The sequence below is a fragment of the Bubalus kerabau genome, chromosome 8 (genome assembly GCF_029407905.1).
Source record: "Bubalus kerabau isolate K-KA32 ecotype Philippines breed swamp buffalo chromosome 8, PCC_UOA_SB_1v2, whole genome shotgun sequence".
NCBI lineage: Eukaryota > Metazoa > Chordata > Mammalia > Artiodactyla > Bovidae > Bubalus > Bubalus kerabau.
Genome location: NC_073631.1, coordinates 36,072,770 through 36,216,948, shown reverse-complemented (window position 1 = coordinate 36,216,948; position 144,179 = coordinate 36,072,770). Strand labels below are relative to the sequence as shown.

At 40.7% G+C, this 144,179-nt stretch overlaps 3 protein-coding genes and 3 pseudogenes across 10 annotated transcripts; 4 read left to right on the top strand and 2 right to left on the bottom strand.

The window, feature by feature from the left end:
- The first annotated feature begins 10,296 nt into the window (after window positions 1-10,296).
- Window positions 10,297-11,321, top strand: LOC129658522 (methylosome protein 50-like; annotated as a pseudogene).
- Window positions 11,322-46,405: 35,084 nt separating this feature from the next.
- On the top strand, window positions 46,406-96,187 carry DMTF1 (cyclin D binding myb like transcription factor 1). Of its 6 annotated transcripts, XM_055590054.1 has the most exons (19): window positions 46,406-46,649; window positions 48,409-48,548; window positions 50,585-56,923; window positions 58,279-58,395; window positions 59,985-60,107; window positions 64,874-64,968; window positions 69,322-69,436; window positions 70,305-70,381; window positions 75,896-76,053; window positions 77,170-77,202; window positions 78,098-78,207; window positions 80,967-81,195; window positions 82,669-82,820; window positions 84,087-84,296; window positions 90,808-90,893; window positions 93,264-93,419; window positions 93,926-94,300; window positions 94,599-94,746; window positions 94,883-96,187. In XM_055590054.1, exons 4-19 carry the CDS (start codon window positions 58,287-58,289, stop codon window positions 94,990-94,992), a joined length of 2,286 nt encoding a protein of 761 aa, XP_055446029.1. In that variant the 5' UTR covers window positions 46,406-46,649; window positions 48,409-48,548; window positions 50,585-56,923; window positions 58,279-58,286; the 3' UTR covers window positions 94,993-96,187. The 6 variants fall into 6 exon arrangements, 5 of the variants coding, with proteins under 5 accessions (XP_055446029.1, XP_055446032.1, XP_055446031.1 ...); XM_055590057.1 differs by lacking the exon at window positions 84,087-84,296; XM_055590056.1 differs by lacking the exons at window positions 69,322-69,436; window positions 70,305-70,381.
- Window positions 85,161-90,760, top strand: LOC129659041 (U4/U6 small nuclear ribonucleoprotein Prp4-like; annotated as a pseudogene).
- Window positions 96,009-117,803, bottom strand: TMEM243 (transmembrane protein 243). 3 transcript variants are annotated; one of them, XM_055590060.1, is made up of 6 exons: window positions 117,504-117,803; window positions 116,686-116,978; window positions 107,394-107,573; window positions 98,996-99,046; window positions 97,847-97,951; window positions 96,009-96,603 (listed from the first exon to the last, which is right to left on the bottom strand). In XM_055590060.1, the coding sequence occupies exons 3-6, from the start codon at window positions 107,517-107,519 to the stop codon at window positions 96,481-96,483; spliced, it is 405 nt and encodes a 134-aa protein (XP_055446035.1). In that variant the 5' UTR covers window positions 107,520-107,573; window positions 116,686-116,978; window positions 117,504-117,803; the 3' UTR covers window positions 96,009-96,480. The 3 variants fall into 3 exon arrangements, with proteins under 3 accessions (XP_055446035.1, XP_055446034.1, XP_055446036.1); XM_055590059.1 differs by having other exon boundaries at window positions 116,686-116,974; XM_055590061.1 differs by lacking the exon at window positions 107,394-107,573 and having other exon boundaries at window positions 116,686-116,974; window positions 117,504-117,760.
- Window positions 117,804-131,746: 13,943 nt separating this feature from the next.
- Window positions 131,747-132,966, bottom strand: LOC129658521 (nucleophosmin-like). Its single transcript, XM_055589460.1, is given in 2 exon segments — window positions 131,747-132,577; window positions 132,580-132,966. Coding segments are annotated over 2 exon segments (846 nt in total). The 5' UTR covers window positions 132,872-132,966; the 3' UTR covers window positions 131,747-132,023.
- A 104-nt stretch (window positions 132,967-133,070) lies between these two features.
- On the top strand, window positions 133,071-137,607 carry LOC129658821 (60S ribosomal protein L37-like; annotated as a pseudogene).
- Window positions 137,608-144,179: the final 6,572 nt, after the last annotated feature.

The window sequence follows — 144,179 nt, the reverse complement described above, 5'->3', positions numbered from 1 at the left end:
GAGGTACAACGGTAACCCTTTGGGAAACACTGACCTAGGCTATGTGTATCAGGTATTAATAAATGACCCTGGACAACCTGTCCTTCACCTTGTCCTCTCCTCTTGTTGAAAGATGAACTGTAAGTCAAGGAAGCAGCCACAGGTGAGGCAGGCGTTGGTTCTGATGGCTAATCTGATATGAACATTCAGCCTATAAAAATGCATATTATTTGCACCCACAAAGCTCAGCAGGAGGAGCTCCTCTCCTCACTTCTTTGCAGGCCATAGCCCTTTTAAAAACTCTTTTCCTACTCCCCCCGCCCCACCCCCGCACGCCCAACCCCCACCCTGCGATGGCTCAGCAGGTTAAGAATTCATCTGCAATGCAGGAGACACAGGAGGTGTGGGTTCCATCTCCATGGGTCAGGAAGATCCCCTGGAGAAGGAAATGGCAACCCACTCCAGTGTTCTTGCCTGGAGAATTCCATGGACAGAGGAGCCTGGCAGGCTACAGTCCATGGGGTCACAAAGAGTCGGACACGACTGAGTGACTAAGACTTTCACCTTCCCTACCAAGGCTCTCGGTGTTCCTCGTGACTTGATAGCATCTGATTAACAAAACAGATGGAGCATAGAAGGGGACATACTGCCTGATCCACCCCAGGCCTCACACCCTTCACCCCACCCCAAGGACTGCCCACTTTCTAGAACTAATTAGAAAAAGTACAATCAATAATGCATTATTAGCCAGTCTTTTGAAATTCCTCTTCGGTCAGCAGGCATGGGCCCTGCTGAATTTTACACTTGAGAAATTAACCAATTTTCAATTTTATTTCAAAGGTCAGAGTAATAGGGAACATACTTCTTTCATTTCCAAGAAATTCATTTTAAAATTGGCATCTCACACATAATAATATCACTTACAATAAGTCTGGAGCTAAAGTAAAAAGAACTTTTCTCCCTAATCATCCTATCAATCTTTGAAAATCTTTAGGTATTAACTGTATTTAATATTTCCCTCCCAACAATAATGTCACATGTGATTCTGATAAAATATCATTTAAGTATGTATGAATCTGAAGTATTAACATTTTAAAAGTGAGCGATAAACAAAAGTACATCAAGATACTAGTATAATTATATTCACTGTTGAATTTTTGAAATGGCAAACTCCTGGAATGGACCAAAATATCTATTAATGGGGGTCTAAATAAATGAATCATAGTACATCCACAAAATAGTAGTACATTCTGCCATTTGCTTTTTTATTTTTAATGAAATTTTATATCTGGAGGTCTTTAAGCCATAAAAAGGAACTAGGTAAATTTGTGTGTGTTTTCCTGAGAAAATCTCTGAGACATATAATTTTTTTTAATGATAGCGTGATCCCATTGGTGTAACTTTCTTAGAGTGTGTGCATGTGTGTGTCTGTGTCTGTTTCTCTGTATGAAAGGTAGAGTCATTCATTCAATAAAATATGTATTATGCCCTGTTATGGACCAGGCACTGGGATTTTTTTTTAAAGATATTACAGAAACAAAGAGGAACAAGACAAAGTCCTTACTCTTAAGAAGCTTATTTGTGAATGGAGCAGAAAAACAGTAAGGAAGTAAATAAATAAGATGCTTTTAGATAGTGACCAACACTATGAAGAAATAAAACTGACTAATGACAAACTGCGTAAGATAGGCTGAGGTTAACACCCGAAAGCCAGAATAGATCAGGGGAGTCTTTCAGGCAGAAAAACCTTCTGATGCAAGACCCTCAGATAGAACAAAACCAGTGAGGTGAAACAGGGCTAAAGAAGATGGTAGAAATAATTGAAGAAGCAGGCAAAGCCAGATCAAGAAGAATCTTCTAGCTCATTTAAAGGAGTTTACACCTTATTCTATATGCAGTAGGAAACCAAGGAAGCTGGGATTGAGCTGGGCTTGAGTGATGAGGGAGATGACCCAAGATGAATTACAAACCTTAAAAATTGCATAAGCACTCCCCATGCCAGTCCTTAGGATGCATTAGAGGCATCCAAAATGTAGGCAGAAACTTTTTCTCCACTGTTTTTTTAACTATGTGCAAGTAATATTTGAAATGTTTAATGAAAAAATGGGTTAATAATGTAAGGTGGTAAACCAACGCTGAGAATGTTTTCCGGTTTTTTGGTTTAATGTGCAATACTTTTTTCTAAGCATCAGTCTTCACCAGACTGTGAGCAAGGACAATGCCATACTTGCATTAACTAAGACCTCCAAACTTCTGAACTCCCCACCAATTAAGGAAAAAAAATATTACTTTTTAAGTTCAAGCTCTCTTCTAGCCAGTTCAAACCAATTATTTAACTTCTTCAGATCCTAGCTTGGGCTTCTTCAAAGAGAGAAATGATGTATAACTCAGATTTAATGAGTTAATGCAGGAAGAACTTAAAGTTAGGTGCAAATTGGAACTACCCAGAAAGTTAGTACAGGTTCCAGAGGATCACTGCCATAGGATAAGATCTGAATATCTGCATTTTATTCAAAGTTTCCGGGTGATTGATATGCACCCAAGCTTGATAACCAGCAAGTTAACATATGTGCCTAATCTAGTGCAATTCCTGGCATAGCAAACCCTAATAAAAAAATGTTAGCTCCTCACTCTTCCTTCTTCTGTTTGAACTACAGAGTAGCTGGTTTCCCTTCTATCATCTGTCTCACCAACTCTTCAGTGAAACTAACAAAATGAAAACTAAGAGAGATAAAATGTATGACCCTTGTTGTTTAGTTGTTAAGTCGTGTCTGACTATTTGCAACCCATGGACTGCATGCAGCATGCCAAGCTCCCCTGTTTTTCACTGTCTCCCAGAGTTTGCTCAGATTCAGGTCCATTGAATTGGTATGCTATCTAACCATCTCATCCCCTGCTCCCCCTTCTCCTTTTGACTTCAATCTTTCCCAGCATCAGGGTATTTTCCAGTGAGTCAGCTCTTCGTGACAGGTGGCCAAAGTACTGGAGCTTCAGCTTCAGCATCAGTCTTTCCAATGAATATTCAGGGTTGATTTCCTTTAGGGTTGACTAGTTTGATCTCCTTGCAATCCAAGGGACTCTCATGAATCTTCTCCAGCACAATTTGAAAGCATCGATTATTCAGTTCTTAGCCTCCTTTATGGTCCAGCTCTCATATCTGTACATGACTACTGGAAAAATCATAGATTTGACTAGAAGGACCTTTGTTGACAAAGTAACGTCTGCTTTTTAATATACTGTCTAAGTTTGTCATAGCTTTCCTTCTGGGGAGCAAGCATCTTTTAATTTCATGTCTGTAGCCACTGTCTGCAGTGATTTTGTACTATTCTGCACAAATAATAAAAGTCCTGTGTGCAAATGTTAAGTTTTATGTGCCCTGCAATTACAGACACTTTTTTGGCCACTTTAAAGAATTTGCATATGCATGAGATGGGTGGGAATAGTGTGGGACCTGTCCCTCTCAAAGAGTGACAGTTGATGGTAATGATTTGCTCCAGCCCCCTGAGCCTCCCCAACATGAGAGAGTGATTCATTTGCATTCAGACTCATCCACACTGTTGGTAATATCTCCAGACACCACTGACTGACTCAGCCTCCCCGGAAGTAAAGGTCAGGCACTGACAAGGCTGCAGCTGTGCCCACCATAATTGGAGCCACTGAAGTTCCTGGAGGTACTGAAGTACCTTGAGACTCTGACTCTTCCCACAATCTCACCTCAGAAGAGCTGCATGAACTCTGGGTCTCCCAGTGGAGGGGCCAGAGAAACGCAACTCAAGAGTATGGAGGAGGTTACTTCTTCTGAGAGATGAGACAGAAAAAGAAGGCAGCAGATAAAGGAGACTTGCTCTTCTGGGTCCTCTCCCTACTCTCCTATCCATGTTGTACCCCTATTCCCCAAGCTCTATCCCCATATCAAATTGATACTTCCATGAATCAGTCCCTAAGGCCATCATCAGGCCCCCAAACACATAGCAACTAAAAGTGAGATGCTAAAACTAGGCAGCTGACCTCACTCCTCTTCATAAAATATGATGGACAAGGAGGACCCCCTACTCCCACCTCAGGAAGAACCAGAGGTATGAATGGGAGGACAGAGGAATTTCCCAGAAAACAGAAACATTGTCCACTAGATTGACAGAACTTTCAGGACACCACAGAGTCCTTGCCACTCCCACCCACCAGAGTCTGAACGCATGCTGTGCACCAATGACAGCCAGACATTTTCACTCTGTCCCTTTTAAAATGGAAATTTCTTTTGCAATTTTTCCTGCTAAAGTTTAATTACTGCATATGCTTGTGTTGAAAACCAATAACTTATATTTAAGTTTTTACATCATTTGACACTGGGGAAACACAAGGAGACCAGATGGAAAGGAACGAACATCACTCAGAGACCATAGACTTTAAAGAAGACTTTATATATATATATATAAAGAGGGATATATAAGTGCAAAGAAAAATGTGATATTGAGTACCAAAGAGATGGACTATGAAAATTCACTTCTATTAGCATGATGAGTATACCCTTGGCTTCTGCATCCCTGCTTTCAATAGCTATTATTGCTTTTTATATCTTTTTTTTTTTTCCTTTAGCATTTTCTAGTCTGACAGGTGTAAAGTGGTACATTGATGTTAATATAGTTTGCATTTTTATGACTACTAGCACATTGGAGCATCTTGTGATATATTTATTGGTTGTTTGGATTTGCTTTTGTGAATTGCATAATCATACCCTTTTTTGTTTTTCTGTTGAGTTGTCTTCTTTGTCAAATTGTAAGAGCTCTCTGTGTATTATAGTTATTAACCCTTGCTAAATCCATCATCTGCTTTGCAAATATTTGTTCCAAATTTAATGACTGTCTACAAGCATTGCTTATACTTTATTTTACATAAAAATTTTAGTATTTATGTGCTCAGATATATCAATTTTTAAATTGATGCTAGAAAAAAATTCATCATAAAAATTTTTTAAATAGATGCTAGGCTTATTATTATTTATCATCACCATTAAGGTCTTTCTTTCCCCATAGACCGTATGCCTTGCCTTTTAGATTTTTTTTCTAAAATTCTTAACATTTTAATTTTTATAATTAAGTCTTTGAATTGAAATTTACTTTTGTATATGTGAAACATAGGAATCCAATTTTATTTTCTTATAGATGAACAACAAGTTGTACCAGCACCAATTGTTAAATAAATTGTTTTCTCCATGAATTAAAATATTCTCTTCATGTGTTAAATTTTGATGTTCCCTGTATGTCTGAATGAACAATTTGTCTACTCCTGAGTAGTGACATTGTAGAGGCAAGTATCTTTCCCCACCTCATATAACTTGCTTTGGCCTAAAGAAGGGGGCAGAAGTGACAGAATGCTAGCTTCAAGCCTAGGTCTCAATATGCCCTGCATATTCCTGCTTGTTCTCTTGCACCTTTCCCATAGCCATGAAAAGAGCTTTCTATAGCTTTTTCTCTATAGCCACTGCCCCTTCAACCTAGAGAGAGACCTTAAAGCAAATCTACTCAGACAAGTTCAGACAAGAAATATGGGTGAAAATACCTGTCAGGGTGGTCCATGCCAAGATCCTATTTGTCATTCCCATTGTGCCCTTGCTATCTCTGCAGTGACTTATACTATGTACATCAAATACAACCAAGACTGCCATTTTGACCACAGAAGATTGGACCAGTTATTCTTACCTATGCTGAAAGCATATATAGTTACCTGAACATTAGGAAGAGCTAATCCTTTGAGAAGCTTAGAATAAAACTCTGCCCAATAGGGATACCCTATATCAAATGGTAACAAATCAACAAACTTCATTCCTCTTGCTAAGGATGAAGTAATATGTACACAGAAAAGGGTCAGTATACCATTGAGTGATAAACAATTGCTCCCTACTCCACATAGTTTGCGTCCATGCCAGTTTGGGAAGTGTTGGCTCTTCTCTTGGGTTTAGCCTATGAATGTCAACAAATCTGTACTTTCTAGCCTTTTATTTTCCAACAACAAAATAATAGCTGGTATATTTTAGTATTTACCAAGCAACAAAAATAATACCAAAGAATACCCTATATTTAACATATATATGTCATTTTGTTAAATCCTAATAAATTAATCTGTGAGGTAGTTAGTATTCTTATTTTCTTTTTACAGGTGAGGAAACTGAGGTTTAGAGAAGTAAAATAACCAGTTCATTGTCATATAGCATGGAAGCAGAACTGGGATACAAAATCAGACCTGTCTGGCTCCCAGGATAGTCTATAGCAATGGTTCTCAAAATGTGGTCCATCAGCACCACCTGGGAACATCTTAGAAATTCTTGGGTCCTACCCAGACCTACAGAATCAGAAACTCTGAGAAAGGGACAAGAAGTCCACATTTTAACAAGCTCTCCTCACCAGGATTTTGATGCCTGCTTAAGTTTCAGAACCACTGCCTTAGACCATACTACCTCTACAAAATAGTTTTAAAGGCCGGAATAAATTCTGTGAGCAGAAATGATCTGAAAGTCTTCCTGAAGACTATAAGCTGAGCTTTAGAGGATGGAGAGAATGAAAGTAGGTATAAAAAGGAGATGGCAAAAATTAAACATACTCTAACCAAATGGACTTCCCTGATGGCTCAGATGGTCAAGTGTCTGCCTGCAATGCAGGAGACCTGGGTTCCATTCCTGGGTCGGGAAGAAACCCTGGAGAAGGAAATGGCAACCCTCTCCAGTACTCTTGCCTGGAAAATCCCATGGACAGAGGAGCCTGGTAGGCTACAGTCCATGGGGTCACAAAGAGCCGGACACGACTGAGCGACTTCACTTTCACTTTCAATCAAATGACCCAGTAATTGCATCCTTCATTATTTACCAAAAGCAGTTGAAAACTTATGTGCATACAAAATGTAGCACATGGATATTTACAGCAGGTTTATCCAGAATTGCAAAGTCTTGGAAGCAACCAAGATGTCTCATAGTAGATGAATGGATAAATAAACTGTGGTATATCTACACAGTGGAATGTTATTCAGTGCAAAAAAAGAAGTGAGCTATTAAGTCATTAAAAAAAATCGAGGAAATCTGCTATTGTTGTTCAGTCAGTTGCTAAGTCACATGCAACTCTTTGTGACCCCATGGACTGCAGCATGCCATGTTCCTCTGTCCTCCACTATCTCCCAGAGTTTGCTCAAATTCATGTCCATTGAGTCAGTGATGCCATCTAACCATTGCATCCTCTGCTCCCCCTTCTCTTTTTGCCTTCAGTCTTTCCCAGCATCAAGGTTTATTTCAACAAGTCGGCTCTTTGCATCAGGTGGCCAAAGTCTTAGAGTTTCCGCTTCAGCATCCGTACTTCCAATGAATATTCAGGATTGATTTCCTTTAGGGTTGACTGGTTTGATCTCCTTGCAGTCCAAGGGACTTTCAAGAGTCTTCTCCAGCACTACAATTCAAAGACATCAATTCTTCAAAGCTCAACCTTCTTTATGGTCCAACTCTCATATCCGTACATGACTAATGGAAAAATCATAGCTTTAACTATATGAACTTTTGTCCACAAAGTGATGTCTCTGCTTTTTAATAAGCTGACTAGGTTTGTCATGGCTTTCCTTCCAAGGAGCAAGTGTCTTTTAATTTCGTGGCTGCAGTCACCATCTGCAGTGATTTTGGAGCCCCAAAAAGCAAAGTCTGTCACTGCTTCCACTTTTTACCCTTATTTTTGCCATAAAGTGATGGGACCAGATGCCATGACTTTAGTATTTTTTAATGCTGAATTTCAAGCTGGTTTTTTTTTCACTCTCCTCTTTCACTCTCATCAAGAGGCTCTTTAGTTCCTTTTCACTTTCTGCCATTAGAGTGGTATCTTCTGCATATCTGAGGTTGTTAATATTTCTCCCTGCAATCTTGATTCCAGCCTGTGACTCATCCAGCCCAGCATATCACATGACGTACTCTGCATGTTAGTTAAATAAATAGGATAACAATGTACAGCCTTATAGTACTTCTTTCCCAATTTGGAACCAGTGAATTGTTCCATGTCCAGTTCTTTTGCTTCTTGACCCACATACAGATCTCTCAGGAGACAGGTAAGGTGGTTTGGTGCTCCCATCTCTTGAAGAATTTTCCACAGTTTGTTGCGATCCATACAGTCAAAGGCTTCAGCATAGTCAATGAAGCAGAAGTAAATGCTTTTCTGGAACTCCCTTGCTTTCTCCATAATCCATTGAATATTGGCAATTTGATCTCTGTTCCTCTGACTCTTTGAAACCCAGCTTGTACATGCAGAATTTCTCAGTTCACGTGCTGGTGAAGCCTAGCTTGAAGGATTTTGAGAATAACCTTGCTAGCAGGTGAAATGAGTACAATTGTACAGTAGTTTGAACATTCAATTGTACAGTAGAGGAAATTTAGATGCATATTAATAGGTAAAAGAAACCAACCTGAAAAGTCTACTTACTTGTAGTTGATGACTCCAACTGTATGACATTCTGGAAAATGCAAAACCCTGGAGGCAGTAAAAAGATCAGTGGATGCCAGGGAATGGGGACTCTGAGAGATGGAGCAGAGAGATTTTTAGGGCAGTGAAAATACTTTGTATGATAATATAATGGTGGATACATGTCGTTAGGCATTTTCCAAACTCTTATAACATAACAACATCAAGAGTGAACCCTAGTGTAAACTATGGGCTTTGGATGGTTACAATATGCCAATGGAGGTTTAGCAATTGTAACAAATGTACCACTTTGGTGAAGGATGCTGATATGGTAGAAATTATGCACATATGGGAGCAGAAAGCATTTGGGAAATCCCCACACCTTCCTCTCAATTTTGCTGTGGATCTAAAACTGCTTCTTTAAAAATTGCCTTAAATAAATAAAAAATAAAATACTAAATACAAAAAAAGTACTTTGCCTGGGAAGGTTGAAAGTCAAAAGAGTGATTATGTGGATGGAAAGACCACGACCAGCTTTCATGCAGGAGGTAATCATTAAAAGAAGCTATGAAGAACAGTTAGAATTTGAACAAAGAGCGAAGGACAGGACTTTCTATCTTGAGATTCTCAACCTTGGCACTAGGAATGTTTTGGAAGAGATCATTCTTTGTCATGGTGTCTGTCTTGTGCATTGTATAATGTTTAGCAGCATCCCTAGCCACTATCCACCAGACACCAGTGGCATCCTCCAGTTGGGCCAACCAGAAAGTCTCCAGATACTGCCAAATATCCCTGGCAATAAGAGGAGGGAAAGAGCAATGTCACGCATGGTTCAGTTCAGTTCAGTCACTCAGTTGTGTCCGACTCTTTGCAACCCCATGAATCGCAGCACGCCAGGCCTCCCTGTCCCTCACCAACTCCTGGAGTTCACCCAGACTCACGTCCATCGAGTCAGTGATGCCATCCAGCCATCTCATCCTCTGTCGTCCCCTTCTCCTCCTGCCCCCAATCCCTCCCAGCATCAGAGTCTTTTCCAATGAGTCAACTCTTTGCATGAGGTGGCCAAAGTACTGGAGTTTCAGCTTTAGCATCATTCCTTCCAAAGAAATCCCAGGGCTGATCTCCTTCAGAATGCGTGGTTAAGAACCAGATAAAGAGCCAGGTGAAAGGAACAGCAGTTGGAAAGGCAAGGAGACAAATAACACAAAGCATGAGAATGGTTCAGTTAAAATACAGTGTTGTAAAAACTATTCATTATGAAAGTCAAAGCTGGAGTGTAATAAAGTAATGAATGGTGGGGCCAGAAAAGTCTTCTGGGACCACAAGTTTTCATGAAAAGTGAAAGTGTTACTCGCTCAGTTGAGTCCAATACTTTGTGACCCCATGGACAGTAGCCTGTCAGGCTCCTCTGTCTAAGGAATTTTCCAGGCAAGAATACTGGAGTGGGTAGCCATTCCCTTCTCCAGTGGATCTTCTTGACTCAGGGATTGAACCTGGGTCACTCACATAGCAGGCAGATTCTTTACCATCTGAACCACCAGGGAAGCCTCACAGGGTGTCATACTTTCAACTTAAAAGTTTGGAGTATATCCTGTAAACAAAGAGGAAGTACCAAAGGTCTTTGATCTAGAAATAACAGCTGAGCACTAAGATTTGTGGATAATGCTGTTTAGAAAGAATTAAAATGATTGCTCAATGTCCTTCTTTGGGGAGAGGATTTTAAAGGACTGCTACATAGATAAACCATTAGCATTCAATATTTTCTTCTTCAGGAGATATAGAGGCTATAGCCTGTTTAAAAGACCTGAGGCCCAGAGAGGAACCAGATGGGGGCTCACTGAGCTGAATCTCAGGCAGGCATCCAGTTTGTGTCTAGGCTGGAGTTAGAATCTTGGAGATGCAGAAGGAAACCCTATCCTTCCTCGTGCCCACACCCTGTGGCCAACAGTGGAACCTTCCCCCTAACGCGCCTGCCTATGGAGCAGGTATTGGAGGCTGCACTGTATCTGTTTGATGGGATGTTCCTGCTCCAGGCTTCTAACCTGAGTGGCCACTGCTGGGCTGGCCCCCTCAGGCTTTTCAAGGCCGCTTTGTGCTGCCCCCCAAGGAAGGTTTCTGCTTTGCTGGAGTCCAGACGGAGGCCAGAGTGGCTAACCTCACTTGAATAGGAGACAGAGGTATCCTAGTGGCTTCTGATCCAGGTGCTGTTGAATTGTGGCAGCTGGATGAGAATGAGATGCTCATTGACAACAAGTTCTGCAAATAGTAGCACAATAACATTGTGTCTACAGTCAGTGTCCTGAGCTCTGGCACACAAGCTGTGAGCTGGTAGCAAAGACTTCTGGATCAAGGTTTGAGACCTTGCTCGGCAGATGGTTTGAAATTCCTACCGAGCTCATTCTGGGCAGGCCACCTGTGTTGCTGCCTTTCTCCACAAGGATCCTGTGTTTCTTTCATGTGGTGAGGACAATAGAATCTTATTGGAGGATATCTGCTGTCCCAAGCCAGCCTCACAGATAGGCCACGGTGCCTCTGGCTACCTTCTTGCCTCCTCGGCTTTGCATCCTCAGCAGACTGAAGTCTTTGGTGATGAGAATGGGACTGTCCCCACCGTGGACACCAAGAGTGCAAGCTGTGCCCTCAGCTTGGTGGTGCAGTCCTAGTGCGTCTCTGGGCTGGTGTTCTCTCCACACAGTGCTCCCCTCCTGGCCTCTGTCAGCGACAACTACTCACTTGCTGTACTGGACTTAGAACTTTCAGAGGTTTAGAAGCCAGGCCCACAGAAACTTTGTGAGAGAGGCTACTTGGTCCGCACTGAATCACTCCCTTTTTACCACAGCGGGCTGGGACCGTGAAGTCCTCCACCATTTCATGCCCACAGAACCTCTCCCAGAGCCTGGACCTAAGAGTGTTGCCAAGTAGATTAGATTTCAGACAAAAAGCAAATCCCCTGAGAGTATCCACTCCCTTTGCTCCTGCCCTCTCATTGTGTGAGACAACACAGGAGCCTTATACAGTGTGTCAGTACACCAGATCTGTGCAGTTAGTAGGCATTGTCTCTCAGGCTGGGGGAGGCTGGATTCTGAAGTCCTATAGTCAGGGAAGAACAATTTCCTTGAACATGAAAAAAAGAAATATTTTCTACATCACCTAGAGGATGGTGAATGTTTTTTGGACAAAAGTTTATGGAATTCTCCAGGAACGCATACTTCGCTTCTCCAAGGAATCTTCCCAACTCAGGGCTCAAACCTGGGTCTCCTGCATTGCAGGCAGATTCTTTCTCATCTGAGCCACCAGGTAAACCCCATATAAAATATTTCATACTAAAATCTTTTTCTTAAAAAGCTCTTAATTTTTAAGTTTTTAAAAAAGGAGATTTTTAACATTTACTACTTTTTTTTCTATTCATACTGTAAGCTCTGAAGAAAGTGACTATTCTCAGCTGAGAACTGACACAGATGGGTGCTGCTGCTGTGCTTAGTTGTTCAGTCGTGTCCAACTCTTTGTGACCCCTTGAACTATAGCCCGCCAGGCTCCTCTGTCCATGGGATTCTCCAGACAAGAATACTGGAGTGGGTTGCCATGCCCTCCTCCAGGGGATCTTCCTGACCCAGGGATCGAACTCAGGTATCCCTCATTGCAAGCAGATTCTTTACTGTCCAAGCTGCCAGGGAAGCCCAAGAATATTGGAGTGGGTAACCTATCCCTTCTCCAGGGGATCTTCCCAACCCAGGAATTGAAACAGGGTCTCCTGCATTGCAGGTGGATTCAATGAGTAAAGCTTTTGACAAAAGATAATGAAATATACATCTTGTTCTAAGATGTAAGTGAAATTGACTTTTGCACTTCTGCATTACCTATGTCCAGTGATTATACTTCAATTTTCTGGTCTTTAGAGTCTATCTCTGGACCCATAAACCCCTCAGCACAAAATATTCATGACCTCATTTCACATGGCTCCCAAGATAATATCATGTGCTGCTGTAACACTGTGATAATAATATGGTAATTAATGCTCAATTAGCTTCAGCAGCAAGTGAATTATTGTTTGAGAAGATGAAAGAGGGCAGTCCAGAATTAGTTTTGTTAAACTAAAAACTTTTAAGAATTGGAGAAAATTTAAATCACAAGAAAAAGAAAAATAATATATTTCATAGGACATGAGATATTAAAATCTGAAGTAGACACAAATTCACTAAATAGAAGATTATAAGTGGCATTCCCATTCTAATTCACACGATGCAAAAATGTTAGGATTATTAGTTCTATTAGTTATAGTCCTATTGGAGCAGATCATATGATAGAATATGTATATTTTCCATAGCAGTAATGCCCTTTCTGTGATTTTGATAAGCACATCTTTAGTTATGCATTAATACATAAATAATAATATAATTTGGAATTTATAGAGCTCCTCTAAAAAAATCACATGTCCTGAAAAATTATATTCAAAGTGACCCTAATGAAAATAGATTTTTTCCACTGTGAAAGAATTTCCTCCCTCTCTCCAAAGTAACTGGAGAATGAACGGTAACAATCAAACAGAAGGCAGACAAGGCATGTCTAAACCAAATGTAAATATGTTGTCTTAAATATTTTACATACCTTTTGAAAGTCAGAAGAGACTTCTTTAGGAAGATGATTCTTTTAATTAACATATAAATATGCGTCATGACTTATGCATGCATGCTAAGTCACTTCAGTCCTGTCTGTCTCTTGGCGACCCCATAACCTGCCAGCTCCTTTGTCCATGGGGTTCTCCCAGCAATAATACTGGAGTGGGTTGCCATGCCCTTCTGCAGGGGATCTTCCTGACCTAGGGATCAAACCTGTGTCTCTTATGTCTCCTTCACTGGCAGGCAGGTTCTTTACCACCAGCAACACCTGGGAAGCCCATGACTTTTTATAGGATATTTTAAAGGGGGATCTAATTTGATTGAATTCAAATTAGAAAAGAAATAGTTCAAAGGTAAGATGAATAAACAAAATGAAAGGACAGAAACAAATACCTATGAAATTTGAGATGCTTTGAGTCAGCATTTGAAGGTTGTATTAGCCCATGACTTAAAATAGAGAAGTCCGGGGGAGAGCAAATAAGAAATGCACTGATCCAAGCAGTCAAGGTTTGCAATCTTTTCGTTTTGAGTGTGGGCTGGATTAGCGGCTTCCTCTTAACAGAGTATGACAAAAAGTGATGGCTTATTACTACGGTTAGGTTCCATAAAGACCACGGCTTCTGTCTTTGATGTCCTCTCTCACTCCCTCACACATTCATTCTGAGAGAAGTCAGCTGTCAAGTGAAGAGCAGCCCTCTGAAGAGACATAGCAAGGAACTGTAGATACATGGCACAGAATTCATTAACAGCTAGCAAAGAACAGAAGCCCTCAGTCCAACACCCTAAGAGGAACTGAACAAACTCAGAAGTGCTTGTTTTACCAGTTGAGCCTCACATGAGACTGTGGTCTCATCTGATAGCTTAACTGAAACCTCACGGGACTAAGGACCAGAGGCATCTAATATCTGGCTCACAGAAAATGTGAGATAATAGATATTTGCTATTTTAAGCTACTAAGTTTTAGGGATAATTTTTTAAGCAGTGATAGATAACTAAAATCAGGGGTGGTTTGAAGCCCTGCAAAGAAGCTAAAATAGAACTCATATCTACAGCTTGGAACTGGCTCCATGGTAAAACGAATGTATTTTCAAAATGTGCAATGGAGGGGATTGATTCTTGGTCAAGAGATAAGATCCTGAGACCAAGGTGTAATTATGGCAGAGGAAATGGGAAAAGATTCCTGGTTTCTAAATAAATTCGTCTCAACTAACCCAGTTAGGTAAGAATTTACTTTTAATTTTGCTTAAAATATATGTTATTAAATCTCTCTGTAAAATAGAAACATCTAGTTGTACCTTGGAATGAACTATTCTGGACTATTAATAAAAAGCAGAGAGAGCAATGGGGAGCTACCAGAAGAAAAGAAAGACCAAGGGGACGTCTGTTCCAAAAGAGCTTAGCTTTGAAAAAGTTCACTTCTTGGGGTTTCTACCCACTCCCATAAAAGAAAATCCAAGATCCACGATAGCACTTATTCTGTACTGCAATTACTGGTATATCTGTCTTCCGTACCAGACAATGAGAAACTTGGGTAGAAACTGGAACTTATTTATAAATATATTCTAACACATTTTTAAGGTGTAGAACACAGTAAGTAGGTATTCAAATATTTAGTGAATAAGTAGATCCACAATTAAGTAACTCTAGGGAATTAAAGATCTTTATATCACAATACACAGTGAACGTATCATATCACATACGTATCAGCTCAGTTTAAGAGCTAACCAAGGAATTTCTATTCCCATTTAAGATGGTGTAAGCCCACTACACCCTAACTCTCCTGGTAATTACAAATAAAACCCCTGCAACAGAATACAAAAAAGAAACTATCTGAGGATTTTGAAGAAGGCAACCAAAACTCAAAGAACAACCTGAACAGCAGTTTCCCAGCCTGGACCAACGGCAACCCAAATCCTGGAACTGTGCAGCAAGTGTGGACATGAAAATCTCCACAAGAAATGCTTTTTATGATCAGAGGATGGGGTAGTGACATGCCTGTGTGTTTTGGTGAAATCTCTCTGCCTTGTTTTATTTTCCTGTATTCCAGCCTTCCCCAAAGCAGTATGAGGGCAGTGACAATTATAGTTGGATGGGCTCCTAAAACTCTGAGAGAAAGCCTTTACCTTCAATCAGAAGATCCAGGAAAGAGCTTGCTCCCCACCCTCAAAAATGTATGGGGGAAACCCAGGATATTTCTTTCTTTTTCCTCCTTCCTCTATGCCCCAGGTATGGGAAATGCCCAACAGTGTGAAGCAGCTAAACTCTGAGTGAAACTGCAGTTTTCCAGTCAGGGGACTGGGATAATGAACCTTTGACATTGGGGAAATAATAGGAGAGGAGCTCAAGGAGACTCTCTCAACCTGGGTATCCCTCTCTCAGTCTGGGTATCCCTGTATGAACCCACACAAGTCCTAGGCTCACCTCCAAGATGTGAATGCACAAAATAGGCCCAAAACAGCATAATGAAGGCTTTAGAACTGAACTACACTGTAGACTCCACCCAGGTCTCAGACTCACATCCAGTGGGATACACATGAGATGGGATCCCAGAAGCTGGAAAGACTTTAAAACTGAACCACTTACCACAGAAGACAGTCAGAATTTGTAGTCTGAACCTAACTAGGCTGACTGCTGCTAAAACAACAACAACAAAATCAACAACTTACAGATGATTTTTACACAACCCAGATGTTCACAGCATAATGTTCAAAATGTTCAGGATAAAATCCAAAATTACTAGGGATATAAAGAACCAAGACAATCTAAACAGCTCTTAAGAGAGAGTGCAATCACCAGATCCCTGGAAGCAGGTAGAAATGTTAAAGAATATAGAGGTCTCCTATAAATCTATAATTATGCAAATATACTTGACTATATAAGCAGTTTCACAAACTAAGAAAGACTTTAGCCACGAGAAGACTAATCTTGAATAAGGAAGCTTCAGAGCATACGGTAGGAACCCCTAGAAATCATCAGAACCTCAAATTGGGCTCTGGTTACACTCACCCTCCATAGACGCCAACAGTACACTGACTCAGGTCCAGCCTGGCTTCAGCACATTTGCCAACTCTGAAACCTTGACAAAGCTACATTGCAGTAACTTCTTAGTGCCAGTTTCTTAATTAGCAAAATGGACATAATGGCACTTGACTTAAAGGTACTTAAAAGTATTTGTGAGGATTTACAGGGTTAAAACATATAAAGCACTTGGAGTAGTTCCTGGGGAGATTTTTGTGCAGAAAGCAAATGGATAGCATTTCTTGTGTGCCCTATGTGCCTGCTCCTTCCTCCTCCACCCCCTCTAAGCTCTTATTATTTAGCAGGCACTGTACTAAATGTTTTACATGCTTCATTCCATTTAATCTTCACAAGGCCACTGTGAAATAGGATGGTGGCTCAAATGGTAAAGAATCTGCCTGCCATGCAAAAGACCCAGGTTTGATCCCTGGGTTGGGAAGATCCCCTGAAGAAAGGCATGGCAACCCACTCCAGTATTCTTGCCAGGAGAACCCCATGGACAGAGGAGCCTAGCAGGCTACAGTCCATGGGGTTGCAAAGAGTCGGACATGACTGAGCAACTAACACTTTCAATTTCATCTGCATTTTTTAGATGAAAAAAAATTGGATTAACTCACTTTATTTCTGTACACACAAAGACACACATATCATTATTTTTTACTTTTATTTGTGAGTTTTCTGTCTTCCTGAGTAATATTTTATATACCTTATATATCCACTATATATTTATTTTATAGATTAAATCTCAAAGGAAAACCCCATTTCTCTTACTTTAAAATTTCTTGCGTGGCAACACACTGTTGCCTCCATATACCACCTACCTTATTCTTGGTTATTTTCCCTTTTAAATATGTTATTTTATAGACTTTTCCTGACTTCCCTGGATCTGGGTCCTTTGACCTCATGATAGATAGTCACACCATGGTATATGTGCAGAAATCTGGACCAAAGCAGGTGTTCACTGCATCTGGGAGTATGCATTCTTGGAGGCAGTGTGGGGACAGTTCTCAAGAGCCATTTCATGTTCTAAGGACAGAAACATTGTAGTAATGTTCAGGCTCTCTCTGGTCTTTGAAATAGACCTGACTCCTTTGGAATATATTCTTTAAAATAAGTTGATCAATTATTTTGTACTTAATGCCAATGGCTGTGTCAGCATTACTGATTTGGAGAGTAATTATGTGATTTCATAACTATTCTGGGAAAACATGAACATACTGGAAATAGAATGAGGGAGGTTATAGAAGTGTTGAATGAAACATGGAGACAAGCCAAAACTATTAATGACTTTCATGCTGCTCAGCAGAAATCACCTTTCATGTTCTCCGTTAATACAGTTAGAATCTAGGGATGACAGATTTCCAAGTTATGGAGTCTCAAGAAGTAATTACAAGTCATCTCTTCCTATAATTGCAAAAATATAAGATCTATTTATTAAAATAATAATTATTCAACATTTTATTAACCAAATTTTTGCATTGCTCCCTATGTGAAAGAAGTTTGGTAGGCCTCATACAAGAATAAATTACATGTAAGGACACAATAATCTCAGGAAGTCCTTCAAAACTAACTGGAGGAAGAGATACAAGTTAGGGAGAAATGAGAGCAGAACTACTTATGGAGGTTACAGAATCATTTTGTGGGGTTCCTTCCACTATCAACATTTATATACAGATGAAATCAAGTAAAATTACATGACATGCACTCTTTTTTGATTAATTTTTATTGAAATATAGTTGATTTTCAATGTTGTGTTAGTTTCAGATGTTGTGTTAATTTTAGATATAAAGTGAATTAGTTATATATATATATAAATATATCCACTCTTTTTTAGACTCTTTTCCCATATTGGTCATTACAGAGTACTAAGTAGAGTTCCCTGTGCTATACAGTAGGTTCTTATTAGTTATCTATTTTATATTTAGTAATGTATATATGTCAATCCCAATCTCCCAGTTCAACCCCTCCACCCCTTTTACCCTTGGTAACCATAAGTGTGTTTTCTATATCTGTGACTATCCTATTTTGTAAATAAGTTCATTTATGAAAAAGTTCATTAAAAATAAATAAAATGTTGGATCCACTGACAATCATTATATTTGAGAGAAAAATCAACTCAAACTGACTTTAACAATAAAGGAATATATGACATCAAAGGCTCAGTTTCACACTAATCTCCATTCTGCCTTACATAATATATCTTTAGACTGGCCTTTCTGGGAAGCTTCACAGTTTCCCTGCTGGTGGTAGTAATATGCTACAATACAACCAACTTTACATTTGTTATACCTCAACATCCAGTACCAAAAAGATGTCTCCTCTGCCATTTCTCACATGTGAATTTTTATTTACCTTCCTTTTAACAAGATAGCAATTGTCACACAAAATATCATTGTTTTGATCTGGTTATGCACCCATGCCTGAAACAATCACTGTGATCAGAAGGATGGGATACATAGATTGGTCATTTGTCTTACCCTTCTAATAGATAGAACCCTTCTAATGTACTAAATGCTCTAACTTCAATCTAATTGTCTCAACTGATATTGAACTATTAAATAGCTACAAATTGACTTATCTATAATTCTAGAATGAGGCTTCCTTGGTGGGTCAGCAGAAAAGAATCCACCTGCAATGCAGGAGACATGGTTTTGATCCCTGAGTCAGGAAGATCCCCTGGAGAAGGGCATGGCAACCACTCCAGTATTCTTGCTGGGAAAATCCCATGGACAGAGGAGTCTGGCGGGCTATGGTACATAGAGTCATAAAGAGTCAGACATGGCTGAAGTGACTGAACACGCACACATAGTTTCAGCAACGTTCCATTTAATTAATTGTTATTTTGCTCTGAAAGGTAAAGGCTACATATAGATAACTCTACATTTACTATATTAAAAAATGCTGAAACAGAATGCTTTTTCTTTGTTTTTATCATTTACATTATGAATTTATTTTTCCAACTTATTTTCATCTATTAGGTAAATACTTCAATTAAAATTCAGTTAAAAGTCTGAAATAGTTTTCAAAATAACTATGATAATATAGGATAGAATTTGAAAGAAATGCAATTCCTTTTAAAGTAGTAATATAACTTGTATCCCTGTTCATATTTTTGACTGGTTACCTAGAGCTACAAATATATTTGGACTTTTAAAAAATATTAAAATAAATCTTTAAAGCATATATTTCTCAAGAAGTTTATCTATGCTTCCCATCTCCACCTTCTCACCTCCCCCCTACATTTTACAAACCCCTGGAATTTGGCTTCTGCCCCATCACTGTCATTACCAATAGGCTCCATGTCACTCATTTCAACTGATATTTTTCAGCTTGTGGATTACATTACTTGATCTTTCAAAGTCTTCAACAGTTGGGCCAATTACACTCTCCTTTCTTGGATTTTTTGAGTCTGCCCTCTCCTACGAGCCTCCTACCTTTCCAATCACCCCTCTTGTGTCCCCATTGCAGGCCTATTCTCTTCTACATGGCCATTAAATGTTGGAGTCCCTCAATATCACCCTTAGTTGCTGTCTTCATCTCACTCCTCACTTTTTTCCCAGGAAATTTCACATACACACAGTGGTTTGATGACAGTCTATTGTGCCAGGCCTAGCAATGCAGATCACAAAGCTGAATTCTTGGCCCAGAGAAGTCATCTGAGCCCTGGACTCAGTGTTCCTACTGCCTGATTATGGCAGACCCTGAAAATACTGTTCAAACCCCATTTCCTTCAAAAAGTCATTGGCCGCTCAGCTATAAAGAATGTGGCAAGTTGACAGACAAAACTATAATTCAAAAAGATACATGTACATCTGTGTTTACCGCAGCGCTATTCACAATTGCCAAGACATGGAAACAACCTAAATGTCCATCGATGGATGAATGGATAAGGAAATGTGGTACATATATATACAAAGAAATACTACCCAGTCACAAAAAAGAATGAAATAATGCCATTGACAGCAACACAGATGGACCTAGAGATTATCATATGAAGTGAAGTAAGTCACAAAGAGAAAGACAAGTACCATATATCACCTATCTGTGGAATCTAAAATACAACACAAATGAACCTATCTACAAAACAGAAACAGATTCACAGACAGAGAACAGACTTGCGATTGCCAAGGGGGAGGGGGCTGGAGAAAAGATGGAGTGGGAGGTTGGAGCTAGCCACATGAAAACTATTACTTACAGAATGAATAAACAACAGTATTTTACTGTATAACACAGGGAACCATATTCAATAACTTGAGATAGATCAAAGTGGAAAAGAATATAAAAATAATGTCTATATATGTATATATACATACACACACACACATATATATACACAACTGAATCACTTTGCTCTACAGCAGAAATTAACACATTATAGATCAACTGTATTTCAATTTAAAAAAAAAAAACTGATTTGCCAATACACCACACAGTATCTCACTAATCCAGCTCACAAAGACTGACACATAAACTCAATTTCAAGTTACTAATTTGCAAAGGAAAATGTTTACTGCCTCTGGTTGGTATGGCCTACACATTCTATACCTATAGGAATACTACACAAAAAGTCAAATTATAGTCAAAATGTTTCTTGGTGATCATAACCTTGGAATGAGTGGTGTCAGTTCTATGCTGTCTCTGGGCCAAGTCTTCTGTCCCTACACACAGTCAATCTGCCTTTTTTCTGAAATTTCAGGGCTGACCAAGCCCCCACACCATCTGATTGCCATGTGTTTTCCTTTTGCTGCTAAATATAGTCAATTAGGTTACACAGTTTAATGTCACCTGGTGGGCAACCATTCTTCCTTTTTAGAGAAGAGTTTGCTATTCTGTCCTATGATCCTTTTAAAACTTTAATTCCCAAAAAACAATCTAAAGTCTCATGGAGAAGGAAGGGAGCTCACCTCTCTGCTAAGTATTCACAACATATAGGAATCTTGAATTTCAAAAATTCCTCCTCCTCTAGCCTTCCCGCATACATCTCTAAACTGTCATCTGGGCAAAATACCATTTTAAGCAGAAGAGAATTTGTAAGAAAAAGGGAAATAATGGAGAAAGGTTAGTACCTGGATATGGGATAAAACTTAGCATTTGTCTGTTCCCAGATGAATATATCAGAAGCTCAAAAATATATACAAAATGAAAGTAAGGATAAGAAAACCAAAAAGAGTGAGAAACTAGAAAAGCAAACGGAAGTCAATATTCATGAACAGGGAAACCTAAAACATGGAGTCGGTCAGAAAACAGTGCACACAGGAACCAAGAATCAGGGGCTGGGGCTGTCCCACTTGACATTCCAGGGGGTGCCTTTCACATCACTGTCTACATGAACAGTGCTTGCTGAGTTTTGTCATGTGCATGCTCACTGTTTACAGAGGCCCTGGATATAAGGGTAAGATCAGAAGTCCAGATCTGCGTGAATAAGGAACTGAAAGAGAAGGGCAAAACAGGCAGAAGATATGAGGCCGTCACACTCAGATGATTTAAAAATTTTAAATACTGTCTGTCTTGGAGAGCTTTCCCATAGTTCTGCTAAGGAAAGAAACACATTCTTTACATATGACTGATCTATGACAGCAAATTCGGAGAAGACAATGGCACCCCACTCCAGTACTCTTGCCTGGAAAATCCCATGGATGGAGGAGCCTGGTAGGCTGCAGTCCATGGGGTCACTAAGAGTCAAGACGACTGAGCGACTTCACTTTCACTTTTCACTTTCATGCATCGGAGAAGGAAATGGCAACCCACTCCAGTGTTCTTGCCTGGAGAATCCCAGGGACGGGGGAGCCTGATGGGCTGCCATCTATGGGGTCACACAGAGTCGGATACGACTGAAGCGACTTAGCAGCAGCAGCAGCAGGACAGCAAATTAAAGCCAGCTACATAACCTATTGAAGTGAGGAGGGGGAGGTGGGGAAGACGGCTAATCCCAAGAAATGTTGTTTACAGCTAGCATTTTATTCTGTGTTTCACACTGGATCTAGGATGGTTTTTCCAAACATATATTCTGATCCAGTTCAATGCACCACTGAAAAAAGGCTTCGGTAGCCAAGAAACATTTCAGAAATGAGTAGAATGTATTTCCCTAATGGGAATTTACAACTCTCAATAATTTATAATGACTCATACATAAAAGGCCAATCTAGTTTATTTGAATATGAAATATCTTTTTTTCTGGGTAACATTAACATTCTGTGGATGACGCTTTTGGAGCAGGCAATTACTGACATGTGAGATAACTGCTTAATTCTCCCTCAAGATTTACAGTACATTTACATTTAGAAATACTGTACTCCTGAACAAACAAGATGAAAGAAGAGATCATGGGAGGTGTATCCACTGGGAAATGGTTTGGGCTGCTAGAACTGAGGCTCAGTTATAATGGTTAAAACTCATTAGGACCTCAATCCCTTTCTCTTTTCTCTCTCTGTCTCTGTGTTTCACTGTCTCTCTCTCAGTCTCTCTGTCACACACACACACATATACACACAAATGTATGCTATGTGGTCCTACAAAGCTATGAGGAACTTACACTCCATCTTTTTATTCTACCATCCTAATGCCAAGTTCCACATCAAAGTTACATAATTGTTGTCAGGAAGAAAGGGCAAGAAAAGGTATAAAAGGCTCTCTGCAGAGCTGAGTCAGCCCACCGCTTGTTTTACATACAGTGAAATACACAAATCTTACATGCACAATTCAGTGGATGTACCACATAACCAACATCCCAATTAAGAGAAAATATTTTCATAACAGCAGTAAATTACTTTGTGTCATCTTCTACTCAGGAAGATGAGTGGTGCTCATCTTCCACTCAAAAGACTACTATGGTCCTCACAGGAAGCCACGGTTCTGGTCTATTTTTTCATACTTTATTTTTGCCTGCTTTTGAAATTCATATAAATGGATTCATCCAGAGTGTTTTTATCTGTGTCTGGATTCTTTCACTCAACATAATTATTCTGAGAATTATCCATGTGATAGCATGCATCATTTGTTCATTTTTTAAAAATTTTTGCTAAGCAATATTCCACTGTATGAATATACCACAATTCTCCTGCACTCCCCTGTTGGTATGTATCTGTGCTGCTTCCAGCTTTGAGCTTTTATGAATAAAGCTCCATAGCTATTTTTATACAAGTCTCTTTGTGATGACCTTATAAATTTCTGTCCACTGAAAGGCCTGGGAACAGCAATGTTCCAATAGTAATGACCATACTTAGTGCCCAGTTCTTGATTTCTAAATACTGCCCTCCACTAACAGAGAGCTAGAGCTTCTTGTAGAAATTGCTAATTCATAAGGCGGGAAATGGGAAGTACAAAATGAGTCTGGAAACGAGGTCAGTTTGCTTGTTTACTGACTTTATAATTTTTAAAATGACAATTTTAAATTTTAGTTTCTAATCCATAAAAACCCATGAGAAAAGAAGAGGGAAGGAGGAAGAAGGAAAGAAACAGTGAGAAAACTGGCAGTCACCACTTTTATCAAGTGATAAAAGTGAACATTATCAAAAATAAGTCAGGTAGGTAGAATAATGTACCCCCACATAAAACTCCACATCCTAATTTCCAGACCTGTGATTATATTCCTCTAGATAGAAAACAGAACTTTGCAGATTAAGGTTAAGGACATTGAGGTGAGAAGAATATTCCGGATTATGCTGGTGAATCCAATGTAATAAAATGATCCTTAAAAGTGGAAAAGTAGGGCAGGAGATGAAGTCAGAGAAGAAGATATGATGAAAGCAGAGTTCAGTGTGATGTGATTATTATCTTTGAAGATGGAAGGGAGCCACAAGCTGAGGAATGCAGGCAGCCTCTAGAAGCTAAAAAAGGGAAATAGAGATTTTCCCCAGAGCCTCCAGAACAAATTCAGCCCTGCTGATACATCCGTTTTAGACCAGTGAACCCATTTCAGGTTTCTGATTTCTAGAAGTATAAAATAAATCTGTGTGGTTTCAATCCACCAAATTTGTGCTGTAATATGTTGATACAGCAACAAAGGAAATGAATGCAATGGGACAAATCAAAGTTTTGTGCCACCTGATAGGATGCAACGAGAGGAACCTGTCATTACTTCTGTGATACTTCTAAGAAAGGCACAGAACCTAAATTTAGTGGTGAGGACACATTATACAAATACAAGTGGTGAGACATTTTATAAAATAACTGGTCTGACTGCTGTGTTTAGGACTTCCAATACAATATTGAATAGAAGTGGCCAGAGTGAGCATTCTTGTCCTGTTCCAGATTTTGGTAGGACGGCTTTCAGCTTCTCACCACTGAATATTATCTGAGTTGTAGGTTTGTCATAAGCTGCTTTTATGATGTTGAGATGTTCCCTCTATACTCACTTTTACAAGGGGTTTTATCCTGAATGAATGCTGAATCTTATCAAATGCTTTTTCTGCATCTATTGAGATGATCATGTCCTATTGTACAGCACAGGGAACTACATTAGATATCCTGTGACAAACCATAGTGGAAAAGAATATAAAAAAGAATATATACATATAACTGACTCAATTTGCTCTACAGCAGAAATCAACACAACACTGTAAGTCAACTATTTAATAAAATTTAAAAATATTTTTTAAAAACTGGTCTGCAAACTTCATAAATGTCAAGGTCAAGAAAATGAAGGAAAGACCAAAGAACTCTTTCATACTGATGGAGAGTAAAGAACAAAGACAATAAATGCAACACATGGTTTGAACTGGATTCTTTTTTCTATAAGGGATATATTAAGACAGTAGGTGAAGTTTGAGGATTAGATGGTAGTAATCTATTTATCATGATTGTGCTAAGTCGCTTCAGTCGTGTCCAACTCCATGTGACCATATGGACTGCGGCCTGCCAGGCTCCTCTGTCCATGGGATTCTCCAGGCAGTAACACTGGAGTGGGTTGCCATTTCCTTCTCCAGAGTAGCACAGCACATTTATTATGATTATTCAGGGGGAAATGTCACTATAGGATACACACACAAAAGTATTCATGGGTGACAGTGCATTATGACAGCAGTTTACTCTCAAATGGCTTAGGAAAAAAAAATAATTATACTGCACATGCAACTTTCCTGTAAGTTTGAGATTGACTATTTCAAATAGAAACTAAAACAAAACTATGGAGAAATATCTTTACCAATAGATTAAATGTTCAGAATCCTATGAATAAAGAAACTTTTTTTTAAAGGAGGAGGATATTTTTTCATTAAGGTACAGTTGATTTACAATGTTTCAGGTATACCGAAAGTGATCAGTTATATATGTGTACATATACACACATAAAGACTTCTCTATAGTTCATACAGTGAAGAATCTGCCTGCAATGCAGGAGACCCCGGTTTGATTCCTGTGTCGGGAAGATCCTCTGGAGAAGGGAATGGCAACTGACTCCAGTATTCTCTCTTGGAAAATCCCATGGACAGAGGAGCCTGGTGGGCTAGTCTGTGGGGTCGCAGAGTTGGACACAACTGAGTGACTAAACCACCATCCTACACACACATGTGTATATGTGTGCATATATATATATATATATATATTCTTTTTTAGATTCCTTTTCACTATAGGTTATTACAAGATACTTGTAATAAGATAGTTGCCTGTGCTCTACAGTAGGTCCTTGTTGTTTATAAAGAAACTTTCTAGAATGAATTAACTTGCTCAAGGACAGGTAACTGGTCAATGACTGAAGATAAGATGAAATAACAGATACAAACTTTTGGCCTAGATTTTAAAAGATTTTTCCCTGCTGGAGACAATTCTGTTATGTTATTTTGGGTCATTTTAAATTGTCCAGTTCTTCATATCAAAAATTTCAGATATTTCTGTCTTCAAAGTTCAGTTTAAATCCGGCTTCTGATTCTGTTCTCTTTGTGTTGTTCAAAGCAGGCACATGGAGATGTCCTTGGGTTAAGGTCATCCTACCAGTTCTCCAGTGATGGTAAATTTGGGGGTGGGGATAGGGAAGTAAGAGATAAGAAGTAAGGAGAGGTATGCTTTTTCTTCAATTTAATTCTATCTCTGCTTTTTCAGAGCATTCTTTCCACCTTCCATTTCTTCCCAAATGAAAACCCCAAATGAGGGCTGTGTACCAAAATGTTTTCGGAATGTAGAATATTGTGGGAGAAAGAATCATTATCTTTCCTTCTCCCTAATCTAAAAAAGTATAATGACATAGTCCATATATCATTCTATTACTTTTCCACATGCTGTAAAAAGTCATTTGCATCACAAAATTTTCATGTGAATATTTAAAGTGCCAGTGTTTCCATGAAACCATGGTTCTAATTTAATATTCTTCCATTTTTGTCAACAGTTCATCTAAGTACTGACAGCTCAAACAAGTAGCGTATGCTCTTCATTCATTCCTATCTCAAATAATTATTTGAGCAAACAATTATCAGTCCCTAATTTGCCATTTGTCAGAGATATTTTTATTCATGTATTTAACTACCAAATCCCTAGTCTGGGGCTTATACTGACATACTATAACATCTTATCTTATAAGTACCCTTTCGATTCATGAAGCTAAATCTCCACCTCTTCCCCTCCCTCTTCCACAGTCTCCCACATCAGCTGAGCACTTTACTAGCTCCTTTCATTCCATTCTATGGCATCTATGTCCAATTGTCAAAGCTTTCTGCACCCTCATATTCTTCCAGAAGTATTTTTTCTTTCACACAGTGAACATCTGGCTTTTCCCTAATGATATTTTTAACCTTAAAATCTGTTATAGTGGGATAATTATTCTTTTTTTCTCCAATTTATAGGGGAAAAAAGTTAATCCTTTTCTCAATTCCCACTGCCCTTTAGTTGTCTTCATCCAATTTCCCTTCTCTGCTTTTCATGCCTTATGCCACCTTCTCCCTATACTTGTGCAGCCTGACTTTCTAGGCTACACGGGCCTCTGATTGACAAGGGGATGTCAAAGGGGCACAGGAGCCAACCTAAATCTGGAACAATTTGAGCAATAAAATAAAAATTAGGATCAGGTTATAACCCAAAGCATATTAAGTGCCCAGTTCATACTGATATAAATAAATTATTGAGTAAATTAATAAATGGAGAAGAAGAAATAAATCTCTGTAGAGCAATTTGAAATAATTTGTGTAGATATTCCATCCTTAAGAAAAAGGAGAATGACACCCCACTGCTTAAGTGTGGGCTGAGCATAGTGACTTCCTTCCAAAGAGCACATGGCTGGGGGCAGGGGCATTGGCAGGAGGGTGGCTTTCCAACGGAGGAACCTGAGAAAACTACCACAGCCAGGTGATCAAGACTCACATTAACAGAGGGAAGTCACGAGGACAGCACGTACCTTTGATATGTTGAAACTGGCATTCTGCCTCTGGGTCTTCCTTCCAAAACCTCATAACCCAAATCTAACTATGAGAAAAATAGTCAAATTCCAATAGAGGTACATCCTACGGACTTTCTGGTCAGCGATCCTCAAAACTGTCAAGGTCGCCAAAAACAAGGAAAGTCTAGAAACTATCACAACCAAGAGAAGACATTACAACTACATGTAATATGGTATTCTGGGATCCTGGAACAGAAAAAGGACATTAGTAAACACTAAAGAAATCTAAATAAAGCATGGATATTAATTAATAATACTATATCAGCATTGGTTCCTTACTTGTAACAAATATACCATAATGTAAGATCTTAATAACAAGGGAATACTAAATGTATGGTGTATGAGGATTCTGTACCATCTTTTCCATTTTTCTATAAATCTAAAACTCTTCTAAAAAGAGTTTTCTGGCTACATTTAAGGCTAGTCACCAAATCTGTGCCCTTCCTTTCTGTTCACCAATTAAAATTCCAAATTTCTTAGTTTAGTATTCAAGGACCTAGAAGATTACAAAATACTGTCCTCTGATTATTTGCAAATCTTCCTACCAAGAGGTGAAGTTTTATCTATACACATGGGCTTGGACGGTGACTTGCTAATATGAAACAACTAGAGGCTTAGGAAGTGTTTGAGCATTGAAGTTTGCTTTCTTTGCTACTTTTGGAATATTGCTGCCATATAGACAATCTGAAGCCAGATACCTGAAGTGACGACATGGAGGAGGACTAAGCCATACCAGCCGTCAACCTATCAACTAGACATGTAGATGAGGCCACCCAATCCCAGTTGATCTTCCAGCTGACTTCACCTGCATGAGTAAGCCCAGGTGAAACTGGCCAACTGCTGCCAGCCCCAGCTGCCACAGCCCCAACTGCCAACCCATTCATAGTGAACTAATGATTGTTTTTGTTAGACACTATAAAATTGGTATTTTGTTACACAGCAAATTAGCCAAAGCTCACTGATACACTGCTTCATTACTTACCTTACCTCACTGAAGTCAGTCCAACTTTGTTGTCCAGAATAATTCTTCTATGTTCCACTCAAATTGCTGGGGGTTATTCCTTGTAAATTCTTTATACTTTTCTGAATATTAGCTCATAAAATCTTACCCCCCTCTACCTAAAGTAGAGTGACATTTCCTTAGATACTCTCACATCTCTGTCTAAGGAAATGTCACTCATTTTACATTTCTACAGAAAGTTTAATATAGAAATACTAAGAGGGGAGGAAATTTGGTTCATCAGAGTTCTTGTTTGAGTCTAAGAAATATCTTGGTGTGAAAGGTAAGAGCTTGAAGACATTGTATGGATTAGTATATAGACTCAGCTGCAGAAACAGGAATTCAAAATACACATAGATTATGAAAACAGAGGTTTACCTCTCTCTCATGTAACAGGGCATAATCACTCAAGGACAGGTGTGGGACAAATCAGATGTGGGGAATTAAATCCTGTCCATCTATCTTGTTGCTCCACTTTTCCTATAGCCTTTATCTATGTAGTTTAAAATGACTCCTTACCATTACACCCACATTCCAGGCAGAAGTAAAAGAAGAAAGCAAAAAAGAGGGCACGCTCATTCCTTTAGGGAAAATATCCAGATATTGTACACATCAGTTCTACATATAATACTTGGCCAGAGTGACAGTCATACAATTAAACCTGGATGCACAGGTTAGGAAATTATCACCAGGAATTATTATCTTGGCACTCAAATATTTTACTATTACTGAACAAGGGAAGAATAAATATGGGGATCAGTAGTAGATTTCATCACAAGTAAGATCAAGAATATTAGCCTGCCAAATGCTGTATCTAATGTCTGAGGCAAGAAGAAGAGCTGCCTCTGTTCTGAAGTAAGAGAGAGTAGGAGAAGAGAAAAAGCCAGGCAAATGTTGGAAGGCTATGAATCCTCTCTTAAAACCTCTAAATTCTTGGATTGACAAGCTCTGTGACAACTGGCAAAGAGACTAGGTTCTTCAAGGTAAAATAAATTCAAGAATTAGAGGAAGAGCAAACCATGATATCATAAAACTGAGAACCTGCAGAAGACTACGGAAAGCTTTGAATGTAACCGGATTTTGGAATTGGGCATTTGAGGCAATCTAACACTGACTTCATGATATAGGAAACAAAAGACCCTACCTGACATGTGAGGATTACCAAAGCTCCTTTTTATTATTTATTTCTGAAATATAGAAACACTATTTATTTGGAGATGTGCAATGCAAGTTAAAATACATGCCAGTATTTTTTATTTTCCTTAGTAAAGTATAATTGCCTTACAATATTTATTAGTTTCAGGTGTATAAAATAGTGATTCAATATTTTTATACCTTATGAAATGGCCACCACTATAAGTCTAGTTACAAGTTGTCACCATGCAAAGCTATTACACTATTATTGACTGTATTTCCTGTGTTGTACATTATGATGATTCACTTATAATTGGAATTTTGTACTTCTTATTCCCCTTTTACTTATTTCACCCATCCTCCCACCTCCTCCATTCTGGCAACTACTAGTTTACTCTCTGTATCGATAAGTCTGTTTCTATTTTGTTATGTTTGCTTGTTTGTTTTTCAGATTTTGCATATGAAAGGTCATAAGGTATTTATTTATCTTTCAATGTCTGACTTATTTCACTTAGCATAATACCCTCTAGGTCCATTCATGTTGTGACAGATGGCAAGATTTCATTCTCTTTTATGGTTAAGTAATATTTTACATATATAAAGCATATATACTTATATATATACATCAGTTCAGTTCAGTTCAGTTCAGTAGCTCAGTTGTGTCCGACTCTTTGCAACCCCATGAATCGCAGCACGCCAGGCCTCCCTGTCCATCACCAACTCCTGGAGTTCACCCAGACTCACGTCCATCGAGTCAGTGATGCCATCCAGCCATCTCATCCTCTGTCGTCCCCTTCTCCGCCTACCCCCAATCCCTCCCAGCATCAGAGTCTTATCCAATGAGCCAACTCTTTGCATGAGGTGGCCAAAGTACTGGAGTTTCAGCTTTAGCATCATTCCTTCCAAAGAAATCCCAGGGTTGATCTCTGTATATGTATAAATGACTCACTTTGCTGTACGCTGGAAACTAATACAACATTGTAAGTCAACCATACTCCAATATACAATAAAAATTAAATTTAAAAAACTGACCAAGCCTGGACAGATTAACCCTAAGTTCTACAGTAAAATCTATTAGTCAACAATCTCTCCCTCCACTTCCTCTCCATAGCTTCTAAACATAGGTTTTCAGTGTCTCACTCTCGTGAGACAGACAACCAAGGAAGGTCAGGTTTTGTTTTGTTTTTTTTTTTTCTTTTTAAATTTATTTATTTTTTAATTGAAGGATAATTACTTCACAGACTTTTGTTGTTTTCTGTCAAATATCAACATGAATCTGCCATAGGTATACATATGTCCCCTCTCTCTTGAACCTCCCTCCCATCTCCCTTCCCATCCCACCCCTCTAGGGTGATACAGAGCCCCTGTTTGAATTCCCTGAAACATACAGCAAATTCCCATTGGCTATCTATTTTACATATGGTAATGTGCTCAATATTGCTCCTTATTAGAGAAATCCAAATCAAAACTACAATGAGATATCACCTCACTCCAGTCAGAATGGCCATCATCAAAAAGTTAACGAACAATAAATGCTGCAGAGGGTGTGGAGAAAAGGGAACCCTCTTGAGCTGTTGGGTGAGAATGTAAATTGATACAGCCACTATGGAAGGTGGTATGGAGATAAAACCACCATGTGACCCAGCAATCCCACTCCTAGGCATATACCCTGAGGAAAGCAAAATTGAAAAGGCCAGGTATTTTAAGAACATCTCCACGATGGAAGACAAAAAAAGAAACAAGAAGAAAGAAGGAACTTTAAAAATACTATCTGATAGAGAAATTAAGAAAACCCATCTGCAATTGCATCAAAAATAATCAATTTAATCAAGGAGGTGAAAGACTTACACTCTGAAAACTACAAAGCAATTGATAAAATTAAAGATGACACAAATGGGAAAAGACACTGTGCTCATAGATTCGAAAAGTCAATAGTTAAAATTTCCATACTGCACAGAGCAATCTACAGATTTAATGCAATTCCTACCAAAATACTCATGGCATTTTTCACAGAGCTAGAACAAATAAACCTAAAATTTGTATGGATGCACAAAAACCCTGAATAACCAATGCAATCTTGAGAAAGAACAACAAAGCTGCAAGTATCACAGCTCCTTTTAAAGTCCGTAACTTTTAAGAAAACAAGGGTGCTAGGAGCAGGATAAAGCATGGTTGAAAAAACATGGTTTCTTTAAAAAAAAAATCAGTATAGACTTTCAAATTGTGCTACTTATAGCAACTATAAAGTTAGCAATTTAAGAGAGCTTTTAATTAGGCATAACATAGTTTTAGCTACTGGAAATAGATATGAAGTATGAATCACTTTCTTAACAGAAATGTAGGCTAAATGTATCCATCACAGATTTTAAGAATTTCACCTAAATTTCTTCTTAGCCACATTTTGCATACTGACACTGAGACATCAGTAAACCAGATGAACTAGCCAATTTCTGTCTTTCCAAATGAGTCCAAATGGACTATAGTTTATAATGTCAGTGGAAATGACACAGCAGATGGACAACTGCACTTATGACAGATTGCAACATGCCTGATTACAAAATAATTTGTTGCTGAATAGGCCTCATCACCAGAAGAAGTTCTCATGGAGAAAGTTTCTTTAGAACCAAATAAACATAAAGCAAGAGTCATCAGGAAGCATTATGTGAGCTTCCATGTGTCATTTTCCAGATGTTAACCAGGTACAATATAAGAAGGCTCTCTCAGAAAAAAAATTCCTGGAACAAGTTACTCTCGCCTTTCTGATGTAAGCTGTGGGAGAACAGCTGTACAAATGTCTGGCCAGCCAGGAAACGCAAAACATGACTCTGCCCTCTATGAGCTACTGGTGGGATTTAAGATTCAGGTAACCTCTTTGTTATTGATTAATGACATGCAGAATTCAGGTAAGTTCTATGAATATTCATATTATTAGTAATATAACAAATATGGGAATATCTGTTGCATCAGCATTCCTTATCTGCACCACCATGGCTTGCAATGGCTATATTTTAAAATATGTTTAAAGTAACATATAACATTTTTTTAGTTTCTAACCTATAGAATTTTCAAAATCCTAATCTTTTTAATCCTTAATCTTCTGTGAAAGGACTCAATATCTCTGAATTGTGCTCTACCAACACTTCCATGCCCTCATGCCACCATCTTATCTTCCTGTCACTGGAAAAGAGTCAGGTGGATACTCTACTTCCAGCCTTTTAAAACCCAGAGGCATCTCTGTAGTCTTTGGAATGCACTCTGTTGAGTTGCCTGTCTCCTGAAAATACTGGTAATTCCCAGGTACATTTTTCCTTCAGTCTCTATTTCCTATGGTACAACTGTGTAAATTGGAATTCCAGTCCTGGGTATCCATTCCACATCCCCCAAATTTCAAAATCTATCACAAATAAATAGATAAAAAGACAATTAACTATAACATATACACATACTTAGTGCAAACTTTTATTAATAGGTAAAATCAAATACCACTTACTATCAATATATAAATCAATGTTAATTATCCCTCAGTATAATCATATCTTTGCACTATTAGTGGATTGCTATTCCTTCCTGTACTTTCTTGCACCTGTTAATCCTTCCCTTACCATAAAGGCAGCTTTGATAGTTTTCCATGCTCTGATTCAGAGGAAGAATATGCATACAGGTGAGAACAAAGAAGTCAATTAAGTTTTTGAATGGATTTTTATAAAATTACATGAGACAATACTGAAATCCAGAATTTTCAATCTTTAAGAGCCAAGAATATGAAGGGAAAAAAAGGATTTTGAGGCTTCAAACAACAGTAATCATTTTATTATTACTCATAGCTTCTATGGATCAGAATTCTAGGAAAGGTTGGGATATGCAGCTCCATCTTGCGGGTGTTGCATGCCTTTGCAGTCAGATAATGGTGGGAAGGTGCCCACAAATTCCTTCAAAAGGTAGAGCCCAATCCTTATCCCATAAGTGTGGGTTTACTTTAGTGTCTCACTTCTAATAAGTGGAACAAAATAGAAGTGACAATGTGTAACCTCTGAAATTAGGTCATTAAAAGCACTGCAGCTTCCTCACCCTTGGGTCACTTGCTCTTCAGGAAGCCAGTTGGCCTGTGCTTGAGGACACTTAAGCAGCTCTATGGAAAAGTCCATATGGTAGGAACTGAAGCCTCCAGCCAACAGCCAGGAACGAAGTCTTTTGCTTGGAACTAGATCTTTTAGTCTCAGTCAAGTCTTCAGAGGACTGAAGCCCCAGTCAACATTTTGCTAGCAACCTCATGATAATCCCTAAGAAAATCACCCATCTAAGCCACTCTTGAATTCTGGACCCATAGAAACTGGGAGAGAATAAATGCTTGCTGTTTTAAGACACTACATTTTGGGGGTAATTAATTTGTTACACAGCAATAGATAACTAGTTAGGAGGGGAAGCTGGAGTGGCGGAGGGCTCTCCAATCATCCTTCATTTTTTATGTTCTCAGTACTTCTCTAATGTGGCTTATCTGGGCTAGTTTGGGCTTTATCACTCTATGGCAACTGGACTGCATATATGATGGCTGAACACTTGTTGGCTGATAGGCCTTTTATAATCTATCTTTAGAAGTCAACATAGCACCACTTTCTGCATACTTTATCAGTTAAAGTAGTCACACAACAGTGGGAGGACAATTAGAGACTAAGGACAAAGCATAAAATGTCTGATGAAATAAAAGCTATGTCTTAACACACACAAAAAAGCAGCCAGTCAGTGTCCAGTGTCAAAGGGAGGAGTCACGCACCTCCATCTCTTAATGAAAGGAGTGGCAAGTTGTATTGTATGAAGAACATTTTGGATAGGAAATACTATTACAGCCATCTTTAGAAAATGCAGTTTTCCACATTGAAAGCCTTCCACATTTTAAGCCAAGTACCATATCCAAAAAAAAAGGCATTTGAATAACAGATTAGCAGAGTCATAAATTTAGGAGTCATCAGTGTATAGAGAGCAACTGTAGCCACTGGGAATGGATAATATCACCTAGAGAGAGGATAGTGTGAGGAAGAAATGTAGGCCTTAGAGGTCACCATGAAGAACTCTGAAATTTAAGAGCCAGGCCAGCTAAGAAGCAAATGGAGAGGTAGCAGGAATTTCAGAGTATTTTATGTCAAAGTCAATAAAAGAGGGGTACTTAAAGAACAATGCAGTCATTTCAGGAGCAAATGCTGCTGAAAATTAAGTTAAATGACAGAATATTTTCATGAGATTTAGCAATGTGGAGGTTGTTAATGATTTTCAGGGGCATGTTGGAGGCACAAGCTAGACTAAAATGGTTGAAAACATAAAAGAAGGAATAAGCATAGTCCCAGGAGATGAGATCATAAAGCCCAAAAGAATGGATTAGCCTTAAATAAGAGAAGGAACATCTGTAGGATTGGAGGAAAGGAGTTTAGGATGAGCTCGGATGAGCACATAAGCAGGGGCAGGGTAGGGGCAGCAGGCTATCAAGGAAGTTAATGCTTAAAAGTCTCTGGTAAAAGGTCATTTGTTGAAGAGGGGGTAGAACAAATAGCTCTTAAGAGTCTGAGAAGGTCTCTGAAGGCCTGTTGCCGAGGAAATGACAGATTTACTCACTACAAACCTATAGTGTATAATCTATGACTTTAAAAAAGTTCATTGACTTGAATTTAACTTTTTGTTTAAATAACAATAAAGAGAAGTTAAATAAACTATGTGATTTCTACTTTAAATTTAATAAAAATAAAATATCTATATAATATCAGATTTTCCTACCAAGTGAATATGAAAATGGTAGGAAAACCCTGGTCACTTATTTTATTCTACCTTCAGGTATAAGCCTCCTATGCTAGGGAAATTTCTAAATGCTTCATTTGATTTATTACTTTATAAAAGTGTAGTTGCAGTAAGGAGAAACATAAGGTCTAAAAGCAGGAAATTACAGGTTTATTTTCATTTTTACCCATTGCAAGAGACATACTGCTTATACTATAGCTACTATGATCTTTTCAAATAACATAGCTATTTATAAGATTATATATGAGACACTGTTATATCATATATTCCTCCTGCAGTTGTTCTACAATGGTAAAGCAGCATGGGTTCCTTCTCAGCCGAGACGCGTGTGAAAATTTATTACAGACTCATGATCAAGAGAGTTCTCAATAGAGAATGACTCCACAGCATATGGCTCTTTGGCAAAGGAAAAAAAAAGACTGCAGTGTCTTTTGCAGTATCTGAAAATGAGCTCCTGTTCAACAAAAATGAGCTTATCCAATTATAATGGAAATAGAGAAAGGATTTTTACCTCTGGACAATGGCTGTAAGAACCTTAAGTCTTGCTACACCAGGTTGAACCAACACAGACGAAAATTCAGCATAAATGTAAACTTCTGGTAAGAAACATAGACACAGGAAAAAGATTTTAGTGATACTCTCCTGCTGCAGCCACATATCTTTCTTACCCTAGGTTTGCTAAAATAAATATAATACGGCTATAGAGGCTACAACTATATGATTATATATGATAATAATATTCTCAAGTCTGAACACATAATCCTGTTTTTCCCAATTTCATTAAATTAACTATATTACATGTCTTCATCAGGTCTGTCCACTTAAGGTGCAGTTGTTATAATAAACGTTATTATGCTCTGGAATTTAATTTGCTATGGTTTATTTAATATAAGGTAGACATTCTTTATGAAACAGAAACAGATTCACAGACATAGAGAACAGACTTGGGTTCACCAAAGGGGAGAGGGGAAGTAGGGAAAGGATTGAGATTTGGGGATTAGCAAATGCAAACTATTATTAATTGAATGAATAAACAAAGTTCTACTGTATAGCATGGACAGAGGAGCCTGGCAGGCTACAGTCCATAGGGTCGCAAAGAGTAGGACACCATATAGCACAGGGAACTATATTCAACATCTTGCAATAAACCATAATGGAAAAGAAAATGAAAAAGAATGTGTGAATCATTTTGCTGAAATACACAACAGAAATACAGCAGAAATAATACAACATTGTAAATCAACTATATTTCAATAAAGTAAATTTTAAATATATATATAATGTAGATTTTCTTAAGTACATATTATAAGACTAGGCTGATAGTTCAGGTAATTGGGGAAAGAAATAGCTTAAGAAATAGTATTTCCTATTGGGTTTAGACTTTGCCTGTAACAATTTCAGGTCAAGGAAAACCTTTAGCTTGCATGTATCTATATATTTCTGTTACATGTATATTAAGGGTATCCAGTGAACCCTTAAGTAAGAAGCCATATCACTTTTTCTAGTGCTTGAAACACTTTGCCCAGAAACACGAAAACAGACCAATTTCCAAGGAGTTTAAAAAAAAACAAAAGACTTAGAACAATGGAACGTAAAATATCCCTTTTCATACCTTTCAGCAATAGACTGCCATTATGAAACACAAAATTTTAAAAGGTATTCATTGAAATAGAATTGCTGTCCTAACAAATCCTACTCAACATACAAATAAGGCAAAAATTCTCTTTTCCTGCTTTTTATCCTTTGCTGTTATGATGGGTAAATACAAATAATATCTGACACTTCTGAAAATCTACTATTGGTCAGATATTTTTTCAGAGTGCTTTGACTAAGCAAGACCAATGAAGAACGGTCCATCTTTCCTAATATCTGTAATTTAGAGTGGGAGAAGGCAATGGCACCCCACTCCAGTACTCTTGCCTGGAAAATGCCATGGACGGAGGAGCCTGGTGCGCTGCAGTCCATGGGGTCGCTAGGAGTCGGACACGACTGAGCAACTTCACTTTCACTTTTCACTTTCATGCATTGGAGAAGGAAATGGCAACCCACTCCAGTGTTCTTGCCTGGAGAATCCCAGGGATGGGGGAGTCTGGCAGGCTGCCGTCTATGGGGTCTCACAGAGTCGTACACGACTGAAGCGACTTAGCAGCAGCAGCAATTTAGAGCAATCTGAGGATACCAAGTGATTTGATTCATATTTTGTCTCAATCTTTCATTAAGTTGATAATTATGAGCAAGTTCCATGAGCAACTGAAATAATTTAGTAAATTTGTTTTGTACAGACACATTAAAAAAAAAAAAAAAACTAGCATTTTGTAAGCTCTTTAATACTTTGTCTCTCAATCTCTGCCACGTCCCTGTTCCCTATGCCTGGATAGGGCTCAACACAAAGGACAGGCTCATGAAGGTCTGCTCAATGAAAGGAAGGAATGGGTGTATCACAAACCTGCACACTCTTGAAAGCTATAAAGGTTACGCAAGTTCCCTGTTTCTTTCTGTCATTGCACATTCTGTACAAGGGAATTAGATATATATCGAATAAAAGAGAAAAGAATTAATCAGTTAGTCGTTAAATGCTAGAGGGCCTTTCACAATTGAATTTCAAAGCATAATCCCTTTGGTTTCAATATTCTTGAGGCTTGTCAACTGTCTACCACAGCTTATCACTAACAAATTCAAGCCACAGAATTCCCATCTACTCTTGTAGCTACTGGTCTGGAAAGGAAAAAAAAAAATCTTGCTGAACAATAAGGACATCTGCTGGTTAAAGTGGAACACTCCTATCCTTGAAATGCTGCAACTAGATGGACAAGATTTGGGTAATAAAGTTTAGAATAATGCCGAACATGTGATATCTTGTTCAAATAACCTCCTTCTAAGTAGAGTAATTATAAAAGTAACATTTGTTTGTTTTATTCCAGAGTTGTCCAAGTAGGGACACTATCTGAAAAAAGACTGAGCTATCCCGCCAAAGAATTGTTGTTGTTGTTCAGTCACTAAGTGTCTGACTCTGTGATCCCTTGGAATGTAGTACACCAGACTTCCCTGTCCTTTGCTATCTCCTGGAGTTTGCTCAGATTAATGCCCATTGAGATGGTGATGCTATCTAACCATCTCACCCTCTGCTGCCCCCTTCTTTTGCCTTCCGTCTTTCCCAGTATTAGGGTCTTATTTCCAATAAGTCAGCTCTTTGCATCAGATGGCCAAAGTATTGGAGATTCAGCTTCAGCTGAATCCTTCCAGTGAATATTCAGGGTTGATTTCCTTTAGGATTGACTGGTTTGATGTCCTTGTAAAGCTAGATTTAGAAAAGGCAGAGGAACCAGAGATCAAATTGCCAACATCCGATGGATCATTGAAAAAGCAAGAGAATTCCAGAAAAACATCTATTTTTGCTTTATTGACTATGCCAAAGCCTTTGACTGTGTGGATCACAATAAACTGGAAAATTCTGAAAGAGGAGGGAATACCAGACCACCTGATCTGCCTCTTGAGAAAGCTATATGCAGGTCAGGAAGCAACAGTTAGAACTGGACATGGAACAACAGACTGGTTCCAAATCAGGAAAGGAGTATGTCAGGCTGTATATTGTCATGCTGCTTATTTAACTTGTATGTAGAATACATCATTAGAAACGCTGGGCTGGAGGAAGCACAAGCTGGAATCAAGATTGCTGGGAGAAATATCAATAACCTCAGATATGCAGATGACACCACACTTATGGCAGAAAGCAAAGAAGAACTGAAGAGCCTCTTGATGAAAGTGAAAGAGGAGAGTGAAAAAGTTGGCTTAAAGCTCAACATTCAGAAAGCTAAGAGCATGGCATCCAGTTCTATCACTTCATGGGAAATAGATGGGGAAACAGTGGAAACAGTGACTGACTTTATCTTTTTGGGCTCCAAAATTACTGCAGATGGTGACTGCAGCCATGAAATTAAAAGACGCTTGCTCCTTGGAAGACAAGTTATGACCAACCTAGACAGAATATTAAAAAGCAGAGACATTACTTTGCCAACGAAAGTCCATCTAGTCAAAGCTATGGCTTTTCTAGTCGTCATGTATGGATTGAGAATTGGACTATTAAGAAAGCTGAGCGCTGAAGAATTAATGCTTTTGAACTGTGGTGTTGGAGAAGACTCTTCAGGGTCTCTTGGATAGCAAGGAGATCCAATCAGTCCATCCTAAAGGAAATTAGTCCTGAATATTCATTGGAAAGATTGATGCTGAAACTGAAATTCCAATACTTTGGCCACCTGATGTGAAGAACTGACTCACTGGAAAAGACCCTGATGCTGGGAAAGACTGAAGGTAGGAGGAGTAGGGGATGACAGAGGAAGAGATAGCTGGACAGCATTACCAACTCAATGGACATGAGTTTGAGTAAACTCTGGGAGTTGGTGGTGGACAGGGAAGCCTGGCATGCTGCAGTCCACGGGGTGGCAAAGAGTCGGTCGGACACGACTGAGCAACTGAACTGAACTGAACTTCATGGTCCAATTCTCACATCTGTACCTGACTACTGGAAAAACCATAGCTTTGACTATACAGGCCTTTGTTGGCAAAGTGATGTCATTACTTTTTAATATGCTAAGTTTGTCATAGCTTTTCTTTCAAGGAGAAAGTATCTTTTCATTTCATGGCTGCAGTCACCAGCCACAGTGATTTTGGAGCCCAAGAAAATAAAATCTGTTACTGTTTCCACTATTTCCCCATCTACTTGCTATCCAGATGTCATGATCTTAGTTGTTTGAATGTTGAGTTGTAAGCCAGCTTTTTCACTCTCCCCTTTCACCCTCAAGAGGTTCTTCACTTTCTGCCATTAAAGTGATATTATCTGCATAACTGAAGTTGTTACTTCTCCAGGCAATCTTGATTCCAGCTTGTGATTCATCCAGCCCTCCATTTCACATGATGTACTCTGTGTATAAGTTAAATAAGCAGGGTGACAGGCTTCCCTGATAGCTCAGTTGGTAAAGAATCCGTCTGCAATGCAGGAAACCTTGGCTCAATTCCTGGGTCAGGAAGATTCGCTGGAGAAGGGATAGGCTACCCATTCTAGTATTCTTGAGTTTCTCTTGTGGCTCAGCTGGTAAAGAATCTTCCTGCAATGCGGGAAGACCTGGGTTTGAACCCTGGGTTGGGAAGATCCCCTGGAGAAGAGAATGGCTATCTACTCCAGTATTGTGGCCTGGAGAATTCAGTGGACTGTACAGTCCATGGGGTCACAAAGAGTCGGACACAACTGAGTGACTCTCACTCAACATACAGCCTTATGGTACTTCTTTCCCAATTTGGAACCAGTCTGTTGTTCTATGTCTGGTTCTCACTGTTGCTTCTTGACCTGCATACAGGTTTCTCAGGATACAGGTGAGATGGTCTGGTATTCCCATCTCTTTAAGAATTTTCCAGTTTGTTGTGATCCACACAGTCAACAGCTTTAGCACAATGAACCCAATGTTTTTCTGGATTTCCCTTGCTTTCCCTGCTGCTGCTGCTAAGTCGCTTCAGTCGTGTCCGACTCTGTGTGACCCCATAGACGGCAGCCCACCAGGTTCCCCCGTCCCTGGGATTCTCCAGGCAAGAACACTGGAGTGGGTTGCCATTTTGTTCTCCAATGCAGGAAAGTGAAAAGTGAAAGTGAAGTCACTCAGTCATGTCCGACTCTTAGTGACCCCATGGGCTACAGGCTACCAGGCTCCTCCATCCATGGGATTTTCCAGGCAAAAGTACTGGAGTGGGTTGCCATTGCCCCTATGAGCCAACAAATGTTGGCAATTTGATCTCTGATTCCTCTGCCTTTTCTAAATCTAGCTTGTACATCTAAAAGTTCTTGGTTCACATACTGAAGCCTCGTTTGAAGAAGTTTGAGCATAACATGGCTAGTATGTGCCAAAGAACAGAAATGGCTAGATTTCTGATCTGATTTCTGATCTTCAGGTTTAAGATAGAAGTATCTCTGAACTCAGCAAACATTTTAAGTGTCTGCTAAGTTAAGGTACTGTACCAGGTGTTGGAAAACTGAAGCTGTAAGACAAAGCAGAGGCGGCAGATGGTCCAGCCACTTCTGGGCACATGCCCAGTTCCAGCCTCAGAGGAACATGAACGTGAACGTGAAGTTACTCAGTCGTGCCCGACTCTTTGCGAGTCCACGGACTGTAGCCTACCAGGCTCCTCTGTCCATGGAATTTTCCAGGCAATAGTACTGGTGTGGATTGCCATTTCCTTCTCGAAGGATCTTCCCAACCCAGGGATCGAACCCAGGTCTCCCGCATCGTAGACAGATGCTTTACCATCTGAGCCACCAGCGAAGTCTGAGCCTCAGAGGCAGGGGGGTTAAACTCAGTTAACATCTGTGAGAAACCGAATCTATTACTTACCAGCACTGTGCTCTCACCATTTTATAAACATTATAGGCCAGCTACTTCCTTACAAATACATTCTTTCCTACACTAGCTGGACAGATGCCTTCTTCCCTCCTGACCCCTTCTCACCTTTCCAGTCCCTGCTGAAGTGTCTCCTGAGAAAGGCCAACCTGGAACTCCCTACATGAAGTTCACCTTCAGAGAACTCCATTTGTATCCTTTTTAGAATTTACCAAACTGGCAATTGCTGATTGGTTTGCCAATATATTGTCCCTCTCCCTTCAAAGCCAGACTATAAAGGAACAGATATTTGAATCTGGGTACAAACACTCTCCTAGTTTTAGTAAAGTAATTTAACTGTTTCTGTTTTGTTTTGCCCACAGAATTTTCAAGGACAGAATGAAAACTTTTATTCTCATTTCCTGGGAGGATCTGAAGTTCTCCATTCTCCTAAGTGGAAGAGGAATGAATTTTTGCTAATGTTTCAAGGCCTCAGTAAAGACCTACTGCAAAAGAAAATGAAGAGGATATGGAGTGGTGGTAACCAGGCTGAGAGATTAAAAGAAGTATAGAGATGAGACACTGACACAAGGAGGGTAGGAAGGAGGTATGAGACGGAGTGCCCTAAGCCCCACAGAAAGACCTAGACGACAAAATCTGAGACACAAGAGGACTTGGAAGGGTCTGATGGGTGGGCCTAGCTAGTGACAGTTTGCTCATTTCTTTGTTAGCATAGGAATTCCCATCAGCTCACCAGAAATTCTGGAAGGCCTGCCAATGTATACACATCAGTTGTATTAGCAGAACTCAAGAGACTAGGTAGAAAGAAAATGGGCTACTCAGTAATAATATTTTTCATTACTTTAAATAAAAGTTATTGCAAACATCTCTTTCCTGAATCATGACATCCAGAACACAAGATAATCATGAAACAATAGAATTTGCCTCTCAGTATTTGAACCACTTTTATATAAACATACCAACCTATCAACCTTTCAAAAAGGAAGGGTCATTTCATCAATATTCTATTGCTGATGAGGTTCATGAAAGTGTTATAAAAAATCTGGGGTCCAACAGAGTTAATCATAACTAGCAAATGCAGTAAATACCATAAGTGTCCTATACTTTTATAATACCTTCTGTTTGTGAAAAAAACTATTTCTCCAGATTTTTCTACAAAACACTTGTTCCTAATTAGGTAAATACTAGGATAATAGTAAAATTCTCATGCATTCTCTAGGTACTACTAAATAGTGAGGTATGAAACACCTAGAATTCTAACTGCAGAAAGTTTCTCCAGGTTTAAAATTATGTTACGGATAATTTTACACTGATTAGGCAAGTTAAAAGAGAGGTTACTACTACAGATTTACTTTTAAAGTTATGGGTTAAACTGATACTAAAATACACTTGTTTTCCCAGAGTAAATACCAACTGACCTTGAAGAAAGGTAGTTATGAAGGAAACTCGCCCAGAAAGGAAAAATTACCAGGATGAACTTGACTCTTAGGTACTTAACAGCCAAACGCAGACTAACCTAACATTTTTCAGGAGAGAATGGGTAGCAATTATAATTTAGATACCACTGTCTTATGCCTCAGCTAAGAAGAATCCAATATGGTCATGCTTTGTGGAAAATGTAGCTAATTAAGAACCAATTCCTAAATGATAATGTTAACAATTTTATACACATAATTATTATCTCATTAGAACTCTACTTTTAGTAATTTAATTGCTTTTCTGGTTCAGAGGTTTATTATTTTCCATTTTTAAGTGCTTAAAACATATGATAGGCTCTGTGCAAAGCATTCTACCTACATCATTCTGGTAGATTTTAGTATCTCCACTTTTCAAAAGCAAGTGAAGCTTAGAGATGTGTAGTACCATATCCACTGCTAAGCAATATAGTCAAGATTCACACTTTGGTCTGACTTCAACATCTGTACCACAAGACCCTGCCTCATGGTGGTGGTTATCTACAATTATGTACTCATTTAAAAACTAATACCTGCCATAACCACAGGGGATGCAGAGATTACCACAAATTGGTAATAATGTTAGAGGCAATAAAATGCTGCTCCTGACACTTATTTTTGAAATATGGTCAAACATATCCTTCTTCCAGTTTAGTCAAGAATCTGGAAACTGGTTGTAATAATTTTTCATTATAAAAAGACTTTCAAAATCTACTTTATGAGCTGCAAGAGGGTAGTTCAGAGCATGGGCTTGGAGCTGAGGCTTCTGACTCTGCCACTTATTTGCTGTGTGTCCTTGGACACATTCCTTCACTTATTTGATCCTTGTCCAAAATGGGAATCATTTACAATCACTATACAGAAGCTTTGGCACTTGTGAATGTTAAATGCATTCAATATATGGAAATCATTTAAATGATACATAAGCACTCAAAAAAAGTTATCTAACCTTGTCCAAACTCAGTTTGTATTTTTAACTAGACCTTATTTTTGTGGGGTGCCATTTAAGATTCACAGCAAAATTGAGGGGAAGGTACAGACACTTCCCATATAGTCCTTACCCTATATATGAATAGTCTCCCCCATTATGAACATCCCCCAAGGGAGTGGTACATTTATTGCAAAGGATGAACCAACACTGACATGTCATTAACAACCGAAGTCCACAGGTTATATTCTATGGGTTTTGATAAATGTATAAAACAATGTATCTACTGCTACATTCTAAGTGTTATACATTTTATGGGTTTTGATAGATGCATAACACAATATATCTACTGCTATAGCATTAAACAGAATCATTTTGCTGCCTTAAAAAAATTCTGTTGTGCTCTGCCTATTTCACTTCCTCTGGCCTCAAATCCTGGCAACTACTGATCCTTTTATTAACTCCATGCTGCTACTGCTGCTAAGTCACTTCAGTCGTGTCCGACTCTGTGCGACCCCATAGACGGCAGCCCACCAGGCTCCCCCGTCCCTGGGATTCTCCAGACAGGAACACTGGAGTGGGTTGCCATTTCCTTCTCCAATGCATGAAAGTGAAAAGTGAAAGTGAAGTCGCTCAGTCGTGTCCGACTCTAGCAACCCTATGGACTGCAGCCTACCAGGCTCCTCCGTCCATGGGATTTTCTAGGCAAAAGTACTGGAGTGGGGTGCCATTGCCTTCTCCATTAACTCCATAGTTTCCCCCTTTCCAGAATATCAGATAGTTGGAATCATTCAATATGTAGCCTTTATCAGATAAGACTTTTTTCACTTAGCGGTATACATTTAAGATTCCCCCACGTCTCTTCATTCCTGTGTCTTTTCATGGATAGCTCATTTCTTTCTAGCACTAAATAATACTCTATTGTACAGGATGTACCAGTCTATCCATTTACTTACTGAAGCATACCCTGGTTGCTTATAAGTTTGGCAGTTACAACAAAGTTGGTATAAATATTCATATGCAGATTATTATGTGGACATAAAGTTTCAACTATTCCGGGTAAATATCAAGAATTAATTAATGATCACAGGGTAAGAATATGCTTTGTTCTGTAAGAAGCCACCAAAAAGATTTCCATAGTGGCTATACCATTTTGTTTCAAAGTCTCATCAGCACTTGGTGTTTTGGATTTTAGCACTTCTAATCAGTGTGTGACGGTATCTCGTTTTCCACTTTTTTTATGAAATGCGACATTTATGAGTGAGAACGTTATCCCAAAGAATAAATAATGTGGACTACTGGTAAAACTTACACACCTTTGGCTTAAAATCTAAGTAAATATTTATCTATCCAAACTCATTTCTGTGTATAGTTTCTTCCCCTTTCTTCAAAGAATTAGTATCACTTCCACGAAGTCTTTCAACTATATTTTGTATTCAAACCAGTTATATAAAAAAAAATTTTTTAAGTAAAATATAGAGGAAAAGTAAGCATTATTGACTTGATTAGTTAAGTTCAAGACGTATATATTCCCGTCTTGACAGCCTTCGTTTGACCTTTACAACTGATGACCACATTCCCACTGTGACCATGTAGTGTGAGTCTACACATACTTATTGGACTCAAGAAATTTCTCAAATCTCATTTCTGAACTCCTCTCATCCCCCTAGTGAGAGAAAAGCAGTGCACAATAAACCAGTTTTATAAACAAATAAAATGAGGTCAGAATCACAAGAGTTGTAACAGAGTTCCGACCACTCATCTTCGAAACTCTCTCAAAACAAAAATTTCTGCCGGGGCGGTTCTCTGGCAGGTTGATGACTATGGGAGCGGTGTCGAGTATTTCCCTTCCTGAGAGCTCCCCGGGTAACGAGCAACCAGCGTGTCAGGGCCGGGCTTTGTAAGGCGTACTGGGCATTGCGGACCACCATCTTCCTACACTCCCAGACCATACATTTCACGAAGAATTGCATCACATGCTCAACAGGTAACACGTCTACGCGCCTACAGCAGGGCGGACCCAGTCAGAAGAGCCACACACACAATTTCCGGCCTTCCTCTGCATCCAGACCCCGCTTTCAAGCCGTTCCACACGGCGGCTCCCTCCGTTCTGTGGCCCTAGGTAATTACGAAAGTCGGCTCGCGAGGGCCAACGGTCCCCGGGCCAAAAGGATCACAGCTGCGCCGAAAAAAGACGGTCCTCCTACACAATATCAGTAACGGGGAAGTCAGTACTTAAATTTCCTAGTGTGAGGTAAGGAAAACAACAGACAACAACCCCTACTCTGAGAGAGACCGAAGCTCCAATATCCAGAGACCCTTTTTGGCGCGCCGACTTGGACGGAAGTGACGCAACAGCCGGCGCGCAGGGCCAACCCCAAGGAGAGGAGGCCGGGCAGGGGAGCGTGCGGGGACTGGGGGCGGGGCGCGGCCGTAGCTCCGCTTCCGGTGGCTCGTAGCGCTCGCTCACTCCAGCTGCAGCCACTCTTGCCCGTGGCTGCTTCCTCCATCCTGGTATTTTTTGGAGCCTCCATCCTGGTTCTTCCAAAGTGCCCGGACCCAAAACAGGAAGTAAGTGCGATAGAACCTTCAGGTCCCAACCGCCGCCAGGGCCGCTCCGCCCAGTGGAGTCTGTCCGGCCCCCTTGTTGCCCGCCTGCTCCCGCCGGCCGGCGCCAGCTGCAGGCGCTCTGGCACCGCGGGCGGGGTCGGAGCTGGGCCTTCGTGACGCCGAAGCTGCCGTTCCCGCAAGCTCAGGCCAGGGCCTCCTTTTCGGGGCCGGGCTTGCGGCGGTGGCGTGGGCTGCAGAACAGGGTAGCGAGTTGCGGCCGAGGCACAGCTAGCGATACGGCGGGGGCGGAAAATGGCGGCTTCGGAGGAGCTAAATGGCGCCGGGACCCCTGGGGGTGGGGTGGGCCGAGAGCTTGGCTAGAGAATCGGGCCCGGGAACACGGAAAGTAAAGAAGCCTTCCTAGCTTTCTGGGGGGCGATGGGGAGTGGGGGTTCCTTTCTTATGTTTTTGTTGTCTTTTCGGGGTTTTTTGGTCCAGTGAAGGAGAGGTGGGCTTGGATGAGATTGAGAGAATTGGGGCGGGTCTCGCCCCACCCCACCGCACCTCGTTTTTCCCTCGTATCTTTTTGTGTCTTCACATCTCCCATCTTTGGGGAGATGGCCCAAGGCGGAGGGAATCGGGGTTGCTGGCCGAACAACTCAGGTTGTCAGCCTGAGTCTTTTAGAAAAGGGAAAGATGGGACCTGGAGTGCGGGGAGACAACCCTGAACCGACGGAGAGCAGGAATATGCGCCTGCAAAATAGAAATTGTGTTTTGCCGAAATTCGAGGAAGTTTTTACAATTTGAAATCTTCGTCCTTTGAAATAGATTTTGAGAGTCTTAAGTGAATCTGCGGCGTAGATTTGAGGGTAGAAGTGACGAAATGCTGTTCTATGCAGTTGAATGATACAGCATATGTTTTTAGAATAAAAATAACTTGGTGTAAATAAGGAGAGGTGATAAGTCAATGAAATGTAAAAGGACTCCGTTTCCCTGATTGAATTTAGAAATTCAAATCCAATGGCCATTTTCTCGTAACTTTATTCATCGTTGTGCACCTTCTGACAGTAGGTGAGGCTACTCGTTGGGACTTTTGACAAAAGGCGAATTCTGTAGGATTGCTTTCTAATATTCAGTATTTTACAATAATACCATTTGAAAATGTTTTATCTTCACTGATTTTACCTTTGCTTCGAATTCACCAAAGACAACCATTTATAGCTTTTAAACTCTAGTTGAAGTAAAACATTCTTGCATTATGTTAAAAGTTTTACAAACAGAAAAATGTTTTAGTGAAGGATTTTCGTGTTTTCCCGTTACTTCAGATTTTTTTCCTTTTAGCTGTGGTCTTAAATTTGTGTTTCAAATAACTATCGCTGCATTTTAAAAATATTTAGTGATGTGAATAGTTTACCATCACTTTAACGTTTAAAAACTGGTGATGTTACACCAAAAATTTAGCTTTTTTACTCTGTTGCTGTAGTGGTAAGAGTCATTTATTAGGTTAAGATTTAGAGACCTAGTTAAGGTTCAGGAAAATATTGTTTACATTCCTTTTCGTTACAAAAGTTGTCAGACTGTAAAATTTGGTGTGAAAATCAAGTTTTTTTCCCTTCATTCACAAGGGACAAAAAATATCTTGATCCTTTCTGAAATTACGTGTTACGAAGAAAAAATGCATTTCTTGTTTTGTGATAATATTATTTTAACCCCCATATACTAAGTTACTTTTATGTGCCACCAAACAAGCTAATTTTTTTTTTTTTTTTTACTATTTTAGTTGATAGGCTCACCCCAAAATATGCTTTTTGGGACTGATCTAGAACCAGCATATTCTCCGTGAATCTCTTTAATTGATTGCAGTTGAGCTAGATGGTGGAGCCAAAATGCTATTGCCCTGTCTTCATCAACAGTTAATCAGTAAGTACTGGGCATTGCATACTTATATAGAACTTTTAAGTCCATAGTTTAAGCAATTACATAAATATATGCTATATAAACATTTTTCTCTGAGTGTTCAGGTTTTAGAATTATTAGAGGGAAAGCAATCACAAAAGAGTATTGGGGTTAGAATTGGAGCTTTGAAAGCGGAGTATGGCTGGGAAATGGTTACTGGTAGAGAGTTCTATCCCCTCCCCAAAAAAGGTAGTTGTCCTCTTTATAGTCTTTCCCCCCCACCACCCCAAGTTTTCTTCTCTTTACAGGCTTTTTTAAGATGAAGAAAAGTTATTTCGTTTCACCCTCACCGAAGCAGGAGAGAGAAGTATAATTGTAAGGTTAGCTAGACCTTAGTAGTTAATATTGAAGTAAAAACAACGAAAGTAGACCTTACCTTTCTCGCATGTTTACCTTTCTGCTCACTTTATCTAACAACTGTAGACCCTAATTTTTATTAATGTTGTAATAAACGTGTTTCCTGAAAATAATACTGTTTTAAAGTTGTTTTCTTCATGCTCCATCAAGAACGTTGGCTTAAGTTAACATTTGTGACAGTGAATCAGTTAATGTGAACCCAGTGCCTGGTACATTGTTGTTAAAATTTTGAGGGGGTTGGGAAGTGTGTCTTCTTGTAAAAACATCAAAACTTTAAAACAGTAATTAGGAAGAGCTCCAGTTTTTTAACATCATATGTAGCATCTGTTTGGAGAAGGCAACGGCAACCCACTCCAGTACTCCTGCCTGGAAAATCCCGTGGTTGGGGGAGCCTGGTGGGCTGCTGTCTATGGGGTCGCACAAAGTCGGACACGACTGAAGCGACTTAGCAGCAGCAGCATTAGCCTGCTTTCTCAAAGTGGGATTTTCTTTTTTAATAGTTTTCTCTTAACATCATCATTTTTAGCACTTACCCCCCCTCATATAAAAGGATTCCTTAGGAATTGGTATGCTTCTAAATGCTTTGAGTTCCAAAGCCTTTTCTGTCCTCAAATGATATGCAATGACCTGAGAAAATGAAAAACCTACTGCCAAGAGTCTTAAGTATGATTAATAACATACAGAGTTATGAAATGTATGTGGTATTTGTTTGCTTTCCTATCTTTTTCTCCCTTCATTTTTTTTTTTCCTTTTGTGAAGAGGATGCTTGTAATAGAAGTCACAAATATGTTTTGTTTTTGATTTCAGAAAGGTAAATGGTAAACTTAAATAAAAGAAGGAGCCTGATTATCGTGTCTTCTTTTTCAAGTTTATGGAAAGATCCCATTCCATGACTGAATAGCAGAAAGTTGTCATGAGAAAGCACACTGGATAGCCCTTTATGAGCAATTTAACTTGTTTTTGTTTGTTTGGTGGGTGGGTGTATGGGAGGGATGTTAACCTTATCCCATTTTTTTAAGCTGTCGTTTTAGTTGTGTGCCATTCTTTCAAGCACCTGGTTGTCAAAAGAATCTTTATTGACCATTAGGTGTTAATGCAGCAAATGAAATGCTTATTAGACTTATTTACTATCCATGTAGTTTTGTATCTGTTGAAGTGTGGTTTAAAAATCAGCTTCAGTGTATTGATATACTTAATCTAAGTGAAAGCGAAATTCCGTGGAATTGTCCAGGCCAGAATACTGCAGTGGGTAGCGTTTCCCTTCTCCAGGGGATCTTCGCGAAGTGAAGTGAAGTCGCTCAGTCGTGTCCGACTCTTTGCGACCCCAGTGGACTGTAGCCTATCAGGCTCCTCCGTCCATGGGATTTTCCAGGCAAGAGAGCTGGAGTGGATTGCCGTTTCCTTCTCCAAAAGATCTTCCCAACCGAGGGATCAAACCTAGGTCCTCCCGTATTGCATGCAGATTCTTTACCAGCTGAGCCACAAGGGAAGCCCAAAACTGACTCTGCAACCCCATGGACTAACACTCCAGGCTTGTCTGTTCATGGGGATTCTTCAGGCAAAAATGCTGGAGTGGGTTGCCATGCCCTCCTCCAGGGCATCTTCCCAACCCAGGGATTAAACCCAGGTCTCCTTCATTGCAGGCGGACTCTATCTTCTGAGACACCAGGGAAGTCTGAAAGTTGCCAGGTCGTGTCCAACTCTTTTCGACCCCATGGAATTCTCCAGGCCAGAATACTGGAGTGGGTACCTTTCCCTTCTCCAGGAGATCTTCCCAACCCAGGGATTGAACCCAGGTCTCCTGCATTGCAGGTGGATTCTTGACCAGCTGAGCCACAATATTTAGTATTGCCTGGAGAATCCCCATGGACAAAGAAACCTGGAGGGTTAGATATTTATATTTACATACACTGTAGAGTGATAATTTAATGTACTCCCTTTAAAGAGCTTCTCATGATGCTTTACATAAAGGACTCAGTTTTGAATGGACGAAATCTTAAAATGTAGCCAAATACACAGTATATTAGCTCTTAAATAATGCACTGGGTGAAAGACATTTTTGCTTTTTAATAAATGGTATGATTATATTGCCAAACAAGGTATAAAGTGGTGCACCATGAAATGAATGATTACTACCAAGTAATTTTCTTTTACTTTAATAATGTCACTGTTTCCATTGGTTGGTAATTGAAGTCAACATCTTAAACAATTAAAGCCTATTATAATAAATCCCAGTAATATTTTTTTTGACATTTTATGGTACACAGTCATTATCTTAAAACAAAGCCATAATGAACATTAGTTAGCTACCATAATTCAGTATGCCTTATGTTCATGTACAGCTCTGCTTCTCACACTTTCCACTAAGTATAAAGAACAAATCCCCAGGGGCCTGGGACCGTAGTTCAGAGCACTCAACATCAACCATGAAGTGTTCCCCATTCCTATTTTTAATAAAATCATTATTTAAGATGTTATTCTGTGGTGGTGTCTGTTTTCCAACATCCTTCTATGTACCTGTGTTCAGGATGTAGGAATTTGTTACCTATTCTCTTCCACTAAAACTTTGTATTTAGCAGATTTTTCATTCTTTCAAAATAAAAATTTTAAAACATTTTTTAAATTATTATATGTTACTAAGAAAATCCCCATATAAGCATTTCCTAAGGTGTTAGTTATCTATCACCAGGTTTCATAGTGGCCAAAACAGTCTATAAGAGCAAGACCTTGGAAAAAAAAAAAATGTTCAGTAATAGGTTAATGCTTAGATAAGTTTGGGTACTATGCACCCAAATAAAGCACTATGAAAGAGTTAACTAGTAATATTGGAAAGTAAGTGCAAAAAAGTTACAAAAGATGTAATAGGTATTATTTAAAACAATAAACATCACAAAAATTTGGAAGATCATCACACAGAGAAGAGTAAAATGAGTGATTTTCTTATGTTGGGACAGGAAAAAACACATTTGAAAACGGAATGTGTCCTTACTGCCTTATTAGTTGGATTATGCCAAAAACTTTGTCTCAGCTAATGTTTCTCAGTCTGCCTCATCCAATAAAATTTTGGTGCTTTTATGTTCTGTAGCTTGCCTGATTTCCTGCTATAAAACTATTGTATTGTTTTTCATGCCATGTAGTCTCATCCCGTCTTGCAATGTGGAATGACAACTTCAAGATTCAAGGGTCACCAAGTGTTAACTCTGCTTCTCATGATCTCCACTAATATTTGATACCCTTCCCACCTTAAACTTGAGTACTGTGCTTGGGAATCAATGACATTTTTCTACAAAACTAAGAAGAAATGCCACTTCTTGGTTTGATCTAGTTTTTAGAAGATTTGATACTTAGTTTTAAGTTGCTCAGTTGTGTTCAACTCTTGGCAATCCCATGGACTGCAGCACGCCAGGCTTCCCTGTCCATCACTAACTGCCGGAGCTTGCTCAAACTCATGTCCATTGAGTTGGTGATGCCATCCAACCTATCTCATCCTCTGTCATCCCTGTCTCCTGCCGTCAATCTTTCCCAGCATGAGGGTCTTTTCCATGCTCAGTAAATCTTTAATCCTGTTTTCTGTTGATGAGCAGGCTGTGTTCCCTCCCTGTTTTTTGGCCTAAGGCCAAACTGTCGACCCAGACTCCTGGACAGTCACAGGCAAGTCACAGCCTGTTGCATAGTTCTCTTACAGGAGGTTGCCATCCGTTGCACCATAGAGCCACTGAGCAGACGACCCACAAGCTGCAGAACAATTATACCAAAGAAAGTCTCGCAGTGTTAAGAAAGTTCTAGGACCCACAACAAGATTTCCCAACCTGGGGATCTGAGAACCCCCAGGGAATTTGACTTCGGAGGCCAGTGGGATTCGTTTACAGAGCTTCCACAGGACTGGGGAAACATTGTTGGAGGGCACAAAATCTTGTGCGCACCAGGGGAAGGGAGCAGTGTGTCCCTACAAGAGAGTGATAAAGATACTTAACTGCCTAGTAAATCAGGACAATTATGTAGGTTTAATTGATGGAATAATAGTTTAAGATAATCCAGTGAATAAACGACATTGATACAAAAATGGAGTAGAATGAAGGGCTCATTTCCTTAAATTGTATGTTAAATAACAGATCCAAGAGTAGTGGGTTTTTTTGGTTTTACATTGAGTAGGGTCATCATGTTCATTGGAAGCTATAAATGTAAACAAATACGTTTCTCATTTCAATGTAAGTACACGTAAGTATTATAAATGTTCTGTACCACATTTCAGGTATTCTTGTTTTTACTGAAGTATTGTTTCAGATGCCCCCCAAATGATGGAAGCATGCCAAAATGCCATGTCACCAGTTAAAAATGGATGTTAAAACTTTTTTCAAGTTCTCACGGTTGGTAAAACAGTACATATAGTATAACCCATTTTAGAGAAAGAAGGGAAGATCTAAATGGGATGACAGTGTGTGTTTATTTGCCCACAAAATTTGATACTAGATATATTGCTGATACATGTCCCTGATAAACCAAGTGGAGAATGGGTTTTCAATTCAGGTATAGTCTCATGCATAATGAATTACAATACATAGCACTAAATTACTCACCTTTGTACCTTACTTTCATAAGTTGATTTATTCACCAGTATTTTTCATTTAGTCTAATAGTCCTAAGATACGGATGTATTCTTCCTGTAAATAACAGCTATCTTGATTCTACCATCGGTAGTATCTACTCCCTCTACTTAACTTGCTAAACCTTGTAGACCTGTTTTGCATTACCTTCTGTATTTAAAGTTCTCTGTATCCCAGTAGATGACCAGTGTTCTAAGCATTGCCCAGTCAAGTAGTCACTTCTCCATCTTATCCTCTAAGCAGTATTTAACAGTCTACTGACTACTTAGTGCTCCTTGAATCTCTATTTTCCTCCTATATCCTGGCTGGTCTTTCTCAGTCTTCTTTACTTGTTTGTGTATTGCTTGACTTTCCAGTAATACTGGACTATCTTCTAACTTCTCTAGTTGATCTTATCTTTACAGTTTGCATGCCACTAACTCATTTATCATTATATAATTCTTACCTGTTGAATTACAGCTTCCAACTGGTAACTTGACATCTTCGTTTGGGTGCCTTATATCTTAATTTGTTAGTATTAATAGTAATAAAATACTTAATAAAAAATATTTTAGTGCCCCAAAACTCAGCTATTCAAGCCAGAAGCCTAGGAATCATCTTGAAGTAGCTCCTTTCAGCAAATCTCCTTTCTTAATCTTTCAGCAAATCTTGTCAACACTGCCTCCAAAATAAATCCTCTGTCCAGACTCCTTCCTTTCATTTCTGCCACCTATTCTAAATGACTCATTTCTTGGACAACTGCTTGTCTCCTGACTTACTCCCTTATCTGTCCTCCATGTTGCAATCTGAATGATCTTTTTAAAATGTAAATTATGTTTCCCAATTTAAAACAGTCCAAGAATTTGTAAGGCCTTGTGAAATGTGCCCCTGCCTTTTCTTCCAGTCTTAAATTCAGCCACTCTCCCTCTTGCACAAAAACCTCTGCATAGTGGCTTTCTTTTGTACTCCACTCCCACCCGTCTGAGTCAGGTCCCACCTTGAAGACTTGGCTATTAATCTGTTGGCTGGCTTGCAGTCATGCACTTGAAATGGTGAAATGGTATCTCTTCATCTTGCTGTTGAGGCAAGGTAAAGTAGCCACTGAGATAAGGTTCAGTATCTGTAGTATGATAGTATTTCTGTAAAGTATATGTAACAGGGAGGGATGTGTGTGTTATTCACTCAGTTGTGTTCAACTCTTTGTAACCCCATGGACTGTAGCCCTCCAGGCTCCTCTGTCTGTGGAATTCTCCAGGCAAGAATACTAGAGTCGGTTGTCATTTCCTCCTCCAGTATATCTTCCCAACTCAGGAATCAAACCCAGGTCTCCTGCATTGCAGGTAGATTTTTTACTGTCTGAACCACCAGGGAAGCCCCAGGGAGGGATATATATTTTCTTATATAAAGTAACTGGAAGGAGGCATGAGAAATCAACAGCATTCTTTACCTCCATGAAAGGGATCTAGGTGACTGGGGAACTAGAGTGGAAAGGAGGCTTCACCATTACCTTTGAATTTTGAACCATGTAAATCTGTTACCTAAAAAAGAAAATTAGAGGAGTTTCTTAAATAATAAATGCAGACCATGTAGCTCTAACTACAAGAAGGGGAAAACCCCAGGAAAATGAATCAAGAGCTTATATTTTGGGGTTTTAAAAAAGTAGCAACTGTCCTAGAGAGTATCTCACACATTGGGAATGTGATATATATTTGTTGATGGAACAGATAAGCTAATTAATTTGTAAAGCAGTGTAGACCCATTTACTCATCTCCAACATGAATTACCAAACTTTTAAAAATGAACCTAGATTCCTGCTTTAAAGCTAGTACACTCTTTGGGATCACCTCAATTTTTATAATACAGATTATCAAGAATGATAAAGTTCCTATCTAGCTATTTCAGACTCCCTTTTCCATGTACCATTGTCACTTTTTCTCAGTTTTAAATTAACTTGGGTCCTGAGATCACATTCATTAAAATGCTAAGCCAGTAACAAATTTGCACTTATCAAATGAAAGATTGTGCTTTTTTGTTTGTTTTTACTTTGTTGTTTCTTTTTTAATAAAAATACTGGCAAGGTTACCAGGAGTAGAGTTTACATCTAAATGGTTGGAATATAAATTTGCACATCCTTTCTGTAAAATAGACTGCAGTATGATTTAAGAGTTTATTTTATCATATTCTTTGATCTAATAACTTTTTTAAAGAGTACAGAAAAACCTCGGTTTAATACCTAGCTTGGCTTCCTTCACAGTTTTCAATGCAGGATATAAAAGTGCTTCTATGATATAGTCTCATAAACATGTTGAGAGTGAACTATAATTTTGGAAAGTTTATGGATGGTTTTAACTTTTTTTAACATTTCATTTTTCCATCTTCTGGAGTAGGTACAAACCAGATTTTAAGAAGTTTTTAATGGATTCAGAAATGAGAACAACACGAAATATATTAACTGACTGAATGTTTCTCTAGCAAGATCTGTACCTGTTGCACTACAGACTCATTTATGTATACCAGTTCTCAAAGATACCTATCCTGGAGAGGAGTTCTAATTAGAATACTGCAAAAATGAGAAATTTAATTATTGGTTTTGCATCCCCTTAAACCTAAAATCTTACTGTGTTTTTTAGTTTTTGGTTGATCCTTTGGGGTGAAGATGAGAATCCTATTAAAAAATCCTTTAAAAATCAGTCAATTCAAATTTCATAAATTTCACATTGCATTGAAAAGTTTGTTTATAATTTACATTTTCTGGCCTGATTGTTTAGGATTTCTTTTTCCCACAAATCCCTAGGCAGAGTTAACAGATAGTGTATGGTTTTTAATACTCTAAGATGAAATATAGTACTACATATAAAAAAAGGTGCTGATTATTACAAAGAAAAAAATAACAGTTATTGGTAATACTTGTGGTACTGGTGGTTAGTATACACCCTGGATCGAGTTACATGTACCCAGGTCTACAGTTCATAGAACCACTGGTATAGTTCAACTTGTTTTTTCCAAGAAAGCTTGACTGCCTAATGGACAACTTAGGTTGAGAAACCACATGTAAACTGACTTAGTAGGCATAGGATCCTGTCATTTCTGTTCTTCACTGGAGAATAGTTTTAGAGGCTGATTTCCAAAAGCTCTACTTAAAGAATTCTGGGTTGGTCCTTCTTGTTGTACTTGAGACATCACAGAGGCTAGAAGCAAAATTATAATCAGCATACTGCTAGCAGACAGTTGTTTGTTCTCAGTAAGTGTTATTGTGTAATGCTATTACTTTTTCAGAGTGTTGCAGAGGTAGGAACATGGGGGAGAAACAATCTGGATAACATGAAAGTGATGCTGGTGGCTAAGGGAAAGCATCTGGATTCTGTGGGAAGGGCTATAGCTGATCCATCTGTTTTCTAGGTAAGCATTCCTTTGTTCTGGGTACCTCACCTCATGATTTGCAAATTTTCATCATAACTAAATCATGGTCTCCATTTATCTTTAATTTGGAAATGACATCTTTGACATTGTAAAATGAATGATGTCCTTCTAAAACAGTAATTTGTATAGTAAAACTTGAATAAATCACTAGATCTTCACCAAGTAAATGTTAATAGTTCTTCAGTTTTTCTGCCAAGGAAAAATGCATTTGTGTAAGTGGCAATTATATGTATAGACAAATATCTTACATATAGGAACCAAATAAATATTGAATGATTAATTTGAAACACATCAAGGCTTACGTCCTCTGTATTATTTAGTTGGAGGCTTCCCAGATGGCTCAGCTGGTAAAGAATCTGCCTGCAATGCAGGAGACAAGGGATCGATCCCTGAGTCGGGAAGATCCCATGGAGAAGGGAATGGCAACCCACTCCAATTTTCTTGCCTGGAGAATCCCCTGGACAGAGGAGCCTGGCGGGCTGCAGTCCGTGGGATTGCAAAGAGTCGGATACGACTGAGCGACTAATACTAGACTACTAGACTAGACTGTGGACCAGACCAAAATTGAGTGTTGAGACAAGAACTTCATTGAACATTACAAGGTAAGCCCAAAGACTTCAGTTAGGCCACTGATTACAACTCAGTGCATTTCCACCTGTCAGCCATGACATACTGCAATTAAAGCACTGATCATTCAGTTTGTCTAAACAAAAAAAATAAGTATAAAATAATAGGTAAGACAGTTCTGTATTTCAAAAGAAGGGCTAGCTCCATGTCTATTAGAAAAACAGTTTGGTCAATGATAGATATATGTACTTGTTCAAAATTATTAAAAAAGAAACAATTATTTAGTGTTCATATTTTTCAGATAATAATAAGCTTAAATACTTGTAAAAAATGTTTCTCTTAATCTAATTCTTAGATTAAGAGAAAAGTTGTGCTGGATCTTCTGCTAAAGAATCAGAAATTATTAAACATATGTCTGAGTATATCACAGAGCTGCCAACTAAAAAAAGTGGTGAGAGTTTTGCTCATATGTCAGACAACTTGGAATAGACTATCTTTCATTGGATGTTATAAAAACAGCTCTTTAAAAAAAAAAAGTAAATGCTTTAAGTTTTTAATTAATCATTGCATTTTAGATTGTTGCAGATTATTATAACTAATTCTAAGTAATTGGTATAAACTTCTGAAAGACAAATTTTGAAACTTGAACCATCATTGCAATTTCACACAAAGAATACTGTAGGCAGATATATTTGGAGAGGGCTATTTTATGTTCATATTTGGAAATAATTTTTTTAAACCTTAATCTGAAACCTATTCTTTTACAGATTTGAGTATGAGCACAGTTGAAGAGGATTCTGACACAGTAACAGTAGAAACTGTGGACTCTGTGACTTTGACTCGGGACACAGACGGGAACCTCATTCTTCATTGCCCTCATAATGGTAGGAAAAGCTGCAGACATATAAATCTTTTTGGATTTCTGGATTTCATGTCACCTTTAAACCTTATTACTCAGTTTAGTCTAGAACAGTAGAAAAGGAGGTTATTTCTTAGAAAACCTTAAATCATGTTTATATTTTTAAAATATACTTTGTATATTTTTTTAATTTACCATAAATTTCGATCTTTATGAATCTTGTAGCTATTTTATAAGTAGAATTTGTTGAATCTCTAATGATGGATTAACTATAATACACTTCCTCTTTGACACCATTTGATACCAGCAGTATATATAGTACATTAGAAAATGTAGAAATAATCCTGCCAATGAACATAGAAGAATTTTTTTTGTTTAGAACCTGTGTTAGAGAATTTTACATGACTGAATAGGACTTAATATCATCTGTAATGAACTAAAATTCAGTTGACTTGAGGCTTGTGGTTTTGTTATTTCTCTACCTGTTCCGTATTTATATTTATTTTGCTTTTTAAGTTTATCCTTGTTCAGCGTAGGTTCTGTGTTCTTTTTCACTTAGTACTTAATCCCTGGGTTATTTCATTCAAATCTGTGGTTTTAATTTCTGCATAGCTACTACAGTGATTTAAACCTCTCTTTATTGTGAATTCTGTTTCTCATAGGCACCTTAAATTTCACATGTCTCAAACTATGTCTCAGGTCCCCTTTCCTTTGTTCAGGTTCTCATTTCTCACCTGAGTAGCCTTTTAGCCTATCTCTAACCTCTAATTTATCCTTCAAACTGCTGGTGATTGTGGTCATGATTCAATAGTACATGAAAGCTTTTTTTTAAAAAATAAGCTTCCCCGGGATTTTTATAATATAATTCAGGTTCTTTAATTTGGCACATAGGCCTCCCATCATCTCAGCTTTCTTTCCAGCTTCATTTCCTGCCACATTTCATTTATCTGTGTTCCAGCAGTTCACAACTGTTATTTTCCTAACTTACTGTAAGCTTTTCATACCTCAGTATCACTCCACGTATTAATCCTACTGCCAGTGATAATCATTTTCCCCTGGCTTCTGTTTCTTTTTGAAATTCAAGACACCTTTTCTAGAAACCGCCCTTCACCTCCAGAAATTAAATGCTTCTCTGCTCATATAACAGCCTCTTCATTCCACCTTCATCGTTCTTATTAAACTATTTTGAAATTATATTAATCTCCACTGTACTACGAGCTCCTTGACAGTCAGGGTGTCTCTCATTGTTCTGCTTCTCGAACTTGAGAGGCAGTTTGAGGAGCAGAACTTCTGATGGTAGGTATTCAGTAAATATTTGTGAGTAATTAAATAACCAGTCTTTATCTTTATGTGTGAAATAATCTAGAAAGCCAGGTAATCACAGCACAAAAGTGTGATGTTTTAGAAAGTGCCACCTTGGTTCCTGGTTCCTTGTCATAAGAAGTGGAACTGAGGTAGGTGTGTTAAGGGCAGTGAGTCTCATTGCACAGCTATCTTTTTCTGACTTAGCAAATTAATAAGATTATTTTACATTCATTACTTGTGGAAGATTTTGTTTCCTCCTTTTTGATTTGAAGATTTCTGAGATTTTTTGTTCTTGTTTTATTTCATTAGAAGCTGATGAAATAGACTCAGAAGATAGTACTGAACCTCCACATAAAAGGCTTTGCCTGTCTTCTGAGGATGATCAAAGTATTGATGATTCCACTCCTTGCATATCCGTTGTTGCACTTCCACGTAAGTCATTGTATTAACATAGAGCTTCCCTTCTGAATCAGAATTCACATTGCAAGAGATTAAACTGGCATTTCAGTTTAACCCATCAGTTGGACCCATTATTTTTCTCCTTGTTTAATCAAAAAACCTCCTTTAATCGGCTCTTAATGAGTGCTTATTTATGTGCCAGGCATGGCTCTACATACTTTTGCTATATTGCCAAGTTTAATCTCTCAAGCTTTTATTTTAATTGACCCCCCATCTGAGAGTCTTTTTAGACATTTTTTTCATAATCATGCTCTCCCACATGAAATTATAATTTCAGTATCATTGTTGTTTTGTTTTTAATGTACTATGTGTATGTATGTATGTCCTTGCTTTCTTAATAAAGAGAGTAAGGTTTTTTTATCTCCTCTCCGAAGAAGCATATTCACCCTCATTGAGAAGGCTTTCTCTAGAGGAGGTATTTTTATCCTTATGTTATAAATGAGAAAACTAAGATACAGAGAGGTTAATAACTTGTCTAAGGTCTTACCCAGGCATTCTGGTTCTTGTAGTTTATGTTCTTTTTATGAGTTATATGGATAAATGGAAAGTAGAAGCCTGATAAGTTTATTCTAAGAAAGTTCTTAAAATGTTTATATTCCAAGATCATTTAGAATACACTGGATTCTAAGCAGGTGTAGTATTTTGGATGAAATACTGTTGGTGAAAGACTACAGCACATCAACTGTAATGTTAGATTATATTTCTCATTAGTTTAGCAAAGAATATGGAATCTGTTGAACCGTGGTGGCCCTCCAAGGCTGGAGTAGATATCTCAGTCCCCGATAATGAGGTTCGGGCCCAGGGCTATTGGTGACGCACTCTGCACAGAGGAGGGTATTGCCATATCCAAGAACTTCCAGGGGAAGAGAACTAAGACTGGGTTTTCATTGTCAAAAATCATGTCTTCATAAGCAGATATGTATTTTGTATTTGGAGTTAATTGCTTATTAAACTGAGCAGAAAAGTATCGTATTAATTGTAGTCACCATGCTGAACATTACATCCCCAAGATATAAAAATATTTAATTAAGTCAGAATTTTTGCATGATTATCTTGATGTAAATTTTGACCTCTTACTTAATTTGGTTAGAGTGCCTTGAATGTGATTGTAGGTTTGATCTACACTTGATATTTTGTTCTATTTTATGGAGTAAGACTAAATCCTTCACATACTCGTTCACTTACCTGGATAAGATAATATGAATGTGTTGACATGAAAGGCCATGAACTGTTTGATGTTGGGTCATAGCATCACTGTGTAAAGAGGACAGTCTGGAGCCTAATTTATAGTAAGACTGAATTTATGAGGCGTGGCTTTAAGTTCCCTGGACTTGTAAGAACTTTGTTGATAAAAATCAACTTAGGAAAGTTTTTACATTTAAAAAAGTCCCAAAAGCATGAAGTCCTATATCCATCACCATCTGGGACCAGTTAAATGGGCAAGTCATTTATGCTGGACTTCATGAAGATGAATATTAATTTTAAAATTTTAACTTTAATTTTAATATTGAGGTTTTCTTTAGATGCTTTATAAAACTGATTAACATTTATCTGTCTGAGCCTTAAAAGTTCTCTTAACTCTCGTGTTAATCAGTGTAGATCACTTGCTGCTACTTTTTGCATTCATTTACACACATTTACTTCATTACCTATTCATCATTAAAACTCTTGGAGTTTCTCTGGTAGCTCAGTGGTAATATGCCTGCCAATGCAGGAGACACGGGCTTGATCTCTGGTCCAGGAAGATCCCACATACCATGGAGCATCTAAGCCTGTGCACAACTACTGAACCCACATGCCACCAACTGCTAAAGCCTGTGTACCCTAGAGTCTGTGCTCCCCAGCAGGAGAAACCACTGCAATAAGAAGCCTGCACACCACAACTAGAGAAAAGCCCTGAGCAGCAATGAAGTCCCATCTCAGCCATACATGAATACATAAAATTATTTAAAAATACAACTCTTGTGATTATTCATTTAGATGATCGTTGGAGTTACTTATGCCTCTGATTCCCTTTGTTCTTCATGCTGCGTTATTTGTCATTCCCATACCACTCTCGCTATTGTACATGTAACTGGAGTCTGTTTGTATCCTACTTCAGACTTTGTTTTCCTGCCACTAATTCCTGTCTTTGCAGTTTACTTTCTCTAATACTTCTGCAGTCCTTTGCCCCAGTGGGACCCATTAACCTTAGCACTTTGCAGTTATTTCTTCTTCACTCGTTTTCTTGTTTCCTTCACCTAGTTTGTTTTTATGGTAAATCATTATAATTTCTGTCTTGCATTTACCCTGAGATCCTTTTTTCTTTCCTTCACCTCACCTTTCTTTAATGAAACCACAACCCTGGTTCAATTTGTCTGCCTATTTATGACTATACCAGTATAGTTAATTGAAAAGGATTGGAGGAGAAAAGCACGAGTAAGCTGACTGCTCTCGCTTTAAATTTATGATCATTAAATGGGTTCCTTATGTTGCATCCCAGTCATACCATACTTATCTGGTATTCTTTCTCCCACTCTAAGATGGCTGTTTCATACATTCTGAAACCTCCAATACTTCTTCCACATTTTTAACTCTTAACTGATACCCTTGCTTCCTACTTTACTGAGAAATTTAAGTGGCCAGAAAATAGTTTCTGTAAGTTTCCACTACTACTAATGTATTTACAAACCGACTTGTATCTATGTCCATGTGGTCTTGTATTTTCACCCAGCGAAAGCCAACCCTTCAATATACCAGATCCCATCCCTTTTGCCTACCTAAGGACATAGTTGCAGGAATTCTCTCCTTTCTCTTCTGAATCAACAGTTTTTTTTTGTTGTCTTCTGGATCATTCCCATCAGCGTTACAAAAATACTATAGTTTCTTCTTTAAAATAAAATGTCCTGTTAGCTCACTTTGGGCTCCCATTTAGTTTCTCTACTTCCCTTTAGAACAGAAGTACCTTGAAAGAATTGCCTATACTTGCCTCCATTTCTAATTCCTTTGTTCCATAAGCCCACTCCAATCAGTCTCTCAGCTTTTAATGCTATACTATAAATGTTGTCTCCAGAGACTTTCTTTTTTCTTCTTTTTTTTTTTTTAAGTTTTTTTCCAGAGACTTTCTTGTTGCTAAATCCAGTGGTGATTTTTTTTTAGTCTTTGTCTTACTTGATCTCCCCACATTTTTTATCACTCCTGTCTGAGACTTCTTGTCACTTGGCTTCCAGGGAATGCATTTCTCTAGTTTTCTCTCTGTCCATTTCTTCTTAGTCTCTTATGCTGACATGTCCACATCTCCCCAGCCTCTAAATGAGGAGTACCCAGGATTCAGTCTTAATTGCTTTTGTTTTCTGTTTTTACTCCCTAGAATTCATGCTTTTAAATCCCCCGAGTTATTCCAGGCCATACCTCTCTTAACTCCAGATGTTGAGTGGGTTTAAACATCTAGTATGTTTAAAACTGAGCTACATTTTTAAACTTGCTGCTTTCTAAACCCTTCCTCCCATTTCATTATTGGTAGGTACATTCTTCTAGTACCTCAGGTAAAAAACTTTTTTTTTAATTCCATTCTTGACATTTTATTTTCTTTCTTATTTGGTTTATCTGCATGCCCTTTTGGCTCTACCATCAAAATATATCCGCAATTTGAACTACTTATCACCCTCACTTGCCTTCACTCTAGTCCAAGTCACCAACACCTCTTACCTAGTAATAGATTATTGGCTTAGCTTCTTCACTCATCTCCTTCCAGCTAGGGCTGCCCTTCGGGCTATTTTCCCCTTAGCAGCCAGGGAGATCCTGTTAAAGAAAAACTCAGTTTATATCACTCCTCTGCTCTAAATCTTACTATGGTCACCTTAGTGGAAGAGAATTAAAGCCAAAGTCTTCATTTACAGTGGCCTTGGAATCCCACACAATATCTTGTTTGGTCTACTCTGGCCACACTGTCTTTGCTGTTCCAGCAAGCACTCAGAACCTTTTTGCACTTGGCTTTCCATCTGCCTTAAGTGCTATCTCTCAAGATAGCTTCATGACTAGCCCTTTTCCTTGCTTTGTTCCAAATCCTGGTTACTTTTCCTGGCATCCTATTTAAAATTTCAAACACTTGGCCCCACTACCAACACATTTCCCATACTTCATTTTTTCTCCTTAACACTTTTCCAACATAATACTGTGTTAATTTTGTCTTCCCCCTAGACTCCAAGTGCCTTGAAGGCAGAATTTTGGGGTTTTTTTGTTTATTGTTGTCTCTCCATTGCCCAGAACAGTACCTCGCATGTATTAGGTGCACTGCTGCTGCTGCTGCTAAGTCACTTCAGTCGTGTCCGACTCTGTGCGACCCCATAGACAACAACCCACCAGGCTCCCCCGTCCCTGGGATTCTCCAGGCAAGAACACTGGAGTGGGTTGCCATTTCCTTCTCCAATGCAGGAAAGTGAAAAGTGAAAGTGAAGTCGCTCAGTCGTGTCCGACTCTTTGTGACCCCATGGACTGTAGCCCACCAGGCTCCTCCGTCCATGGGATTTCCCAGGCAAGAGTACTGGAGTGGGGTGCCATTGCCTTCTCCGTAGGTGCACAATGGATACTCGTTAAGCAAATATATTTGTATGTATACCACATACACTTAGGTGTGTGGATGTATTGGTGAGGAATATGTTAAGAAATTAGATGATCACATCCTAGTTCTTTGGGTACATTTTTTAATAATTAGGACCTGCTTTTATTACTCTGGAGATGAACTGTTCTTTTTCTTGAAGTTTCAGAAAATGATCAGAGCTTTGAGGTGACCATGACTGCAACCACAGAGGTGGCAGATGATGAGATTACTGAGGGAACTGTGACACAGATCCAGGTATAGTAAGTCTTTGTACCACTGCAAGAAGATTATCCTTTGTACATAACCTTAGGTGATAAAATGATGAGAATAGATTCTGTTTGACAATATGCGTGAGTGCTGCGTCTCTTCATTCACATCTGACTCTGCAACTCCATAGACTGTAACCTGCCAGGCTTTCTGTCCATGGGATTCTCCAGGCAGGAATACTGGAGTGGGTTGCCATGCCCTCCTCCAGGGGATCTTCCCGACCCAGGGATTGAACCAGTCTCTTACGCCTCCTGCATTGTCTGGTGGGTTCTTTTCCTCTAGCTCCACCTGGGAAGCCCTGAGTCTGAAAAAGTAGCAATCACAGGATGGAAGTAAGACCCTGCATATATGAGTCTCAGAATTGTAAACAACAATAGAATTTTAAAGCTGATTCCTTGTAGAGTGGTTCACATCTGTTGAACTAATGCATATGCATTCTTTATCTCCCTAGAGTGATCTCTTTTGAGCTGTTAAATAACTTTAAATTTTATCTACCAGTTATTTGAGATATTGATTGGGATATAAAACTTTTTAAAATAAGCTTTACCCAGCAGTTATCTGTAGTGACTGATTTAGAAAGATTCCATGTGTTCTCTGCCCTAATGTGAATGAAAGCTGGTCATCTCAAGTACATTTTAACTATAACAGTGGTAGTCTCAGTTCCTTTTGATAACCTGTACAACTAGATAGATTTTACCGTGTGTTGAGGTTAAATAATTAGCCTGTTTTCCTATATGAACTTCTTTAATTGTCTTGTGTTATTTCTGCCAAAAGTAGTCATCATTCTTAGCTCTCTTCAGTGGCCAGCAGCTTAAATCTGTTTTACTTGTAAGTTTATTTCTGGCTGATTGTTCTTTTGCTCTGTCTCTTCATTTAATAAAATACTTTTTAGCAGACAATAGAGACATTGTACCATTATTTTTCTTCTGCGAAGCATCATAATAACCCTTCTTCATTACGAAGTAGGTACAAGTTGATACATATCAGGGACTAAGGATGTTTCAGAAGGATGTACTGTGAATTGCAGTGAGGAGCTTGAGAGCAGTTCCAGAATAACAGGATTTCCAGAGAAGCGATATGCTTCATATGTGCTCTAATATGCTTCAGACATCTTTGAGGCAAGCTGGGGAATTTGGACAGAAATTTTTCTAAATCCTCAGAAACAATAGGGCACATTCTTCAAAATGGATCTTGCAGGACTTCCTGGTGGCCCAGTGGTTAAGAATCCACTTGCCAGTGCTGTAAACATGGATTCCATCACTGGTCCAAGAAGATCCACATGCAGAGGAGCAGATAAGCCATTGCACCACAACTGCTGAGCCTGTGCTCTCGAGCCTGTGCTCTGCAGCAAGAGAAGCCACTGCAGTAAGAAGCCTGTGCACGGCAACTGGAGAGCCAAAAGAAAGAAAAACTTTTTTAAACAGTTCTTGTCAAATTCATTTGTAGTGTTGTCTCACTTCCATTTTTAGCATGTTGAAAATAACTATATACATATGTCTCATTTGGTTTACAACCTAGTTATTATCAGACTGATCAGTGGCAATGTACACAAGTTTTAGGGTTGTTTTGTTTAGATTATTTCTGAAGAGTTAATGAGTTACAATCTAATACTAACCTCTTGGTTTGTTATTACCATTAATTTCTAATGTTTTTTTAAATAACATTAGGTTGGGAGTGAAAGCACAGTTTAAAGTTCAGAAATAGTGTGCTTTTTTGCTGTGCCCTTTGTGGCAAACTAGGTGTAGTTATTGGACCTAGTTTAGCAGCGAATGCCCCCTTGTCCCATTCCAGTGGTGGGACTAGCTTGAAAAACAATTAGGAACTAAAATAAACTTCCCATGTATGTAGTACATTGTGGTTGCAAGAGGCATTTAGTGAGTGAAATATTTATTTTCAGATTTTTAAACCTGTATATATGATAATTAAGAAACCCAACAACCAGTTCACAAAGACTTCATTTAGAAAAAGCAACAGTAAGTTAAACAAAGCCTGAGTAACTTGAAAAGATTTATGTATAAAGTAGGAAAGTGGCTGGTGCTAAGTTGCTTCAGCCATGTCCAACACTATACACTGTAGCCAACCAGGCTCTTCTGTCCATGGGATTTTCCAGGCAAGAATACTGGAGTAGGTTGCCATGCCCTCCCCCTAGGGATCGTCCCAACCCAGGGACTGAACCCAAGTCTCATGTCTCCTGCATTGGCAGGCGAGTTCTTTACCACTAGTGCAACCTGGAAAGTTCAAAGTAGTGAGAAACAGGGGTTAAATACCAAAAAACTTAATCACTATCTGTAAACTAAGTATAGTAGATAGCCTCTTAGGTACCTAAGTCTCCTGATATACTCAATTTGATTGACAGTGTTGAATATTACTGCTAGAATTTAGTAGTTATTTACTTCATTTGATGATTTTTGTCATCTTTAACATTACATGGTTTAAGTAATATGTAAGTCTTCTTCAGGAAATTTTGCACCATAAGGCATTAAGTATTTACCCAAAGACAGTAATTAATCATGAAATGTTTATTCCTGAGATTCACAGAGTGGGCTTTGCTATATATATTTAGACTCACTTTGGGAAATGGTGATTTTATTCTTTCAACAAACTAGTTAATGTAAGAGAAAGTTATCTCAGGAGATTTTTCTACATTTCTTAAAAGTATTGTATGTATCAAGATCTTTTGATAGCGCTCCATATTATCCTTGATAAGTAACTCCTATATTAAATCTTACAGAATTGTGATCCTCAGAATATAAGAGGCCTTGGATATTGTCTGACTAGTCTGTTTAAGTTCTCAGCTTTATAAAGTTCTCTTAACCTTTAAAAGAAAAATCTAAAGTATATGACACATAAATGCCGGGTTATAAACCTTTTCTTGTTTGTTCTAGTGATATCTAGCTTTTGCCTATGGTTTGTTTTTTGTTTTTTGTTTTTTTAAGAAAACCACTTTAATAAATACACCACCAGGTATACAAATAGTAGGTAACAATAGGCACGGCTTTTCTCCTCATTGTGCCTTGATTCTTCATTGACAGCTTCTCTCTTTTCTAAGTGAGATGTTTCATTTCCTCTTGAAAATAGAAATCCAGTTTCTGCCTACTCAAGAAACAGTCAATCTTTGTTAGGTCTTATCTCCAGAAAGTGACATAGCTTAGTAGTTGATCCAGGCCAGAGACCCAACTGGGTTGAGTGGTCACTAGGCCTATGCTGCTGCTGCTGCTGCTAAGTCGCTTCAGTCGTGTCCGACTCTGTGCGACCCCATAGACGGCAGCCCACCAGGCTCCCCCATCCCTGGGATTCTCCAGGCAAGAACACTGGAGTGGGTCTAGGCCTATGACTCTCCTCTTATCCTGGTCTGCATATAACAGGCTCACCTTACCTGATATGGTAGCACTGTTGCTATATCTTCCTCACTTATACCATAGCTCTCTCTAGCCCACAGCCAAGTCTTTTAAAAACAGCTTTATTCCTGCAGAATTTTCTAGATTAGATATGTCCTTAATTGCTGATAGCTGCATAAATACACTGAAAGCCACTGAATTGTATACTTTAAAGGGTGAATTTTATGATGTGACTTGTATCTTAATAAAGCTTATTTAACTATATTTCTCAATACAGGCTATTTTATTGCAATAATAATAAAATTAGTACCATATGGTTCTTGGAAAAGAAGATACCGTTAGGAGGGTAGGTATCAGCTCTAAATACCTACCCTCCTAAATGTAAAAATAAAGTTGTCAGTAAACAATACGCAGACTACAGTTTTGCAATAACATCTTTTGAATTAGCCTGTTAATCTTTTAGATTGATCAACAGGTTACATTACAGATGACCATGTATTAATATTTAGGCAGCAAACTACCTGTGAGAACATAAGTAATCATGACACTCGATCCCAGCATTTCCATTATTTTATATATGAGCTGTGTTATACATAGTAGTAGCAGTAGTAGTTTAGTCGCTAAGTCATGTCCAACTCTTGCAACTGCATGGACTACAGCCCTCCAGGTTCCTCTGTCAGTGGGATTCTCCAGGCAAGAATACTGGAGTGGGTTGCCATTTCCTTCTCCATGTTTTATACATATAAATATTCAAATGGCTTTTTTTCTTGTTGAAGATAATTTTGTTTTCATGCTGCCTTAAAAGCAAGAAAATGTTTGTCTTTTTATGAATTCAGTGTAGTTTTATTATATCTAAAACAAATGAATTTCATGTTACTGGAAATTCATTTGTTTTAGATACAGCAGAGTTTTATAATGCTTAGCATTACAAAAATGAATCAGGTTGGGTGTAAAATCAAGCTGCCACTTTTTTTTTTTTTTTTTTTTTTTTTGCCTTTTGAAGATTCTACAGAATGAGCAACTAGATGAAATATCTCCCTTGGGTAATGAGGAGGTTTCAGCAGTTAGCCAAGCATGGTTTACAACTAAAGAAGATAAGGATTCTCTAACTAACAAAGGTAAGATACACTGAATTTCAGTGGCCAGTGGCAAAAGTGAGTGTCAAAAAGAGCTTGTAGTCATAAGGATCCTAATTTGGGCCTTCATAATTATGGTTGAGTAGTTACAGTAATTTGAACCTAATTGAATTAAATTTGGCTCTGAATGGGACTGGGGAACCAATATTCATTTTACAGTTATTGATCACTTGTCCCATATGAAGTAGGTTATAAACAAATGCAGTGTTACTGTTTAAGTCAATACAGTTACTGCTTATGGGAGAAGGAAGTCAAACCTTTTCAAAGTTCTACTACTAACTTTGATCTGATAAGTTGTTTAGAGGTTTAAAGTAAGTGTTTATAGTGCTACCGCACTTGTAAGGATTACTAGGAAGCTACTTCAGGAAAGTGGGGGTTGTGTATATGCCACTCTGAAGTAAGGAAAGGAAACAAAAAATAAGTAAATAGATTGTTTTCAACCCTGGTACAGTAACTACTCATTAAGAATGAATTACTCACTCGGTATTCCAATGTTATGTTTACCTTGTCCTAGAATCTTTTATATGTGTTTTTTTCCCCATAAAACTTATTTTTCACTGCAGAAATTTTTCAGAAAGTTTTGAGTGTGTTTTGGCTTTCACACTTTCTATAAGTCCTATCCTCCTGAAAGGGTAAGAGATGTAATTAAGAGGAAGTATTTTTTATGACTCTTTTACTTACTACCCCTGTTTACTAGGGTCATTTGTATTCTTTCTTAAAAACCAGGGGTCACAGAAGCAACTTTACATAGGGATTTTTCAGATTTCAGATGAATAAGACATTAAATTAGCTACATTCTTTTCTTCTCAAGAATAACATTATCAATAGCATTACTTGTTTTCTTTTAAAGGACATAAATGGAAGCAGGGGATGTGGTCCAAGGAAGAAATTGATATTTTGATGAACAATATTGAACGCTATTTGAAGGTATCTTATGGCATATTTTTTGTTTCACGAATTTTTTGATTGCCAGTTGCAAAAATACTAAAGTAGCACTTTTCAGTAATTATGTAATGGATAATTGGCTAACATCTTGTATCTTAATAATTTCAGTTGTATTATAGTATATTTATACATTTTGAATTCTCAGTTTAAAATAGCTTTATTGCTTTAGGTAACACCCCAAAGTTAAGACAGAATTTTAATAGCCTCTCAGAATCTTAAAGCCCTATCTTTTCAAGCAGCCTATAAATTAGAATTTAAGTTTATGCTGTGTAAAGCCTAAGAGATGTGTTTTCTTTGAATTTATGACATTGCACTAGTCCTTTCCCTTAAAAAATATTAGTTCTTTTTCATATTCAGGCTTATATCCTGTTTCATATTCAGGCTTAGTCATCTTCTTCATTAAAAGACTGATGAAAACAATTTTTAAAGCACTAGAGATAGAAATTGCCTTAATATATAGTGTTGGCCTTTCAAATGCCAACAGTCCATGTGGTAATTCTGAAAACATGTGAAGAATGATACAAGGCTTTGTTTGCACCATGTGAGGGATAACATATTGTGAATTACTCATGAGAACAGAGAAGGAGAAGCTTATTCTCAGGGTTAGGACAGGTACAGAAAATATTTACAAGAGTAAGGATTTGAGCTGAGTTTCAAAGAAAGGGGTAAGACTTAGGAGTAGAGTAGGGCAGAGTACATCATGAGAAACGCTGGGCTGGAGGAAGCACAAGCTGGAATCAGGATTGCCGGGAGAAATATCAATAACCTCAGATATACAGATGACACCACCCTTAGAGCAGAAAGTGAAGAAGAAAAGTGAATAAGTGATGAAAATGAAAGAGGAAAGTGAAAAAGTTGGCTTAAAGCTCAACATTCAGAAAACAAGATCATGGCATCTGATCCCATCACTTCATGGCAAATAGATGGGGCAACAGTGGTAGACTTTATTTTGGGGGGCTCCAGAATCACTGCAGATGGTGACTGCAGCCATGAAATTAAAAGACGCTTGCTCCTTGGAAGGAAAGTTATGGCCGACCTAGACAGCATATTAAAAAGCAGAGACATTACTTTGCCAACAAAGGTCCATCTTTGTCAAGGCTGTGGTTTTTCCAGTAGTCATGTATGGATGTGAGAGTTGGACTAAAAAGAAAGCTGAGTGCTAAAGAATTGATACTTTTCAACTGTGGTGTTAGAGAAGACTCTTGAGAGTCCCCTGGACTGCAAGAAGATCCAACCAGTCCATCCTAAAGGAGATCAGTCCTGAGTATTCATTGGTAGGACTGATGTTGAAGGTGAAACTCCAATACTTTGGCCACCTGATGCAAAGAGCTGATTCATTGGAAAAGACCTTGATGCTGGGAGGGATTGAGGGCAGGAGGAGAAGGGGACGGCAGAGGATGAGATGGCTGGATGGCATCACCGACTCAATGGACATGAGTTTGAGTACAAACTCCGGGAGTTGGTGATAGACAGGGAGGCCTGGTGTGCTGCAGTCCATGGGGTCGCAAAGAGTCGGACATGACTGTGGGACTGAACTGAACTGAGGGCTGGAGGGAACATTATGAATTAATGATGTGTGTTGAGGATTTAGAGTTCAAACCCAGAGTACATTAACATAACCCCTTTAACCTGAACCGAAGACAGTTGGCTGCTAGAACTTGAGCTTTGAAGTTTAATTATTCTCCTATTGTTTGATAGTTTATGTGTAATTTTTCACTATTTTAAATACATTGCTGCCTAGTACATCCACATTCTTAAGCTTAATTTTAAGCTACACTCCTTCCAAACTACACTTTATAAATTATAAAGAGAAAAAACTTTACTTCTTTATTAGGAAAGGAAGATCCTTCCCACCAAGCTAATTAATTGTTTTAAGAGAAACAGAAATTCATTGACTATTGAAATATATCCAAAAGTGTATTAAAAGTTGTCCACTGATCACACACACTTTAGTTAAAATTGGGGAAATGCTACAAGTTTAGTAACCAGTTGGTTAAAAAAACAAACAAACACACACTGAATTTGGGAAATTAAGAAGCTGATTTCTTATGTAAGAAATCAGAGTAGATGATTTCCAAGGACTCTTCCAACTTGATGGTTAAAGGGCAGCTTTATGATTAAGACCTTTTAGATGACCATTTCATTTGACCAGGTTGTGAGTAGTAAAAACTTTAAACTACAGTAGTTGAAATAGAATTGGCAAAGAAAAGACAGATAAGCAAGTAGTCTTCTGAGGAAGCCTGGTGACTGAATATTGGCTAAGAAAGCAAATGAGATGGAATAATTTAAGAGTTTTTTTAATTTTAATTGAGGATGTTTATGAGGAGGATGATAGAATTGTCAGAAGTAAGAAATGTCCAAAAAAGATACACTGATCTTGGGAAGAGATAATTTGTTTGATTTTGATTTTTGACTATGATTTTTTATTATGTGGTGCTCTTGCAAGAACATTATGGAGCTGTTTTTAAAGCAATTAATTAGATGTCATATATCCATATTTTGGGTAAAAAGATAAGATACTGTCACAAGGCACTGAGAAAAAGAAAAGTCTTTTCATCTCTCTGTACTATCATCCTGCAACACAGTGCCTTACATCTAGGTACTTGTAAATATTTAGGTTTACTCGTTTCCAGACTTGAAATTGAATAAAAGAATTTTAAAAAAGATTCTAAAATTTAGCAACTTTTTACTGTAAAGTTTAATACAGTCAAAAGAGTATACATAATGCATTTCAGTGTAATTTTACATGTTTTAAAATTTACATCAGTAGGTTTATTCTCTGGGTATTCTGTAACTGGCTTCTTTTGTTCAGTATTGTGATTTTTGAGATTCATCCCCTATTGGGTTTTTTTTTTTAATTGAAACCTGTGTTTCATCATGTGAATATATAAGTTATCCATTCCACAGTTAATGGTCATTTGGGTTCTTTTTAGTTTTTTGCTGTTAATTTGTATAATTCTGGTGGGTGTAAAAGGTATTTAATGGGTTTAAATTGTGTTTGTCTGATTATGTATTGTTATATGCTTGTTGGCCATTTGTGTTTCCTCTGAAATTCCTATTTGTGTCTTTTATCAGTTTTTTCTGTGGGGTTGTTCATCTTTATAATTTTCTTGATGTCTTATCGTATACTGGATACTAATGTTTTTTTGGTTGTGTTACAGATATCTTGTCCCAAGTTAGTGGCCTGTCTTTTCATTCTCTCTAGGTATCATTTGATGAAAAAATATTAATTTCAGTGTCAAAATTATCATCTTTTTACTTTTGTGCTTTTGTGTGCTTTTTTAAAAAATCCTCCTGTGTTTCAGGGGCATAAAGATATTCTCAGATAGTTTTGCCTTTCATGTTGTTTTTTTTTTACTGTGGTTATGAGATAGCGTTTCAGTGTTACTGGGTTGTGGTTGTTTTTGCTTTCTTTTTGTATGGATGACACTTGTTCCAGCATTATTAGGGAATGTCTGTCCTTTCCCAGTCTACAATACCCATTCTGTCTTAACTCAAACGTACACAGATGTGTTTCTAGCTTTTCTAATTTGTTCCTAGGTTCTGTTGGATACCTACACCAGCACAGCACTGTCTCAGAAGCCTCAGTATCTATCTGATGAGGCAGGTCTCTTCATCAGTGTCTTGGCTGTTCTTGGCCGTTTGCTCTCCCATTATAAATTTAGATTCAGCTTGCAAAGAATGAAAAACTGTTGCAATTTTTATTGGGATTACATTGAATCTGTATCAGTTTGAAAGGAATTAACACTTTTTTAGTATTCTGACTTCATATTGAAGAACATTTTATAGCTCTCTGTATTAGTTGGGCTTCCCTGATAGCTCAGTTGGTAAAGAATCCACCGGCAATGCAGGAGACCCCAGTTTGATTCCTGGGTCGGGAAGATCCACTGGAGAAGGGATAGGCTATTCAGCTGGTAGAGAATCTGCTTGCAGTACAGGAGACCTGGGTTCGATCCCTGAGTTGGGAAGATCCCCTTTAGAAGAGAAAGGCTACTATGCACTCCAATATTCTGGCCTGGAGAATTCAGTCCATGGGGTCACAAAGAGTCAGACACAACATTGAATCTGAATCAGTTTGAAAGGAAGTAACATCTTTTTAATATTCTGACTTCCTACTGAAGAGCATTTTATAGCTCTTTGTTTTAGTTAGTCCCTCTTTAATTTCACTTAATAGTTTTATGTTTCCTTCATAAAGGAATTGCATAATTTACTAAGATTTAGTTCTAATTTTGATGCTATTATTAGTGAACAGTTTTAAAGATTTTTATCAGCTTTGTCTAGAAATACAAATGACTTTGTTAATTTTGTAACCAGCATTCTTGCAAGTATTCTTAAATAATTTTTTCATAGATTTTTGGGTTTCTACATGTATAACATCTGTAAATGATTCTTTTCTAATCTTTATGCTTTTTGTAAAAGTGGGGTGTAGTCGGTGTACAATATTATACAAGTTTCAGGTATACATAGCGATTTACAATATTTAAGGGTTATACTCCATTTATGATTATTACAGTCTTTATGCTTTTTGAATGTTGGATTTTATGATTGCTCTTTCCATATGTGTTGAGATTTTACTTCTTTCCCTGTAAGTCTACTTGTGTAATTAATTACTACTCTTTGTGACATTAATACAAACTCATTCCTAGAGGAAGCTTACTTTTTGCATTGAGTATTAACCTTTTTATATATTACTGGGTTCAGTGTGCTAAAAGATTTTGAGGATTCAGGTGTATATTTTGATGATTGAACTTGGCCTGAAAAATCTTTTCTGAAATTCTCCTTGTCTGGTTTTGCTTTTAAGATTATGCCAGTCTAATAAAATGAGTCTAATAAAACAACTATCCTTTTTATATTTAGGATAGTTTAAAATCAGAATTATGTTTCTCCTAATTGTATAGTAGGATTTACTTGTGAAGTCATCTTGGCCTACTGTTTTCATTGTGGGAAAATTATTAATAACTGGTTAAATTTTCTTCATGATCTGTGCTTATTAGATTTTCTTTCTCTTCCTGAGTCAGTTGGTAAGTTGACTTTTTCTAGAAATTTATAAATTCTATGTAAGTTTTCAGATTTATTGCCATAAAATTTTCATGAGGTTCAATCTCTAGACTCTAGGCTCTTTTTTTAAGGTTTGTTGTTAAGTTTATCTTTTTTTGTCTTTTATTTAGTCTTGTGCATCTTTTCAAAGAAACAGTTTTTAGCATTGCTTATCTTTTCTTTTGATTATATTAATTTTGTTCTTAAGACTTCTTCCTTTTCTACTTTATTTAGATATAATTTTTTATAATTTTAAAAGTGGTTTGCAGGACTTTATTGAATTATATACAACTTATTTTTGGAATATTTAAGTATCATTATTTATTTGACTTAATAAATTAGCAATGTTATTTTTCTAAATGCCATTGGTTTTAACATTAAAAAATCTTTTAAAAAGCATAGTATATCCATATGTATTTTATCAGAAATCCCCTAAATCAAAGAAATGTACCCATTTAGGCACGCGGAATAAAAGATGCTACAGAAATCATCTTTGAGATGTCAAAAGACGAAAGAAAAGATTTCTACAGGACTATAGCATGGGGTCTGAACCGGCCTTTGTTTGCAGTTTATAGAAGAGTGCTTCGCATGTACGATGACAGAAACCATGTGGGAAAGTATGAAAACTTGTAATACTGCATGTTTTCATGTAACTTAGATGGGAAATATTTAAGGAACTATCATTTTTTAACTAAAATTATGATCAAAGCCTAATTGGAGACAGTTACAAATTACTGTTGAGTGATGTTAGTATTTTTATTCTCCAAGTACATGTTGTAAATATGGTGAAATCCCATTACAGTAAGAATGTAATTTCTCTTTTAGAAAGTAGAATCTGAAATACCTTATATAGGTTTGATTTGAGACTTAGCTCAGTTAATATTAAGACATCAAAATCTGCTTTTGAGTAAACTAGTGTTAAAATAGTATAAAAGTAGTGAAAGATTTAGGAGATGTAAAAAAAACTCTTAAATTAATTGGTAGTGTTTTTCCTATTCATTTTTATAGTATAACATTTCCTAGGGCGGTCGGTGACTTTTTTTTTAATAAAAGCAGAACAGAAAATAACTAAATTTCTGGATATAATGCATGGATTTCTGTCATAGATAATATCCAGAGGAAGCCTTCGTATCTTCAATGCAACGATAATAATGGTGTTATTGACATATTTTAAATTTCTCATTGGGAATTTTAGATGGTAGTAGTGTGGCGTATTAGATACTGCTTTTAAAAAGAACATTGCATTGGTTATGTTGAGTACTTCCTACTAAAAAAAAGTCTTGACTTTGGAGCAAGAATATATCAGTTGTCCATGCGTGGGTAGAGAAAGAAAACTTGAATTTTTTCAGTGACTTGTAAGAGTTGACCATAGATTTTCTTTTTAGCTCCAGTTTACCATGTCATCATCTTTCAGAATAGCCATGGTATTAGAGTACCTGAATCTAACTTGAAATAACACAAGTGTTAGGCAGCATAGGAGAAAATACATTTTAAATGTTAAATTTTCCTAGAGAAAATTGTTACAGTGCTAACTTTTATTAATAGCTTAAAATATGTTTTTTTAACGAAAAAAAGCATGAATTTTTATTAATCTACTTAGAAATTGATTACTTTAAAAATATTATGAATATGCCAAGTGATCAACATTTGGCTCCCTAAGTGAAATTCTGATTTACATTAAGGGCTTTTAGCATTCTTTAATTGATCTTTTAAAAATTTCTTTAAATTTCTAGATATACACCTGAAGAAATTGAAAAGCTCAAGGAGTAAGTTTGACTTTTTTTTTTTTTCCCCATTAATTCTGATAGTTGAGTTTCAATTTTATTTTTTAAATATTTTGTGTTTTCTAAAATTTTACTTTGAAAATGTCAAGTGATTATTGGTAGACTGGCATAACTTAATCCTGCTGTTAAGCAAAGTTGACCATATAAAGACCTTATCAAATCTATAGAGTAGCCATGTCCATAAATTCAGTCTTCTCTTGTTCTCCTTAGACCACTGATTGTGTCCTTAGACCACTAATAGTGGTTACAAAAGAGACTAGATGGCCATTCTTGGTAACCTGAAGACTAAATTTGGGGAACTTACATAACCAGGACCAACAGCAAGGTTGTGCTAATGGCTTAGTTTGGAATGATTTAGAGCTGGCAGATCTTTCACTGACTATCTGGACTGACTACTTTATACAGTCTTATTTTTTAGGACACATAATTTGGGGACCATAAAGTATGGGTTAACTGACTGTGTTGATCATGAAAGGAAAAAAAAAATGCTGATCCAGTTTATGATAATAAGAACTTATGAAATTTTTCAGGTGTCTGAGAAGAGCTTGTTAGGAGTACTCAAAGGGGAAAAATCTGGGGATTGCCTGGGATATTGTGTCAGTAACCTGAGGGGAAATTTGGTCTTTTTTGAACACATATCCAAGTTACTTATTTCTTCTCTGACCCAGGAAAAAGGCAATTGCTGCCTGTTTTTTTTCACCCACAGACAACTGTGGACCCCAAAAAAGGCCACACTTTCAAACTTTGGCTCTCAAAGTATTGCTGCCCACCACTTCCAAACCAGTCAAATGGGAAGAAGAAGAATGAAGAATAAATGATGAAATTAAAAGGGAGGAAACAGTTGAACCAAATGCTGATTGGCAGACTCTTGTTTTAGGCTCCGGATAAAGCATGGCAATGACTGGGCAACAATAGGGGCGGCGCTAGGAAGGAGTGCCTCTTCCGTCAAAGATCGGTGCCGACTGATGAAGGACACTTGCAACACAGGTACTGTGAGCGCCGCTGTTCTTTTGTCACCATTCAGCCCTCCTGCCCCTTCACATACTCCTTCTCTTCTATTGTGGAAAGAGCTTTACTACTCATTAAAGTTTAGACTTTTTCTTCTAGTGCCCTTTCTTTTCAACTAGACCCAACTAATCCTTTATTTTTGAGCTTTGTGTAGTAAGGTGATATTTTCATAGGGACACATCTCAGCTTCAGAGGTTTTATTTAGGTCTAGCATTGTTTCCGTTTTGTAGCCATTCAAAACTGCTCCAGGTAGGAAAAGTATTTTTGTCCTATACAGGTACTTTTAAAGCATATGTGCAGGAAGTCATTTTAAGTCCATCTGACTCTCGAACTGATGTTGGCAACAGCTTAATCCTGCTGTTAAGCAAAGTTGACCATATAAAGACCTTATCAAATCCATAGAGTAGCCATGTCCATAAATTCAGTCTTCTCTTGTTCTCCTTAGACCACTGATTGTGTCCTTAGACCACTAATAGGGGTTACAAAAGAGACTAGATGGCCATTGTTGGTAACCTGAAGACTAAATTTAGCAACAGATACCCAATTCATGTATACAAATAACTGATTGATGATACTGTTAAACCTAACCCTTTGTGACCAACAGTAGTAGTATTTAGGCTCTCACCAACTCTCACTTATCTCTCTGAACCTGTTTCCTCTGTAAAATGATGAAGGTAGAATAAATGATCTTATAGTTCCCTTTTTAGCCCTCAAATTATCTGAAGGATCCACAGCCTGTGCTCAGTCTTTGAATTAGAAATAAGTTCAGTTCTCAAGCTAGGCTTGAGCTTCCAGGGAATATATTTTTGACCTCGCCCCCTAAAGTGGAATCAGGAATGTTTCCTGCTTAACCACTCCACCAGCACTGTTACCTCTAAGGCAGTGAAAACATAAATTTCACCAACTCTTATTGTGTAGTGAATGAAGCAGAAATGGGAGCTTTAGGTTTACAGTGGAACCCCAGAGGTTCATGTAAGACATTGAGCATAGAAGCCTTTTTATGAGCATAATGGAAAAACATTATGGCATTCCCTGATTGCCAGCCTGAAGGAATGCTGTGCCTGTTACCTTTCCTTGTTATTATTTATTGTTTTGGATCAGGAATTTTGTCTTTTGACCACACCATGAGACAACAGTCTGAGTTTCCCCTTACTTTTTTGCCATGCTAAAATAGGAGAGCAGGAACTTTGTCTTGAATCTCTGGTATCCAGAACTGTGCTTAGCAGTTGAATGAATGAATCCCAGAAAGGCAAGCACATAGCCTTTTTGAAATTTGCAGCTGCTAGTAGTTCAGTTCAGTTCAGTCGCTCAGTCGTGTCTGACTCTTTGCGACCCCATGAATTGCAGCACGCCAGGCCTCCCTGTCCATCACCAACTCCCGGAGTTCACCCAGACTCACGTCCATCGAGTCAGTGATGCCATCCAGCCATCTCATCCTCTGTCGTCCCCTTCTCCTCCTGTCCCCAATCCCTCCCAGCATCAGAGTCTTCCAATGAGTCAACTCTTTGCATGAGGTGGCCAAAGTACTGGAGTTTCAGCTTACGCATCATTCCTTCCAAAGAAATCCCAGGGCTGATCTCCTTCAGAATGGACTGGTTGGATCTCCTTGCAGTCCAAGGGACTCTCAAGCGTCTTCTCCAACACCACAATTCAAAAGCATCAATTCTTCAGCATTCAGTCTTCTTCACAGTCCAACTTTCACATCCATACATGACCACAGGAAAAACCATAGCCTTGACTAGACGAACCTTTGTTGGCAAAGTAATGTCTCTGCTTTTGAATATGCTATCTAGTAGTAAGAAAAGAGAAACAGTGGAAGACATTTTTTAAAGTTTCTCCCTTTTATTTTTTTGCCCTGTTTTTCTGCTTAAGCTTTTTTAAAGAAAAAGACCAAAGGGAACATGTGATATTGTTAGTGGGTTTATGGATTCACAAAAACTGAAATAGAAATATGTGTGAATACCAGTCTCAGACTTCTGTTTTATCACAGCAGCTTGGAGTTGGGAAAGGAAATGGTATAAATCAGGTTTTTGTTTTTATTGAAATGGGTGGGAAGCCATAGGTGGTGTTCTACTTGTCCATCCTCATTCATTCCTGTAAGTAAAGGTCTCTGTTGAGCTTACTACTTCACTTCCACACAGCAGGGAATCTTTGGTGGGACAAGAAAAAAGTATGAGTTTCTTTGTCCATCAAGCCATCAATGGAATACTTCCCAGTTAGGACTCAGTATAACTTGAGAGAATATAATTCTTTCTAGCTATGTTTTAGATAGTTTTTCTTTCCTTAAAGAGTCAGTTGGTGCTTTCTATTAGGATTCTGTATTTTCATTTGTAGTACTAAGAACCTTTGTTGTTTAGTCGCCAAGCCATATCCAGCTCTTAGTGACCCCATGAACTGTAGCCTGCTAGTCTTCTCTGTCCCTGGGATTTCCCAGGCAAGAATACTGGAGTGGGTTGCCATTTTGTACTCTAGGGGATATTTCCGACCCAGGGATCAACCCCGCATCTCCTGTGTTGCAGGAAGACTCTTTACCACTGAGCCACCTGGAAGGCCACTAAGGACCTTACTGGGCTAATAACTGTATTAGTAGTTACATACAGGTTTTCCGTATGTCATTCAGAAATAATTCTGACAACTACTGCATACTTCCGATCAGTCCTTTGAAATACAGTGCTGAGTCTGATTTGCAAAATAAGAAAAAGGTAGCAGTGGCCATCTGGATGCTGTCCTTCTTTCAGGGAAGTGGACAGAAGAAGAAGAAAAGAGACTTGCAGAGGTGGTGCATGAATTGACAAGCACTGAGCCAGGTGACATAGTCACACAGGGTGTGTCTTGGGCAGCTGTGGCAGAACGAGTGGGTACTCGCTCAGAAAAGCAGTGTCGTTCTAAATGGCTCAACTACCTGAACTGGAAGCAGAGTGGAGGTACTGAGTGGACCAAGGAAGATGAAATCAATCTCATCCTCAGGTTTGTGCCCTAAATCTTCTCATGACAAAAGCTGCAGAACTGCTGTGGCTGTCTAGATTAACTGTCCTCTTTTGGTTTCCATAGATGCCTGATATCGGGAAAGCATCTTTTCCATGGAGAGCCACTGTTTAAAATCCTAACTATTTCATATCGAGCTCTTCTTTGTTTTGCGTTTGTTCCTCTTTTAGTGGATTTAGTGCTCGTGCACGGTACCATATTGAAGGCGTGGAGACTGAAGTCCTCTCTCTGTCCGCAGATCAGGTGTGGCACAGACCGCGGCAGTGCAGCTTCCCACTGTGCCCCCCCCCCCCCCCGTGCCTCAGTCCTGGCCAAAAGGGGCCATGTTGAGGGTAAGAGGGCTGTCAGTCTCCATGCCCTTCAATCTTTGGCTACTGTGCGAATAAGATAGCCCACATTCGTTATCTCCCACCTTCAAATTGGACCAAATTAGACGCTTCCATTTCATACATATCCAAAGATAGCTTTTAGGTAATAATTCTAAGCTTATTGTTTTAAATTAGTTGGTTTAAGACTCAGTGTCCAAAAATACCAGCTAGAATTTTTGTGGCTACTCCCAACTGAAAATCAAAATCCTGACAGTTAACTAGAAAACATATAGACCATTAAAACCCCAAATTTAGCTGTAGTATTTTGTGTTAATTGTGGGGTTTGGGGTTGCTGCTCAAGCACTGTTTTATCTTTTTATCATTTTCTTTTGAGTTTTATTTTTAATATAGCTTTTCCCCAGCTAGTCATCTTTATAAATAGTTCTTTTCTGAAAGCGAAAGTTGCTCAGTTGTGTCCAACTCTTTGCGACCCCATAGAATTTTGCAGGCCAGAATACTGGAGTGGGTAGCCGTTCCCTTCGGGATCTTCCCAATCCAGGGATCAAACACAGGTCTCCCACATTGCAGGATGATTTTTTACTTCAGCCTAAGCCATCAGGGAAACCCAAGCCACCTGGAATGTGTAGCCTATCCCTTCTCCAGCAGATCTTCCCGACCCAGGAATTAAACCGGGTTCTCCTGCATTGCAGGCAGATTCTTTACCAGTTGAGCTATGAGGGAAGCCCCATTCTTTTCTAAGTAATTTTATTTTACAAGTGGAAGAGCTCAGATCTAGAAAATAGCATTATATAACACACTACAAAACATTATAGAACACTATACAACTAAACCTGTCCTTATTCTGTTCTAACCTTTAGCTCTTCCCTTTCCTTCACAGTTCTGGTTCTGACCATATTTATGGTTCAGCACATTGGTAGCACCATTAATGAAAGGCTGTCACTGTGCTGCGTCTTAGCTCTTAGCTCAGGAAGCAGGCCTGCACGCCCGCAGTCCATCCTTTCCTGTACCTAACATCTCAGTGACACACCCTGCCGTTCCCTTTATTGCCGGTGCCATCACCTGTAGTCAGAGGAGGATTCTTGTGGAGAAACAAACATCTAACAGATGCTTATTTTGTAACCTGTAGGATAGCAGAGCTTGATGTAGCTGATGAAAATGACATAAACTGGGATCTGTTAGCGGAGGGATGGAGCAGTGTCCGTTCACCACAGTGGCTTCGAAGTAAATGGTGGACCATCAAAAGGCAAATTGCAAACCATAAGGATGTTTCTTTCCCAGGTAATGTATTATTTGCTCCTTAAGTCCTTACCTTATCTTAAGTACTCAAGGAATTAGCAGTTAGAAGTTCTTTGCCTCGGCTGAAGAGAGATGAATCATGGTAGATTTTACTTCAACCTCTGTCCTGTTTCTTTGGGTAACAAACTTTCCTTGAGCAGAGTTAATATGATTTGTAATTCTCAAAGCACCAAGGATGGAATTACACATATTTACACACATTCTTCTCACATAAACTGTGAAGAGGAAATAAATTTCACATGTGTTTTCACTGCATACAAAGATGTAAGAAATTACATTTAAATCAACTTTTATGAATTGAGTAATTTCTAATTAACTGCATTATTTAGAGAAATTCTATGGAGATTTATTTTGTAGAACAAAGGCTGGTGAGTTTCTAATTTCATTTATTGTATAAATCTAGAGATCTTAGGTTTGCTTAAAAGTGAAGTTTAGCTTACTTTTCCATTTCACTGTCTGCTCTGTACTTAAGCACTGAACCAGGTAGTACTGTCTTCGATTTAGGTAATCAAATTCACTCTCACTGATATAGTGTTCCAGCTTCATTTTTGCAAAGGAAAATTAAATGCTGAGGAATTTGGCTTGATGAAAATGTGATTTTTTTTTCCCTAAATACCCAGTTACAAATTTATTTTGCATTTTAAAAAGTGTAGTATAACCAGGAGAGTGAAGGAATACTAATGTAACAGGAACCCAGCATCACCTGGGATGACTGATGTAGTTTATCATGATTAGTAGAGGAGCTGGCTTTACAGGAGCTCAGGTTGTTTGCATACTGCTGTTGGGAAAAGCTCAGCTGCCACTCTGGGGTTGTAAGTTAGATGACAGCCTGCAGTGGCTAAAACAGTCAAGTGCCATTTGAGTCAGGGCAGGGGGTAGGTACACGATTCATTACTGAATAAAAATAAGCTAGTTAGTTTTCTTCCCAAATAAGAATTTTATCAAGAAGCCCTAAGACATAGAAAATGTTGTATTTCCATGTTCCTTACAATGGCTATTAATGTGGCTTTGATGGCAGAACAATATTCGGTTGTGAATTTTTTAAAAAATCTGTTTTGATAACGTTTCCAAAAATTTCCAGACAGGTTGTGGTTTTTAAATATTTTTATTATTATTTTGGTAGGATGTCATCCTATATACAATTATTTATTCCAAATACTTTCCCTCCTTACCCCCCACCTCCCTTGCTGCTTAGATGGTGGTCTGTCGGAGAATCAATGTTCTTTTTGTCTACCCATCTCCCTTCAGTCTTGATAAAAGGTCTTAAACAGTTACATGAAAATCAAAAAAACAACCCAACGCTTTTGGAGAATAAATCAGGACCTGGAGTTCCAAACAGTAATTCCAATTCCAGTGTACAGCATGTTCAGATCAGAGTTGCCCGCTTGGAAGACAATGGTGCCATCTCTCCAAGCCCCATGACAGCCCTACAGATTCCCGTCCAGATCACCCACGTCTGTAAGTAACCTCAGGACTCCTTGCTATTTGACCTGTGCGATTTAGTGAATGGCTCTGACACCTTTCAGTCTTCTAGAATTTTGACAGAAATTTATCCAAGTTGACGAATTAAAGGAGATCTAAGGCATTTTATGTTTATTAGCTTGATAAATATTTGCAAAGGATGAATGTGTAACACGAAAGACTGATAACCAACTGCCCAGCCATTATAAACCATTTTAAATCATCTTACTTTCTAGATGTTATAAAGAATTAATGGTTAATAGAAAACTACTTAAAATACTGTCAGTAAAGTAGTGCTCAAAATTCTCCAAGCCAGGCTTCAGCAATATGTGAAGCGTGAACTTCCAAATGTTAAAGCTGGTTTTAGAAAAGGCAGAGGAACCACAGAGACCAAATTGCCAACATCCGCTGGATCATGGAAAAAGCAAGACAGTTCCAGAAAAACATCTATTCCTGCTTTATTGACTATGCCAAAGCCTTTGTGTGGATCACAGTAAACTCTGGAAAATTCTTCAAGAGATGGGAATACCAGACCACCTGACCTGCCTCTTGAGAAACCTGTATGCAGGTCAAGAAGCAACAGTTAGAACTGGACGTGGGCTGGGCACGCAGTGGACGGTCTGAAACGTAAAGCACAGCTTTCACTGGGGCTTCGCAGCTCCGGAGCCCAGGATGGGTTCCTCACGACCCTCCTCCACCGCAACCAAAACTAAGGCACCAGATGACTTAGTGGCTCCTCCACTGGAGAAGGAAATGGCAACCCACTCCAGTGTTCTTGCCTGGAGAATCCCAGGGATGGGGGAGCCTGGTGGGCTGCTGTCTATGGGGTCGCACAGAGTCGGACACGACTGAAGTGACTTAGCAGTAGCAGTTGTGAAGAAACCACACATCTATTATGGACGTTTGGAAGAGAAGGAGAGGGAGCATCTGGCCAAAGGAGAATCTGGGCTTTTGGGAAAAAAAGGACTCAAAGCAGGAAACATTAACATAACCTCTGGAGAAGTATTTGAAATTGAAGAGCACATCAGTGAGAGACAGGCTAAAGTGTTAGCAGAGTTTGAGAGAAGGAAGCGAGCCCGGCAAATCAACGTTTCCACAGATGACTCAGAGGTCAAGGCTTGCCTTAGAGCTTTGGGGGAACCCATCACACTCTTTGGAGAAGGTCCTGCTGAAAGAAGAAAAAGGTTAAGAAATATCCTCTCAGTGGTCAGTACCAATGCCTTAAAAAAGACCAAAAAAGATGATGAGAAATCAAAGAAGTTCAAAGAAGAGTATCAGCAGACCTGGTACCATGAAGGACCAAACAGCCTGAAGGTTGCTAGACTGTGGATTGCTAATTATTCACTGCCCAGGGCAATGAAATGCTTAAAAGAGGCCCATCTTCATAAAGAGATTCCTGAGACAACTAGAACCTCCCAGATGCAAGAGCTGCACAAATCTCTCTGATCTTTGAATAATTTCTGTGGTCAGATTGGGGATGATCGGCCTATCTCCTACTGTCACTTTAGTCCCATTCCAAAATGCTGACCACAGCTTGTTTGAGTGGGCTTTGCAAGCTCTGGTCTGTTCCCAATTGCAACCTCCTTAACAGTCTTTGAGGCCATAACACAAACGTGGGAGCGATCGTATTCCATCCCAAATCCACAGTCTCCTTGGACCAAAAAGACATCAATCTGGCCTCTTGTGCTGCTCACGGTTCTGTGAAGCCGTGGAGCCTTGACAGTGATGAACGGTGGCAGATATTGAAGGCCACACAATGCATGTGGCCCATGTAATGTGGCATCCATCAGGACGTTTCTTAGGTACCACCTGCTATGACCCATCATGGCGCTTATGGGATTTGGAAGCTCAAGAGGAGATCCTGCATTAGGAGGGCCACAGCATGGGTGTGTATGACATTGCCTTCCATCAAGATGGCTCTTTGGCTGGCACTGGGAGACTGGATGCATTTGGCCAAGTTTGGGACCTGCGCACAGGACGTATCATGTTCCTAGAAGGTCACCTGAAGGAAGTCTATGGAATAAGTTTCTCCCCCAATGGCTACCACATTGCAGCTGGCAGTGGCGACACCTGCAAAGTGTGGGGCCTTCGACAGAGACGTTGTGTCTATACCAGTCCTGCCCATCAGAACTCAGTGACAGGTGTCAAGTTTGAGCCTATCCATGGGAATTTCTTGCTCACTGGTGCCTATGATAACACAGCCAAGGTCTGGACTCACCCAGGCTGGTCCCCTCTGAAGACTCTGGCTGGCCACAAGGGCAAAGTGACGGGCCTAGACATTTCTTCCGCTGGGCAGCTCATAGCCACTTGCTCCTATGACAGGACCTTCAAGCTCTGGATGGCTGAACAGGCAGGACCATGGAAGGAAGGACTCAAGCCTCACTCTCCCTTTAGAGCCATTTTCAAAAGAAAGGAACTGATATGTTTTGTTCTGTCATGTATTCTGCCAATTACCATGTGTATAGATCCTCAAAAGAATTGAATTTCTGGCTCAGCTCCCACTTCAGGCAAGCAGCCGAATCCCTGGGTGTTGGTCAACCCCTTCCATGGTTGAAAAATTTTAGTTTTCATCTTCAAGCCCCTCCATGAACTTTATAGACATTGTTTTTATTAATCTTTTGTTTGAATGCCCTCTTGCTTCCCTCAAAGCACTCAGGATTTTTACATCTTGAAACCTGGCTTTCCATTACATGGTACGTGTTTCAGAACTCCATGTGACCCAGAGAGAAAGATGGCCGTGCTCTATGCAGGAAGCCCTCAAGTAGAGAAGCACATCTCACTGTGCGCTAGCTGAACAGTACCTGACAGAGCGAGAGCCCTGAGAACAGAAGGCGAAGACGTGGACCACAGCTGTGTCCTGGGTGACGCAGTAGACGTTTTACCTCATCCTGTTGAGTTCACTTGGAATGCTAACTGCATCTGGAAGTTCAGAACTGAGCATCTGCCTCTTCAGAAAATGTCTTCCATTTTTGCTTTGAAGTCTGGCATCCTTTGTGTTACCCCAAAGCTAGGCCATTGTGTCAAGATTCAATGAAATTTTTAGAAAGCAAAAAAAAAAAAAAGAACTGGACGTAGAACAACAGACTGATTCCAAATAGGAAAAGGAGTACGTCAAGGCTATATATGGTCACCCTGCTTATTTAACTTACATGCAGTACATCATGAGAAACACTGGGCTGGAAGAAGCACAAGCTGGAATCAAGATTGCCGGGAGAAATATTAATAGCCTCAGATATGCAGATGACACCACCCTTATGGCAGAAAGTGAAGAGGAACTCAAAAGCCTCTTGATGAAAGTAAAAGAGGAGAGTGAAAAAGTTGGCCTAAAGCTCAACATTCAGAAAACTAAGATCATGGCATCTGGTCCCATCACTTCATGGGAAATAGATGGGGAAACAGGGGAAACCATGTCAGACTTTATTTTGGGGGCTCCAAAATCACTGCAGATGGTGACTGCAGCCATGAAATTAAAAGATGCTTACTCCTTGGAAGGAAAGTTATGACCAACCTAGATAGCATATTGAAAAGCAGAGACATTACTTTGCCAGCAAAGGTTCATCTAGTCAAGGGGATGGTTTTTCCAGTGGTCATGTATGCATGTGAGAGTTGGACTGTGCAGAAAGCTGAGTGCCAAAGAATTGATGCTTTTGAACTGTGGTGTTGGAGAAGACTCTTGAGAGTCCCTTGGACTGCAAGGAGGTCCAACCAGTCTATCCTCAAGGAGATCAGTCCTGGGTGATCATTGGAAGGACTGATGCTAAAGCTGAAACTCCAATACTTTGGCCACCTCACGCAAAGAGTTGACTCATTGGAAAAGACCCTGATGCTGGAAGGGATTGGGGGCAGGAGAAGGGGACAACAAAGGATGAGATGGCTGGATGGCATCACCGATTCAATGGACATGAGTTTGAGTGAATTCCGGGAATTGGTGATGGACAGGGAGGCCTGGCGTGCTGCGATTGATGGGGTCGCAAGGAGTCGGACATGACTGAGCAACTGAACTGAACTGAACTGAAGCAAGGACATAGAGTCTCTACGATGGCACATCATTTGTAGTAATTCTCCAGAAGACATACAAATGAGGAATGGATTTGAGGTAAAATGTAGAAGAAATGGGTTTTGGTGAGGTCAAAAAAGATTCTCTTAAGGGAGTAAAGACCCAGTTTCCTACAGGGATTGTTTTGTTTACCTCTCTGGTGTCAACAGAGAGGCTTCCCTGGTGGCTCAGCTGGTGAAGAATCTGCCTGCGATGCGGGAGACCTGGGTTTGATTCCTGGGTTGGGAAGATCCCCTGGAGAAGGGAATGGCTACCCACTCCAGTACTCTGGCCTGGAGAATTCGATGGACCGAGGAGCCTGGCAGGCTACAGTCATGGGGTCACAAAGGGTAGGACACAACTGACTTTCAACTTTCTCTTTTCCTTAGCCTCTGACATCTTCTTGTGCTTAATGAGATGAGAACCCAGTGAGTTATAGGGAGAGAAATTTATTTTCTAAGATCTAAGCCAAATTGATCTACCTTTCTTTCTATTATAAAGGGACAGAAAATGAAAGAATGAGGATAAAAATCTCAGAACCATATTATTTTTTCATTTTTATCTCCCTTTTTCCCCCTACACAATGTTATTTGCCTATGGAAAGGCCATTGCTAAGAGTTTTTCAATCACTGGGTGTTATTCTCAGTCTGGGGATTATTGGCATTTTGAGTGGGACAGTTCTCTGTTGGCAGGATGTCCTCCTTCCTACACACTGCAAGATGTGTAGGGTCCCCTGACGTCAGCCATTAAATGCCAACAGTGCTTTCCAGTCAGTATGACATACAGGCAACTTACATGTTTTCATATGTACTCTATGGTCCCATTTGAGAATCTCTGGACCACTTAATTGGCATTAATTAACACTGTATTTCTGGGAATTCCATGGCAAGATGTTTAAATTAATTATGTTTATTAAAGTTCTAATTTAAATGTGCATATTAGCTTTAGCTTTCTACCAGTATAGTAAAACATGAAGAATTTATTTCCTTTAACCCTGCTTGTTTTATTTTATAGTCTTGAGAATTGCAAAGCAACTGAAATTACTAATCCACCATAAATATGAGAGATTCTGTTGGCTAAAAATTATTTATGCATAGAGAAAGTTATAATTTTCCTTGGCTACTAGGTTGATGATACTTAGCGGGAAAATAGCAAACATTTTATAAATGGTGCCTTAATATTCATTTCACAGCATACTTTTTTAAGTATTAGAATAATTTTATTTCATCCAGTAAGAAATACGGGTAAGAGTTTTACAAGACACCCATTATTCTTGGCATTTGAGCTAAAATCTCATGATTGTTTCTTTCTTTATTAGAGGTCAGGGATGCAGACTATTTAGGGCCAGAACAGTACATATATGTTAGGCTTTGCAGGCCAAGGCCAGATAGATCTCTATGGAATTTTCTATTTTTGTTTTTACACAATCCTCTAAAAATGTAAAAACCATTCTTAGCCTTGAGCCACATTTGTCCACAGCCATAATTTGCTTACCTTTGATTTAGGTTATTTATCTGAAATCAAATTATTCTAAGTATGATCTTAAAAATCCATGAACTAGTAAGAAAACAAATTAAGTGCATTTCTCTTAAACTGAGAAGTATTATAGTCAGAATGTAATAAACAATATATGTTATACATTAGAAGTCAATTTCAAATCATTTTCCACATGGATGTACCTACAAGTGGGACTCAAAGCACCAAAAGAGCTCACATTTCTTCTAGCTTGCTGTAGTTCTGTATAACCTTGCAGACACGATCTAGTCTGAGCTTCAGTTGACACACCTGTCTGATCTCTAAAGTGCTGTTCATTCACCCAGTACAGTCATCTGAAACAATACTGTATGTATTTCATGTTTTTGATCCTTACAACTACTGTATGAGATAAAGAGGGCAAGTAAAGTCTCTGAACATTAGTTTGGATTAAAGTAATTTACTTGCCTGGATTTACACTGCCAGAAGTGATGTCACTAGAACTAAACCTAGTATTCTCGGACATCTCTATATTCCGGACATCTATACCATCTTACCAAAAGATACAGGAACACTTAGCATTTTATCAAGTTCCTGTATCTTTGCAGGTTAGCCTTAGTGTACTCCTCTTTCTTACGAACATTAGAAATATCTTATGATCTGTGCCAGGGTTAGCAAATTTTGTCTCTGTCATAGCTACTCAACTGCCCTTGTAGTGCAAAAGCAACTACAGAAAATACATAACCAAGTGGGCCTGACTGTGCTCCTGTAACACTTCATCTGTGAACACTGGTAGTGTGCTGGATCTGGCCGTGAGCCATGGTTTGCTGACCCTTACCTGTGCCATCCCAGAGAGATCCATTAGATTTCTTATCTCTTAGTAAATGATTGTGGGTTTCCAGGCCAATTATTTGATATGAAATTGCCCTCCTAATTAATTGAATATACTAAGGAAATTGAAATTTAAAAAGTGTTTTATTGTCCTTGTTCTTACCACAGCTTCAGCAGACTCCGCTGCTGCTACTGTTGACTCGGAAACAATAACACTAAACAGTGGAACACTACAGACATTTGAGATTCTTCCCGTGAGTAACTACTTTAAAAAGCCATATGATGTATAAGATCAGTTGGTATCGGTTTTAGAAATATTACATAAGCAAATGAAATATAAAAATTAACCTGATTGTCAATAAGTGTAACTATATCCATGATTTTGGAAGCCACATGGTTAGAAGACAACATAAATCAGACTTCTACTTTTTATAATTAATTTTAGTCTTTCTTTTTCAATCTGATATAAACTAATAACATCTTTTCCTTATATAGATGAAAATGACAATACTAACATGTAGGGTACATGCTACATATTTTTATCGAGTTATAAACAAGTTCATATTGGTTGAGGAAAAGTTTATGGAATGAATTATTTTACAGAGTAACACTGCACTAGCCATTGAGGATACAGGATTTAAAAGTCCTGGTCATAAATGATGTAGCCTCTTAGGCAAAGAATCTTGCAGTCCCTTAAAAGGTTAAACATATAGTTACCATATGACCCACCAATTCTAATCCCAGGTATACCTAAGAGAAATGAAAACATTATGTCCATGTACATGAATGTTCATAACTAAAAAGTAGAAATAATCCAAATGTCCATCCACTGATAAATGGGTAAATAAAATGTGCTATAGACATACAGATGATTATTTGGCAGTAAAAAATATGCTACCATAAGGATGAACCTTGAACCTTATGCAAAGTGAAAGAAATGGGACACAAAATATATAGTTCAGGGCTCCCATTTGATACGTCAAAACTAGGCAAACCTGTAGAGACAGAACATAGATTAGATGTTAACTATGCTAAGAGATGGGATATGTGTGCTAATTTAAATGTAATTTCTTGGTGGGGGGGGGTGAAAATTTAAAAACAGCCCCAGTTCTTTGCCTGATTTCTAAAATAGGTAAACCCAAAATTATTGGCTCCGTTTTCGTGAAGAAAATATTTTATTTAAATTATGTCAAGATTTCTTTGCTGTGAAAAATATAAGGAGTATTAGTGCATGAGTTTATTTATATCCTATACACAGCCAAATCTCATAATGGCCCACAGAGCAAAAGATTCTCTTTCGGAACTTCTACTAGGCTGCTTGCTTAATCTAAGCCTCGGTTTCCTAATTCAGCGGTCTCCAAAATAGAGTTGTAAAAGAAAGCCATTTGTCACAGGTACAAAACAGAAATTTGTTTTACCTTTTTTTGCCACCTTCCCCCTGGCCAAATAAATAATGTATACACATATATTTGAGGTACGTGTTCAGGTTTTAACTTACGAGGTCACATTCAAAGATTTAGAGACTTCTATCCTAATTTATTAATAAAGCATAATAGTGCCTCAGCTCTGAAAATGTATAAGCATTAAATGTATTTAAGTATATTAAAATATGCATATATGATATACATGTACATATAAAGTATTTACTATACCACCTGATGATATGTGAGGAATAAATACAACCTTTAGAAAAAGTCAGCTTTCACTTTTATGAAGAGGGAGAGAGAGAAGTGAGTTAATCCCCTGTGTGTGCCAGGCACCATCACAATCATTTCTAATCCTCAACAAACCTTTCTGTGAGCAGTAGTTATTATCCCTGCTTTCGTGTTTAAGAAACCTAGATTCAGTGAGTCAGGAGCCAGTAGAGCTGCTGTGAAGGAAGTCCACAAGACTGCGTCAGACTAGAGACCAGGATTTAGGACCTTCACCTCCAGCTCGAGGTGCACATGCTCTTCCTTCAGAGTTTTAGGGTAAACCAAACTCACATTACCGTGGAGAAGCTTATGGTTGTGAAACGTGTGTTGCTGTTTGGTAGTTTTGTTACACTTCCATAAAACATCTCAATATACTATCAGTTAAGCAGTTTTCAATTAGGAATTTTTTTCTTTCAGCAGAAGACTAATTGCTATTTCTGTACATTTTCTCCTAACATAAAAATTTTCTAAAATTATACTATGAAAAAAAATCTATTCAAGTAAGTAAACACTGCCATAGTGCCTTTTCAAAGATGTGAAGGTTTTTAAGTGGGAGACTGCTAGGTTGTATGTGCTACAGAGAAAGGATAAAGAGGGTGTGCTGGGTTACTGTGCTGGAAACAGTGGTTTATGAGGCAGTGTCTTGGACTGAAATTGAGCTGAAACCAGACCATAGACACACAGGGCGTGAAGAGTAGAATCCAGGCCTTGCCTCTCTGTTAAACCTGCAGGCTGAGAAACGACTTACAACACATAAATAGTCCAGAATACTATGCTTTTTATTATTTGCACCCTCATGATTGGGATCAAGTACATTTGTGGCTAGTGAAGTCCCCATTTTGGATGTAAAGCTAGACGTAGTGAGCACTAAGTCTGCTTACTGAATGGTATGATGCACCTGTGTTGACCTTATTTTTCTTTTTCCTTTAGTCTTTCCATTTACAGCCCACTGGCACTCCAGGCACCTACCTGCTTCAGACAAGCTCAAGCCAAGGCCTTCCCCTCACTCTGACTGCTAGTCCCACAGTCACCCTGGCAGCTGCTGCTCCTGCTTCTCCCGAACAGATCATTGTTCATGCTTTATCTGTATGTCATCTTACATAAATTGCTTGATTTTTCTAATTTCTGTAGAAAAGACTAGCTAAACTGACAAGTGTCACCAGAGATAGAACTCATACCTTGGGGGAGGAGGGAGATAAATTTCGAGCTCCAAGACCTCAGGACCTGTTAGGGACCAGAATTAGTTGATACATAATATTAAGAGCCAATACTACTGTAAATCCATAGATTTAAACTATTCTACCACTGTTGTCCCAGGAGCATGTTTTACACCTTCACTGGGGTACTTCCCTCATTCCTGTACATGAGATGGACGTACATTAGGGGAAAGGGGCTCTTAGGAGCACAGGGGCCCAGGTAGGTCAAGAAACAGGAATTCTAGAGGAACATGGTAAGAACACTGCAGATCCAGAGGTGAGACGCATGGAGGGGACACCAGGGTACCACGTGTAAATGTCATTTGTTGTCTGTAACTTTAGGCTGGTATGTACTTTTTCATCTTGCCACTGATTGTTTTTGTTAACATTCTATAGCCAGACCATTTGTTGAACACAAGTGACGTCACAGTGCAGTGTCACGGACCAAGAGTCATCATTCAGACAGTTGCCACAGAGGACATCGCCTCTTCCATATCCCAAGCAGAACTGACAGTGGATAGTGATATTCACTCATCTGATTTTCCTGAGCCTCCAGATGCCCTAGAAGCAGACACTTTCCCAGACGAAATTCATCAGCCTAAGATTACAGTAGAGCCGCCATTTAATGATGCTCATATATCCAAATTCAGTGACCAAAATAGCACAGAACTGATGAATAGTATTATGGTCAGAACAGAAGAAGAAATATCTGTCACCCACCTTAAACAAGAGGACGAACCCTCCCCATTAGCCCGGGCTTATGTTACTGAAGTAAGTTGCACTTAAACAGCCTTAAGCCTCAAACCTGCAGTTTGGGAAAAGCCTAGAGCAGGACCTGTCACTGAATTGGTTCTTTTAAATTATTTTTTTGCTAGTATGTAAAACTTCCGAGTGTGAGGTTATTATTATTATTTTTGTCTGTTTAAGACCTTAACTTTGATTTCTTTATATTCTAACTTTAAAGTAGGATAGTATTTGAAAGTCCTTTCAAGCCTAAATGTGTTTGGGGACTTAAGGGAAACAAGGAATGTGAAACAGAATCTTTTTTTGTTTGTTTGTTATTACTTAGGATTTAGGGTCTCCTACCATAGAAGAGCAAGTTCATCAAACAACAATTGATGATGAAACGATACTTATTGTTCCTTCACCACATGGCTTTATCCAGACATCTGATGTTATAGATACTGAATCCGTCTTGCCTTTGACAACACTAACAGGTACTGGAACTCCATCGTGTGCCTGATAAATCTTAAGGGGGTAATCAGGCAGTGAGTCTTGTTAAATTTTCCCTTTGGTAGAAGAACACTTATTCTAAATTCTTTGATGTGGATTAGATGATATATCTCATTACAGATCCCATACTCCAGCATCATCGAGAAGAATCAAACATCATTGGATCATCTCTGGGCAGTCCTGTCTCAGAAGACTCAAAAGATGTTGAGGATTTGGTACACTGTCATTAGGTAATTCTTAGAAACAAGCCATTCAGGCAAAGCCACACTGTTCATTATATCTCCAAAGAAATAGGAGCATCCCCCAAGAGGCTTAATTTACCATTCCTCTGGCTTTTGAATAGCTACAGTGCTCAAGCCACATACAGTGTTGCTGCTATGACTTTTTACCTCTTTAAATATATCATCTGAGGTCTAGTCTTACAACAGTATGTAGTTGAGTGGAGCACTAGGGTCTTAACTGCAGAGATCCCAGTTATTAGTGTTTCTTATCAGCAGGGAATTTCACTTTAGCGGAGAGAATTTTGAAATCGCCAAAGCTTAACTACTGTTTTAAAAGCAGTAATATTCATCTCTACAGATCAGACATGGCACTCTGTCCGGTCTCAAGTAGGCCTGTTTATATTTCAGAGAAGTCACATGCTCTAGAGCCTCCCAGTGACCTTCTGCACAGAGATATCGTCTAAGTAGTTTGAGACTTGAGGTGACTGTGTGGGGGTTATTTGGGTTTACCCATTGCTGGCAGTGGGAGCTGATTTGGGCTGGGTAATGAGAAGAGTATTAAAAGGGTTTAGAAAATTCACTACAGGTTTTTTTTTTTTTTTAATTACTTTTTAAAGGGAATATGGATGAGAGTAGTAAAACAAAATTCACCAGAAGCTAAGCATTTTCATCCCTCAGAACCCACTGTCACCAGTTTACAAAGTTAGCACTTTGAAGTAAAACTAAATGGGAAAGGAAGTACTAAGTTGCCTATCCTATACCATGACCTTTTATTACATGTTTTGCTATGTAAACTACCCAGGAAATAGCAGAGTATCCGAGTTTGCCGTTCACTTAGTGCATTAACTGGTGGGGGTTTGATGTAACTTCTCCCTCTCAGGCAATTTAAAAACACAAAATTTGCTTCTTGAAACAAACCAAGAGTCATTCCTATACTAGAGAAGGTTAAGCCAAAATTAGCCTCTAGGGCTTTAATGAATATGACCCCTATAGAAAAAGGTAAAAAAAAAAAAAAAAAAAAAAAAACTTGTATAAATTATTTTATTTATTATTGTAATTAGATCTACACAATCAAAGTTGTCTTTTCACCATCTGTGTTTTGTTAACGTGAAATTGTAGTTATAAGCAAAAGTTGGTTGCCTAGGGAACAGTAATTGTATATTCAGTTTAACAGAAATAAAAGAATATTTGTCTTAAAATGCAAGATTGTTTGTTACATAGCCTTGCACCACGCCATTACTTTATATAAAAAATTTCAAAAGTGAAAATGATTTGTGCTTTAAGGGGTAATGTTTAAGTGCAACATCGGCTCCTCAAAGAAAAAGAAAAGTGATTTAGGATATGTCTCCCCTGCAAGAGGGAATTTAGATTTACAATTAACATGAAAATCATGTATCAGACTTCTGCAGGAGACTCTTCAGCATACCTTATCCAGCTCTTATTCGAGTCCAAATATATTGCTTTGAAGAGACCTGGTGAGTGTATCTCTTGGCAGCCTCACTTTCCCACATCATGGAAGTACAGATTCGCACATATACATAACATGATGATAGAAAATAAGATATAGTAAATAAGGTTTCTAAATTTCGGTTCTAAATCTCCTTGTCGATACCAGTAGATCTAAAAGAAGAAGAATTAAATAGAAGTTTAAGTAATAGCATTGGGCTGAATATTAAAAGTTTTAAATACAACTAATTCTTTCCCACTGTGACCAGGTTCATCCATATATACTTTTCCCCCTAAATGAGGCTAAGGCAGCCAGAATTTTATTCTTTGTAATTCAAGTGTACCAGCTGAGTTTATATCCAAAATCATACTTTATTCCTGCTTTCTCAGTTAACTTTGATCAATGTTTAAACCAAGAGTCCACCAATTGTTTGGCGAGTCATTCAAGAATATGTATGTATCTTCTAGAGATATTTTAATTATTATGTTAGTAAAAGGTACAGCTTTTTAAAGTACTGGAAGGGAGGACAACTTTTAAATTCCTTTAACTGATTCAAATTGCCACCAAAACTGGAGCTTTGCACACGCATGCCTCTAGTTTAAGCTGTTACAGATCACTGTCAGCCACTTCCGGCTCTAGGCTGGGAGTGGAAGAGCAGTTCTGGGAGCTTTGTTCCCAGGCTCTCCAAGTCCGAGGGGCCACTCCTTCCCTCAGGCTAAAGGAACATAACAGTCAGTGAATCTGAAGCTGGGAAGTGTCCCCAGGTTTAATTTTAACTCAGATCTTACGTGAGTCAAAACAATTATGTTAAAGGGTTTTGAAGGGAAATGAAACAGCCGCCAACTAGTGATGACTTGGCAAATACCCAACTGAGGATTGGCTATTGTCTTTGTTTCTTTACCTAACAGAAAGGCTTCTTAGTAGTGTTATAAAATCTGAACATTCTTGTGAAAAACATACAACTGTAGCTTTAGGTTTCTCAAGAGGTTTTGGTGTTAATTACTTTCATTTGGGGAGATAATACTCAAAGATTAAAATAGACTAGTTCTGTAATTATTAGAGGAGTAATAACATTTCCCAAAGACTGTTGGACTCTGTATGTAGTCCTTGAAGAAAGATGAATTAAATTAAATCACATCATATCTTTGGTGACCCAAGTCTTTTTTTTTTTTTTTTTTTTTGTATCAAGGGAACAGAGTTGCCTTTTAGGGTTACAAGGTTACAACTTTGGGATTTAGGAGAAAAGGAGACAAATTAAAAAAAAAAAAAAATACCCTGGGATTTTAACAATGAGAATTGTGACATCCTTTGGGGGAGAGGAGTGGTGTATAATTAGACACCTTTTCATACAGATTTCCAGGCACTGCAACCATCAGCCCTCAAGGATACTGAATTTAAATTTTCAGTAGTACTCACAAGTATGCAGGCAGTGATACTACTCAAAGAGATGCAGACAGCAAAAAATATATTCAGCGGTTTTGGAGGTAGTTGAGGGAAAACAAAAGCACTGATCAGCGTTACCTGTATGGAAAGAAAGTGTGTCAGGCCTCAGGAGTAATTCCAAGACTTGGTTAGACTGCCATCTAGGCAAAGTAACATTATAAAATGCTCCAAATGGTGAAATGGCATCTTATCTACCACCAGGTTTGTCTTCTGGAATGTTAATGTTTAATAAAATCTTTTTAATTGTGTTATTCCTTCTAGTACTTCCACTTAATCTTCCCAACCTCCTTTATGAAAGGAGACAAACCACCATGAAGCAATAAAACTAGCTAACCTCAAAATAAACCTCTTCATCAACAAAGATTAGAAAGCATTTAAACATCATTCCCCAGGATTAATGACTATACTGGGGAAAGTTCTAACCTTTTTGTTATTTTGAGTATACCAGCAAAAAAAAAATACCCAAAACTGTTTTTGCTTAACATGAAAAATACTAAAAAATAGGTTTCTAATACCCTATAGTTCTCTTTCTACCTTAAATATAATGTTACCCATTCTTTTATGAAGAAGTCATAGAAAGAGACTTAACTAAAATTCTCTTAGATTTAATAAAAATGTGCCAAATAAAGGTCATTCTCAGACTGGGAAATGTAGCTTTGTTTTATTTTGATAGCACCAAGCTGTAGTATACAGAATGAGAAATTAAAATAATCTTAAAGCCAAAGGATAATGAACATACTTTAGGAACAAAATAAACGTAAAGATACTAGAAGAGCTGTGGGTTACATACAGAAGGGAGTTACTAGTAGCCACTCACATACTACAGATTTATTAGGCAAACCCAGAAAACCAAGTTTATTTGACTTGTGCTATTTCACATTCAACTAGGGGGTGAGAGTGGAAATCAACTAGCTACTCCATTTATACCAAATGCAGTTTTATTCAAGTGTGAATAAGATTGAAAGCATTAATTTAACTACAATTGGAATGTTCCATATGTTCATGTACTGGCCCTTTAAGGTTTTTTTTTTTTTTTTTTTTTTTTTGAGAGTTGACTGAACTGCAGTATTAAGGTTTTCAAAACTTTGGCTAAGACCCTGGCTGACACACAAAGATACTTACTAGGATCAGTAAAGATGTTAAGCTGCCAACAACTAAATTGATGATTCGATCCTGAAAAAGAGAGAATTTTTTAGCCATATGATAAACTCACGGCATTTTAGAAAGACACAATGCAGGACACTGAGAATGGAGAAAGCACCCTGCCCCTCTGAGCTTCACACAAACAGCTGCCAGAAAAGCAGAGTGTACTGAGCCACCAGGGTAAAGAAAGGGGTTTGGGGAAGCTGGACAGCTGCGTAGAGAAAGTTTCTTAAAGGGACATGGCATTTTTACATTAGGGCTTTTTGAAGATGGGAAAGGGAGGCTTACAAATAATCTACTTTTGCTGCTGGGAACAGTATGAGCAGAAGCAAAAGGGACAGGAACGTGGGGGTGGCCAGCCCAGACCCTTGGTGAAAACAGTCAGGAACCAGACTTAGATGTGTCTCTTCCCATCATGAGTTTCAACCTATTCGTGATACAGATGGTATCCTTGTTCATTAATCTTAAGAATCACCTGAATGAGGAGCTTGGGGTTTCTACCTATCAAGATCTCTTGTTATACCCATCCCTGCCCTAACCAACTCCAAAGAATGCTTTGAAAAACTGATCTAATCCAATCCTCATTTTACTGGTTAAGGTACATTTTGGTTCAGTGAGTACAGTTAAACTAGTTGCCTAAAGTCAGACAGCAAGTTAGAATCAACATGAAACAGGATATCAAAATCAGGGTCACTGGTTATATGGTTTCAGTTAAAGGAACTGAAAAATCAAGTAATATATAAAAATAGTATGTACTAATATGTATATTAGGTTGATAGCACTTATTCACAGACCTTACAGAATGAAGTGGTAAGGGTTTAAGACCTGATTAGGAAATACTACCTCACGGCCAATGAGAATATCAAGTAACCTTAGTTTGGAAAAGTCAAAGCTGAAGTCTTTAAAGACTGTGTTGGTAACCTCTGAGCACTCCAAGATCAGCAGGATATGGAATATGAGCAGCCAATAAACAAAAGCTCCGAGATAGGAAGGGCACAGGAACTTGCACAGAGTTGTCTGCTTCTCAAGATAAGAACCCAAAGAAGAGTAGGGCAGGCAAAGCCGGGAGGGAAGAGTGGAACAAAGCAAAGGGTAGGGCAGGCAAAGCTGGGAGGGAAGAGTGGAACAAAGCCAAGTGTCCTCTCCAGGGCGTCTGACCTCACACTCCAGACCAAGGCCACTGCAATTTAATGTCACACAGAACAAAGGAAACTGAACTCCAGCCGGACCCTGACCCAACCTGAGGACTCGAACAGATCTTACCAGCTAGAGAAGACCACACTGCACACGCAAGAGTGAAACCAGAGCCTCTTGTTAGGAAAGTGACCCAGGGATAAAGCGCTGAGCACTAGTCCTGTACAAGGCAGATGTGTACTTAACATAAAATGTGTTTACAGACAACCCATGTATGAGAACCCCACTGTTTCTGCCTTGTGAAAAAGTTTCAACTAAATCTGGTCTATTCTAAGAAGTAAAGAATATTTGCTCCCATCTCCTTATAAACTCCAGGGATTCTTAAAGGTCTACATATGTCACAAGAGCTTTTGCCAACAGAAGCCACTGAAGAGGTTCAGGTGAGAGGCAGCCACCAAGAATCCCTATTCTCCAAATGGTACAGCAAGTTTGGCAACCAGGATCAAAACAGGGAGAAGAGGGGATCTAATGGTGAACAGATGGCAACTATGCCAGAAGCTTTTGTGTATCTTCTAAAAAATCCCGGGATGAAAGGCTAGTGTGACTATTTTACAAGTGGAAACACAAGCTCAGGGAAATTTAGAGATTGCCCCAAATCTCAGTACCAATAAGTAATGGAAACAGGATTCAATGCAACAGAGGAGATTCCATTTCTACTTTTCACAGAAACAGCAGTGTAGCATGTAACTGCTGGTCTAGACAAAGATTGTTGTTGGTTAGTCACTCAGTTGTATCCAACTCTTTGTGACCTTGTGGACTATAGCCTGCCAGTTTCCTCTATCCATGGGATTGTCCAGGCAAGAATACTGGAGTGGGTTGCCATTCCCTTCTCCAGGGGATCTTCCCAACCCAGGGATCCAACCCACATCTACTGCACTGGCAGGCAGATTGTTTACATCTGAGCCACCAGGGAATTCCTAGATAAAGATAGCAAGTTGCAAAGTACAAGCCTATTAGCAAAGTACAACAGTACTACAGTAAAGTGTTTATCTTTCAGGAATGATTTCCTCATAAGTGATTGTTTTAGATTGGTGAACTTAACCATAGAAGCCTAACTGGTTTCAGTCATTCATGAAAATACATCTAAACTTTAATGACTACTTCCCTATTTGCCTTCTAGACAATCTGTCTAGAATCCCAACTCATCTTCATGAATATCAGGTATTCAATCATTAAAATACAGTCTCTCTGGGACTCAGTGGACATGAGTTTGAGCAAACTTGGGAGATGGAGAAGGACAGGGAAACCTGGTGTGCTGCAGTCCATGGTGTCGCAAAGAGTCGGACACAACCGACTGACTGAACAACTAGGACTCCCAAGATGGGACGAAGTATTTAGAATATGGCACAACTATTTCTCACAGTCGCCTTTCTCCAAGCCAAGGTCTTGGCTTCAGGCCTTCAGCTATTGAAGTAACCTTGAATGCAGGCCAAAGAAACAGCAGAGTTAGCTTTGGAAGACCTCCCACTTCAGTCTAAACTCTTGCTATGCAGACTGCTCTGGCTCTGCAGCACTGGTCTCACTTGAGAGCCTGTAAGAAATGTGCAATCTCAGGCCTTGCCCCAGACCTACTGAATCAGAATCTACATTTTAACAAGAGCCTCACATGATCTGTGTGCACAGCTGTAAAGTTTAGAATCGAAACCATTTTGAACATTGCTAAGTTCAAATCTTCGGGTAGAGACCCTCCCTAGGCCCAGAGATGATTTTTCAGGACTTTAGCAGCTCCCCCCACCCCTCCCAGTCTCCAAAGATAGAACAATAGAGAATAATTAAATTGCCCTTAATTAGCATTTCAAGGGGCAGTGTTAGGGCTAATATGTTCCAAGTCAGAACAGAGTGCATGGAGAAAAGGGAGTATTACATTTAAATTTGCTGTTTATGGAATTAATTGAAATTCAGGTTATCTCCATATCAAAAGCTAGTTTCTATTAACTCAGCTACTCTATTTCTCACAAAAACTAGCTCTCTTCCTCAGTTTTATTATTGCTGTATTTCCATCTAACAAAACCATTCTCCCTACCAGATCTTTATACTGTTACTTATTTTCACTCCCCAAGAAAGTTGAGCAGGATCAGAATCAGCCCTGATCTTTACCCACAGAGATGACAGGACAGGTTGTCTTCCCTTCCTGCAGGGGCTCCCCTCATGGTTCAGACAGTAAAGAATCTGCCTGCAATGCCAGACAACTGGGTTCAATCCCTGGGTTGGGAAGATCCCCTGGAGGAGGGCATGGCAACCTATTGCAGTATTTTGCCTAGAGAATCCCAATGGACAGAGGAGTCTGGCGGGCTACAGTCCATGAGGCAGAGTCGGACACAACTGAGCGACCGAGCACAGCCCAGCACAGCCCTTCCTCAGACATCTACTCAGCAACAGGCCAAGAGACTGTCTTAACTCATATGTATGAATTTATGAGCACATAAACATAACAATATACAAACATACATAGTATAGTTTTGACTGGGACTCTGCATATATTGGGCTTTCCTGGTGTCTCAGTGGTAATGCAGGAGACAGGTTCGATCTCTGGGTCAGGAGGATCCCTTGGAGAAGGAAATGGCAACCCACTCCAGTATTCTTGCCTGCAGCATTCCATGGACAGAGGAGCCTGGCAGACTACAGTCTCTGGGGTCGCTCCAGAGTCGGATTAAGTTTAGTGACTAAACAGCAACTGCGTATCTGCATATAGTACCTCTTGTGTGCTCAGTCATGTCAGACTCTTTGCAGACCCAAGGACTGCAGCCCACCAGGCTCCTCTGCTGAAGGAATTCTCCAGGCAAAAATAAATGGAGTAGGTCACCATGCCCTCCTCCAGGGAATCTTCCCAACCCAGGTATTGAACCCGCGTCTCCTGCATCTCCTGCATTGGCAAGTGGATTCTTTACCACTGAGACACCAGGGAAACCCATATTCCCTCTTAAGTCATTTATTTATTCACTTAAATATTATCTCAGTTATCTCAATAAAGCTGGGAAAAAAGTGTCTTCTATGTTGTAACTCAGGATGAAGGGACTCCACAGAGACCTGGGGAGAGCAAACGTCATGACGGGGAAGAAGCTGGGCTGCGATGCCCAGGTGGAGACAGCAGCCCAAGTCCAAAAGAGGCTCATCTTCCTCTGAAATAATGGAGGAGAGAAAGATTGCTGTGGCTGCAGCGTCTGTACCGGGGTGAGACAAGGTAGCTCTGTGCAGCAGTAAGGAATACACTCTCTCCATTTACAGTGGGGACCTGGGTTCAGTCAGACCTGTTTGCCCAAGGTCATACTGCCAGGTAGTGGCGAAAGTCTCCTCCCCCAAGCTCTCTGCAAAATGCAAGGCTAACAAGCAATTCAAAAGGTCTAAGAACGCTTAGACATGTATGTGGTGGCCCTGAAATGAGAGTTGAGACCAACGTTCTCATCTCACTGACTAGCCAGATGGCTTCAAAAGGACCCCTTAACCCCTTTGGGTCTATCAAGTGAGAGGACTGGGCTGATGTCTGGTCCTTTCCAGTGTTAACTATTCATGGTTCTCGGTCATCAGCAGTAGACAGCACCTGGGCCAGAGGAGAAGGCCTATACCTCAGCAATCAAAAAGCACAGGAGCCCCCAGATTCCTTGCTCAGTCATTAGCCAGCATCCTGACACAAAACAGAGAACCCCAAATTCACTTCAAGTGCTCAAGTGGTAAGGTTCTGGGAACATCCCAAATAACCAAAAGCCGGCCTTTGTCCTCAGCAACCCAAAACATCCTGCTCAGAATGCTGACAGGTAAAATCATGCTTCCATTGCCACAGTAATTTATGCTTTGCCTTATTCCAAAATGGACCTGAAGCCTGTGCTATCTTAGCAAAACCATAATCCATTCGAGCAACAATAAAAAAGTAAGGCAAAATTTCTAAAGTGATTTGGGGAGTAGAAAGAAGGAGCAAAAGGATTTATGAGAAAAAAAATCTGACTATGGGACTTCCCTGGTGGTCTGGTGGTTAGGACTCCGAGCTCTCACTGCCAAGGGCCCAGGTTCAATTCCTGGTCGGGGATCTAAGATTCCACAAGTCAAGTGGCACAGCCAAAATATATATATATATATATATATATATATATATATCTGAGTGAAGAAAACTTTTCTAAGTTCAAATGTTAGTGCTAAGATTCCAAGCAGCCCAGAAAGAAGTCCAGTGGATTTCAAAGCTCTCCCTGATGACGGTAAGCGCACTGCAGGATGAGAAGAGGCAAGCTGCTCCTGGGTCTAAAGGGAGTGTTGCAGGGGTACCCAGATGTAGAAAGCACATCTACTTCACACATAATCAGTTCTCTTATTGACACGTAAAAATAGCTGAAGGCATAACGTCCCCAGAAGAGTGAGCTGCGGGGTAAGAAGTGGGACGGCTGAAATGCCACACACCGAATTTAACTGCTCTTCCTTCACAGCTCAACTCAAACATCGCCTCCACTATAACTCCCATCCAGACAGCATCCTCGGGCACCCCTCAGGATGGGAGCTGTCCCTGTCTCAGGTCTCCCGGGTCACATGGTCCACATGTGACACTTCTGTATTTATTGCCTGTCACCTCCTCCATTAGGACTGGCAGTTTATTAACCATGGGGAAGGTAGCCTCGAGCCTGGCGCACTGCCGGCCAGTGCCCTGTGAATGATGCTTAAAGAACAGTATCATCAATAGAAGTGGCTGATGGCATTTTCCTTAGAGCCTCTCACCAGGAGAGGCCACTCAGCCGGAGCCTGACTTATCAGAAACCCCAGCTTCCAGTCGCTGCTGTAGGACAGACACACAGCCGCACCATAGAAGCCACAGGCTGGCCCTGCAGCCCATGAGGTGAGGCTCTCCCCAGCTACGGGGGCCAAACCCTCATGCTGACTCCTGGGCCAGATGTCGGCAACCCCATGGAAATGCCAGGAGTGAGCCTCGGGCACCTCTAGGTCCAGGCTTCCTAAGCCTGAGGATAAAAGCCTGGTCACTCATCTCCTGCCAGAGCAGCATGGCCCTGGTTTCAGAGGCATGACAGCAACTCCTGCTCAGGAAATGGTCCGCACGCCATGCTCCCTCGCACTCCCAGGGAGAAAGCCCCTTGAGGGCAAGGAAAACCCTGGATGGACAATGCCAGGAGAACATTCCCTGACATGCTCTGGAGGGAGGGGGTGGAGGAAGGGGGAGGCTAAGAATCCCACTTCTGTGTCACTTCCCCCTTTGCGACTCCACCCAAGTCCTCAGACATCACCACAGGTGGCCCTACAGACCCCATCCCTCCCCAGGTGCGCTCCAGCTCCATCTTCACCCCTCACACCCACCGAAACCTGTTCAATGTGAGCCAGCCTGGACACAGAAAGTTCTCATGAGCCCCGGATCTCCCTTGCAGCCTCTGCCCTTCAACTTTCTACCCAACAAAGCCTATGCCACCCACATACTCCTCCCAGGTGCGCTGGGCCAGGAAGAAGGCGGGACAGGGCACGTCCTGCTTCCCAAGCTGGAGAGAGAAGCCAATTTCAGTAATATCCTCTACTATGTTCTGAATGTTTGTGTCCCCCTAAAATTCATAGGTTGAAATCCTAATGGCTAACGTGACAACAGGAGGAGGTAGGGCCTCTGTGAGGTACGTAAGTCATGAGGGTTGAGCCCTCAGGAATGGGGAACTGCATGCGTCCTAAGTCGCTTCAGTCGTGTGTGACTCTTTGCGACCCCGTGGACTGTAGCCAGCCAGACTCCTCTGTCCATGGGATTTCCAGGCAAGAATACTGGAATGGGTTGCCATTTCCTCCTCCAGTGGGTCTTCTGACACAGGGATCGAACTCCTGTGTCCTGCGTCTCCTGCATTGGCTGGCAGATTCTTTACCACTGAATCATCTGGGAAGCAGACAGACAAAAGCATCCTGTATTTTTAAGATGCATGTCCCTGTCAGTCTCATGCCAACTTCTTCCCTTCCTCTTCACAATTATTTCAGCACCTGCTCTGCCAAATCCCTCTTCTCCAACCCTCTCCTGCACTGCCCCTGAGCTTAGTCTTCATCTGCATCCACTAACTAGATCACTCCCAATCTGTGTCACCAAAGCCCTGACCAGACCATGCAATCAGCAGTTTGAGCATCCAGAGCCCCCCCCTGCTCTCGATGCTTTGACAATCCAGTCCTGAGTCACCCCCAGACCCTCCCCCAGTTACTTCCAGGCTCCAGGGCTAAGCCTTGCTGTGGAGCCTTTCAACAATCCTACCTGTAACTGTTTACTCGTCTGTCTTCTCCTCCTCGCTGTAAGGCCTGGGAGGCTGAGGGCCACTTCCCCCTTGTTCACCGCCAGGCTCTGGGCCACTACCCATGGCTGACTTCCAGCTCCATGGTGCCCTCTCCAAACTGTGCGCCCCTCCGTGGGCCAGTGCCCACCCAGAGGCAGGAGCAGCTCTGTCTAACTCGGACCAAGCCAAGCCATGTGGCTGTGGGAGCGGCCATCACCCAGGGTGGAGAAAATGTTCTTCTAACTACAAAAGTGCAACCGCACCCGTGGGCAGGGATGCAGGTCATTTCCCTTTTATATATTCCTAGCATATATGAGATATTCAAATATTAGCTGAAAGAACAAACTAACTGGTTTACTACAAGTTCACATGTTCACAGCTGGGCCTTCGCTGATTTTCACGGCCTTTCATTTTAGGTTGATTGTCCCTGTCTCTCTCCAGGAAGTGGTCTGAAGCTCCACCTCATCTCAGGTTTACAATCTCACTCTTGAAGCCTGTCCATCAGCAGAGATCCTTATAAAATAAAAGACGCCAAGAGAAAGAGGACCCCCCATTCCTCCAGCCTGAAGAGGACTGGGGGGCAGCTGGCTCCTCTGCCAATCCTGGTCTTGTTAGTTACCTCTATCCTTCTCTCTGGGCTGAATCTCTCCCTTGTGGAGTCCACCTCTAGCCCCCAAATCTCAACTCCTCCAACATCGGAAGTATCTTCTGTCCATCCTGCTCTCCATTCTAATGTTCAGCATCCATTCTCCACCCTTTTTACATGCTAAGTGTGAGGAAGTCAGGAAGGAATTAAAACAGGGTAAGGGAAGAGTGATCAGGGTGGAGCTGGGGGGCTATTTTTAAAAAAGAAGGTCAAGGAATCCTCCTGTTTGAGCAGGAACCCTTTTAAGAAAAAGGAACGAGACACCTGAGGATCTAGGAGACGGGTACTGCAAACAAGGCAGTATAGCACTTACAAGGGCCCTGAGGCGGGTGTGAGCCTGGAAACTGGAAAAGAAGGCCAGGATGACTGAAGCCGAGAAGAGAGGGAAGAACAGGGACTTGAGTAGCTCTCTCCTCCATGTTGTACACACATGCTCCATAAGCAAAGATACGCTCTCGGGACTTCCCTGGTGGCCCAGTGGTTAAGAAGCCACCTGCCAATGCAGAGGACACAGATTCAATCCCTAGTCAGGGAACTAAGATCCCACGTGCCGTAGGGCAACTAAGGCCACGTCCCACAACTACTAAGCCTATGCACCACAGCCAAGACCCTGTGCAGCAAAAAAATAAAAGAAAAAAAAAAAAAGAAAAGATACACTGTAGCACACAGCACACTCCCTGGGACACAGCATGCACACAACTATTGTATCAAAGCATACATTACACGCACACTCTCGACCACTGACAGCCTCCAGAAGGAAAGTGTGCGTCATACAGCATCTCCAAGTTCTAGAGTCTGCTCACAATGGGACATTCGGCTCCCTCCCCTTCAACCCAGCTGGACCTCCTGCTTGGGATTCCCAGTCACCTCCTCCTGTCAAATCTGACTGTTCCTGGGCCTAAGATTCAAAAGTCCTTTGTCCTGATGCCCCCAGTATAATAAATATCCCCTTCTTCCGTGCTCCCCGGAACTCTATGCCTCCTGTCATTACAGGGCTCCACCCCACGTCAGTCCTCCTAGCTCACAAGACCCTCAGGTCCCGGAAGAGCAATCATCTTTTCTTGTGAGGGAGAGAGGAGAAAGGCAATCCAGTCACCATGCATTAAACACACCAGGAGCCCATACTTCCTCCCACTGATGAGGCCCGTGGGCCACATCCTGCAATTCCGCATGCAAAGGTTTACATTTCTCATCACAGCTCAGAGTCCTGATACCAGAAACAAAAGGCCAATTCTCAGAAATGATTTTCCGTTTCTTCTTCCAAGTCGCAGTGGAAACCATCTCGTCAGGAGAGCTGTAGCAGTGGCCCCGTCAGATGCCCCAGGGGCAGCCATGCAGGGACAGAGACGCTGAGAGGCCTGACGTGGGAGGTTTGGGTTTGGGGGAAGCAAGAAAAGTCAGGCACTGCCGGTGGGTCTCCTTGGAGCCCCCAGAGCTGCGTGGTCCTAAGGAGACAGGAGAGTCCCCCAAAGCTGTGGCCAGAGGCAACCAGCATCCCTGGGGTGAAGCCAGGGGCTAGACGGCCTCCCCATATAACTCTGGGAAATGGGGAGCTCCGATCACAGGGGCTGCTGTCCCAGGCTTCGGAGAAAACCACAGGGGCAGAGCCACGTGAGGAAAGCTTATAAGACTCACACACACCCACACTCGCCAACTCGCATGCTCTGAGCCCGGTCTCAAACACACCAGGGCCTCTGCAGCTGCCTACAGCTCTGAACGCCCACTTCTGTCTCAGGCCCTTCTAGAGAAAGCAGACATTACGGATGCCTTGAAACATGTCCCCTATTTCAAAGATTCACATTCTGAAGCATCTTTCACTTGTGAATATTTCTGTGATATCCTTCCTGCCAGATTCTCCTCCTCACGGTGAGGCGTACTTGAAATATATTATTTTCATTGAAGCATCACTTAGGGAAATGAGATCACAGTAAAAATAGAAAACAAACCTACTCCACATGTTTAGGGGACAAAATGATCCCTAGCACTGGTACCATAGGAAGTGCTGCTGCTGCTGCTGCTAAGTCGTTTCAGTCGAGTCCGACTCTGTGCTAAAAAACAGAAGAAGAAGGAAAAAAAAAAAGGATCTAGCACTTCCTATCTATCTAGTGCTAGATCCTTTTTTTTTTCCTTCTTCTTCTGTTTTTTAGCCTCACCACACAGCATGTGGGATCTTATTTCCCAGATCACTGATGGAACCTGTACCCCACCCCACCAAGAATTGGAAGCATGGAGTCCAAACCACTGGACCACCAAGGAAGTCCCAGAAATGCCAGGTCTTTATGTGCTCTGACCTTCAGAACTGGGAGACCAAGAACAAGGGCTAGGACGTCAGGATCATGACAAACCCAATATCTGTGTTTTCCCCTGCCTCATGCCTGCCTATGATCTCAGGTACATCATGGAACACTGAAGCCAAAATTTCCATATTTATACAACAGTCTAACATGCAGGGAATCCCATAAAGATTCAGATATATTACAGTAAAGCCCTAGAACAGAGTGACATTTACAAGCGTCAGTAAACGGCTGCTCACATGCTGTTAGTATTATTTCCACCACGTCTAATGGGCTGTCATTCACCAATGGGATTAGGTCCTCAGAGATGAGTGCGAGTTGAGTGGGCCCCAGAGCCTGGCCCGCCTTTCAAGAGCAGCCCAATTTCAAATGCATTCCATCATCCCCACCGGGACACTTAAGTTTGTCAACCCAAGTGTCTCCATGGCAGCCCCAAAAATATGGTCATTATGGGTGCTTAGTCATTCAGTCATGTCCAACTCTTTGCAACCCCATGGACTATAGCCCGACAGGCTCCTCTGTCTATGGAATTTTCCAGGCAAGAATACTGTAATGGGTTACCATTTCCTGCTGCAAGGGATCTTCCAGGCCCAGGAATCAAACCCACATCTGTGTGTCTCCTGCATTAGCAGGTGGGTTCTTTACCACTGAGCCACCAGGGAAGCCCCATGGTCATTATACCTACACACAAACTATGGACTGAACCTAAGAAAAAAAAAAAAAAAGACTAATTTAGTAGGACCCTGTCTGTTACCACAGATCTGCGAAAACCTTTTCTACAGAAGGAAAAACACAAGCAAACCACCAGCTTCTGAGAGACCAGGCCTCAGTTTAAGTTTTTACACAGTATTGTATTATGTTTATGGGCTCTTTGCTCAAGCTCAGCAAGGAGAGGAGAGAGTGATGCCCTTAACTGCACAGGAGCCTGTTGGTACCCAGCACCCCAGGTTTCTGAACACCAGCCCCCACCTTCTGCTGATGGTTCAGGAGGTCCCAAGAAAGTAGGTTACTTTTTGGTGACACTAGATGCTCACTTCACTTAAAACTTAACATACCTAAGAACATAACAAGAAGCAGACATAGATACAGAGAACAAACTAGTGCTTACCAGTGGGGAAAGGGAAGAAAGGAGGGGCACGACAGGAGTAGGGGATGAAGAGGCACAAACTATTAGGTATAAAACAAGGGATGTAGTGTAAAGCATGGGGAATATAGCAAATATTTTACAATTACTATTAATGGAATATAACCTTTAAAACTGTAAATTTCAGGATTTCCCTGGTGGTCCAGTGGCTAAGACTCCGCACACCCAAGGCAGGGGGACCAGGGCTCCAACCCTGATCTGAGAACTAGATCCTGTATACTGCAACTAAGACCTCGCACAGCCAAATAAATAAGTTAATATTTTTTTAAAAAACAAAAATTGTAAATCTCTCTATTGCATACCTGCAACTCATAATATTGCACATCAACTATACTTCAACAACAACAAAAAATACATAAAATCCAGAACTAGGCAAGGCATTGTGCCAAGTGCTAAAAAGGCTGGAGAAACAAAGCAATTGGCTGCTACCCTCAAGGAGTGTAGACTCTGGCCGGGAAGGCAAGACTTATTATATGAACCTCTCACAGCAGAAGCAGTGAATACCAGGAGGCATCTCTGACCACCAGGCTCGTAGGAGAGAAGCATGGGTGTAGGCTGGGCAGAAAGGAAGGCTCTAAGATGGGGAATCAGACTAACCAGGATTCAGGTATTTGGAGATGAGAGCGTGCAACAGAAAGTAGAAGAGCATTTACTGAGAGCAGGAAGGCAGCTCATGCACAGAAAGAGGCCCAAGGAGAGGTGTCAGCCCAGACTGGGCATCACAGAGCACAGTTAAGACCAGGGCTGTCAGCCTCCTTGTGCACCAGCATCCTTGGAAGAGCTTTTTCAACATACAATCGCCTGAGACCATCCCTCAGAAACTTCCCAGTCCTGGCATCTATCATCTGGAACCGTCTCTCTAACACAAGAAATGGCAACTAAAAGTGGTTTGGCAGGCTGGGTGAGAGCCACAGGGACAACAGATCCGTCCTGGGAGAAACTAGCTCCAATTTGAGGGAGAATCAGGGTGCGCTCAGAGATCACCGGGAGGGAGGCTGTGTCAAAGGCAAGAGTCGAGAGGCCCTGGGGCTCTGGGCAGGGGGAGGGGCGGCAGGCAGACCCAACACTCCTAACCACAGCTTTGTCCTTAGGAAGCAGCAACCCTCATCCCCACCCCGCAAAAGGCAAGAAGTAGCACTCTAACCTTAACACAATTATTTGCAAGGTCAAATGCTCCAAGTCTGAACTGTCTGAATTCGACTACAGGTCATCAAAAGACCTGTTTTTCACTTTTTGTTTTTTGACCTCTTTTGCAGGGAGGGGAGGTAAGGATTCAGGAATATGCAATAGAACATGAAACTTTTTGCCTTTGGCACCAAAGATCTGAGCCTCAGGACCCACTAACTTGCTCCCTACATGGAGAGACCCTCCATATTATGAGTCCAGTGTATGCGCCTTCCTCCAGTGTCACTCACTCTTCTTACATCACATCCACGTAGGAACAAAGGGACGGAATGGTCACCACCCTTCTTAGAGGATGAATCATTTATTATTAGTGAAAAACAACAGAAGAGGCTGGTCCAGGAACTGGCTTTCATTGCATTCCATGGAGGGAATGCAGCTAATTTCAGTAATATACTTTACTTCCATACATCTAAAATACTGTCATTTAAGTACATACTCAATATGAAAAGTGGAGAGATTTTTACACCTTTTTTTTGTACTAAGGCTTTGTAATCCAGTGTGTATTTTCACTTAGCCCTCTCTTCCGCCCTGCCACCCTCCCACCCTCCCACCCCAGCCCACTGCACTGGCTGCGGGAGGCAGGTTTACCTTCCGCCCCAGACAGAACCACCCTCCTTCTTCCCCTAGGTTCACCGATCCACCGGCTAAAATGGATTTCGGATGATTCTGCAGCCAGCTAGCAAATCAGGAAATCAACATCAACTCACAAGCCCTGAGGATAACTCAAAGCATTTCATTACCCAGACAGAAAGATGGCCCAAAGGAAACTTTTACAGGCAGCTGTGGGCAAGAGAGGGACAAATATCTCCAGGGTATAGTTCAAACGAGGAAGGGAGGAGCAAGGAATAGATTTCTAGAGTGACATTTCCTGAAGGGAGTTCTGTAGACACTCCGTTCAAATCTGCTGCGGGTGGAGGCACGCAAGGTAAGACTCCAGAGCAAGGCATTGATTGTGCCAGCGGTGAGAGGTCAGCCACCAAAAGAGCACCACGTACCACCCCCTTCTCCAACGAGACTCTCAGTGAAAAATGAGCACGTTAAAGGTTCTGACAAGTCCCGCAGTAAAGAAAAATGTTTCACAAACATGACTATGGAACTACTATGACTGAAAATTCACTTGCTTTAGAACTGCACTGTCTGACGTACCAGCTCTGTGTGATTACTGAGCACCTGAAACGCAGCTAGTCCAAACTGAGATGGGCTCTAAGTGAAAATGCACACTGGATTACAAAGGCTTAGTACAAAAAAAATGATGTAAAAATCCCTCTACTTTACATATTGAGTACGTACTGAAATGACAGTATTTCAGATGTACGGAAATAAAGTATATTACTGAAATTAACTGCATCTGTTTACACTTTTAAATATATGGCTATTAGGATATTTAAAATCTCATACGTGTTTCACCTTATATTTCTATTGGGGTAGTGCTCAAAATTCAGAAAATGCTAAGCAACAGCACATGCCCTGAAACCTCAGACACATCATATTATCACATTATTTGTGCCACAATTGTTTTTCCCTGAAAGAGATGTACTGCATCCCAGACCTAGGGATGAAGTAAAAACAGACGAGAAATGCACCTGCATATTCAGGCCAGGGTGGGTAAGACAGCCCACCTAGCAATATAAAATTCCAAAGGTATCAAGGAATGAGTATCTCTGCTTTTGTCTATTATCCCTTAGACATTTATGTAACAATAGAGAACTATTTTGCTTTGCCATTCACTCCAAGGCTGTATCTATAAGTTATTGCTAAACATCATGCTAACAACTGAATAAATCCGGGGTTTGGTAACTGAAAACAGTACGTAAAGACAGAAGTTCCTTTAGGGACTGCCCATGCGGGCACTGCTCCAGACCTGCTAGGTCGTGTATTTCTTGTAATATGGCAGATTCTAGTATCTTTCACTTCCTCCATGACTTTGGGCATATAAATCCACCTATTTCCTCTGAAAGGGCCAAGTACGTGAATGCCCACAGTGGTTCCTGGAGCATGTGATCCAGACTGCGAAACTCAACATTTACTGTCCTAGTCAACTTGTGAAACATTGCCAGAGGAGAACCAGTTGTGTGACTGAACTCATAGCCTGCTTTGTAGTTCAGCTTCCCTGCTTGTGAAAGGAGTGACAAGATCCATCACCCAAAGGAACTGGGGGATCAAACAAGGTGACGCTGGATGCAAAGCATGCTGCCTGGCATGGAGGAAACACCACTTCCCTCCTGACTCTGCTCTGTGGGCTTCAGTCATCTTGGCCATAGAGTTAGAGATTGGACCTCAACCTCTGGGCCTTTCTAGACTTAAAAGTGAGAGCCTATCTGTGGTCAGTCAGTAAAAGGCAATGAAGAGGACTAAAAGCTCAGAAGATCTGTCAGACTAGGACAGGAAGTGGGCTTTCCCCTTTCTTTTACTCAAAGGCAACAGTTCATTAATGAATTGGCTGTTGTGTCCAGTTTCCAGGGAATCGCTGGGAGCAAACTCACACAGCAGCCATCAACGGTTTCCCAAGGTCCTCAGGAAGCACGGGCTCCAGCAGTGACCGTCCTCCGTGGGAATGGCTCCACCTAACATGTCCTGTGCTTTCACTAACGAGGCCCATCCTGCGCCCCGCTCACTCACGTCCCCAACAAATCACTTGCCGTCATTAAAGACGGATGCCTCCTCTTCCTCAGATACGACAATTTATATGAAACACGATGTTTCTTCCTATCCTAAGACCAAAGTCTCTCTCCTTTCTCCATTCTGTTTAATTTCTGTATGTCCAATCACCCTGTCAGCCCTACAGAAGAAGCTAAAGGGAGGAATTCTGGGAGATCTGGAAATATATATTATTCATAATTTTTTTCTTTTCTCTGAGTAGCTGATCTTACTGTTATGAGGTCTAAAACTGCCTAAGTAATGCTGGGAGTATACACTCTTGGATTGAATAAATCTGTGATAAACAGAGATATATTTGGAATAGTCAAATTCTTGGATGGATTTCAAATGGATCATAGGCAATAGGTAAACATAGTCATTGACTACTTAGGCCCAAGTGAGTCAGAAAAAATCACTATTTCTAAGTGTCCCTATAAATCAATAAGTCCCTTATCAATTCACATACATCAGTATTAAGGGGCTAAAGGAGGTCAGAGGTCTGCATCACCAGAACCCCACAATCCCTTGTGCACCAAGGTATGCGAAGGAGAGACTGAACCTCTTCATTCTCACGCCAGCTGGGCAGCCACTGGGTAGTCCAGTGGCTAAGACTCTGCGCTCCCAATGCAGGAGACCTAGGTTTTGTGGCTAAGACTCTGTGCTCCCAATGCAGGAAGCCTAGGTTTGATCCCTCGTCAGGAAACTGGATCCCACATGCCCCAACTAAGAGTTTACATGCCGCAACTAAGGATCCTGTGAGCTTCAACTAAGACCCTGCACAGCCAAATAAACAAATATTTTTATAAAAAGGAGGTGGGGGGGGCAATCTGATCCCTTCAAGCAGTCAGCTGCCTCTACTCCCCAGGCCCCAAATCCTCTTCCAGTCAACTCCCAATGTAGGAGCCTTCATATCTGAAAGCTGAAGGCTACCAAATGCTCAGAATGGAGAATCCATCCTCTAAGATCTTCCCAAGCTTCACAAAGGGACCACGTTCTCCCCTGTGCCCCAGTATGCCCCCTCTATGCCCTGTCATAGCACAGATCCAGCTGCCTCACGTGTGCTTACCTATTTCCCCCAACTACTTGGATTCCTTGGACCCCACCCCACCACCCCCGAGGCTTATCACAATACTGTTAGCAGATAGGAATTCCATGGCAGTCCAATGGTTGACTCCTCAGTGATGAGAGAGAGCCTGAGTTCAATGCCTGGTCAGGGAACTAAGATCCCACAAGCCATTCGGCCAAAAAGAAAAGAAAAGAAAAACAATATTAGCAGAAATAGGAATATCTACTGGATTCTGGGATTATACAAAAGCCACACAATAAACAAGCAGCATCTTCCTATACATCAAGCTTAAAACATTTTCTTGTAAAGACACTTTGAGAAGAGAAAGCAAAATCCACAGGGAGGTTAAAAAAAAAAACAAAAAAAAACAAAACACACAAAGTAGTGGTCTCCTGGCAGACTGGAAGCTTCCAAATTCAGGGTCATGCCCCAGGTTGTCGGCTGGACAAGCTTTCTGTCCTTTCTGCTAAAGAGGTCCCTGCCTGAGCAGAAAAACCCAGGAAGCTCTGGACTCCATATGTGCCCTACTTTCTATGAGAGGCTGAGAGTACTTTGTCAGGGGTCAAAGATCACCAGCGTCACTTTCTAACTAAAAAAAAAACAAAAAAACAAACAGGCTAATCTTGCCCAAACAACTCAGAAATTTAATGCTGGGGACAGGAAAAGAGCTCTCTTCAATTACTGGACCAGGACATCACAGGATTAAGCTTGTAAGAGAACATTATACTTTTTAAAAGCCTGAAATAAGGCACTAGAACGTGTATGGGTCTGAGACTCTTTGATCACTTCCTGGAATGGAGCCCCATCAAAGGAACCCTAATTTCATGCCTCTACTCTTCTTCTCTGCTTGGTTGCCTCAGCAGTAAACCCTTAAGGGCTCTAGATAAACACCAATCAGAAGCACCACTCTTGGGCCCTTATGGAAGCCTCAGAAGCCTCTTGAAAGTCAGCACGCCAGGTGGACAAGCGGATGTGCAAACACTCTGACCACCCGGCTGGGAGGCGAGGCAGAGATCGGGCTTCCGCACTCCCGTTTAGGGCCCCTAACAGCCCAGAACTTTCTGAACTTTTCTCCACCCTCAATCTTCAAAGGCTCTTGACCAACCCTGTCCCAGAGAGGGAGCCGAGGGGCAAAGCAAGTATCCTGAGAAGGATGAAGGGGGATCTCGCTGCAAGTTCCCTCTAGGGGCCGCAGAAGGACCCAGCAGGGCTCCGGGTCCCAGGGGCGGGGAGTTGGACAGACACGCCACTCAGGCCCCGCGTCCGGGGCCGCACTCACCTTGGCAGATGTCTCTCCAAACAGAGGTCTGTTGTCCAGGCCACTTGTGCCGTACGTCCTGGTGGAAAAGTCCTCCATTTTAGGGTTTCTTCACTGTCCCCGAGCCACTCCAAGCCGAGCCAGCATTGCCTCCCGGAGTCCCGGGTCTACGACTCGCGGCGCCGCCGGTCACAGGGCGCTCATTGCCGAAGCCCAAGGAGGCCGGAGTCCCGGCGGCGGGGGTGGGCGCTCAGACCCGCGGGACGAGGCCGCTCTGCCCCAGCCTCGCTCCCCTCCTCATCGTGAGCAGCTGCCTCAGGAAGTGAAAGGAAACAACACCGCTTGGCCGTCCCGCCCGGCCGCTCCCGCTTCCCCCAATCTCAGCGCCCCGGGCCGCCCGGCTGTCTCCGCAGCTCGGGATGCAAATCGGCTTGGCCGGGGCTCCCCGCTTCCCCGCCCTCGCCGCTCCGCTCCGTGACACGACCATTTCCCGAGCTTTCTAAATGTTCTGGTGAGCACGGATCCCTCCACGCTCGAAGGCGGGGAAAAGTTTTCCCGGGAGAAGGCATTACCAGCCCTCCCGCACCGCTCCGCCCCTCTCGCCCCCGCGGCCAGCGGCCGGAGTAATGAAGCTGCGGGAGCAAAGCCCAGCGGTCCGCCCGCCCCTCCCGCGGCGTTGCGGGATCAGGTCGCTGCCGCGCCGAGCAGCTCGGGTCCCCGCTCAGGTGTTGCCGGCACCTGTGGGCCGACGCGCGCTTGCGGCGTAAGAAGGGGATCCTTCCTCGGCCCCGCACCGACGGGCCACCCTCCCGGAGCCGCCCCGCGCCCGCAGGCCAAACCTCGGCGTCTCCAGCCGCCCGCACGCTCGGGAGTCCTGGCTGCACTGGAGAGCGCGGGTCCCGATCCACGCCGGTGCGGCGAGGCGGTGCCAGGCGTCGGGGAGAGAGAGAGAGACCTTCCGCGCCGGCGGCGAGTGTGCTGTGCGGCGGGTCCCCGGTCCCCTCCCACGGCCGGGACCCGCGGCCACTGTCGCAAACCGACTCGGCCCGCCCAGGCCGCGTCACGGCCGAGGCCACCAATCCCGCACACCGGGGCGCCGCATTGGCTACGGAGCTTTATTTCTAGAGGTGCCAGTTTATTCCCCGCGAGGCAGCCGATCTCCCGGCTCCCCGCTTTCTCTGGCTCCTAGTAATTAGCGCTTGCGCGACCCACGTGGGCAGAGCACATCTCGGGAAGATAGCCTCGCATTGGGCTGAAAGCTTCTTAAAAACAACCAGCCTGCTTTAACCACCCCAGTCTTTGCACCACTAGGATGGAAAGGGAGTGGTTGATAAATTAGTTGTTTATCATGTTTGTGTGTTTGTCTGGTTTGTTCTGTGATAGGGAACCTGTGTCTTGGACAGAGACGGTCAAGAGGTAATCCGTGCTTAGGTATTTCTTCGACTTGTCCACTCATTCTGCTGGTGATGATTCTGAGAAGCATATGTGTATCCACAGAGGAAAAATGCATCGTATGTCAACCTCTTCGGGTTTGAAGCTGGAGAACTTGAGGTGGACAGACACCCTAGGCAACCCAGCGTCACTCTGCATTTGGGAGCCTTTTTAAGTATTAGGGAACAAATGCAACCACGCCAGGTAACCCGGACACTACAGCTCCTACACTGAAGAGAGCTGTGACTTAGGTTTGTTCGCAGGGAGAGCGCATGTTGGAACACTGTAGCCCTGTAACACTTAGACTCCAAGACAAATTTCCACGTAGTCCTTCTAGAGTTTAGGACAAGGGATTGGGATAAGGGATGGACTAAGAACCACAAATGGCAACCCACTCCAGTATTCTTGCCTGGAGAATCCCAGGGATGGCGGAGCCTGGTGGGCTGCCGTCTATGGGGTCGCACAGAGTCGGACACGACTGAAGCGACTCAGCAAGAACCACAAAGCTTCAGTGGAATCAGGTATGGAGCATATCGATCTACCAGCTCTGTATTTTATGGATCTTCTCTTTGTCGGGACTTTTTGTTTTAAGAGGAATGCACACAATCTTGCACCCAGTTCTATTAGACGTTTGACCCAATAAGTAATTTTATTCACTCACAGGCAGCCACATTTATTCAACAATACTTCTGAGAACCTGCTCCGTACCAGGCAACCATCAAATAGAGTAATACAGTCATCAAGAGACAGTCATGGTCATAGTGTTGAGGCTGGAGTGGCAAAGAGAGACACGTGACACCGTGGAGTGACTCATAGCACAAGCTTTGAGGTTGATTATATCTGCCCTCAAACCTTGATGCCACCATCTACAAGCTGTGTAATCTTGGGAAAGTTATCTAATGTCTAACCTCTCTTGAGCTCCTTCGATGTAAAAAGTGAAGATGATAATAGTAAATGGAACTAGAATATCTAACTTCAACCTTTAAAAAAAATAATTGAATAGAGAATATTTAAGACACCTGGCAAGTAAGTTTCCAAATGGTTGCTTGCTTGAGTGCTTCCTTAGTCATGTCTGACTCCGTTACGGAGTCCCAGCTTGCTCTGCCCACTGCCTGATAGGCCAATGAATCCGAGAGAGGAAGTACTGGGGCAAGCAAGAGACTTTAGTCGGGAGCCGGCAGACTGAGAAGATGGCAGAAGAGCACCTCAAAATAGCCATCTTATTGGGGTCTGGATGCCAGGTTATTTTATAGATCAGAGAGAAAGAAGCAATGAGGAACTAAAGTCAAAAGGCAGACTAGAGAGGGAGAGGCAGTGGGGAAGTAAAGTGAAAGGTTCTTCAGTCTTGCAAAACATCTCCAAAGGGATGTCCAGCCTTCAGAAGGAGTGTGTTAATCTCTTCTATTCACAGGTGGGCAGGGACAAACAATCTCTCCTCGAACTGAACAAAGACACATTAATTTACATTAAAGCAGAGGGGCAGGTTCCTCTAAACAAGCCATTGAGTACGATATACCAGACCACCTGATCTGCCTCTTGAGAAATTTGTATGCAGGTCAGGAAGCAACAGTTAGAACTGGACATGGAACAACAGACTGGTTCCAAATAGGAAAAGGAGTTCATCAAGGCTGTATATTGTCACCCTGTTTATTTAACTTATATGCAGAGTACATCATGAGAAACACTGGACTGGAAGAAACACAAGCTGGAATCAAGATTGCTGGGAGAAATATCAATAACCTCAGATATGCAGATGACACCACCCTTATGGCAGAAAGTGAAGAGGAACTCAAAAGCCTCTTGATGCAAGTGAAAGTGGAGAATGAAAAAGTTGGCTTAAAGCTCAACATTCAGAAAACAAAGATCATGGCATCCGGTCCCATCACTTAATGGGAAATAGATGGGGAAACAGTGGAAACAGTGTCAGACTTTATTTTTCTGGGCTCCAAAATCACTACAGATGGTGACTGCAGCCATGAAATTAAAAGACGCTTATTCCTTGGAAGGAAAGTTATGACCAACCTAGATAGCATATTGAGAAGCAGAGACATTACTTTGCCAACAAAGGTTCGTCTAGTCAAGGCTATGGTTTTTCCTGTGGTCATGTATGGATGAGCGCTGAAGAATTGATGCTTTTGAACTGTGGTGTTGGAGAAGACTCTTGAGAGTCCCTTGGACTGCAAGGAGATCCAACCAGTCCATTTTGAAGGAGATCAGCCCTGGGTGTTCATTGGAAGGACTGATGTTGAAGCTGAAACTCCAGTACTTTGGCCACCTCATGTGACGAGTTGACTCATTGGAAAAGACTCTGATGCTGGGAGGGATTGGGGGCAAGAGGAGAAGGTGACGACAGAGGATGAGATGGCTGGATGGCATCACTGACTCGATGGACGTGAGTCTGGGTGAACTCCGGGAGTTGGTGATGGACAGGGAGGCCTGGTGTGCTGCGATTCATGGGGTCGCAAAGAGTCGGACACGACTGAGCGACTGATCTGATCTGATAATAATAAAGGCAAGTTAAAGAAACAGTTTCCAACCTGGAGTCAGAATTGGCTTCCTCCCTGCAACATTTGCAAACCCATGGATTGTAGCCCGCCATGTTCCTCTGTCTCGGAGAAGGCAATGGCACCCCACTCCAGTACTCTTGCCTGGAAAATCCCATGGATGGAGGAGCCTGGTAGGCTGCGGTCCATGGGGTCGCTAAGAGTCAGACACAACTGAGCGACTTCACTTTCACTTTTCACTTTCACGCATTGGAGAAGGAAATGGCAACCCACTCCAGTGTTCTTGCCTGGAGAATCCCAGGGGCAGGGGAGCCTGGTGGGCTGCCGTCTGTGGGGTCGCACAGAGTCGGACACGACTGAAGCGACTTAGCAGCAGCAGCAGTAGCAGCAGCATGCTCCTCTGTCTATAGGATTATCCCAGCAAGAATACTGGAGTGGGTTGCCATTTCCTTTTCCAAGGGATCTTCCTGACCCAAGGATGAAACCCGTGTCTCTGGCATCTCCTGCATTGGCATTTGGATTCTTAACCACTGAGCCATCAGGAAAACCGCACACTGTGGAGATGCACTCCCCCTATTCTGGTGGCAGGGAAAGCTTCCCCAAGGAGCCATTTAAATCAAAACCCCCAAAGAGGAGCGTACATTAACCAAGGTGAAGAGCAGAGTCAAGAAGACAGGCCAGAGAGACTAGATATTTATGTAGGGTGTATTTGAGGAGGAAGGTTGAGTCAGGAATAGTGACCCTCTGACTCTTTAGCTGCTTATTCTCTTGTCTCATCAATTTTCTGTGTCTCTCTTCCATTCCTTTTCCTAAAACCCAGTTTTCTCATGACTGCTGTTCACCCAAAACTTCAATAAACCAATGGCTTTAGTTTGGTTTTGGTGCTAAACTCAGGGAAAATGGATCTTATAGCTCCAGTGCCCACCACTGCTTGGGGGGCTCAGTCTCTCGTCTTTAAGTTCAGATTCTCATGAGAAATTTCAATGGGCTCAATCTAGATTATAGACTGATTTCTAGTTGCATAAAGTCCTCCATCCCCAAGAGTCAACAGGTGGGACCACACAGAACACATTTTCTAGGGACCACCCCCTTGAGGATGGTTCAGTTCAGTTCAGTCACTCAGTCGTGTCTGACTCTTTGTGACCCCATGGACTGCAGTACACCAGGCTTCCCTGTCCATCACCAACTCCTGGAGCTTGCTCAAACTCATGTCCATCGAGGTGGTGATGCTATCCAACCATCTCATCCTCTGTCGTCCCCTTTTCCTTCCACCTCCAATCTTTCCCAGCATCAGGGTTTTTTCCACTGAGTCAATTCTTCCAATCAGTTGACCAAAGTATTGGAGCTTCAGCTTCAGCATCAGTCCTTCCCATGAATATTCAGGACTGATTTCCTTTAAAATTGACTGGTTGGATTTCCTTGCAGTCCAAGGGACACTCAAGAGTCTTCTCCAACACCACAGTTCAAAAGCATCAACTCTTCGGCACTCAGCTTTCTTTATAGTCCAACTCTCACATCCATACATGACTGCTGGAAAAATCATAGCTTTGAGAAGACAGACTTTTGTCGGCAAAGTAATGTCTCTGCTTTTTAATATGCTGTCTAGGTTTGTCACAGAGTTTGTCATTGAGGAGGGTAGAAGATTGTTTAAATAAAGAAGAGACTATGTCTGTATCAGGTCAATGGTAGGATTTTCCAGTGTCTTGCTGCTCAGAGTGTGGTTCCTGGACCACAAGCAGGACATTACATGCTAACTTATTAGAAATGCAGAGCTTCAGTCCTCACCCTAGATCTACTGAATCACAATCTGCATTTTAATAAGATCCCCAGGGGACTCAAAAGCCCATTGAAGTGAGAAAGGTGCTTTTTTCATACACCTCCATTTTACAAATTGGCCATACAGATGACCCAACCAATAACCATCACTTCTCATTTCTTGATCTTCGTTGTGTTTCAGCCACTCATTCCAACGCAACATTCTGGACTTTGGCAACACCCAGAATGGCACTGTGCTTGAAATAGGCCCAGATGGACCATTTATTAAGCCTTCTTCTCCAATCCCTTTAAATCTTTCACTCCTGGTCAGTACATCAGTTCCTTGGTCCCTTTAGTGTCTCCGAGTTTTTGGTCTCTTGACTCCTTCTCAGTGGATCTAGTCTCTGGTTTTCACTTTCTTCCAGCTTAGACTCTGTGTTCTCTCACTGCACTCACTCTTGTGATAGTATCTTCAGTTCTCTTATCCCACACCTGGGCAGAAAGTCCCCTAAAATGCTAACCCTTCTGCTTTCTCAACACCTGTGGCCAGGTGTCTAGTGCAGCTGGACGGGGAAAAAATCATAAATGTCCCTAATTAGAGTAATTTTAGATTTAAGGCAGCCAACCTCAAGTATGCCCTTAAAACCGTGTGGAAGTCCTGTGTTGCCTGGACAACTGTGCTGTGTGTTGTCTCTGCTCCCTGACCCTCAGCAGATGACTCGGCTGCCTACTTCACAGGGAAAAAACCAAAGCCATTGCATGGGAATTCCCTCCACTTCCCAGCACACCTACACACCCACCTCTGCCCACCTTCTCTACTCCTCCTTCCCTCCAGTGAAAATGGAAGAGATGCCTATCTGTCTCTCATATTTTACGTTCCACTGCACCCCATGATCACAGGCATCTCACAGCTATGATTATAATTTTTCTGTGAAAAGCATTTAAACATGCTCAGTTTCAACCATGTTAAAACTAACAAGCAAAAGCCTTGCATTAAACCGGTGTCTCCCTCTGGCTACCACACTCCTCCACACCCTCTCTGGAACTCTTGGTTGCCTTGGTAGCCAGCTTAATCCTCCCCTCTTCTCCCTGGAAAGCAGAGCTTACCTCCCATTATAAAGGGAAAAAAATGCCAGATGTACATTCGTAGCTGGGGGAGTGGAAAGTGAGTGTTAGGGTCACTGAGTCATTAAGGCAAGTCTGCTGAGGATTTTTAGGAGGGTTTTGTCCCTGATAAAAGGAGGGAAGTACATGAAGAGAGCTTTCCCTCTAGACATTGTCATGTGATGATGTGGCCTTCGGAGATGCTTCTACCATCTTATGACCATGTAGAGTGGCTAAGAATATCCCAGAGAAACCAACTGGAGTCTTAAGTTGTGTGTTTCTGACTTCTTGTGTGCGGGTCTGTGTGTGTGTGTGTGTGTGTGTGTATTGAATGGGAGTGACTCTATGGTCTGAATCATTTTTATCTAGGTATTCCCATGCTCATAGCTGAAAGTGTATTGACACATTTTTAAAGCTAAACTTTCTGTAAAAAGCTCCATAGAGATCGTATCCTCTTCCTCCCTTCCCACATTTGCCTCAGTCACTGAAATCTGGTTTAGCAGCACTACTTCCTGGGTGTTCTCTCAGGAAGGTTCTCATGAGAACTTTTTTGCTGAATCCACTGGACCCCTTTCAGGTCTCATCCCACCTGGCCTTTCAGTGGCACTTTGCCTTTTAAAATGCAGGAAGTAACCTTTACTATAGGTCTTCTGCTCTTCCTCTGCACGTCTCTTAAATATTATTCCCCAGGGCTCCATCCTTCATCTTTTCTCTTCTTACTACATGCTTTGCAAGGGCCATGGCTTCAATTTCTATCTCTATGCTAAGGACTCCCAAACCTATATAAATGGACTTCCGCGATTTGCCAGGAGAGAGATAATTTATGAAGAAAGTCACTTGTGAAGTTAAATAACTCCTTTATTTCAGATATAATTGAATCATGCTTCTCCCCTTCCACTGTCTCTACAGTAAAGCTTCCCTGGAGAGCAGTGCCTCTCCATTCCAACTGGACATTAAATACTTAGGATTTTTGAATACCCTGGGTGCTTGGGGCCACACCCCAGGCCAATAATATCAGAATCTCTGGAGACAACACTCAGCAACAGTATTTTTTCAAAACTCCCCAGACAATTCTGATATGCAGCTAAGTAGAGAATCACTGGTTAAAGGGCAAAGAATTGGGCTCAAAATCTGGGCCTCGAGTTTCACTGCGGATCTTTATTCTGTTAGGGGAAGCACACTGACTGAAACTGCCCACCTCGAGGCACCATAGTAACCATTTGCATGAGCTGTTTTACGACAGGAGGTCCTGGTAAGGAACACAGAACTAATAAGCCACCACCAACCTGGAGAGTTGAGAAAAGATCAAAAAGTGACACCACATCTCCAACCACCTCCCAGAATCCTTCTCGCTGGCATCCGTCTTGGCTGAACAAGCGTGCACCACCAGGAAGGACTCTAAGTCAGAAAGATTGACTAAAGAAAACACAAACTAATCCCATTACCATGGGATTAGTCACCAAACCCAAGACTGTGGCAGAGCAGTTCTCCTGGGTTCTACCCTACTGCTCTCCACCCACGCACTCTTTCCCAATAAAATCTCTTGCTTTGTCAGCACATGTGTCTCCTCAGCAGAGAAGGCAATGGCAACCCACTCCAGCATTCTTGCCTGGAGAATCCCAGGGATGGGGGAGCCTGGTGGGCTGCCGTCTATGGGGTCACACAGAGTCAGACATGACTGAGCAACTTCTCTTTCACTTTTCACTTTCATGCATTGGAGAAGAAAATGGCAACCCACTCCAGTGTTCTTGCCTGGAGAATCCCAGGGACGGTGGAGCCTGATGGGCTGCTGTCTATGGGGTCGCACAGAGTTGGACACGATTGAAGTGATTTAGCAGCAGCAGCAGAGCCTTAAATTTAGTCAGTCTAATTTTTGTTGTTTAACAAAGAACATATAGTTTGAGTAGTCATGTGACAGGAAAAATGATTCACAAATATATTGAATTTAGGCATCAAAACAGATTGCACCTATCAGTCTGAATATGCTCCCAGGAGCAGATGAGATATGTAGCCTTACTGCTAACATTTTTTTTACATAGAAGGATGAGATTTCTACACACTCCCTGCAAATCAGGCAGGTATTGTGAAAGAGCTAGCTCAGTAATCAGGAATCACCAGTCTGGTCTGAGCTTTAAAAAGTTCACTTGGGCACCAGTTTCCTCAACTGTAAAAGGAAAGAGTATTTTTACCCTGACATTTTACCCTGACAGGTCTAAAATGCTAATAAACTGTGAGAATAACTGGAGGATCTGTTTTTTAAATATTTTTCTATTTTGAAATACGTGTAGATTTATAGAAAACTTCTAAGGGTAGCACAGAGAGTTCTAGTACATACCCTTCACCACCCACCTTTCCCCAATGTTGTCTTGTTACACAACTATGGCATATTTATCAAACCTGAGAAATTAATGTCACTCTGATACTATTAATCGAATTACACACTTTATTTTGGAGTTTCCTAGTTTGAAATAAGGCTGATGTGTAGTAGAGAACTGTGGTACTGAGCACGTGTCAGAGGCTCAGTTTTATATCCATTAAAAGCTAAAGGAAAATAAATTTCCCCAGAGGGTGTGAAAATGAAATGAGATATGGTAGGTGAAGCTGATTTTTATACTCTAAAGTGCTATTCACTGGAATGAATCACAAATGATAAAGAGTCATTTTTAGATGTTTTTATAATTGATTTGGCATTGCTACTAAAGTGGATAAAATATCAAACAGTGGTCTATTGCCCATAGCTGGAGCATAGTTCTCTATTTGAAAGTGCAAAATTTGCACAGAGAAATTAGAGCAATGAAATAAATAGGCTAATTTAAGCCAATCCTCTTGAATAGGATCAAATAGATTTTTTAGCTGAGGAACAGTTTACTGAAGTTCTTACAATAAATTGTGAATTTTAAATTGTGTGTGTATTGCTTTTAATTAATTCTTAATTTAGAAATCTGAAATTAGTTTCATGGACAAGGTAAAGAATTTTTTAGGTTTTGAACTATAATACATTATTTTATTTTATTTTATTTATTTATTTGGTTGCTGGGTCTTGGTTGCAGCACACAGGATCTTTAGTTTTAGCATGTGAGATCTAGTTCCCGGACCAGGGATTGAACCCAGGCCCCCTGCAGTGGGAGCCCAGAGTCTTAGCCACTGGACCACCAGGGAAGTCCCTATAATACATTTCTTAAGAAAGCTTAGAAAAAAATGATGGGAATGACAGTAGGCAGTTCTCTTTTGTTACCATTTCATTCAAGATTTAGAATATCCCTTAAAATGATTTTGAGTGAATTAATTAAAATTCAGGCATTTAGCTTTAGGAGTAGTGTGTACTAGGTCTTGGCTTTATCACTAATTGCATCACGTTTAGTTATGTATTTAACCCTAAGAGTTTCATTTCCTCATTGTAAATGAGAACAATAGGAGAGATTGCTTTTTAAAGATTTGTGGCACTAACATCAGGTGACTCTTTGGCCCTAAGAGAGGAAAGACTGAAGTTAAAGAGGAGAAAGAAAGGAAAATATAAATATATACGTAGTTTACAGATGCAGTGTAGCTGTACTAGCAATTTGTACAATGGCAGTGGATATTTTGGGTCTTGTTCTGGGGCGCGGGGAGGGCAGGCTTAAGATCTTTCTCACAAAGGTGTTTCCTTTATGACAGATATTTTTAAAGCCATGACCACAGCATCACACACTCAAGCCCTAACCTGCTCGCCTTGCTGAGGGCGTCCTTCCCCTGTGGCTTCAGTTGTCCTCTACATAGACCTAACAACGGGATAATCACACTTCTTTTCTTAGAATAATGTCACTTTAATTATTTTAAGGAAGACAAGATAGGAATCCAGCTATCTCATTGCTTAGGAATCCACATTCATAGTGAAAAACATCTCAAGCAGTAAATGGTATCACTGAACAAACTATGATGTCTCTTGCTAATTATGGGAAATTTATCAAATTAACTTTTGAAGTGTAAAAATACAGAAAAGTTTCCAAAAATGAAAAAGCTAAGCATTCATCATTCTTGCTTCTGACTTGTTAAGTAAAATAAATAGGACATTACAGAACAGATTTATTTTCCAGGGAAGAACTTTGGGTGGGGAAGTTTGTTTTTTTTTTTTTTAAGAAGCATGTTAAGATGTAGAATAAAATAATTAAATAAATAACAACCAAGGTAAAGAAATTCTCATGCAACCTGTCCATCCAACAACACACACATTTTTCCTTCTTCAAGAGTCATTTATATTCTCCCTCGTGAAAATATTAGCACCACTTCCCCTTTGGCTGGGTTCCCTGACACTCCCTACAGTGAGAGCAGACATCTGATACTGAGCCTCTATTTTGGGAAAAGATATTAACACTCAGAATCCACATAGGAAGAAATCTCATCTAGAACACCCAGTGTATTTTTCAACCCCATCCCCTGAAAGAGTGATCTGAGCAGAGCCTCTGAATGTCTGATATAATTAGCCAACAGCACCTTCCCTTCCCCACTGTGGCGGGTTGCATTGTGGATTTCCAAAAGATGTTTACCAAACACCTGTGACTGCAACCTTATTAGAAAAAAGGATCTTTGCAGGCATAATCAAGGTAAGAATCTCGAGATGAGATCATCCTGGAATAACATGCAATAACAAGGCTCCTTGTAAGAGATGAAGGCCAGGGCAAGACAGCCCGAGGCTGCAGCACCGAGGGTTGCTGGCAGCTGCCCGAAGCTAGGAGAGAGGTGAGAAACAGATCCCCCTCAGAGCCTCCAGATAACCCTGCTGACGCCCTGACTTTGGACTTGTGGGCTCCAGAGTTGTGAGAGCATAAATTTGTGTTGTTGTCAGCCACTCCGTTTGTGGTTATTTGTTAAAACAGTCTTGCAAAACGAATACTGGGCACTTCTGGGAATTGCTCCCTCTCAGTAGAGATGTTGCAAGAAGTTAATAAGGTTGGCCAAGCTTTCTCCTGAGATAAGTCCCCTAGAAGAACCACTTGTTCCACAATGAAGAGGGTCCTAAGAGAACCATTAAGTAGATGTACAGAAAAGGAAACCTACTGCCCGTAGAGTATGACACTTACCTATCAATAAGGACCCTGAGTTTTTAACAGACACACAGAACTTTAGGATCATCCTACAATGTCATCCTTACACGCTACGCCTGCTTCAAGCTGCTACCTTCACTCACGCTTTTTTTTTTTTTTTTTTACTTTACCACATGGGATGTGGGATCTTAGTTCTATGACCAGGGATGGAGGTGGCACCCCCTGCAGTGGAAGCATGGAGCCTTAGCCCCTGGACCCCCAGTGAAGTCCGACAATAGCATTTTTAAGCAAAGATACAAAATATTAGGATATATCCACCTCTACTGCTGGCATTTCTATCAGAAGAACTGCTATACTCATTAGGTCATAAAGGTGCAGGAGACAATACTTCTTACCCCAGTAATTCTAAACCTAGGATTGTAGAGGCAGCTCTAAACCAACACAGTAAGAGACTTGCAAGTTTCAAGGTAACATTACTTGAGATAACAAAAGAGTGAAAGCAGCACAAATGTCCATCAACAAAAGAACCGATGAAGTCAGTGGACCAGATCCATACGGTGGAATTCAACAAGGAAAGTGAGTGAACGTTTCAACATGCCAACATGGACGAATCTCACAACCATAAGGATGAACAGTAACCGAAAAAAGTAAGTTGCAGAATGCTCATGATGCGGCTGCTGCTGCTAAGTCGCTTCAGTCGTGTCCGACTCTGTGCAACCCCATAGATGGCAGCCCACCAGGCTCCCCCGTCCCTGGGATTCTCCAGGCAAGAACACTGGAGTGGGTTGCCATTGCCTTCTCCAATGCATGAAAGTGAAAAGTGAAAGTGAAGTCGCTCAGTTGTGTCCGACTCTTAGAGACCCCATGGACTGCTGCCTGCCAGGTTCCTCCGTCCATGGGATTTTCCAGGCAAGAGTACTGGAGTGGGGTGCCATTGCCTTCTCCGAGAATGCTCATGAGTACATAGCAAACACTGGAAGTGCCCTGCTCATAAACCCTTAGGCCTTATCATCGCAGCACAGGCCAGTCTAACCCTTAACTGTTAGTAACTTAAACCCTTTGCCAGGGGGGTTGCTCTGTTTGCAAAGCCCACTCTGGCTGCACACGGGGCAAGCAGGAATGCCAGGAAGTTCACAGCATCCAAAAGCCAGCCCTCAACCAGTGATCCACAGGGCTTGGGTAGAAATTCTTGGGAGGAATAGTTCCACCGTGTATCTTCTACTCTGGCTCCTCAATGCAGTTAAGGTATAGATGTCCACAGGGGTAGTAACTTCTTTCTTGGCTGCTTTTTCTTCCTTGTCTCAGGTCCCCACTCCCTTGCTGGGCCTTTGTGACTGTACAGGCTACTTTTACATGTCAGCTGAGCTAAGCGATGCCCAGATGGCTGGTAAAACCTCTCTGGGTGTGTTTTGGGGGGGCATGCCTTGGAAAGACATTAGCATTTGAATGGGAAGACTAAGTAAAGATGGTGGCCCCCACCAATGCAGGTAGTCACCACTCAACTCGCTGGGGACCTAAACAGAGCAAGAAGGCTGAGAAAGGGTGAATTTGCTCTCTCTGCTGAGCTGAGACACCTGTCTTCTCTGCCTTTGGACACTGGCGCTCCTGGTTTGTGGGCTGTCAGACTTAGACCAGACTTACACTCTCGGGCCCTGATTCTCAGGCCGTCAGACTCAGGGTTGAATAACACCACCTGCTTTCCTGGTTGTCCAGCCTGGAGACAGCAGATGGTAATACTTCTAAGCCTCTACAACCACATGAGTCAACTTCTATAATAAATACAAATCTCCTCTTATATGCATCTATACATATCCTATTGGTTTTATTTCTCTGGATAACCCTGACTAATACAGTGGCTCGCCTCTCAGATAAACTACTTGTATTAGAATTCATATCTCAGAGAGTGCTTCTGGGCAAACAAAACCAAGGCAGTAGGGCTCTATTTGTATGTGATTCAAAAATAAGTAGAATAACAATCTGTTGTTAAGAAGAGGTGCAGCGTGTAGTTAAGGGTACAGAAGCTAGAGTGGACTGCCTGGGTTTCAAGCGTCTGCCACTTACTAGCTGTGTGCCTCTGAGCAAATCTCTAAACCTTTCTGTGCCTCAGTTTCCCCGTCTGCTGAATGGGGATGGTAACGATATTTACTTTTATGATTGTTGTGAGGACTAGACTTAAAATACGTAACAAATTTAGAATACTGTCTTAAGAGTCCAAGCTATTTACTACTGCATTTGCAATAAAACCATAAGGGGAATTTTAAACACAATATTCAGAAGCATTGTAACTTTTCAAAGCAAGGAGTTTGATAGGTTCAGAGCTGGGTATATGGGGGTCTCAAAGGTGCTAGTTAAGTTCTATTTTTTTAAGTTGGGTAATGGATATATTTTTGTTGTTTTATTACACTTTATAACTTACATGTAAACTGTCTTTTAAAATATCTATCAAATAGTGCATAATTTTTTAAAGGTGAAAAAGTAATCTCCAAATATATTCAAATTTGTGTCTCTTATGATCTCACGGTACTCTGTTTCAGCTAAGGTTTCCCCTCCCCCACTTTCCTAGCGTTCCCTGGAGGTAGTGACCTTTCAGACTTTGCCTGAGTGGCCCCTTTCAGGAGACTTTCCCAGACACCAGTACCCTGTGAGGCCCTGGGCCCAGCCCACATCACATGATCCTCCTGGAGTTTCTCAGCAACCTTGTACTGTTATCTTTAAACATATCTTAACTTTAAAAATTCTATCCTTTTGAATGAGCATCGCACTTGAAATATTTAACAATTAGTATATGTTTACTTTGGGCTTCCCTGGTGGCTCAGATGGTAAAGAATCTGCCTGCAATGCAGGAGACCTGGGTTTGATCCCTGGGTTGCGAAGATCCCCTGGAGGACGGCATGGCAACCCACTCCAGTACTCTTGCCTGGAGAATCCCATGGACAGAGCAGCCTGGCGGGCTATAATTCATGGGGTTGCAAAGAGTTGGACACGACTGAAGCAACTCAGCACACACACATGCACACATATGCTTACTTTAGAAAAAAGATACTTGTGCAAAAAAAGAAAACGGTATTCTCACAATATCATCACTCAGCTATAACCACTGTTAATATCCTGATGTCTGTCCTTCAGGACTTTATATTCTATTATACATTTAAAAACAAAATTACAGTATAAAGTAGTGCTACTAAATGATATCCTTTTAAAACTTAATATACTGGAAACATCTTTTTTTTTTACTAAAATACTGAGTTTATTTCCCATGTATATTTTTGTCTCCCCACCATTTCCATCTGTCTGATCACCACTGCTACTCTTCCTATCGTAACATTCCATACATACTTACAACCAAGCGAAGGGTGCAGTTCCATCTTTAAAAACTAAACAGGCATTTTGGACAACACATTCTTGGCAATGGAACGCGGACAACATTTATCAGACACGGTAGGGAAAGTTCTCACTCTGCATTATAAAAAGGACAGCCAGATATCAACTGTTACAGAAATGAAATAAGATGGAAAATTTTTAACAAACTGTTTAAACTATTTTCTTAAAGAGACTTCCTCCACTGCCAGAGATCTTGAAGAGCCTCCTGGTCAGTCATCTGGAAACAATTCTTCACATAATTGATAAACTTGGCTTCCACTTTGGGAAGGGAACCACCTTTTTCTATACTTGCTTGCATTTTTGCTTTAATGTCTTCTACAGAGCTAGGTCCTTTCGGTGTTTTAGGTGTTTTTTCCTGTTTTTTGAAGGATTCTTGACCTTTTGATTTTGGTGTTGACGGTTTTGAGTCTTTTCCATTTTGGTTCGATTTTTGTGCATTTTTGGCTGGAGTATCTCGTACAGATTTCTTTACTGGAGCTTTTTCTTCAACTTCCTCCTCAGCATCGTCATCGTCATCACCTTCATCTTCATCAGCAGCAAGCTTTACTTTTTTCTGGCGAAACTTGCTACCACTTCCAGGGGCAGAACGCTTTCCAGATATACTTAGGAGTTTCACCTCCTCCTCCTCTTCTTCTTCTGACTCTGCATCTTCCTCCACAGCTACTAAGTGCTGTCCACTGATATGCACAGGCCCTGAACCACACTTCAACCTAAGACCACAGGGGGTGTAATTTCAAAGCCCCCAAGAGAAACCGTTGGCTGTACAGACATTTTCAAAGTTGCCAGTGTTAATTTAATTGGACTGCCTTCATAATTCATGGCCTCTGCTTCAACAATGTGTAACTCATCCTTTGCTCCAGCCCCTAAACTGACCGTTCTTAAAGATAACTGGTGCTCATTTTCATCATTATCCACCTTGAAGTGATAATCTCTGTCAGCCTTTAGTTCACAACCGAAAAGATAGTTCTGGGGCCTCAAGGGGCTCATGTCCATGTCCATTGACTCCTCCATGGCTTGGCGGCACGCACTTATGTGGGAGAGAAGCCGCACGGAGTTAAACGATTACTATTTGAACCAGCAGCCGCACAGGACAGAATCACACCAGGGCTGTAAACATCTTTTTTTTTTGAGAAGATTTCATTGCAGGAATAAACAGAAGAGATTCAACAGCTGCTTAGTCAACCGAAAAGAGGCAGAGTTTACTATAAGGATGCCTGGCGCTAAGGAACAAAGGATTCACGAGACCCTAGAAGGAAATGCAGGTATGACAAGGCAGCAGAAGTTTGAGAAGCCCCTCTAGGGCTCCACCATTAAAATGATTACATGTCGCTGTGTATCTGGGTGTTCTCTTCTCTGTATTGACAGGCTTCCTTGCCCTAGGTATTATTATTTTAGGTCCTTAAAGCTTCTGCTTTCTCAATTTCTTCTTTCTCGTGACTTCAACTTATTGAAACCTTTGGCTTTTTTGTGACCCATTATTACCCTTTCAGGCTCTCTTTATCTTGTGGAGTTTCACCTTTAGCCTTACTCTGCCAATCACCTAAATCTCTCTGCAGTTTCTATTTCAGGCTCACAAGACTCAGTTCTGATAGACCCTGACAGTCTCCTTAGGGGCAGGACTTCCGTCTCAGGACTTAAGGTGAGTCAGTGGTCAAGAGACTGGCTGTCCTTGAACCAGGTGTTCACTGCTGGTCTCCTTGGTCGTGTCTTTCCCCTGCCCCCATGGCCTTCCTTTATTCTTGCCTATAAAATGTGTCTGGCTAGAGTTGTGGTGCCCTCTTGTGGAAGCTCTAGGTATTAAGTGAAAGAAAGGGTTCACTCATTCGTGTCCAACTCTGCAACCCCAGGCTCCTTTGTCCATGGAATTCTCCAGGCAAGGACACTGGAGTAGATTGCCATTCCCTTCTCCAGGGGATCTTCGTGACCCAGGGATCGAACCCACAGTTCTCCCACTTTGCAGGCAGATTCTTTACCATCTGAGCCACCAGGGAAGCTTTTAGGTATTAAAAGTACAATCATTTTCTTCTAAAATTGTTTTCAAATTATGGGTACATGAATTTAGGGTGATAAAATCAACTAGAGGCTGACAACTAGAATATTAAGAATGGAATAGAGTGGAAGGAAATGGAACAGAATAGATTGGAACTGAACAGAATGGAACAAAACAGAATGGTGTAGCACAGAAAAGAACAGAACAGGATAAATGAGTGTATCACACTTCCTATGACTGAGTACTGTTTCATGAAAATTTATTTCGTGTGTGTGTGTGTGTGTAAAACAATGTATATGATATTCAAAAACTTTGAAAACTGGCATGACATAGGAATAGACACTCATTATAAATAACTAGTACAGTTGAACTGGTGAGAGACAGCTGTTCCTCAACCTATTATGGATGGGCACGGATGTGATAAACATGCTTATTTATTGATATCGGTCGCATCAAAAGAACTTGAAAGACACTGTTCTAGGACTCAGTATAGTTATATATCAGAATTTTAATGATCGTCCTATTTGTACAGATGTGCTACAATTCATGCAACCTAGTGGCCCTCTCCCTTTTTCCATCTCCTCTCTAATCCCAAGGAATATGAAACAGTCCCACCACTAAGAGAGGCCCTAAGTGATTTGGATACATGCTCATGACACAACTCTCCTGCGTATGACACACGTATTCATTCTCTCACCCCTCTCTCCTTTCATTCTCCTCCTCCTCCTTCTCTCTCTCTGTCTCTCTCACACACACACAGTATTACTCCTCCTTCTCTCTCTCTCTCACACACACAGCATTACTCCTCCTTCTCTCTCTCTCTCACACACACACACACAGCATTACTATTTTTAACTGTTTTCCTGTTATTGGAGCAGTGGTAGGGTGGCCTGGTTAACAGCGTGGGATTCTAGAGGTTAACTGTTGGGGTTAAATCCTGACTGTTTCATCTACTGGGTATGTGACCCCATGAATTAACCTCTCTGTGGCCCCCAGTCCTTCATCTGCAAAATGGGCATAATAATAATAACAGAGTTGTCTGGGAAGGCTGAATGTAAACTCCTTAGAAGAGTGTCTAGGACATAGGACTCAATTCAATGATAGCTCTTATCATTATTTAGACTGTGTCCAGTGTTTCACAATTATAAGTAAAAATATTGATTCAGTGAATACTTCTGTAGCAACATCTATGGAAAACAGACTTAAGTCACCATAGGGAAATAGATTGCTAGGTGAAACAGATACATTTTTAATTAAAGCTTTTAAAAATTTTGCTGAATTATCTACCTGAAAGGCTTTTCTTCTACCAGTGTTTGAGAGCGTGTTTCCCAGAAACTGTAGTCAACACTAGGAGTTATGATTTAAAACAATAAACGCTGCTAATCTGATCAGGAAATATGGTACTCATCATTATATCAGTTTGCTTATCTTTGCTTACTAACCCGGTAAGCAAAGTGCTTACTGGCCATTTATGTTGACCCTCCAGCAGAGCATCTTGAGAATGTGTCTTGATGCTGAGTTAGTTTTACATGAGATTACATCCCCATTAACCTGTAAAACTCTCACATTCAAATCTTTCACACCAGCTGAGCACAAGTCCTGTATGCAACTGGTTCCAATACAGCTTAGCTGAATTAAGTATCACGGCTACCACATCTGATTTCTGCAATGAATTTCTGAGTCTAGTACTTAGAAAAAGGAAGACATCAGATTGATCTGCATTGCACTGTCTTACAAATAGCCTTGGACAAAGGAAGGCAGTGTGCTTCCTTTGTGCGTCTGAGAATTGGGTGACTACATGTTGTTCAGTTGCTCAGTCGTGTCTGACTCTTTGTGACCCAATGGACTGCAGCACACCAGGCTTCCCTGTCATTCACCATCTCCTGGAGCTTGCTCAAACTCATGTCCATTGAGTCAGTGATGCCATCCAAACATCTTATCCTCTTTTGCCCCCTTCTCCTTCTGCCCTCAATCTTTTCCAGCAACAGGGCCATTTCTAATGAGTCAGCTCTTCACATCAGGTGGCCAAAGTATTGGTGATTAATAAGAGCATTTACATATATTTTTAATTACTGTTTCTCTGTGGAGGTTATTTGTCAAAATGTTCCTCTTCTCAAAAAAGAGAACTGTTTTCGTATTGACACTATGCAAAGACTATAGTTTCAAATGGGACAGCCTTTCCATCATCTACAAATGAGTATAAGGCAATTACTGTGTGCTAGGTATGGGAAAGGAGTGTGTGTGTGTGTGTGTGTGTGTGTGCATGCTCATGTGTGCAAGGGCAGGGGTGGGTATGTGTACAATGCTCAAAACACAAGCACTTCCTTTGGAAGATTAGCCTTTAGTTGGTGAAGGAAGTAGCATAGTACGGACAGAACGATGCTGAAGAGTATCCAGAAACTGGCATTCTGTTCCCAAGCAGCTCAAACTTACTTTGTCAACTCGGGCAAGTCCCTTAACCTCCCTGCACTTCAGTTTCTTTACCTGGAAAACTAAAAGCAATGAGACTGTTTCTAACAACCCCCTGTGAGCTATACAGTATAAGAAATAAAGGGATGGGATGAGACAAACACATAAGACTCATAAGTGGTTGCTGTCAGGCAGTGAGAGACAGGTCAGGCATGGGAGAAAGGTTTAAAGCAGGGAGATGGCATGTCTGGGTGAGGCAATCGAGGGGGATCTGTGTAAAAGTTACATCTTAGCTAACTTGGTGGATAGAGCAGAGGGCGTGGGAAACAAAATTGGGGGAACAGCAGGAGCAAAGAACAAAAACTAAGGTAAGAAAGTGCCAGACATCTCCACGGAAGGATAATAAGCAGTTTGGCTGCAACACAGGGTTCACGCAAGCATCCACTGAGATTTCACTGGGAAAATGAATGAGGAGTGGGGAAGGGCCTTGACCTGGCACAGGAGTTCACCCACAGGGTTTCAGGCCAGAGGCAGGAAGGGTGTCTCAGGATTTCTAGGAGCACCAAGATGAGAGAGGAGCATGCAAGCGTCTGTTAATGCATGTGTGTGGGTAAGAGTGATGGGGGGAGGGGCTTCCCTGGTGGCTCAGTGGTAAGGAATCCACCTGCAATGCAGGAGACACGGGTTCAACCCCTGACGCAAGAAGACCCCACATGCCGCTGACCAGCAACGTTTGTGAACCATAACTATTAAGCCTGTGCTCCAGAGCCTGGGCACCACAACTACTGAGCCTCCACGCTGCAAATACTGAAACTCACGCTCTGCAACAAGAGCAGCCACGGCAGTAGGAAGCCCGTGCACCACAGCTAGAGAGTAGCCCCTGCTCAACCCACCTAGAGAAAAGCCTGCTCAGCAACAAAGACCCAGTGCAGCCAAAAATAAATAGATAAAAGTATTTTTTTAAGAAAAGAGTGAGCTCTTTGGTCTCGGCGGCAGAAGCAAGATGACGAAGGGAAGTCATCGTTTGGAAAGCGTCGGAATAAGACGCACACGCTGTGCCGCCGCTGTGGCTCTAAGGCCTACCACCTTCAGAAGTCGACCTGTGGCAAGTGTGGCTACCCTGTCAAGTGAAAGAGAAAGTATAACTGGAGTGCTAAAGCTAAAAGACGAAATACCACCGGGACTGGTCGAATGAGGCACCTAAAAATTGTATACCGGAGATTCAGGCACGGATTCCGTGAAGGAACAACACCTAAACCCAAGCGAGCCGCTGTTGCAGCATCCAGTTCATCTTAAGGATTTCAACGATTAGTCGCACAATAAATGTTCTGGCTTTTAAAATTTAAAAAAAAAAGAAAGAAAGAAAAGAGTGAGTAAGATGGGTCCACGGGGCATGGTCAGTCCAGCTCTGAGTCGTGGCACGATGTGAAGGTTTTTTGAACAGAGTCAACAAAGAGCAGTGTTCTAGGGCAACTGACCTGGGGGAAATATAGAGGAGGCTAGAACTCAGAGGCTAGAGAAGGGAGGCCAGTTAGGAAACTATTAAAGAATTCATGCCCTCGGGCCTAACTCTGGGTTCTGGCAGTGAACAGGAAGAAGTAGTTATGGCTACAAGAGCTTCTGAGGAATTGCTGATAGAAAATTCCCCACAGGAAGCTGGTGATGCAGACTGAAGGTGGAGGTGAGAAAGGCTCCAGTGAAGGGCAGACGGTGGAATCATAGAGCCTGGGAGCACAGAGGAGGAGAAATGCTTGCTTCTCTGAGCTGGGGAAGAAAATTTCCAAATGGAGGAGAAAGAGTTCACACCTCTGTTTTTTTCTTTTTTTTTTCAGTAAAGTATAGTGCAGTGGGAGGATGTCTCCTGAGTAGTTTGGGGAGGGAGTTTTGCAGCCAGACAGACATAGTATGATTTTTAGTTAGTGGCTTCACCACTGACGGGCTTCCCTTGTGGCTCAGCTGGTAAAGAATCCACCCACTATGCAGGAGCCCTGGCTTCGATCCCTGGGTTGGGAAGATCCCATGGAGAAGGGAAAGGGTACCAACTCCAGTATTCTGGCCTGGTGAATTCCATGGACTGTATATATATAGACCATGGGGTTGAAAAGAGTCGAACAGGACTGAGCGACTTTCACTTTCACTTTCCACCACGGACAGAAGGGATGATGATCCATAAGATTACTTTAATCTAGTTAAGATTCTGCTTCCTCATTTGTAAATGGAGATGTTAATAATACATCGACATTCTAGGAGTCAGCGAACTAAAATGGACCGGAATGGGTGAATTCAACTAAAATGACCATTATATCTACTACTGTGAGCAGGAATCCCTTAGAAGAAATGGAGTGGCCATCATGGTCAACAAAAGAGTCCAAAATGCAGTACTTGGATGCAATCTCAAAAACGACAGAATGATCTCTGTTTCCAAGGCAAACCATTCAATATCACAGTAATCCAAGTCTATGCCCCAACCAGTAACGCTGAAGAAGCTGAAGTTGAATGGTTCTATGAAGACCTATAAGACCTTTTAGAACTAACACCCAAAAAAGATGTCCTTTTCATTATAGGGGACTGGAATGCAAAAGTAGGAAGTCAAGAAACACCTGGAGTAACAGGCAAGTTTGGCCTTGGAGTACAGAATGAAGCAGGGCGAAGGCTAATAGTTTTCCCAAGAGAACGCACTGGTCATAGCAAACACCCTCTTCCAACAACACAAGAGAAGACTCTACACATGGACATCACCAGATGGTCAACACTGAAATCAGACTGAATATGTTCTTTGCAGCCAAAGATGGAGAAGCTCTATACAGTCAGCAAAAACAAGACCAGGAGCTGACTGTGGCTCAGATCATGAACTCCTTATTGCCAAATTCAGACTTAAATTGAGGAAAGCAGGGAAAACCACTAGACCATTCAGGTATGACCTAAATCAAATCCCTTATGTTATACAGTGGAAGTGAGAAATAGATTTAAGGGACTGGATCTGATAGACAGAGTGCCTGATGAACTATGGACAGAGGTTCGTAACATTATACAGGAGACAGGGATCAAGACCATCCCCAAGAAAAAGAAATGCAAAAAAGCAAGATGGCTGTCTGAGGAGGCCTTACAAATAGCTATGAAAAGAAGAGAAGCAAAAAGCAAAGGAGAAAAGGAAAGATATAAGCATCTGAATGCAGAGTTCCAAAGAATAGCAAGGAGAGATAAGAAAGCCTTTCTCAGGGATCAATGCAAAGAAATAGAGAAAACCAACAGAATGGGAAAGACTAGAGATCTCTTCAAGAAAATCAGAGTTACCAAGGGAACATTTCATGCAAAGATGGGCTCGATAAAGGACAGAAATGGTATGGACCTAACAGAAGCAGAAGATATTAAGAAGAGGTGGCAAGAATACATAGAAGAACTGTACAAAAAAGATCTTCATGACCCAGATAATCATGATGGTGTGATCACTCACCTAGAGCCAGACATCCTGGAATGTGAAGTCAAGTGGGCCTTAGAAAGCATCACTACGAACAAAGCTAGTGGAGGTGATGGAATTCCAGTTGAGCTATTTCAAATCCTAAAAGATCATGCTGTGAAAGTGCTGAACTCAATATGCCAGCAAACTTGGAAAACAGAGCAGTGGCCACAGGACTGGAAAAGGTCAGTTTTCATTCCAATCCCTAAGAAAAGCAATGCCAAAGAATGCTCAAACTACTGCACAATTGCACTCATCTCACACACTAGTAAAGTAATGCTCAAAATTCTCCAAGCCAGGCTTCAGCAATATGTGAACCATGAACTTCCAGATGTTCAAGCTGGTTTTAGAAAAGGCAGAGGAACCAGAGATCAAATTGTCAATATCCGCTGGATCATGGAAAAAGCAAGAGAGTTCCAGAAAACCATCGATTTCTGCTTTATTGACTATGCCAAAGCCTTTGACTGTGTGGATCACAATAAACTGTGGAAAATTCTGAAAGACATGGGAATACCAGACCACCTGACCTGCCTCTTGAGAAACCTGTATGCAGGTCAGGAAGCAACAGTTAGAACTGGACATGGAACAGATTGGTTCCAAATAGGAAAAGGAGTATGTCAAGGCTGTATATTGTCACCCTGCTTATTTAACTTATATGCAGAGTACATCATGAGAAGCACAAGCTGGAATCAAGATTGCTGGGAGAAATATCAATAACCTCAGATATGCAGATGACACCACCCTTATGGCAGAAAGTGAAGAGGAACTAAAAAGCCTCTTGATGAAAGTGAAAGAGGAGAGTGAAAAAGTGGGTCTAAAGCTCAACATTCAGAAAACTAAGATCATGGCATCTGGTCCCATCACTTCATGGGAAATAGATGGGGAAATAGTGAAAACAGTGTCAGACTTTTTTGGGGGGCTCCAAAATCACTGCAGATGGTGGCTGCAGCCATGAAATTAAAAGACACTTACTCCTTGGAAGGAAAGTTATGACCAACCTAGATAGCATATTGAAAAGCAGAGACGTTACTTTGCCAACAAAGGTTCGTCTAGTCAAGGCTATGGTTTTTCCAGTGGTCATGTATGGAGGTGAGAGTTGGACTGTGAAGAAAGCTGAGCACCGAAGAATTGATGCTTTTGAACTGTGGTGTTGGAGAAGACTCTTGAGAGTCTCTTGGACTGCAAGGAGATCCAACCAGTCCATTTTAAAGGAAATCAGTCCTGGGTGTTCATTGGAAGAACTGATACTAAAGCTAAAACTCCAATACTTTGGCCACCTCATGTGAAGAGTTGACTCATTGGAACAGACTCTGATGCTGGGAGGGATTGGGGGCAGGAGGAGAAGGGGACGACAGAGGATGGGATGGCTGGATGGCATCACCAACTCAATGGACATGAGTTTGAGTAAACTCCAGGAGTTGGTGATGGACAGGGAGGCCTGGCGTGCTGCGATTCATGGGGTCGCAAAAAGTCGGATATGACTGAGTGACTGAACTTAACTGAACTGAATGATACCTTCCGACTAGGCCCCTTTTGAGGATATTGACCTGGAACAGAACAAAGATAATAAATAATTGCTATCGGTAAAACTATAATTATTATTTTCATGTATTTCTATTTTAATATATAACCACAGGACTAGTCCAAACTAGCCCTATCCTGTTTTTAACAAGGTACTGAGCTGGTCTTTGGAGACAACAGAACAAAACTCTAAGTTATGCAGCCAAAGCATACGCAGAGGAGAAAATGTTGACCTCAAACAAGACCTAGAACCGAAGTTTCTCTCACTGAACCAAAGTACCGGACGTGCCCCTGAACCAGAGCACGGAACCCTTTCAGAAGATCTGGTGCTGAAACCCCATTCCCACACCTGACCACAAAGGGCCACTTTCCAAAACCTGCCTGCCAGCACATCCTCATAACAAACTCCTCACCTAACTCAGAAATGGGTGAGAGAATCACTGATGGGGAGAGAGATCTAAGCTTTGCCTCCTGCCTCCTTACTTGGCTGCCCTGCAGTAAAGCCCTTCTCTCTGCAAAGACTGTTCCCTCAGTATTGATATCTGGGCAATAAACCCAACTTGCTCTGAGACAAGAACAGAAGGGGTTTGGCATTGTGACTGGAGGCAAAAAAAAGTTATGAAAGTTAAACAACTCGTGAGGGAAGAGGAAATGGGGATGTTTTGTGATTAAGCATCTGGATTCTCCTTTTTTCTCTCTGTCTCATTCAAAATTTTTATTAAAGAAGTTTTCAGATACTAATAAATCTGTATACAAAATGAATCTGTATACAAAACAGAAACAGACTCACAGACAAGGAAAACAAACTTGTGGTTACCAAAGGGGAGAGGGATGAGAAGAGGGCTAAATTAGGAGTGTGGGATTAACATATAAAACTACTGTACATATAAGAGAGAAGCAACAAGGACATACTCTATAGCACAGGGAACTATACCCAATATCTTGTAATAACCTTTGAAATATAATCTGCAAAAAATAAACAAACCACAAATTATTATGCTCTACACTTGAAATTTAACATAATATTGTAAATCAACAGTACTTCAAAAAACAAAAGGTAAAAAAAAAAAAAAGTAAAGAAATTTTCAAACACAAAAGTAGAAAGAATTGTATCATGACCCTCTTTGTACCTAACACCCAAGCTCAACATTTTGCTAACCTGTGTTGTTATTTTTTGGATGAAATTATGTTAAAGCAAATCTCACATATCAATCAGTTCAGTTCAGTCACTCAGTCGTGTCTGACACTTTGCAACCCCAGGGACTGCAGCACGCCAGGCTTCCCTGTCCATCACCAACTCCCAGAGCTTGCTCAAACTCCTGTCCATTATGTCGGTGATGCTGTCCAACCATCTCGTCCTCTGTCGTCCCCTTCTCCTCCCACCTTCAATCTTTCCCAGCATCAGGGTCTTTTCCAGTGAGTCAGTTCTTTGCATCAGGTGGCCAAATTATTGCAGTTTCAGCTTCAGCATCAGTCCTTCCAATGAATATTCAGGACTGATTTCCTTTAGGATGGACTGTTTTGATCTCTTTGCAGTCCAAGGGACTCTCAAGAGTCTTCTCCAACACCACAGTTCAAAAGCATCAATTCTTTGGCACTCAGCTTTCTTTATAGTCCAACTCTCACATCCATACATGACTACTAGAAAAACCACAGCCTTGACTAGATGGACCTTTGTTGGCAAAGTAATGGCTCTGCTTTTTAACATGCTGTCTAGGTTGGTCACAGCTTTTTTCCCAAGGAGCAAGTGCCTTTTAATTTCATGGCTGCAGTCACCATCTACAGTGATTCTGGAGCCCAAGAAAATAGTCTCTCACTGTTTCCATTGTTTCCCCTTCTATTTGCCATGAAGAGATGGGACCAGATGCCATGATCTTCCCTTTTTGAATGTTGAGTTTTAAGCCAGCTTTTTCACTCTTCTCTTTTTCACTTTCATCAAGAGGCTCTTTAGTTCCTTTTCAATTTCTTCCATAAGGGTGGTATCATCTGAGTATCTGAGGTTATTGATATTTAAATACACAGAAGAACTGTACAAAAAAGATCTTCATGACCCAGATAACCACAATGGTGTGATCACTCACCTAGAGCCAGACATCCTGGAATGTGAAGTCAAGTGGGCCTTAGGAAGCATCAATATGAACAAAGCAAGTAGAGGTGATAGAATTCCAGTTGAGCTATTTCAAATCCTGAAAGATGATGCTGTGAAAGTGCTGCACTCAGTATGCCAGCAAGTTTGGAAAACTCAGCAGTGGCCACAGGACTGGAAAAGATAAGTTTTCATTCCAATCCCAAAGCAGGACAATGCCAAAGAATGTTCAAACTACTGCACAAATGCTCTCCAGGCAATCTTGATTCCAGCTTGTGCTTCATCCAGTCTGGCATTTACCATGATGTACTCTGCATAGAAGTTAAATAAGCAGGGTGACAATATACAGCCTTGATGTACTCCTTTCCCAATTTGGCACCAGCCATTGTTTCATGTCCGGTTCTAACTGTTGCTTCTTGATCTGCATACAGGTTTCTCAGGAGGCAGGTCAGGTGGTCTGGTATTCCCATCTTTTGAGGAATTTTCCAGTTTGTTGTGATCTACACAGTCAAAGACTTTGGAATAATCAATAAAGCAGAAGTAGACACTTTTCTGGAATTTTCTTGCTTTTTCTATGATCCAAGGGATGTTGGCAGTTTGATCTCTGGTTTCTCTGCCCTTTCTAAATCCAGCTTGAACATCTGGAAGTTCACAGCTCACGTACTGTTGAACCCTGGCTTGAAGAATTTTCGGCATTATTTTGTTTGTGTGTGAGATGAGAGCATTTGTGCAGTAGTTTGAACATTCTTTGGCATTGTCCTGCTTTGGGATTGGAATGAAAACTTATCTTTTCCAGTCCTGTGGCCACTGCTGAGTTTTCCAAACTTGCTGGCATACTGAGTGCAGCACTTTCACA

What these genes read in the sequence shown, in the direction of transcription:
- DMTF1 (XM_055590054.1), top strand. Translation starts at nt 58,287, where the DNA reads ATGAGCACAGTTGAAGAGGATTCTGACACAGTAACAGTAGAAACTGTG. An exon ending in TCTTCATTGCCCTCATAATG is followed by an intron (nt 58,396 to 59,984) that starts GTAGGAAAAGCT and finishes TTATTTCATTAG; the next exon opens with AAGCTGATGAAATAGACTCA. An exon ending in TCATTGTTCATGCTTTATCT is followed by an intron (nt 93,420 to 93,925) that starts GTATGTCATCTT and finishes AACATTCTATAG; the next exon opens with CCAGACCATTTGTTGAACAC.
- TMEM243 (XM_055590060.1), bottom strand. Translation starts at nt 107,519, where the DNA reads ATGGAGCATGTGTGTACAACATGGAGGAGAGAGCTACTCAAGTCCCTG. An exon ending in ACACCCGCCTCAGGGCCCTT is followed by an intron (nt 99,047 to 107,393) that starts GTAAGTGCTATA and finishes TCTCTTTTTCAG; the next exon opens with GATCGAATCATCAATTTAGT. An exon ending in GTATCACTGCCTGCATACTT is followed by an intron (nt 96,604 to 97,846) that starts GTGAGTACTACT and finishes TTCTTCTTTTAG; the next exon opens with ATCTACTGGTATCGACAAGG.